General features: G+C 47.2%; 3 protein-coding genes and 1 non-coding gene across 5 annotated transcripts; 1 reads left to right on the forward strand and 3 right to left on the reverse strand.

The window, feature by feature from the left end:
• Positions 1-21,778: 21,778 nt before the first annotated feature.
• On the reverse strand, positions 21,779-75,094 carry NPR1 (natriuretic peptide receptor 1). 2 transcript variants are annotated; one of them, XM_054995074.1, is made up of 22 exons: positions 73,783-75,094; positions 58,747-58,946; positions 51,724-51,837; positions 50,568-50,703; positions 50,185-50,276; positions 49,746-49,881; positions 48,453-48,537; positions 47,525-47,645; positions 46,590-46,664; positions 44,758-44,835; positions 42,318-42,422; positions 40,171-40,242; positions 38,068-38,227; positions 36,180-36,335; positions 35,238-35,406; positions 33,725-33,871; positions 33,392-33,515; positions 29,364-29,432; positions 28,588-28,762; positions 27,295-27,393; positions 26,089-26,180; positions 21,779-22,447 (listed from the first exon to the last, which is right to left on the reverse strand). In XM_054995074.1, the coding sequence occupies exons 1-22, from the start codon at positions 74,552-74,554 to the stop codon at positions 22,385-22,387; spliced, it is 3,240 nt and encodes a 1,079-aa protein (XP_054851049.1). In that variant the 5' UTR covers positions 74,555-75,094; the 3' UTR covers positions 21,779-22,384. The 2 variants fall into 2 exon arrangements, with proteins under 2 accessions (XP_054851049.1, XP_054851059.1); XM_054995084.1 differs by lacking the exons at positions 21,779-22,447; positions 26,089-26,180; positions 27,295-27,393; positions 28,588-28,762; positions 29,364-29,432 and adding an exon at positions 29,444-31,358.
• An 11,539-nt stretch (positions 75,095-86,633) lies between these two features.
• TRNAM-CAU (transfer RNA methionine (anticodon CAU)) lies at positions 86,634-86,705 on the reverse strand. The gene has a single exon. It is a non-coding gene; the product is annotated as a tRNA-Met (tRNA).
• Positions 86,706-87,172: 467 nt separating this feature from the next.
• Positions 87,173-100,940, forward strand: ILF2 (interleukin enhancer binding factor 2). Its single transcript, XM_054981210.1, has 15 exons — positions 87,173-87,252; positions 89,124-89,183; positions 91,293-91,335; positions 92,290-92,394; positions 93,043-93,120; positions 94,242-94,344; positions 94,429-94,494; positions 94,882-94,998; positions 95,233-95,311; positions 97,853-97,940; positions 98,304-98,365; positions 99,045-99,159; positions 99,876-99,966; positions 100,236-100,404; positions 100,791-100,940. Exons 1-14 carry the CDS (start codon positions 87,248-87,250, stop codon positions 100,394-100,396), a joined length of 1,173 nt encoding a protein of 390 aa, XP_054837185.1. The 5' UTR covers positions 87,173-87,247; the 3' UTR covers positions 100,397-100,404; positions 100,791-100,940.
• A 1,251-nt stretch (positions 100,941-102,191) lies between these two features.
• SNAPIN (SNAP associated protein) lies at positions 102,192-105,072 on the reverse strand. The gene is made up of 4 exons (XM_054986040.1): positions 104,803-105,072; positions 103,788-103,834; positions 103,085-103,203; positions 102,192-102,638 (listed from the first exon to the last, which is right to left on the reverse strand). The coding sequence occupies exons 1-4, from the start codon at positions 104,943-104,945 to the stop codon at positions 102,534-102,536; spliced, it is 414 nt and encodes a 137-aa protein (XP_054842015.1). The 5' UTR covers positions 104,946-105,072; the 3' UTR covers positions 102,192-102,533.
• Positions 105,073-119,145: the final 14,073 nt, after the last annotated feature.

Here is a 119,145-nt window from a genome sequence, read left to right on the forward strand (position 1 = left end):
TCAGGGGCGCGATCCTCCTTACTCAGGAGTAAGCCCTTTGAGTTCGTGGGGGCTTAGCCTTAAGAATCGAGGATGGCTAGTCTTCCACGACTTTTCTTTTTCCTTCCTTTAAAAAAAATGTAAATCCCTCAAAAGGGGACGTGAAGGAACACCGTCATATTTTTTAAACATCTAAAAGCCAAATTCGAACGAACTAAAATAAAAAGAGTCTGTTAGCTTTCCTCTCAGGGACGGCGGAGAGGGACGTCCGATTTTTATACCGCCTCGGATGTCTTCTGAGGGACTGGATATGGGGTTGCCAACCTCCAGGTGGAGCCGGGAGATTTCCCACAATTCCATCATCGCCCAACAACAGAAAATGGCTGCTATGGAAACTAGACTCTGAGGCCCCACCCCAAACCCCGCCCACCTTAGGCCCCGCCCCCGATTCTCCAGGAATTGCCTAACGTGGCATTGGCAACCATCCATTGAAAAGTGTGATAAAGATCCATCAGTCTTATGACTAGTTACCTAATAGTATGCACAGAAGTGTAAAACCAAATACAAAATATAAATGTGGCACCATAAGGATGCCCAACAGCACTCCATAGAAGTTCTCATAAAACTAATAAATAATAATTGAGGCATTATTAAGAATTGTTTTTTTTTTAATTTCACATTTATAATCGGCCTTTTGCCCTGAGACTTCAGGTGGTTTGCCCAATGTAAATCAATGTAATCAATAAGATGATACAAATATATCTTAATATGCAGTGTGACAGGACTAGAAATGTAGAAATTTGAAATATTGCTGTTGTCTGACCAAGGCATGCTTACTGGATGCTCTTTCAAAGCAGAATAAAAGCCTAACAGGAAACAGCAATACACTTTATATTAACACACGCATATATTACAGCACCACATATATTCTAAGAATGTAAAATCTGATAAACACTATTGTCATATTACTAATATATACTCACATACACAAAATACCTCTATGCAGCAGCGCTTGTTAATCATGAAAATCAAATTAATATGAATGTTTTATTATTCTCTAAACATAACAAAGCTGCTACGCTTGAAGCAGGCCTCTCCACAAAAGGGGGAGTTGAGTCCAGAGGCACCTTAGAAACCGGTAAGATTTTCAGTATAAACTTTCCAAGAGTCAAAGTTGACTCTTAAAAGCATTTACCCTAAAATTCTTGTCGGTCTATATGGTGCCTGCTGTTCTATGGCAGACTAACAAGGCTACCCACCCAAAACTATCCACAAAAGTCAAAAAGAGTCCAGTAGCACCTTTAAGACTAACCAATTTCATTGTAGCATAAGCTTTCGAGAATCACAGTTCTCTTCGTCAGATGCATGATACAGAGACTGGTCAAATATAGAAGCAGCAGCGCTTGTTAATCATGAAAATCAAATTAATATAACCACTGTGGTTATTGAAGGCTCATACTGCATTGGAATTGGATGGTCTAGCTGTTTGGCTGCTACAAACTAACAGGGCAAACTCCTTTGAAGCCAACTGATCCACACACCAAAAGGAGATGTTTACATATACTAGCAAAGGAATGTTTTGGTTGCACCCTCCCCCTCCCCCCCCTAATTGCCTCTTCTCTCTCCTCCCCTCCTCCTCCCTCCTCTTCTATATTTCACCAGTCTCTGTATCATGCATCTGACGAAGATAACTTGATTCTCGAAAGCTTATGCTACAATAAAATTGGTTAGTCTTAAAGGTGCTACTGGACTCTTTCTGATTTTGCTACCACAGACTAACACGGCTAACTCCTCTGTATCCACAAAAGTGTACACCACAATAAAAAATGGCTCCTCTTTGAGGTGCTAGAAGACCCTTGTGCATACTGAGTGTACATGCTGGACCTGTATAATACAAATGTTGGAATGGAAATGGCTGTCACAGGGACCCGAGAAGAGAAAATGACTGCTGTGTGGGGAGGAACAGGAAAATCTGGACTTTTTCACTCACATAGCAGCCTTCCCAATTTTTCTAGGCTTTCTGCAGAAAACACGGCAGCAAAGCAGATTTGGGAAAGACTGGAGAAAAGAGGGGAAACTCTGGAGGTGGACAAATGCACAAGAATGCTGTGGGGAAATAGGAGAAAAATCCCATGACCCAGGTGTACAAATTCAGGGGTAAAACGTTTCCAGAAATTCCTAGAGAGCACTGATGTCACTTCCCTCATTTCCTTTGGAAGAGATGTCACACCAGCAGTCCAAGGGTGATTTTTTAAATATTTATCTCTTGCTGCTGCTTCAGGAAGACAGGGTTGCTGGCAAGAGATCTCTTCCTATGGTGACCTGGCAACTCTGCTCTCTAGAGTTGCTAAACTTCAGGTATGTCCTGGAGATCTCCTAGAATTACAAGTGATCTCCAGATGACAGAGATCAGTTCCCCGGGAGCAAATGGCTGCTTTGGAGGGTGGGGGAAAGGAGGTACTAAATACCAGAGGTCAGAAAGAAATATGCTTGTAATGTGAAATAGCACAATGGTATATTTACATCATACTATAATAAGGTATGTACCATGAGGAATTAAGGGCCGTTTTCACACTGCTTACTGGCCATGGAACATTGCACCAAGCTCCTGAAATGACAGCGTCTTCTTGGAACAATTTCGCGTGTATTCTTGGAGGTCCATCAATGGTTGGTTAGTTAGTTGATTCAATTTTTAGCCCGCCCTCCTCACAAGCAGGCTCAGGGTGGGTTAACAACAATAATAACATACAAGAATATAGAGAATTATGTAAAACATATTATAATCTAACCATTTTTAATATTAACTATATTAATTTGGAGGTAAGAAAAGTATAACAATGAATATTGTTAAATACTTTAAAATGCAATACTATATCTTTATTTTTTATTTAATAGCGAGATATAGTGAAAGAGAGAGAGGAAACGTTTCTGAGAATGGCTGTAATCAACCCACACATGATATTTAAATGAAATACGGTTATTGTACTCTAACCAATCTTGTAATGGGTACCTTCATTTTCCTTTAGTGTAATTTATATTCCTGTTCCTTTTTTGTTTTGTATCCCTTTTATTGTTTAGAAAATTTAAAAAGCAAAAAAAAGAAAAGAAAGAATATAGAGAATACATGTCTATAAATCAAAATCAATAAATATACAATATAAAATACAAGTTAAACAATACTAGCCCAAAGTATGGCATCTGGCATACAAATCAAATAAGGCACTCGAAGCACTGTGAGTCAGACAAGCGGGTAGGGATCTGCCAAGATCTCAAGCAGCAGGAGGCAGAACAGAACCAGAACGAGAGAGGCCCGTAGAATCTAGGGCTGTCTGGCTGCAAACAGCTGGCTGTGAGATACAGGGAGCTCCCATTTATATTTGGGAATGATTATAGTACAGTGGAGGGGACAAGGAAGGTGCAGAACAGCAGCCGGGGTTTAAAAGAATTTAAAAGATATAAAGCCACCATGGTCCCCTGTCTGTCTCACATCCACAAACACACACCTACACCTTTGAAAGATAAGAGGGCACAGCGATTAGATTGCTGTACTAGGATCTGGGAAACCCTGGTTCAAATCTCCCATGGATGAGTGATCTTGAGCCAACCATAAGCTCTCAGACTAACCTATCTCACAGGGTGGTTGTGAAGATGAAATGGAGAAAGGCAGAGCAATAGATTGGGGGGGGGCGGACAAAACAGGCTTTTCCCTTGGAGGGAGAATCAGGATACAAATTAAATTTTTAAAAAAGAAGAAGAAGTCTGCCAGCAGGACACAAACAGAAATACCCCCTTCCCCAAAATGTTGTCTGGAGATCAGTTGTAATTTTGGGAGAACGCCAGTCCTCCCAGAATTGCAAACCTAGCAAACATGCAAAGGAGCTTGAAGATTTTCGGTAAAATTCAGGCTTGTGAACCCCCAAGTAAAATGACATTGGATCTGGACTGAAAATAATTCATTTTTTGCATCTGGGGATTCAGAAGGAGAATGAGACGAAATAGTTTCCCACTGAAGAGCTAGCCCTTGTGCACGTTTTCGCTGAAGTATTCTGTGGGACTTGTGCATCAAATTCCAGTCCTCCAACTCTTATAATGCGAGGGCTGGAGAAAAAAAAGAGATACTCAGTCAAGCCCTTATTTGATTGGTACACTTCATCCCACCCTTCCTCCAGGTGTATACTGTTCAGTGGGCCTCCATTTTATCCTCACCTTTAAGACTAACCAATTTTATTGTAGCATAAGCTTTTGAGAATCAAGTTCTCTTCGTCAGATGCATGATACAGAGACTGGTCAAATACAGAAGAGGAGGGAAAGAAGGGGAGGAGAGAGAAGATGCAGTTAGGGGGGGAAACCAAAACATTCCTTTGCTAGTATATGTAAACATCTCCTTTTGGTGTGTGGATCAGTTGGCTTCAAAGGAGTTTGCCCTGTTAGTTTGTAGCAGCCAAACAGCTAGACCATCCAATTCCAATGCAGTATGAGCCTTCGATAACCACAGCTCTCCTTGCCAGATGAGAATTGCAAAAGACGGCGTTACTTGGCATACATATTGCACCGATACCTGGCTGATACTGAGGTCTCTGGCAGAAACTTGTATCAGCTCAGCAAGGCCAATCAATTCTGTGAAAAATTTTTTTATTGGGTTAGAATCCATTATTTTTACATTTACATTCAATTTTCCCCAATTTTTTCATCTCTAACCCCCTCCCTTCCCCCCCCTTTTTGTTGACTTCCAACAGCTTTCCAACCCTTTGTCCCCTTTCCCTTACTTTTATTAGCTTCCTCTATCTAAAACAAATATATATTCTCCATTATTCTAAGCAGTACATCCTTAACTATTTTTAACATTGTATGCCCAAACTGTAAGTCTTTGTTTCCATCTTAGATAAACAATTTATCCCATTTTTCAATTTCAAATATTTCTATATATCATAAACCATATAGATCATACATTCATTTATATCAAACAATTTGACTTATTCTCTATATATTACTCATTCTATCTTTTTGTAATAATTCTATATATCTCTCATCACGTAGTCAATCAATTTGACTCATCTATATCTTCAGACATTCAGTTTGGTACAAAACTTACCAAAAAGAAAGAAAATATTGTTAGTTAATCAATCCTTATATTTAATCCTTATAGTTAATTATTTTCTATCTATGTTCTGTTTGTTAACCTATATATATCTATATATATATCAATCTATTAATCTGACTGCTTATTAATTCACATTTATCTCTTCTCCCCCCGGTAAAGTCTCCCCCCTCTACTTCAGTGCTTCAGTAGTTCTCAAACTGCCACAGTTTTCCTCCCACCTCCCATTTCTTCTCCAGGTGTTGTTTCAGCTTCTCCCAGTCTGTGTTGAACTGCCCTGAGTCCAGATTTCTCAGTTTTCTTGTCATCTTATCCATTTCAGCCATATACAGCAATTTGTAACTCCAATCTTCAATAGTTGGCACTTCTTGTACTTTCCATTTTTGCGCATACAAAAGTCTAGCTGCTGCTGTCATATAAAATATCAACGTCCTGTATTGGGCTGGAATTCCCTCCATTCCCAAGTTCAGTAGCAGGAGTTCTGGGTTCTTATTAATTTGAAATTGTAAAATTTCACTCATTTCTCTTATTATTTCCCCCCAGTACTGCCTAGCTACCTCACACGACCACCACATATGATAGAGGGAGCCCTCATGCTTCTTACATTTCCAGCATTTATTAGAAGTATTCGAATTCCCTAGCGCAATCTTCTTTGGTGTCATGTACCAACGATAGATCATTTTGTAGATGTTCTCTTTGATATTAGTACATGTCGTTGTCTTCATTGTAGTTTTCCACAAGTATTCCCATGCCTCCATTGTTATTTCTTTATTAAAGTTTATAGCCCATTTCACCATTTGTGTTTTAACTATCTCATCCTCGGTATACCACTTCAGCAGTACTTGGTATACCTTAGATATTCTTTTCTTATCTTCTTTAAGAAGGGTCTGCTCTAGTTCCGAATTCTCTATTCGTATACCTCCCTTTACAGAGTCCGAATTATATAAGTCTCTGATCTGTCTATACTGGAACCAGTCGTAGTTAGGTGATAGTTCCTCTTGTGTCTTTATTCTGAGTTTGGATGCTTCAGTTTTAGTTATTTCTTTGTACGTTAAACATTGTTGTTCATTATCAACAGCTCTCGGGTCTATCACCTCATACGGAACCACCCACAAGGGAGTTCCTTCTTGTAGATAAATTCTGTACTTCTTCCAGATTATGTATAGACTTCTCCGTACAAAGTGATGCAGGAACATCGAGTTGACCTTTACTTTGTCATGCCATAAATATGCGTGCCATCCAAATATTTTTTTATATCCCTCTAGGGCTAGTAGTTTCTTGTTCTTTAATGTCATCCATTCTTTCAACCAAACTAGGCAGATTGCATCATGATAAAGTCTCAGATTGGGCAGTTGCATTCCGCCTCTTTCCTTTGCATCTTGTAAAACTTTCACTTTCACTCGAGGCTTCTTGCCTGCCCAAACAAAATCTGATATTTTCCTCTGCCATTTTTCAAATTGTTTAGAGTCTCTGATGATTGGTATTGTCTGTAGCAAAAACATTACTCTTGGTAACACATTCATCTTAACTGCTGCAATCCTGCCCAACCATGACAAATTCAGTCTATTCCATTTAATCAAGTCTCTCTCTATCTGAGTCCATAGTTTTTCATAATTGTTTTTGAATAGATCTATGTTCTTTGCAGTTAATTCGACTCCCAAATATTTCACTTTACTTGTTACTTCACAGTCCGTTGTTTCCGTTAATAATTGTTGTTTCTGCTTAGTCATATTTTTACATAATATCTTTGACTTCTTTTTGTTAATATAAAAACCTGCCAAGTCTCCAAACTCCTTGATCTTATCTATCACTCTTGGCATGTTCTCCAATGGGTCCTCTACAATTAACATTATGTCATCCGCAAATGCTCTGACCTTATATGAATAGTCCTTTATTTTTATTCCACGAATTTCCTCATCTTGACGTATTTGTATCATCAGAATCTCCAATACTAGAATGAACAACAATGGAGATAACGGGCAACCTTGTCTTGTTCCTTTACTTATCGTCAATTTCTTGGTCAATTCATCATTCACCACGATTGCTGCAGTCTGGTCTCTGTAAATTTCCTTAATTGCTCTGATGAATCTTTCTCCCAATTGTAGCTTTTCCATAGTGGCAAACATAAAGTCCCAGTTTAAATTGTCAAACGCTTTTTCAGCGTCTACAAAGAAGAAACCAACCTCTTTGTCACAACGCTTGTCATAATATTCAATAGCATTGATCACTGTCCTTAAATTGTCTCTTATTTGTCTGTCTGGCAAAAAGCCTGCTTGTTCCTCCTCTATAACTTCCGAGAGCCACCCCTTCAATCTCTCCGCCAATATCTTCGCAAAAATTTTATAGTCATTATTGAGTAGCGATATAGGTCTATAATTTTTCACGTTAGTCAGGTCTTGGCCCTCTTTTGGGATCAATGATATGTTCGCTTCACTCCAAGTGTCTGGAATCCTTTGATCCCTTAAAACCCCATTCATCACCTCTTTTAGGAATGGTGCCAGTTCATTAGCCATTGTCTTATAAAATTTAGCCGTAAGTCCATCTGGCCCTGGCGCCTTTCCTAGATTTGCAGATTGTATTGCCTTACTTATTTCCTCGTCAGTTACTTCACTGTTCAACTTATTTCTCCAAGCTTCCGAGATTTCTGGAAGTTTGGTTTTCTCCAAATATGACGCTATTGATTCTTTGTTTACTTCTTTTTTATTATACAGCTTAGCGTAGAATTTATAAAAGGCTCTACTAATGGTAGTCTGCTCCAAATACGTTTTGTTGTCTTCACAAATTTTATTTATTATTTTCTTTTCCCTTTTCTTCTTCAATTGCCATGCCAGGTACTTCCCAGGTTTATTAGCGCCCTCAAACGCTTTTTGATTCAGTCTTTTAAGATTCCACTCCAATTCTTTATTGCTCATTGCTGTTAGCTGTTCTTGAAGTATTTTAATTTCCTGGTATACTTTCTTTTTCCCTGGTCTCTTTTTTAGCTGTATTTCTTTGGCTTTTATTTTCTCCTCAATCTCTTGTCTTTTCTCCTCTTTCTTCTTTCTTGCTCTACCATTTAAGTCCATTAGTATGCCCCTTATAACCGCCTTGTAAGCATCCCAAACTTTATTGGTTGGTACTTCTTTATTCACGTTGTATTGTATAAAAAACTTTGTCTCTCTTCTCAATATTTCCATATTCTCTCTTTCCTGTAACAAGTCCTCATTTATTCTCCATGCTTTCCTTTTTCTCCTTTTTCCAAATTTCCACATAATTGGGTTGTGATCTGAGCCTACCATCGGCATTATTTCTACCTCCTTAGTCCATAACGCTAAGTCTTTTGAGGCCCAGATCATATCAATTCTTGATAATGTAGAATGAGCAAGGCCAATCAATGATAACATTTGATCTTTATTTATTATTGATTGTGTTGCATGTAATTTGAATAACAACACCGCTTGATTTATATACCGCCCTTCAGGACAACATAACACCCACTCAGAGCGGTTTACAAAGTACGTTGTTATTATCTCCACAACAATCACTTGGCTAGCCAATAATAAAGCATTTAGAAGTTGGCCAAGAAACTTGTAATTAAAACTCCTTTAATACAAAAAAAACAAGGTTTGTTTTTTTGAAAAAACACATTTTGAAATCTGCTGAAACAGAAGATTGCTGTTGATTATTTTGGTGGTCTCCGTCCAGTGGATTTGATTTTCTTCATTCACAGATAGCACCATGATAATCTATAACTTGGATATTTTTGTTCTATGGTGGCACCAGAGAGTGCCAGATGCAGTTCTCTACAGTGGAAGCCCTGAACAAGGATGTGATTTCTCATTTCTCAATCGCTTTGGAATAGTCCATGTAGAAACTGTGAGAATCAATTTTCTTTTTACAAGTTTCTGCATCATGATGATACCATTATGTTCTGGATATTTTTTTTAAAAATTCTGTAGACATGGATATGATCTGTGAATTAAGCAAGGGTCCCCGCATCGAGCTTGAGGCAAGTTATAATGTCCAGGAAGGTTCTAGAAGTTACCATAGGGGTGAGAGTTTGTCTTATTATTCCTGGCAGTGTTCAGCTATGGAGCAGGTGGTAAAAGTAGATTCTGGAGAATAAATGGAGGCAGGAAATGTGTGGGGAGGGGGGGGAGAGAAGGGTAATGAGTGGAAAGAAAGAATTTAAACCAGGGGCAACAAAGTTTGGGGCAACTGTGGAGAAATCAAGAGAAAACATGGGGCAGACCTGGTGCCTGCCCTGTCTGAACCCCCCCCCCCAGTAGGGCTTCCAGGTCCCTATACCCTCCCAGTGGGAGGGGGGACCTGGCATTTACCTCATGTTACTCACATGGTTAGTCTTTGTGCATGTGTGCCCTGGCGCTTGAACGATGACATCACTTCCAGAAGTGACGTCATCACACTGGTTGCGGGAGAGCTCCCATGCTCTGTGTGGGGTCAATTTGACCTGTTTGGGGCCCCAAATGGGCCCCAAATGAAGAGCAGGAACGTTCCTGCAGTTCACACAACTTCATTTCCAGAAGTGTCTTCGCCACACCCCACAGGAACACGCACACCACACATGTTTCCGGAGTGCCTGCTGGTGGCAGGCGTAGGGTTGCCAGCTCCAAGTTGGAAAATTCCTGGAGATCTGGGGACTGAAACCTGGAGAAAGCGGGGTTTGGTGAGGGAAAGGACCTTGGCATGGCATAATTCCATACAGTCCACCTCCCAAAGTAGCCATCTTCTCCAGGTGAACTGAACTCTGTGGCCTGGAGACCAGCTGTAATTCCGGGAGTTCTCCAGACACTACCTGGAGGCTGGCAACCTTAGGCAGACGACCTCCAGGGGGCTTGCCATCTCTCGGGCAAATTCTCAGGAGTTTGCCTGCCACTGGGGGGGGGGGGATCTGCAAACTCTACCCACAAGTTTTCTCAGAACAAAACATTTGGATGCCCCAGAGTTGCAGGAACACTGGGGAATGTTTCCCCAGGACATTTTTTCCTCAGGAATGTTTCCCCAGGACATTTTTCCTCAGGAATGCTTCCCCAGGACAATCTAAAATAGAAGGAAGAGTCGGGTGCCTCTTCATGGGTGTGGTTGGAAGGCCGGCTAGAAACAAAAATTCTGTGCTTTTGAGTAATGGCCTGGCCTCCCCCAGTGCCAAATTAAAATGGTGACGGTATGGTGGTCATGGCGGCCCCTGGCAAACGGCTGTTAGAATAAACCCCAGTTGCACCAAATTGCTTTGCAACATTATTCTGAAACTAACGCTGAGCCTCTGCTCTGAAATCCAGAAGGGAAAGAAGAGGCTGGCTCTATGGCTCAGAGTACAAAGAATGTTTTTTCTGTTTCTGTCACAACTCGCTGCCCCAAACAGCTTCTGGGCTTCCTCAATAGTATTAACACTAGCTGTACATTTTTGAGAAAAACATTCACCTCGGATGCCTCGTGCATCAAGTATTAGGACTGATTTCCACATCACCATATCCCCATGTGCTCTGCAAGTTTTCTCCAGACATATACGAATCCAACAGGCATGCCACTTATCTCAGTGTTAAGTCATAAATTGTTTCCATCTTTCATCATGAACCCTCAGTTTCCACATGTGTCCCAGGCTTGTAGAATGTAGCTCCCATTCAGTATTGATATTCCTTTTGTTTCTGAGCATGGCTTATGGAACTCACCGACACAAGATGTTGCAGCTGTCACGCTATCGGAGATAGATTTAAAAGGAAGTGAGGGAAATTCCCAGAGCACCAGTCCATCTGTCTGTATTGTCCTCGATGGCTCAGTGGACCCTCCAAGCTCAGTAGTAGTGTATCTCCAAGCATCAGTTGAAGCTAGGGTTGCCAGATGGTTCCAACAAAAATACTGGACACACTTGATAAAAATTTTGGCCCCAGCAAAGAGTGGGAGTATGCCTGCAGTCAGTGCAACGACGCAGGGAGCATGCCTGGTGCGTACTTTTCCAGGGCCGTCATCACACGGGCTTCTATTTAGCACGAAAATGGTGCAATTTCCCGGCAAACACCCACCTTATTCCAACACTGATGCGATTTTCTCTCTTCTGCTTTGTGCTTGATAGTCGCGATATTTTGCGCCTCAGTGTGAATGCCTCACATCGATGTTTTTCGCCTCACCTCGCCACGCCATAGGCCCATCCTTTTTTTCTCTCCTCAATCCCAGAATCCATTTCTCCCATGACTCCCTTTTTTTTGGTAATAATGTCCTTATATCGCTATAACGACATCACACAATGAAAATTTTCTGCTGAAGAAAACAAGTAAAAATGACTGAATTGCCATTAGAGAAATTTTTATTTTAACCCAAAACCACACCTCGCTAAAAATGGCCATGTTCAGTCATTTTCCTTTTTTTTTTTTAACATTACGGTTGGGCTACCGGCATGTTTATCTAATGTTATTCCGTTATAGCGGAATTAAACGCCAAATTTTTTTTTAAAAAGGGGGAGGAGCTGCTTCTGCGCCCATTAGAGAGAACGGAACAGAGCGCTTAGGTGTGGACAGCTGGGAGCGCGACGAAATGCGAGGTGACCCAAAGAAACATTACTGTGCAAATATCAGCGATGACACTATATGCTGTAAATTTAACGGAACAGACGCCCATGTGACGACGGCCCAGGTTGCCTGTCTGTGGCAATGGGGCAAATGGGACAAACCTGTGGGAGATTGCTTACCATCGGCAGGCAACTGGGAAGCCTAAAACAGACCCTCATCACCGTTTCTAGTAATAAGAGGGGGCCTGCCTCTAGAAGAGTGGCCATGGAATCCTAGCAGGCAATGAAGGGACCTCTGGAAACCTCACCCAAGGTGCTCTGTGGGCTCCACTCATAGCATCACAGAACCGTTCAGTGTTTAGAAGACAATAAGAAAAGTTTCAGGTTCTGTTTTGGAACATACTGTCCAGCCCTGTTGGTGGCTTCATAGCACCGGTCAGTGACAAAAGTTTCAGGTTCTGCTTTGAAACGTGACAGTTCTGTCTGGTTGTACGTGTAACAGGAAAGTTTAAAAGAGAAGTTAGAAGCCCAATTAAAAGCAGGAAAGGCAGTCGCCAAATGTCTCAGTGCTCTCCCTGGCCCATTCAGACTGAAAGTCTTCAAATTGTCTAAGACTGGCATCCATTAGAACGGCCGGGGCAGGAAGACATGTGTCCACCCCCACCCAATTCCCATGCTGGCTCTCTCACACCCAATTTATTTGAATAAGTTTTAGGAAGAACCTCAAACGATGTCATTTGCTACGATTCTACTTCGTAAGATCATACCTGATTCTTAAGGTTTGTTTTCCCCACAGACTAGTGAGGAAAAAGCAGGGCTTTTTTTTCAGCTGGAACGCGGGGGAACGGAGTTCTGGCACCTCTTGAAAATGGTCACATGGCTGGTGGCCCCGCCCCCTGATCTCCAGACAGAGGGAAGTTTAGATTGCCCTCGAGGGCCATTTTCACCGAGGGCAATTTAAACTTTAAAAACCTCAAACGATGTCATTTGCTACGATTCTACTTCGTAAGATCATACCCCCCTTGTTCTAGCTGACCGAAAGTGATGTCATTGCGCGGTCTTCTGAGTTCCACCACTGAGTTCCACCACCTCTTTTCCCAGAAAAAAAGCCCTGGGAAAAAGTATGGGGAAAGCGGATTGATTTACCACACTGATTCCTGGCAATCGTAGTGGACAGATTTATGAAGATACCCCCAAGAATATCGGCAACAAATTGGTTAGTGCCATTCTGACTGCCTGCCCTTCACTTCTTGACAAACAGCATTCAAGCAATAAGAAGTAATGCAGCGATGTTCCCTAAAGCCCTGGGGGCCGCCTTTGTTAACGGCTCATCCCCTGAGATTCAAAACGCTGTTAAATTGACCACTCTGGAGACAGCAGGCCTTTCAGCGCTTTAAGCTCTGCTCGTCATTGTTCTTGCAATCTCCAACTTGCCTCTTTGCCCAGACTCCCTTGAGGCTTCAAGTACTGACTCTTTAGTTCTTGTTAAGGCGCTTTAACTGATTCGCAAGCCTTCCACTTAGTCCTTGTTCTTGTGTCAACCTTTGGCTGTGACCTTCTTAGACAACTTAACAAGCTATCTACTGCTCTCGTAATGGAATATTCTTTCAGCGCTTACTTTCACAGAACAATGGAGCCCCAAGATTTAGTTCCTGCTATGCCTGCCCTCTGGGACCAGGTTTCACCTCCATTCTGGTCTTTACATAGGGTTGCCAGCTCTAAGTTGGGAAATTCCTGGAGATCTGGCAGGTGAAACCTGGAGAAAATTGGGTTTGGGGAGGGAAAGGACCTTGGCACGGCATAATTCCATCGAGTCCACCCCCTAAAGTAGCCATTTTCTCCAGGTGAACTGATCTCTGGGGCCTGGAGACCAGTTGTAATTCCGGGAGATCTCCAGCCACTACCCGGAGGCTGGCAATTCTATGTTTACACTCAAATGAGGTCAGATACGTACGGACTGATGCTCTTTTTCTTTCCATTTCCCTCAATATCCTTAACAACAACAACAACAACAACATCATAAGGGATCCTAGTGTAATATTCCTCTTACGGTTTCTTTCTTTCTTTCATACTCTACTCCTCTGACCTTTAGGCCTTAAGAAGTATTTATGGTTTCTTTGTGTGTCTATTTTTGTGTAACATACTGAGGATTATGAGTTTCCTTCCTTCTTTCCTTCCTTCCTTCCTTCCTTCCTTATATTCTTCAGGTTCCCCATCTTTCCAGTCCTGCTCAAATTCTTTCTTTCTCGAAAGTGGCCGATCATTGCAGATAGCAGCTTTCAGGTTCGTTTAAACTGATAAATTCTGCAAGATCTTCCTGCTTTGATGTTTTAGCATTTCAGACTGGTTAGCGTTAGAAACTTTTGAGGCTTCTAAGGAGACTCATTTCAGCCCCTGTTCTGAGCCTATCCAATAACAAGAAACTTTTACGTGTATTTTGGCACAAGTGACTTTGAGGTGGTAGGCACTGGCTGACCCCTTGCATGCTTTTCTTCTCAGAGCCAAGCTACAAGTGACACCTGACACAGGTTGGACACTTGTCAGCTTCCCTCAAGTTTTGATGGGAAATGTAGGCATTCTGGTCTTGCAGCTGTAATGGAGAGCCAAGCTGTAAAACCAGGACGCCTACATTTCCCATCAAAACTTGAGGGAAGCTGACAAGTGTCCAACCTGTGTCAGGCGTCACTTGTAGCTTGGCTCTTAGATCCAGTGACGCAGGGTGACCCTCCACGACCCTACTGAGTAGCTGTAGCAGTTCTTTTGACCCAGTGATCTGAGCCACTTGTTCTCTTTCTACATTCTCATAGTGTCTCTGCTCTAGTTTAAAACTCGTGGCTAATTAAATTTTCTTGCGGCTTTATATATTATTCATTCTGAATCCTGCAACTCTGCTTTCTGTGCCAGACCAGGGAGGGAACTACACAATTGTCTACAACCAGCTAACATCTTTTGTCTCTTGTACAGGTTTCCAGAATTTTTCTTATTATTTTCAGTTTTTCATCAGCGGCTCTTGTCTTAGGGACGACCGAGGCACTCTACATGATGGCTATCGTGTCACTACCTCCTCCTCCATCTCTGAGGCTGCAGCCTTCGCTGCTGTCACCCTATTTAAACTACTGAACTTGTTGTATTGTATTAGATCCAACTTTATTGTAGCATAAGCTTTCGAGAACCACAGCTCTCTTCGTCAGACGCATCTGACGAAGAGAGCTGTGGTTCTCAAAAGCTTATGCTACAATAAAGTTGGTACGTCTTAAAGGTGCTACTGGACTTTTTACTATTTTGTATTGTATTTGTATTTATTGGATTTATATCTCACTCTTCTTGCAAGCAGGCTCAGGGCAGCTTACAATATTATAACTGTTGCTCTCGTCTGAGTTTACATCCTTGTTAAAGTCTCCAGATATGGGTTTGATTATATTTATGAATTCAGAGTGTTTTAGAGTCTCTCTACACAAAACACCTCGGCGTGTGTTCATCAAGTGTAGGGAGACACAACATTAGCTGGGAAGCGTAGTTTAAAAAGACAGAGCCGGTGGAGATCGCTCCTCAGAGGGTTTGTTAATTTCATCTTCGCCTCCTGGAAGGCTCTGTCCATTTCACCCCTCCAGTCTAAAACGGTGTGGGACCGCAACCGGAGGGCAGCCAGGAATGTAAATGGGCTGGAGCTGCCTTCATCTCAGAAGATGAAGGAAGAGGAAAGAGGTTTGTTTCTGTGTATGCACGTATAAGAAACAGCCACATCTGCAATTGCTGATTAAAACAAAGTCACCCAGATCTGCTAAAAATCTTCGGTGCCTAAAAAGAAATTGATTGATTTCCAAAGAAAATAAAAAGGGGTGAAATGGCATGCAAAGATCCGTTCTGGCTCAGTTTGCAATAATATCCATTAGCACCTGGAATAGAAAATGTCCCTTTAAGATTGGGTTGCCAGCCTCAAGGTAGTAGCTGGAGATCTCCCGGAATTACAACTGGTCTCCAGGCCACAGAGATCAGTTCACCAGGAGAAAATGGCTACTTTGGGGGGGGGGCGGGAGGTGGACTCTATGGAATTATACCATGCCAAGGTCCTTTCCCTCTCCAAACTCCAGGTTTCACCCCCTAGATCTCCAGGAATTTCCTAACTTAGAGCTGGCAACCCTACTTTAAGACACGTTGATTTCCAGAGGAGAGAGCGGCATTTGAGCTCGAACTCTTGCCTGTCACTTTCCGTTGCTGTCTTCTGCCAGTGAGTTAAAACTTTGTCTGTTTGTTTGGTATTCCATTAAAAATCCCTTCCTCCTTCCGTATGTTTTAATTGCTGCTTTTTATGTTTTGGTTTGTGTATTTTATCTTTGGTTTTAATTGTTTTAATGATATATTTTGGTTTGGTTTTAACGGTTTTTAAGACATTTTCTTTTTATGTATATGTTTAATCTGTTAGCTGTCTAGCTGTAGTAAGGGCAAAAAGACGAGATATAATTTCTGTAAATGAAGAATGAACGAACGAGCCCCAGAAGAGCTAAAAATGTACAGGTATGTGCATCTGTATTGTACACAAGCTCTGCCAGCAGAAATTTTCAGGATCAGTCCCTGGCGTCTCTGGTTGAGAGATATTAGGTAGCAGATGCTGAGAAAAGAATTCTCTATATCATAGACCCTAGAGAGGCACTACCAGTTGGAGGAAATAATATGGAGCTAGTGGGACCAATGGTCTGACTCAAGATAAATCAGCTTCATATGTTCAAAGGCAGGAGAAACTTTACCAAAAAATGTTATATCATCTAAGAAACTTGCAAGAAATATCCCAGTGGAAGAACTGAAAGATTAAAAACACGTAGGATGTTCTGGTTAAAAATATATCTGAGAGCTTCTCGATAAAGTTCAGCTGTTTAAAAGTGAAAAACTCAAGATCCTTATTATAGCGGCTATTCAAGTTTTCCTTCTGAAGAAGTTCACACAGTTCTCTGCCTCGCTTGTTTTTCACAGTTGCAAGCCATCCACTGTTCTTTCCGCACATTAAAGGAAATAAGTTTGATGCAAGACGCTAAGTAATAAGATCAGGAATGGCCCAAAGGAAATGAAAGGCCAGTCTGTTAATTACCCTTTCTTGTAGCATAAGTAGTAGCATCCGGCTTTTTCAAAGAAACACGGAAGGAGATTAAAAGGAAAGAAATGTACTTCCCCTCCCCTCTCTCTCTACAGACACTCAGTGCAATTTTCACACACTGACTTAAAACAAGTCAAGTTTTTGAAAGTTAAACCTTTGAAAGATAGGCAGATGCTGAGATGGCTAAACTTATGTCTCTGATCTAGGGAAAAGTCATTGGACAAATATATGGTATTATTACCTGGAAGCCCCTGATTGACTTTTTGTGGGAAACAGAGAGAAATGAATTGATGAATTGAATACAAAGCTCTTCACAGCCTTGGCCTGGCATAACTGCAGGACCGCCTCCCTTCTTATGTTCCTCCACGACAGCTTCTTTCATCGGAACATAGATGCAGAGGAGTTAGCCGTGTTAGTCTGTGGTAGCAAAATCAAAAAGAGTCCAGTAGCACCTTTAAGACTAACCAATTTTATTGTAGCATAAGCTTTCAAGAATCAAGTTTTCTTCGTCTCTGTATCAGGCATCTGACGAAGAGAACTTGATTCTCGAAAGCTTATGCTACAATAAAATTGGTTAGTCTTAAAGGTGCTACTGGACTCTTTTTGATTTTTCATCGGAACAGGGTCTCCTGCAGGTGCCACCCTGCACATGGGCGAAATCAACAGCAGCCCACACATGGGCTTTCTCTGTGGTGGCCCCTACCTGTGAAACAGCCTGCGGAGGAGGTCAGGAGAACCCCCACTCTCCTGGCTTTCCACAAACAATGCAAAATTGAATTGTTCAAAAAAGCTTTTTACTCAGATAGGAGGACTGTATTGTAGGGAGTGGATCTCAGATGATCCGCTAATGAGTTAGGAACTATAGACTTTGTGTTCCTAGCCCTAGAAGTGCTTCTGTTCCATTTCAGCATTTCTTCAACACTGTATCGGATTCTTGCTAATGTTACGTCTTTGTAAACTTGTGATTATTTACCCTATGGCATTGTTTATTAACAGTCCTTGATACTGTTTAGTACAGTCAGTAACAAGGAACAGTTTATGAATTGTTCCTTGATACTGACTGTACTAATCTCACACTGTGTAATCTCTTAGTGAGAACGGTGGACTACAAACAAACAAACAAACAAACAAACAAACAAACAAACAAACAAACAAACAAACAAACAAACAAACAAACAAACAAACAAACATGTTGCATTGGATTCCTGAATGCTATGCTATGTTTTTGTGAAATTGTATCTATTTACCCTATGGAAATTGTTAACGGAAATGTCCTTGAAATGGACTGTACTAATCTCTCACTGTGTAATCCACCTTGAATCCCAGTGAGAAAGGCGGACTATAAATTATATAAATAAAAAAATAAATGATTTGCTTGTTTGAAGATTAAGATTTGGAAGAAATATGTTTTAGAGGGGAAAAAGAGATAGGCCGTTTTCAAACGGCTTACCTGCCCACGGAACGTCGCGCCATGTTGCGGGGAAAACGCGAAATATTGCGTTTTCTCGCACGAGTTTTGTGCGACATCGCGCAAAACTCGCGCGAGAAAATGCGATATTTCGCGTTTTCCCCGCAACATGGCGCAATGTTCCGGGGGCAGGTAAGCTGTCTGGAAACGGCCATAGTCACTTAGGGTTAATTAAGAGTCAAGTTATACTATACTATTGAATATGTTTATACCTTTTCACAGAGATAATTGGTACTTATTCCTAATTTCAATTATTATTTTCTTTTTATCCCTGTTTTTTCTCTTTTTCCCTTTTTTATTGATTTTTTTATTTACTTGGAAAAACTTTTAAATAAAAATTCTATTTAAAAAAAAGAAAGATAAGCGGATGTGCAGATGCGCAAAACTCTTCTAGAGAAATCAGTTGGGCCATCAACAATAGAAAACTGGTACTTATTCCTAATTTCAATTGTTTTTTTTTAAAAAATCCTATTTTTTCTCTTTTCTTTCTTTTTTATTGATTTTTTTTATTCACTTGGAAAAACTTTTAAATAAAAATTCTATTTTAAAAAAAGGAAAGATGGGCAGATGCGCAAAACTTTTCCAGAGAAATCAGTTGGGCCATCCACAGTTGACTTAAACGCACAATCCATCCAACGTTTAGGCTGTGGTGCCTCATTTAAATGCATCTCTGGCAAAGAAAACACTCACCTGTGAAACTTTGTTTTTACAGTGTCCTGTGTAATCTGATCTGCCACCTGCGCAAAGCAGCGACGTTTGCTTAGTTATCACACTAGCGCAACCCCCCTCCTTGGCTATGGATCTCTCAACCTCTGCCTGTAGCTGTGCACATTTTATCCTCACAACAAACTTGTGAGGTAGATGAGGCTGAGAAAAGGTGGTTGACCCCAGCTCACCGAGCAAGCATGGCAGAGTGGAGATTTGACCAATATAAGTCAACTTTAAATGAATGTAGAACTACATGTGGAAATGCATATATACAAATCAATACAGAACAATAGTAAACGGCCAGCACAGCACAACAGCACTTTCATTACATCTTCCCCACCTGAAGGAGGACCTTCCCCTATATTTTGGACGTTTACTATCAGGTTGGAACATTCTTGTGAGTTGAGGACATTTAATGGAATACTGGTGGATGTAGACACAGAGACATTGTTCTGTATTGATTTGTATATATGCATTTCCACATGTAGTTCTACATTCGTTTAAAGTTGACTGTACATTGGTTAAAGTGTTCACTGTGATAGATAAAAATAATTTTTGTAAGTGGCAGTGATTTACATATGAGGTTATAAGGGTGATTTAACAGTAAACAGATACTATTGGATGTTGTATACAGTTTATGTTATTGGGGAGACCCTCTTTGCAACAGTCTTTTACAGTCTTCCCCAGAGCCTTTGTTTTTGCTAGAGTGGAGATTTGAACCTGGATCTCACCTGAGCGAACACTTTAACCACTACACTACACTGGCTCTGGTCAGTTCTGCTTGCTGCATGCTCTCTTGCTGTGTGCTCTCTATACCTCTGGTGATACCAGTGTGGCTGTTCACACATGCAACAATAACGGTATCACACATGCTATAACGGTAATTTCAACAGTTAAAAAAAATTAATTTTAACAGTCACCGATATTTCCGACTGTCTGGCATCCTAAAAATGACACGGAAATGGAAATGACGCCACCGCTTGATGTCTCCGCGGGGATTTTGGAGCACCCCGATTAAGATTCATGGCTGGGATTGTGCAACAATGCTGGGAAAGTCCCCTTTTTAAAAAAAAGGGGGGGGAAGGGCTGGCAGGCAGGCATGCTGCGGAGAGAGTGGAAAAGCTTGATAATTGCACGGCAAAGAGGGATGGTGTTCCGGAAGGGCTGCAAACATGGAAGTGGGGTGGTTTGAAGGGGGCGGTCTCCTTGTGAAACGCTTCTTTTTGTCCACATCCACGGTGAGAACTGCGCAAGAGAAGCGTTTGAACGCATGACAAATTTGTCTGAGGCACAACGCGAAAGACGCAAGAGAATGGCGGGATTGAGGTAAGAGTATGTGAACAGCCCTCTGAGAAGCGAATAATGGGCGGGAAAAAAGCGGAAAACTTGAGACGTGTGGATTCGGCCATGCTGCCGTTAGTCGGCCTCCTTCCACTGACCGTGCCCAGAACATTAGATGTGGCCCATTTCAAAGAGTTTGCTTTTGCATTAAGTGGTCTTTTCAATTAAAGCACAGACATTCATTGCTGTGATTAGACCCAAATGAAGAATGCTTTTTGTTCTTAATTAAAAACTGGAGGGACTCATATCCACTTATTAACTTTTAGATAGTCTGAGTTACGGATGAGCTACCCACCTTCATTTCTGCATGACTTACTGTTCTGGCTGTGCCTCATAGTTAGAAACAGGGAAGGTCACTGCAGTGACTCATGCAGAGACACAACAGACAGCCTCGTCTCAGGTCTGGTAATTCTGTTGTGGGCATTGTGGATAATTGGCAAGGGGCATGATTGGGTGGTCAGATCACATCTACAGGACAGATAGGATTCATATAATAAACCTGCTCCAGCACCCCCTTTTTATCATTTTTATCTTACCCTTAATTGAAAGAGTTCAGTGCAATATTTATAGTTCTTCCCTTCTCAATCTTAGCTTTACAACAACCCTGTGAGGTAGTTTACAGTGAGACAGACTGGCCCAGTCACCCAGTGGGCAGTACGGGGATATGAATCTGGGCCTTCCCAATACTAAATCAATAATCTAACCACTATATCACATTATCTGACAGCATTTAGGAATTATTAGGTTAGAACATAGGTCTTCAACCTATGGGTGCCTTTGAAATTCTGACACAGGGTGGTCAGCGCAACTACAAAATGGCTGCTACAAAATGTGGAGCCAGCCATAAAATATCTGCGTAACTCTAATGTTAACTCTTCAACATTTCAAGCAGAAGCTCTGTTTAACAGACGGCCTTTTAAAATGAACATACTGTTAAAAAACATTTTCTTACATACTCCTTCAGTCATGCAGTAAAGATCCTTGTACTATGGTGGCAGAAGTGGGATATAATGTCATAAAGTCTACCCTCCAGCTATTTTCTACAGGTGAACTGATCTCCGTAGTCTGGAGATCAGTTGTAATTCCAGGAGATCTCCAGGCCCCACCGGGAAGTTGATGGTTGTACATGAATGACACACTGGGGCCACTGAGCTAGAGAATATACTGTAGCTACAACTTGCAACCACACTCCTAAATGTTGTGTGCATATATACAAGTTCTTCCATTGAAACTGGGTCTTCGTTTGCCCGCAAACTTTTAGCTGCACGTCAACACTGAAACCTATGAAACGGTTACTTCCGGAATACACGAGGCAGCAAGAAGGGCCTTTGAGCTGATTCCGCACACGTTGGATAATGCACTTCCAATCCTCTTTATAGATCATTTGGAACGGATTTTTTCATGTGCGGAGCAAAAAATCCACCTCAAACGATTAATAAAGTGCATTGAAAGTGCATTATCCAACGTGTGCGGAATCAGCCCCTGTCTGGAGTGCTAGTCCCCTGCCACTAAGTCATTACTGGGCCATGCACCTCTGGGAATTGGGATAAGGAATTTCCAAGGCAGAAAATGCTGGGCTTTTTAGCCAGAAACTGACACGCACATTCATTTTATTGCAAAATCTAGAACGGCATGGAAAGAGTTTATCTGAACAATCACAGGTGGGAAGGAAGTGAGGGGTATGAGGTCTTAAAAGATGCCCAGCGCCCTTTCCTCCCCACTTCCCAATCTAGCTGTCTGATGCCATGTTCGTAACGGAGTTTCTCGACGTCAGGCACCCGCTTCCAGCCATGGTGGCCCAAAGGGCGACAGGGCCCAGAGTTCAGTGGGAAAGAGACAAGGCATTAAGTTGAGGAAGGCAATTCTGCTTGGTATGGGCTGCGAAGTCTCGATGTTACAAGAAAATGACACGCGGATCCGCTCACTCTCAAACTCCATCGTGGACCATGGTGTGAGATCAAGTCTTTCGGTTCAGCGTTAGGTCTGGTCCGTATATGGCTGACAACCCATGCTTAAGAGTCCAGGGATGCATGGAGCCAAAGGGGTAGGGTCCTGGGGGAATCCCTGTTGCTGGCCCGACTCGGAGCCAAGAGTTCCCTGAACAGTCTTTGGTGATTCAGTTGAGAAGCTGTCACTCCCGCCTGCTGGAATGCGAAGGAACGGAGCCTCCCACTTGCGCCGGAGGAGTCCCCTGGTTCATCAGCCCCTGGTGCTGCTAACCCGTTCTGCCAGCAACCAGTAGGTCTTCAGTTTGCCTTTGCCCTGTGGGTATTATCATTATCATTATCATTATCATTATCATTATCATTATCATTATCATTATCATTATCATTATCATTATCATTATTTATTGCATTTCTAGACTGCCCTCCCCGTCAGACGGGCGCAGGGCGGTGTAACAGCATACAACTTGCAACACACAGTCTAAAAACAATAAAAACATTATAAATAAACATTAAAACACTATTCCATATACAATAAAATTCCATATACAATAAAATTGGTGGATATAAATATGAAAATACAGCATTTTTAGGCACAGGGCTTGGCTCTTACATCATGCCCTGTGCCACAGTTATGAGCTCCTGCATGGGTGGTGGACGATCTTCAGTGGTATGGCCGACAAGAGGATAGCCTAGCCCCCACCAAATGCCTGGCGGAACATCTCCGACTTGCAGGTCTGGTGGAAAGATAACAAATCCCGCTGGGCCCTAGTTTACTCAGACAGAGAGTTCCACCAGGTCGGAGCCAGGACAGAAAAGGCCCTGGCTCTGGTAGAGGCTAGATGGACCTCCCTGGGGCCAGGGACCATCAGCAACTGCTTATTAGCTGATCGAAGCGACCTCTGGGGAACATAGGGGGAGAGGCAGTAGAAGGGGAGAGCTGAATTATCAGACAGCGCCAAGTCCCGGCTGCAACATCCTTTTCACACACTTTGTGAAAAGGATCCCAAACATCTGACATTGGTACACTATCAACTGGGTTAATCATCATTCCCTCTTCATGCGGAATCCAGGGAAAATGGAATGCTCCAAGGGGAATTAGTGATCTCCTAAAGAGTTTCCAGCAGTCTTTCTGAACTACAATTTCCAGAATTCTTTGGCGATCCAGGAAAAGGGTACAATACTGACAGAACTTCGACAGGGCCAAAGGGAACAAAATGCAAGCTAAGGTAGCCTTTTACGATGGCTGTTGAAAAGCAGGGAGCGATTGGCTTCTACTGGCCTCTTCATCTAATAGAAAGCTCAAATAGTCTGCCGCTGTGTGTTTTAAATATTTATGTGGTTTTATTGGTATTAAATTTATATGTATTTTAAATTACTATACTGATTGTAATCCGCCCTGAGCCTGCTGAGGCGGGGAGGGCGGAATATAAATTGAATTAAATAAATAAATAAAATAGAGAGGATTCTTTTAAAAATAATTGATAAAATCCTGCTCATTTCCGCTGCTTCCCTGCTCCTCCCAAGTCTCTATCTACTTTGATTCTACTGAGAGTTCTTCAAGGCACTGGTATCCAATCAGGGGTCATGACGCAAAAATGGGAGCTCTGTTCACAGGGGTTGGAATAGGGTTGCCAGATCCCCCCACGGCTACTGCTGGGAGTGTGGGTGGGGCATGAGTTACTACCCTACCCTGTCACATGCACATGCGCCCCTGCACTGGGCCCAATGATATCACTTCTGGTCATGTTAGAAGCAACATCTTTGCACCAGGGCCGAATCAGCTCCAAACACAGCGTTTTGGGCCAATTCTTAAAGAAATGGCTGTTGCATGATTTCGTTGCTTCCGATGTAACTTTGCATCGGGCGCGCACACATAGCCATTTGCCCCAGCTGCCTGCCTGTGGCAGGCCATCTCCAGGTGGCCTGGCGCCTCCCGGTGATCACCAGCGATCAGCGGGCATAGAGGCGAATAGCCAGGAGTTTGCCTGCCACCAGCAGTTATTATCAACAACTTTTCAACGTTCATTATTGGATCCCTACAGAGAATTCCTTATAAAATCAAATTTTGAAAATGGACTAGTTATATTTCCTGGAATTACCTGCACCATCTGATAAATACTTTCGGACTCACTGTTAAATATTTGTGGTACTGCAGTCTATGGTTACTTGAGAGCCAGTTTGGTGTAGTGGTTAAGAGCGTGGGACTCTAATCTGGAGATCCGGGTTTGATTCCCCACTCCTCCACTTGAAGCCAGCTGGGTGACCTTGGGCTAGTCACAGAGCCAAGCTACAAGTGTGTAATTCATCACTTGTGGCTTGGCTCACAGTTCTCTGGAGCTCTCTCAGCCTCACCCACCTCACAGGGTATTTTGTTGTGGGCAGGACTTTTTTTCTGGGAAAAGAGGTGGTGGAACTCAGGACCGCACAATGACGTCGCTTTGGGTCAGCTGGAACAAGGGGGGAGTTTTTTAAAGTTTAAATTGCCCTCGGCAGAAATGGTCACATGGCCGGTGGTCCCGCCCCCTGATCTCCAGACAGAGGAGAGTCTAGATTACCCTCTGCACTGTTGGCACGGAGGGCAATCTAAATTCTCCTCCGTCTGGAGAACAGGGGGCAGGGCCCCCGGCCATGTAACCATTTTCAAGAGGTGCCGGAACTCCACTCCACCCCGTTCCTGCTGAAAAAAAGCCCTGGTTGTGGGGATAATAATAACATACTTTGTAAACCGCCCTGAGTGGGCATTAAGTTGTCCTGAAGGGTGGTATATAAATCGAATGTTGTTGTTATCATCATCATCATCATCATCATCATCATCCCAACATGGCATCCATTGAGATAATGGGATTTTAAGGAAAGAGCAGTAGGTGAGAGGCACAAGCACGCACTCTTTCCTGCACTCCCTAATTCTCCCCTGCTGATACTCTTCCGTCTGTCTCCTACTGGATGTTTTTCCTTAAGGGGCACTTAGTGTATGTGTGGGAATAACCCAAAGCATCAGCTTTGCAGGGAACACCTGGCAAATGCATCTGTGCGTCAACATTGTGATGCAGAGGAGTTAGCCATGTTAGTCTGTGGTAGCAAAATCAAAAAGAGTCCAGTAGCACCTTTAAGACTAACCAATTTTATTGTAGCATAAGCTTTCGAGAATCAAGTTCTCTTCGTCAGTTTCTGTACCATGCATCTGACGAAGAGAACTTGATTCTCGAAAGCTTATGCTACAATAAAATTGGTTAGTCTTAAAGGTGCTACTGAACATTGTGATGCCATCTCTGGAAGTAGATCATGTTGGGCAGCCGTGTCAGTGTGCCTGTAGCAGCAGAAAAGAGCAAGAGTCCCGCAGCATCTATAAGACTAGCAAAATTGGTGGTAGGGTATGAGCTTTCGTGAGCCACAGCTCACTTCTTCAGAGCTGTGACTTGTTCTGAAGGAGTGAGCTGTGACTCACAAAAGCTCACACCCTATCACCGATGTTGTTAGTCTTATAGGTGCTGCTGGACTCTTGCTCTTTTCTACTATCTCTGGAAGTGTTTTTTGGGGAGGGGTACATCATGGGAACCAAGCAGATACAGTGTTGGTGCATGGCAGGGGAAGGGTAGGGAGGTTTTTAAATCAAAGGCTGGACCAGGAAGGGAAGGCAAGGATGGAAAGCAAGGTCAAATAGTAGGGCATAGCTTGGTGGTTAGTCTGAAGGAGTAAGAGCAGAACTACAAGTGACAAAAGGCAAAGATTGGACACTTGTCAGCTTCCCTCAAGTTTTGATGGGAAATGTAGGCATCCTGGTCTTGCAGCTTGGCTCTCTGACTGCTGTCCAACATTCCGCCAAGCTGCCTACATTTCCCGCCAAAACTTGAGGGAAGCTGACAAGTGTCCAATCTGTGCCTTTTGTCACTTGTAGTTCCGCTCTTAGTCAAGGAGTAGGATGTGCAGGCAAGGAGGAAGAAGTCCATACTCACGCACCTTCATCTCCACGTCACCGCGGACCTCTAGTTCGAAGCAGCCAAATTCCTCCAGGATGGATTTGGTGGCCCCTGAGAGGTGGATCTTCAGGGCTGGAATGGCCAAAGGGACAATTAGCACGTCTGTGTGGTGCGTGATGGACCCTGGCAGCTTCACACCTCTCTTAGGCTTCCACACAAGCTTCTAGGAAGCCTCCTTCCCTCCTCCACAGGCTATTCTGTAACCCTGATTTTTTTCTGTGCATAAGTCCTGCAAATCCCAATTGCCTAATTCATGCTGATCACCACAGTGTGTGTGTGTCTCATCACCCTTGTTCCCCAAACACTGCCTGTTATGACCCTCTTTCCTTTTCAGTTAGATTTTTCCTTTAACTCTCTGGATAGATTGCTGCCACCAGGAATTATATGCCAAAATTTCCCTTTTAATAACGTGCCTAAGTGTCAGGCTCCTTCGTGGGACCATGTGGAAAGGAATGGGATATATGGGGGGGGAAAACCAAAATTTTATTTTTACAACAAGTGTATCTGTTTCACACTAGTACTTAAGCTTGATGGTTTCAAAGACAGTTATCGGTCCTTAAAGTTTCCTTACATAGGCTCAAATAACTTTCTCTCTCAGGCGCACACACAGTTTGCCTGTTTCAGATAGATCAATCTCTCACTCAAATATACATAGACTTTCTCTCAGGTGCGCACATAGTTTGCCTGCTTTAGATAGAATGAATGTTTTTTTCTCAGACACTCAGAGTTCAGGTTTCCACACAGGTTGTATTTCTCTCAGAAATACAGGGATATTCTCAGGCTGCACACAACTTGCCTGTCAAAACCAGAAAGCTGAATAAATCTTTTCTGTCCACTCAGTAACTAAAAACTGGAGTTCACTCTGCCCCTACTCAGAGCCAAGCTACAAGTGACGCCTGACACAGGTTGGACACTTGTCAGCTTCCCTCAAGTTTTGATGGGAATGTAGGCATCCTGGTCTTGCAGCTGTAACAGAGAGCCAAGCTGTAAAACCAGGACGCCTACATTTCCCATCAGAACTTGAGGGAAGCTGGCAAGTGTCCAACCTGTGTCAGGCGTCACTTGTAGCTTGGCTCTCAGTCATCAACCGATCACCTCACTCGCTCACCCCCTTTCACCCTGTACCACACCAAGCATTTAAAGACACACACACACACACACTTAAAATCATTACGCTGCCGTTCACCTTCTCCATTGGATTCCATGCGGGAGGCAGTGTTCACCGTGTCCCCAAAGAGGCAGTAGCGAGGCATCTTTAGGCCCACAACGCCTGCACAGACAGGACCTTATGAGGAAACATAATAGGAGTCATGTCAAGAAGTATGGCCAACCAGTATTCAGCTCCTACCAGCACTTCCTGGTCAGGCCTTCTTTGCATCTGAAATCACTTTACGTGCACCAAGATATAAAACAGTGGATTTTTACTCCAATAGGATGAGTTTGGATCCTCCCAGTTTCATACTGTAAATGACAGATGTACATACTGGCTGAACTATCAGCATTGTTCCAGCTGTCTCACTTGCTCTACTGTTGTTTTTTTTTAAAACAACACAAGTACTATTTACAATTTTAATGTCCATACATTACCTTATATTTAATGAAAAGCACAAAGAAGTAGTAAAACAGCTCTGGAGGTGGGATGAGTTGGTAATGGCACAAGTATTAACCAATATGAGCTGTGCACTGATGCAAACTGGCAGAACTAAGATTCTCCTGTATCAGGAGAAACCAGAGTCATCTAATGAAACTGATGGGTAGCCGATTTGCAACCACTAAAACAAAAAGTTCTTCACAGTGTAATTAACGTATGGAACTTGCTCCCAGAAGATGGGTTGAAAGCCACTAGCCTAGACGACTTGAAAAGGGGAATACACAAATGTAGAGGATGAGAAGTCTCTTGATGGCTACTAACCGTAACTGCTAAATAGAACTTTGAGATATATTTGCAGAAAATATATCTCAAAGCTGCAGGAGAGATTCATAAAGAAGGTGAAATCCACTGCCTTGATCTGTTTGCTTCTGGATTTCCTGGGGGCATCTGGATGGCTAGTTAGATGCCGGACTAGATGGACATCTGGGCCATTTCCACACGGCTCCCTGCTGCTCGTAACAACCCGGAATATCACGAAAAAACCGTGGAAGATCGCATTTTCTTGCGCGAGATTTGCGTGACATCACATGACCGTGCAAATCTCGTGCGAAAAACCGCTATCTTCCGCATTTTTTTTGCGATATTCTGGGTTGTTACGAGCAGCGGGGAGCCGTGTGGAAACGGCCCTGGTCTAATCCTGCAGGGCTCTCCTTATGATAGGGCTGGCCTATGATCTTGAACCCTACCATCTCTAGTTTTTAAATTAACCACGGTGCAATACCACTCTGTGGTATTGAACCAGGGACTCCCCCCAGAAGCTTCTCCCTTATCCTTCTTACGTTGCTAAAGAGGTATTCCCTTTCCTCACACATCCTCTCTATCTCTTACCGCTGTGGATCCCAATCCGCAGTTTCAGCTGTTGTTCAGGCCGGTGGCGGATCTTGAAATTGCGGACGGCTTCGAGGAGCGCCAATGACATACGTGACACTTCACGGGCGTGCAGCCTGCCGTTGCGCACCGGCAGGCCCGAAACCACCATGTAGGCATCACCGATGGTCTCCACCTGGAAAGGGAATAGTTGGAGAGGTACATATGAGGAACATGGCTAAGCATCGTACACAGGCTAAATTCTGCCTGCGGAGAGGGGGATAGGTTCAACCAGGGCTCATTTTGAGGGGGAACATGCAGGAATGCAGTTCCGGCAGTTCCCCAAAGAGGTCACATGTCAGGTGGCCCCACCCACCGGACTCTCGGCTATTTTGGGCCCGTTTCGGCCTGGATTGGGGCTGAAACAGCCCGGTTTGAGCCTCTGATGGGTGCTGGATCACTGTCCCGCTCAGCAGCAGCCTGAACCTGACCATTTTGGGCCCCTTTTCAGCCATTTTTAGTCCCTTTTTGCCATTTTGGGCCCAATTTTGGCCCTGAATGGCCAGGATTGGGTCCAAAACAGCCAGGATAGGTGATGTCAGGGGGTGTGGCATATGCAAATCAGTTATGCTAATGACACACTTCTGATGATGGCAAGGAGCCTGTCATATGCTAATGAGTTCTGCTAATGAGTTCCTCCAGCTCTTTTTCTACAAAATGACCTCTGGGTTCAATGATTTCTCTGCAGCCAGCCCCATTGGCTCCTACCCCAACCCAGCCAAGAAGAGAACTCTCACCTTGTAGACATCAAAGTTATCAATGATGGCATCAAAACAAGTATACAAGTCATTGAGCAATGTCACCACCTGCGGGGAAAACGAGGAATTTTATTTTCTTACTGGGGGAGGGGATTCTGCAATAAGAAAATCTAAATTCTGTAATCTGAATAAATGTCACCAAATTGTATTTTGCACAGCTGCTTCTGAATTTCCTCCCTTTGTTGGCATAACTTATTCTTCTGCTTGTTGGCTCGTCTCTGCCCCTGAGAGCCAGTTTGGTGTAATGGTTAAGAGCGGCAGGACTGTAATGTGGAGAACCAGGTTTGATTCCCCACTCCTCCACTTGAAGCCTGCAGGGTGTCCTTGGGTCAGTCACAGCTCTCTCAGAACTCTCTCAGCTCCAGCTACCTTGCAAGGTGTCTGTTGCTGGGATAATAATGACATTAACTTGTTAATCACTGAGTGTGGCACTAATATATCCAGAAAAGAGGTGTAAAACCACAAGGTTAAAACACTGTGGTTAAGTAGGTAATAGTGAACTCTGAACAGAGAGACCCAGGTTCAAATCTCTCCTTCAACCATAAAGTTCACTAAAGGGTCTTGAACCAGTCACCCTCTCTCTCTCTCAGCATAATTTACCTCACAGGGTTGTTGAGAAGATAAAATGGAGAAGTGAGAGTCGCATATATCCCCTTGTGTATCCAGGAGGAAAGGCCGGACAGAAATATGCAAAAGAGTTGGGAGAAGGGTCATTTTAACAACTGGTAATCCCCTGGAGCAGATGCCGCTCAGGGATACGATGTCTGTTTTGTATGCCAAGAAAATCAAGTTGCAAAAATTGGGAAAGAACTTCCTTTTCCTGAGACTTTCGATTGTTACTGTCAACCAGAGCACTGATGGACTAATGGTCTGATTTGGTATAAGGCAGCTTTCAATATGCTCAGCCTTACTGAGCAGTTCCTCTGGAACATTATCCTATTTCACCCGGCATTGCCTCGCAGTTGTGTCGTTGAACAATTAGAGCTAAAAGCCTGCTGCTTTGGGGTTTGTTTTTTTTAAGCTAAGATTTTTAACAAGCTGAATTCTGCCATTTTTCCATACAGAACTACAGCGCACACGTTGCCTTTTCCAAAGGACCGGTTGTGGATGACTAATTATTGTAATTTGCTGTACATTAACAGGTAGCGTCCTCTCCTGGAAAACTCAACATTTGGAATGAGGGAGGCAGAAATGAAAGGCGGTTACTGTTTCTAACGATCTGCTGCTAGAGAAGACGATGAGGACTGGGAAGAGCAAAATCCTGCTTTCCATTTTGCATGGAATCGATGGGAGACGTCAAGGTGCAACCAACTTGTTCCAGGCAAGAAATGAGCTGAGGCGGTTTGCCGTTGCCTTCCTCCGCACAGCACCCTGTCTTCTTTGGTCGTTTCCTATCCAAGTACTAACCCTGGTTGTCCCAGCTTAGCTTCCAAGTTCTACCGAGTTCGGGCTGTAGGGATGGCTACATATGGATCTCCAAGACTCTGTCGACAATCTTTTTCTTCTTGTTATCAATTACCACATTTTAAATTTTGTCCTTCCTCCAAGGAGCTCAGGGCAGCATATCTGGCACTCGTTTCCCACTGTCAGGCTATGGATGACAAGATACGGTAACCAGGTCTCTGTACCATTGCAACAAGAAGTCCAAGCTCTTGGTTAAATGGTTTTTATTCAGAAATCCAATCTTTCCATATATATGTCCATAGAATTACTCAGAGGCAAGAAAGCATCTAAACAGTACATGTTTCCTTGATAGGAATAGAAACTTGAGAAAAGTACAGCTCTAAATACTCAATTATTTCCTCCCTCCCAAAACCACAAGTTTGTGCGGGAAGGAGTCTGGAAACTTCTGCTGGAGTTTATACATTGGCTAGACAGGACAAAGAGGCATAAAAGAAACGGCAACATTTCAGACAGTGCAAGGTCACTTCAGTGAGCTTCAAAGAAAGATAACACAGCTGTGTTCTCAGGCCGCTAGAGAAACAAAAGAGATGATTATAGCATTTACAAACTGAAATCAAGGCACAGTATTAGCAATAGTGCAACACCTAGAACAATGACAGGGATGTAGGGGTACAGACATGACTCCCACTTTATCCTCACAATAACTTGGTGGGGTAGGTAAGGTTGTGCATGTGTAACCAGCGTAAGCTCAACCAGCAAGTTTCAGGGGGGATTGGGGGTTGGGTCTTCCAGAGCCTAGCCAAACACTCTTACCATAATAATATTAATAACCGTATTATCATTGCACCAGATGAAAACTAAATACAAAACCACTGAGCCAGTGTGATGTGGGGTACCACATCACACTGGCTCAGTGGTTTTGTATTCAATTTTCATTATTTTTATTTTTTTTATTATTAGTTACCCTGGATGTCAAGCAAGAATTTGTACAAGAGGACCAGTTGGCAGGCACCCTCTGCTCTCTCTCACCCCCAAGCAGGCCATAGTTGTCTTCCCCCGTTATTCATTGTGATCTTTCTGCTGTCATTCACGTTACCTGAACAATCCCCTATTTACTGTCCCTGTTACTCGCATGACACATTCCTCATTTTCCCGACTGCTGGTGCCTCCTAATCTCTGTTGCTCCATATATTTGCTCCAACACCTAAGTTACCTTTGTCAGCTGTTGCCCAGTTACCTGAATAATTGCAGCAGGTAACCTAGGTTACCTGCATGAGCCGGTTTTGGTAGCCGTTTGTTACCTGATTAACTCTATCCCTATCAACCTTGGTAATCCATAAGGCCATATCCTGTTGATATATACACTCTTGCTTGGTAGAGGGAGAAACCGCAGGTCCAAAATCATACAAAAACAAATTAAGTGATGAGATGGCCTTACAGAGTGTGTGTGTGGGGGGGAATCACGTGGTTCATTGTTTTCCCAGGGATAAATGGCCTTGCACATAGAAATCAAGCACATCAGAGAGAAAGTTAAGCTGGGCCCAGTCTTCCCCTTGACAACCTAGTTTTCCATGCACATGGATTTTAGTTTATATGGAGTGTTGATTCATGCGATTCTGCCACCTAGGTTCCAGGAAAATAACTTCACCGTTCTCATCTGCCATCCTCATTAAGTGAAAAGGATATCGGGAGGGGGGCTCACACGGTGCTACAAAAGAAGTTTCACATTTAATTTCAAAATTATACTCCCCCCAAACCTTGAGTGTATCCATTGTATTTTTAAAAAAAATTATTTATAGTTTCCCATTTCTCACTGAGACTCAGGGTGGATTACAAGATATAAAGCAGCACAATCAGAAAGCATAAGGCAAGCAATGAACAATGCAATAGGACTAGGATTACAGGATTAGAGAATAATGAGAACAACAAACGAAGGCAACAGTATATTATAAACCATGTCTTGAAAATTTCTTTGGCTGTAGAAGCCAGCCCCAAAATTTAGGACCCAGACTCATATTTCAGTGTTTGGGGTTATATATGACTAGCTCTCAGAGCGGTTTACAAAGTGTGTTATTATTATCCCCACAACAATAATCACCCTGTGAGGTGGGTGGAGCTGAGAGAGCTCTGAGAGAGCTGTGACTGACCCAAGGTTACCCAGCTGGCTTCAAGCGGAGGAGTGGGGAATCAAACTCAGCTCTCCAGATTAGAGTCCTGCTGCTCTTAACCACTACACCAAACTGGCTCTCGTGTAGTTCTGTCCATTTAATTTTTAAAATCCCTACCTTCCTCCAAGAATCTCAGGCACACATGGTTGTCACTTTATTAATTACCCAGTGGCCGATAGGCTGACTCCCAGGCCCAGCCAATTCACATGCTTCATGCTGCTTTCCAGTCAGAGAGACCAATTTTTCCCACCACAATTTTCATTCCGCTTCTGAAGCAGGCACTGAGGCCTAGGCCCCCATGGTCCCGGAGAGCTCAGTCCTCAAGATGCCTGGTTTGAGCTCCCGAGACCCTGGCAGGATGCCGGGAACCAGTGGCCTATCACTACCCCACGGCAGAAACCACCTCAGCCACGTCCCTGCCGCCTTCACCATTACCTGCATCGGCGTACTTTCTGCCGACAGTGCCGTGAAACCCACAATATCACTGAAGTAGATGGTGACGCTGTCAAAGGCCTCGGCTTGCACCGTCTCTCCGCGTTTCAGCTGCTCTGCTACCGAGCTGTTGGGGAAGATGAGGCTGTCACAGTTTGGCAGGCGAACTTTGAATTTTATGACATCGTACAGAAGTCTAACGGACAGCCTTCCTTTGCAGTTTGTTTCCCACATCTGGGAGTTGAGGCTATTCTCCACCCTGCACACGGAGGGGCTATTCGGCTGTCATGGTGGTTCGCGGTTAATGGACCTAGAGGGGTTTGGAGGTTGACTCACTGTGGAAGGATCTGGTACAGCAGGGCCTCTGCCTTGCGCTTCTCCTCCAGGTAGGCCTGTGTGCGCTCCTCCACTAGCTCCTCCAGGTTGTTGGCGTACTGCTCCATGCGCGATAGCAATGTGTCCAAGAGGTTGCTGCTACTCTCCCTGCCAAGCAGACATTCAAAGGGTGAGCAGACCAGGGCTGGAGACATAGGGATCAAATGGGAGGGAGTGTGTGTTGACGGCCTAGTCCTTTCAGCCCCATCTCTGAATTCCAAGCCCTAATTTTTTTTTACTTCTATTTTAATAGAAAGCAAGTCTCTAGTCCCTAAGAAAATGCTAACATGAATTCACAAACATACACTTATCATTGGCTCTTTCCACACGCTCTTAAAGAGACGGCCCACTCACCGAACTCTGGCAGGTTTTCTCACTCACTCCATACGTTTCTGATTTCAAGGCTGTTTGGCTTCTATTTTTTCAGCACCTTTTCTGAGAACGCAATTTCCCGCACCCCTGAAAAGATGTCGAAAAAACGAAAGCCAAACAGCCTGCTTCTGCTTTGAAAATGGAGTGAGTGAGAAAACCCGCCAGTTCGGTGAGCGGGCCGTCTCTTTAAGAGTGTGTAGAAACGGCCATTGACTCAGTGAATGGCCTTAGTAGGCAAGCCTCTCTATCTCAAACTCAGGCCCAGACGTCTGCAAATTGGAATAATCATATTACTCAACTGCTTACCAAGAAGCAAACCTCCTCCCACATCCCAGGGTTCTGGCCAACAAGCTCTAAGGCACAGGAATGACTGCATTGGGATACCTTCTATTTTCATTCAGCATCTGAAATCACTCCATTCTCCAAGATATAAGGACAGATGGACTCACATTCTAGCTGTATCTGAAGAAGGGAGCTGTGACTCACAAAAGCTCATACCCTACCACAAATTTTGTTAGTCTTATAGGTGCATGGGGCAGCAATTTTAAATGAAATTAAAAAAATTATTGTTTTGGAAAAATTAAAAAGCCACTTTAGGCAAACCACTCTGTCTCAGCCTCTATGGTTTAAATGGCAGTCACTATAATACAAGGCTTGCCTGATCACCTAGGGTGAGTAAAGATTGCTTCCTAAGTGATCAAGTGTGAGAGCTTTGTACAACTAGTCAAAAGCCTATCTTTTAATCTTTCCAGACTTTGATATTCAACAAAAAACTACCTTTGGTGTATATTGGCAAGTGAACAAATGTTTTAAAAGAGAAGAAAAGCTGGTGCTCTTAGATATTACTCTTTTGAGCCCGTAAGTATCACTCTTTGGAGCCCTTAGTCATCACCCTTTGGCAGCTGCTTGAAGGCTGCAGTTCCCTGGGGGTTGCGCGTGTCTTTCAAAATCCCCAGAGCAAAACCAGGAATACTTGGAACACTTAATAAAGAATGGCTTTAATTTTCCAAAGGTAGCACATTGATTGTTTTAACCAGCAGCCATTCTAAGAAAACGGTTATTGCAGATAAGTCAGGTGGGGTGGAAGGGAACTGGCGCATACTTGTTGAACTTCCTCAGCATGCCTTTGATGTGCTGGAAGTCGGGGCGCTCCTGGGGGTCTTCTGCCCAGCATCGCTGCATAAGGTGCACCACGTCCTCAAGGTTGTAGCCCAGGTTGGCGGAGGGCCGGAATGGGGGGCACTCACCACTCTTCACTCGCTCGATGATCTCTGGAGGTGACGGAGTAAGGATATGGACCAAGAATAATGGCCACGTCTGTTTAATGCATGGATTTTATTAAAACAACCACAGAAGATGCTCTAATCGTCAACAGGTGTGATACTTGTGTTAATTACAAAAGCAAATGATTTAATTTGTTGTTGCAAAACGGTGAAATTATCTTATTACAATTCTGTAAATTTACATGGGTGGTTCACGGCCTTTGGTTACCATTCTCATTTTTGGGGACACCTGTGTGAATGTGTGTGTGTGTGTGGGGGGGGTGTCACATGTCTGTCCAGGGTCTCAAATGAAAATTTTCACCAACTGCCTTGTCCTTTTAACTGGAGGCGCCAGAGATTGAACCTGGAACCTTCTGCATGCAAAGCAAAGGTTCTTCCACTGAGCTACGGTCCTTCCAATGCTAACAGATGGCAAAAAGCTAAAATAGCGCTTAAGTAGTTGGGCTACAGTCAGCACTTTGCTAGTTCGAATCCCACCACGGCCATGAGCTCAGTAAGTCATGAGCTCCCCCAGCTGCATTGTGTACTGTAAGGTACTGTAATGCTGATTTTGTTCACTCATCTGAATAGGGCACTAATCTGTCTACAAGAGCGGTATATAAGAACAGTTATATAAAACCATGATGTTAAAAAGGCCACCTACAGGGGAATCTTCTTGGAATATTTGGCAAATACAGAACTATGATCAAGTCATCGACGGTCAAGGGGCAATATTTAATTGATCAATTGATTGATGTGCCAACCCTGTTCCCGGATCTTACCTTTGGGGCTCAGGGCCATGCTTTCCACATAGAAGACGCCATTGCGTAAAGCGATCTCCTGCAAAATAATCCCGAAGCTGTAGACGTCACCTTTCTGGGTGCCACATGCCAGGGGCATCTCCATCCGCAAGAGCTCAGGGGCAGTCCACAGTTTCTCTAGGAAGAAACCGAGAGCAGAACCACAAGTGACAAAAGGCACAGATTGGACACTTGTCAGCTTCCCTCAAGTTTTGATGGGAAATGTAGGCAGCTTGGCGGAATGTTGGACAAATGACAGTTGAAAAGTCCATTGGACAGCAGTCAGAGAGCGAAGCTGCGAGACCAGGATGCCTACATTTCCCATCAGAACTTGAGGGAAGCTGACAAGTGTCCAATCTGTGCCTTTTGTCACTTGTGGTTCTGCTCCGAGTCAGTCAAGGCAGAGCTAGCCACAACTTGACGGGGAGCAAGAAAGAGGCAAAAGAAAGGAGCAGGGGGTTGAAGCTCAATGTGGTAGCAGACAAACTGTCTTAAGCTATGGTAAACAAGAGAGAGAGGCCGTTTTCACACGGCTTACCTTTTGCTGGGATGCAGCGTGTTCTCGCACGAAATCGCGCGATAACAGAGTGATCTCGCACGAAATGGCACGATAACAGCGTCTTCCTGGCACGATTTCGCGCGTGAAGACGCTGTATCCCGACAAAAGGTAAGCCGTGTGGAAACGGCCAGAGAGAGAGAGAAGCAAAATACAGACTTTCTCCCAATAAGGACTGGAAGCAATTTCTGATCAGGAGAACAGCATGGGGCAAAAGGCACTTCACCCATTCTAGTGCCACAGTTCAGATTCATCTGCCCCCTCTGCGGCTTGTTTTTAGGGCCAAAAAACATTTTCTGTACTCGGTAGACTTGATTGTCATTAAAAATAGGTAATTCACTGTTTTTCATGTATGGGCACCCATAAGCCTTGTGTTCTTTTCTGTAGTCTTACATCCACGCAAGGGCTTTTTTTCTGGGAAAAGAGGTGGTGGAACTCAGTCGGTTGCCCTCGGAGAAAATGGTCACATGGCTGGTGGCCCCGCCCCCTGATCTCCAGACAGAGGGGGGTTTAGATTGCCCTCCGTGCTGCTTGGCGGTGCGGAGGGCAATCTAACCTCCCCTCTGTCTGGAGACCTGGGGGCGGGGCCACCGGCCATGTGACCATTTTCAAGAGGTTCCGGAACTCCGTTCCCCCGTGTTCCAGCTGAAAAAAATCCCCGCATCTGCGAGTTCTGACTTCTTTATGGCAAATGCTCCCCCTCCATCTTGAGTTGCAATCCTGAGGATCCGTTCTGTTACAGGTGGCCCTGCTCTGCACTTGTGCCAAGAGGAGACTCCTTGTGCTGGAGGACGGTGCCAATGTTAAGAGGGACAAATCTGCAGGATCCAACCCATTCTCTTCAAGATTCATTGTTATTTGAATTCTTTGAAAAAGGCCATCAACCAAAAACCTCAATTTGAAAAAGAGAATATATGTTACTGCGGCCTGAATCATCTGGGGGAATGGGGGGGGGGAATGGCCCCACTTCTGCATCAGGAATTCGGGAAGAGGTCCAGATTGGAGGGAAACAAAGTTTTAAGCCCCGGCGTCTTTTGCGTTTGAAAACCAACTGCTAGGATACCATCTTGGCTTTGCAGGGCGCTCAACGGACTTGATTTGATATTGATGGCATTGGGTTTTTTGTACCGTTGTCTTTATTGATCTTGTAAAGCACGTCAGACTAATTTTATGGAGGATGCACCTAATAAATAGTCTCAACAAACACATAAACAGGCAGTCTGGAATGTCTGGCGACGCCAAAGCTGCGGGTGTCCTCCGTACAGCCAGCCCGCCTACTCCCTCTTCCTCCCTTCTTCCCATTGTGTCACTCACTGGCAAACAGTGCGTGCGAGTCCTCTGTATCAGGAGGCTGGCGGAGGCTCTCTAGCCCGTAGTCCGTGATCTTCAGGACAAAACGGCTGTCTACCACACAGTTGGAAGATTTCAGGTTGCCGTGGGAGTTGATCACCCCGTTATGGAGGAATAGCATCCCCTGATTAAAGGAAGGGGGAGGAATAAGGGGGTCAAGTGACAGTGTAAGGGTGAGCTTGGGGGTCCCACTTGGCCATGTCATGTGCCGATGGTGTGGTCAACAGATCATGGGTGTTTAGAGCCTAAGATGAGTCTTGGGATATTTGGCAGTGGTAAAGTGGTTGGGCTGCTAGTCCACACTCTGCTAGTTCAAATCCCTCCACTGCCATGAGCTCAGCAGGTGGGTAAGCCACTCCTCCCAGCCCCAGCTCCGCAGCTGTATTGTGGGATAATAATAACACTGATTTTGTTCACCACTCTGAGTGGGGCACTAATCTGTCTAGAAGAGTGGTATATAAGTCCAACTATTATTATTATCACTGCCATAAGCTCAGGAAGTGGCCTTGGGTAAGCCATTCCACTTAGCTGCAGCTGCGTTATGGGGATACTAATAACACTGACCATTCACTGTTCTGAGTGGGGCACTAAAATGTCTAGAAGATTGATATATAAGCACACTGTAATTATTATCCTAACTCAGTCATGGATTCATCATATGGCCTGGGGCAAACTTTAGTTCCCTTTCTCTAAAAAGCGGATATCAGGGCAGAAGGAGGTTATAGGGGCTGGAGTTGGGGGCTGGCAGTTACTAAGGGCCACACCCTAACTAAGGTTACCAACCCCAAGGTGGGGCTTGGAGTCCTCCAGGAATTACAGCTGATCTCCAGACTAGAGAGATCGGTTTCCCTGGAAGAAATGACAGCTTTGGTGTAATGGTTAAGTGCAGCAGGACTTCAGTCTGGAGAACCAGGTTTGATTCCCCACTCTTTCGCTTGAAGCCAGCTGGGTGACCTTGGGTCAGTCACAGCTTCTCAGAGCTCTCTCAGCCCCAACCACCTCACAGGGTGATTATTATTGTGCAGATAATAAAAACATACTTTGCAAACCGCTCTGAGCGGGCGACAAGTTGTCCTGAAGGGTGGTATATAAATCAAATATTATTATTATAGACTCTGTTATATACCATAGAGTAGAGGAGAACCATAGAGGAGAGGAGAAACAGAAGTCCTAGAGCGATATCGCATTCAGGCCTATTGTTGACCAGAGATTCTTAGCTCGTCTGTTCCCGCTAGGCTTTGGAAATTCCTGAAGTTTGGGGGCAGTGATTTAAAACCAGGGTATAAATCAGTTTTTAAAAGGTCTTCATATATAAATAAATGTTTTAAAGTGCCTTTGGAAGGCCTGTGTGTGTGTGTGTGTGTGTGTGTGTGTGTGTGTGTGTGTGTGTGTGTGTGAGAGAGAGAGAGAGAGAGAGAGAGAGTTCCAAAGACTTGGGGTAGGTCAACCTATGGGTACCCAACAGGTACATGTCTGCCATTGTGGGTTCCTGCCCCTGAATGGCCTCAGAAAGCGGATACACACGATTGTTTATTGGATTTATTTAGTAAAATTTTATTCCATCCTTCCTTCAAAGTGCTTAGGGGGGCACACACAGCTTTACAGCAGGCATAAGTTCAACTGGTGAAGCTATTCCTGACATGGAATGGTAAGGGAAAACCATACCCGATTTAACACGATAGGACACACAGAAATTCAAGGTGTAGGAACCCTTTGACAGAAAATAAGCAGCTATACCACCCGAATTATCTTGGCTACCCCAAAGAATCTAGGCCCTGTGGACAGTTTCAGGCAGGCAGCCATGTCAGTCTGTAGTAAAAGAGCAACATCTGAGTCCAGTAACACCTTAGAAACGAACAAGATTTCCAGGGTACAAGCAGGAATGGAGATCCAGGGGATGTAAGAAATATAAGGGCCCAGGGATCTCCATACCTACTTGTACCTACTTGTACTTGATGAAGGGCACATCTTATATCCTGGAAATCTTGTTCGTCTTTAAGGCACAGCCGAGGCAGTGAAGGTGGCTGGTTTCGGTGTGTAGAGGTGAAGGGGGATATAAGATCATACCTTGACAATGTCATTGGTGAGCGAATAGCGGAACATCCAGTCCAAAGTGATGCTGTCGTTCTCCAGGATATCCTACAAGGATGGGGGGTGGGAGACAATTTGCCACAATTTCAGAAGATGCATCTTCCCTGGCCCAAATGCTGAGCCCCCTCCCCAACTCCTTGCATTTTAAGGCAGCCAGCTGGCTGCAGGTTCAAAAGCTGGAGATACATTTCTAAAAATGTCTTCTGAAATTTGAAACATTCCCGTTTTCAAAATGTTGAAAATCCCAACCATTAATATTGAAAAATAATTCCTCTTTACACATCCTGTCCCGTCTTGGGTTTCCTTTCTAGGAAAACCTAGTTCCAAAAGAATTCTATTTGGCAATACTTTTTTACACACACACGGATATATATTCAGAAGGTATTCGTTTTTAAATATCTTCCCAGCAAATCTGAAGTTGGGAGAAACTCCTTAAAAACTGGGTCTTCTTCTCGAATGCCTTTCATTGATAACATAATTTGAAAAGTATTTGGCCCGCGTAAATCCACAGGTGGGTTTTTAACTGACCAGTACTAGAACTTGGCAAGTGTTTTGCTGACTAGGGCGGGTGGACCCTACAGGGTTTTGGCAGGTCAAGGGGTGGAGCTTAGGGGGTGGAGCCAATAGCAAAAAAAGACCGTTCCCTCCTCCAAACTCAATATACAAATACCTGACATCAAACCAGAGGCAAAAATATTTAAGCTCACTGAAAATACCCAGTCCTAGCAACACCGTTCTACTTTCCGCCCATCGTGCCCGTACCATCTGGATACCTTCCCAGAAACCTGCTTTTTCCTGTCTAGTTCCCCCCCCTCCATTCTTTCTTTCCTTTCTTTTTCTCTCCCCCTCCCTCCCTCTTTCTGTCCCTCATCTCTTTTATAAGAGGAAATGCTTATCGCCAGCAGCCGGCCAGGAATCTAGGACTGTTGAAATTGCCCCCCTCCTTCAAATCCCTCTCGCTTGTCTGCCATGCCATAAATCATCCCTCTTGGAATTGGCTCCATGAAGCGCTTCTCTGTGGAGGGAGATGTGGCGCTCCTCCGGCTCTCCTTTTAATTAAAACCCCCGCTGGGCCCCCACCTCGGCCCTCCGCTGTGGGTCAGATCTGGAAACAAGACATTCCTGTCCCGCTGTGAAAAACAGTTGGAAAAGAGGTCGACACCAGCCTCGTTCTGCGCCTCAGAATGAGGACACGAGACAATCCTTCAGTGGAGAAAACCTGCACGTTATGTGTGAGTCATAGATGTATCTATGTGATTGTGTGGACACTTTGAGAAGCCGTTCCCAATTGCCAACAATCCTGCGTGGTCCTGAGGGATGAAAGAGGCATCCAAAGCTAAAACTGAGAACCTATTATGGTGCCCCATAACAAGCTGGGTGTTCCATTGCTAAGTTAATGGTCAGATTGACCAATTTTGCCAGTGGCGATAGTAAAAGGAGTGCCCCTGCCCATGTGCAGAGTGCTGTCTCCTCACCAACTGAGCAGCCACAGCTAAGCTTCACCCACCCAGGGTTAGGAAAATACTACTTTTCAGGCCAGAAGGAGTACATTCCAAGGAAGCTTTTAGAAACTCACCAGTAGCCTATGCTTGTTTTAACCCCATTTACGCCTAACCCCACTTTCCAGTCTGCAGAAGAGAAGCCAGAAATCCTGGTCCTCCAGTCTACTTTCAAGAGCCCCGTGGCACCGCTGGAGGGCTGGAGCGGCATGGAGAGCAATCTAAACTCCCCTTTGTCTGGGGATCAGGGGGTGGGGCCACCAGCCATGTGACCATTTTCACCGAGGGCAATTTAAACTTTTTAAAACTCCCCCCATGTTCCAGCTGACCCAAAGTGACATCATTGGTCCTGGGTGCATGCGTGCACTTCGCGCATGCACATGTGGTACCAGGGGCACCACCTCCCGCCAAGAGTTGCCCCCTGTGCTGGCAACCCACTGAGTTCCACCACCTCTTTTCCCAGAAAAAAAAGCCCTGGACACAGGTATGCATCTAAAAGCAAAGCATGCCCTTTCTTTAGGACTGTTTTTTCTCATATGCAAATGTATTCAAATTTTCCCACAACTAAAATTCCTAGGATTATTTACTTGGAGTAAGTGGAACCTCTTTCCCCCTCTTCCGTACCTGGAGACTACCGCGGGTGCAGTACTCGGTCAGAATACAGATATTCGGCGGATCGATGCAGGCCCCGATAAAACGTGTCAGGTGCTTGTTTTGAACGTCTCTCATCTGGAATGGGGAGGGGAGAGAAGAGAGAGAACACACAGCGTGATTAAAGCACCCCATTTTGCCAGCCCCTTCTCCCCAAGTCCCACCCTAAGCTTAAGGCAATTTTAAGGTCAAGACAACGGCTTATTCATTACTAGCAATTACAGCTTGTACCCCGCAAGCAGAACGACATCGACTTTCAGCAGGGATCTCGGCCAGCTACCATCTGCCATCAGCAAGGCCAAAGGTAGAAGACGCCGCAGGCAGTCCCCCCCTCCCCACAAGCCCGGCATGAGACCACACTGACAACTCCCTCCCTGAGCATCTCTTAAAATTATATTTTAATTGATTTTTTGCATTCATTTTTAATCGCTGCAATCAGTTTTGAGCACCAGTTTAGAGGGGGAAGGTTGGAAAGCACAGCAAAAACACAAGAAATAAAAATATACATACAAACTGAAATAACTTCAAGTATGAGAAGAACAGGGGGGAAACTCTCACACCCCAGGCCTGCTCTTTTCTGGTCTCTCTTTATGGGGCGGGCAGGTTTTCAGTGGTGTTGTAAGCAGTGTTACCCCCTTCAAAGTCCCTTCAAGTTCAAGGGCTTAGAAAGGGTGCAACTCTACTTAGGATCGCACCGTTTAGGGTCTATGAGTTGGATTTCGCAGATCTGATGCGCTAACAGGAGTGTTTTCTCCTCCCCACAACTTGTGCATGAAGCCTGAGGCAAGCAGAAATGCATTTGCTTTCAGCTGAGATCTCCAAACCCATGTTTCAAGAGAAAGATGAAGAAATGTCCCAGATGTACTTCTATAAATGAACTTCCGTGACAGAAAGCAGAGCTTTTTTCTTGTACGCTTCTTGAGGAAACTCCTTCGCCATTTTAAAACCTCCGTCCAAGAGTGAGCGAAGCCCAAGCATATATTGAGAGACGCACAGCAGATAGACTAGTCCGGAATATTAGGCTCCGACCATGTACAGGACAAAACCGAAGGATGACCTGCTGTAAGGTTTAATTCAGAAAATAGCAACGGTATTTTAAAAAATTGTGGTGGTGGTGGAAGAACCTGCTTTCAAGTTTATTGGAGAAGAAGGAGGGGGGAAACGAAGGGTTGGCTAACCCCAGAGAACATTTTGTCTAGCACTTTTGTCCCAGAACTGGGGCAATTTTGCTCCCCCTACCCCGCCCCACAGAGCCATTGGACAACTCCAAAATCCTAAAGCACGTTTCAGACCCATCAGCTGAGAAAACCAGAGAGACCCCCTTTTCACTTGGGGATTTTATCCCTTTCCTTCTCCATGCCAAATCACTCTCAGTCCTGGCACAGGTACAGCCTGCATTTAAAAAAAAAAATTGGAAGTGACCACCGGTGCCAAAAAAAACTCCCTTCAAGACAGCGCTTGGAGGAAATCGTTCCTGACTCCACGGGATAAAGGACAAATCACCAGAATGAAAGGAATTCAAGCCCTGGGCCCAGTCTCGTGAGCAGGGGGCCGGAATGCACGGAGGGGGGGGGGAAGAGAAAATGAAGGGTGATAAATGCCGTTCTTTGCAGGAGGGTTGGGAAAGGATCCTTTAAGACATGCCTCTTCCACCACCCTCAAAGCTGGTGCGAATCTCTCTGTGTGACCCCTCCTGGCTCTTTCACAATCACAATCCCCTTGTTTACTTTCTCAAACACACACACACACAAAATCTCTCCTGCTTTAAGCGGCTCTGGGTCTTAATTAAAGGGGGAGCAGATGGCCGCCTCCCTGCTGCTTTTCCTGCTAATGAGTCATTAACTCTTAAGCTGGCAACCCGGGTGCCAGCCTGTGCTATATTCTGCTCCCCCCCCCCCCGCCCCGTCCCCGCCCTGCCACTTGGTGCCTTCCTCTCCACTAATGAGTCTTTGGCCTCTGCCAGAAAATGCCCCACTGGCACACTGCCCCCTGCTGGTGCCCCAGTTAATCGACCGGGAAGATCAGCTAAGAGCCAGCAGGAGGGTAGGGGGAAGGCACAGGGCGTTCTCGTTTTGAGAAGCCTGGAAGAAGGATACAGTCAGAATATAACCAGCTTTGATTGGGTTTCCCCGGGATTATTGTTATTTATATTTATTTATTATTATATTTATATTCCGCTCTCCCTGCAAAGCAAGCTCAGAGCGGATTATCTCAAAATGTAAAAACAGGTAGTATAATAAAATCAGGTTTCGTTTGTAAAAGCTTCAGGGATCTAGATGTTGCCTGAGCTGGCTGCCACCACCCTGGCAAGAGCCTACCGGAGCCAACTCCCCACTCCCAACACCACCACCACCTCCTCTTCCAGGCTCCACCCCTTCCCAGTGGAGATGCCGCAGAACAGGCAGGAGCTTACGTGTTTTAGCTCAAACTGAATTTTGCGTGTCAGCTCAAGTCGCTTCCGGTTCACATACTTCACGGCCACGAGGTTACCCTGCAGAGAGACACAGCGACGATTTGGGTGCAAGTGTGCCACCTGCCACGGAGCAATGAGCAAACAAATGGCTGATCCTGTACCAAATTAACAATGTCAAAAAGAGATACACTCACAGGAGCAATAAATTTATAAACATTGACTAGTGTAAATAAGTGTAGCGCAAGCACCTGCCACGGAGCAGCAGATCCACCTGCTGTTTTGTTTTGAGTGGAAGGAACCCATCCCGCTAGGCAAGCCCCACCGCACATTTTGTAAACTGTTAGGCAAGAGGCCTTCTGGTTTCCTTCGCCAGAGCAACAACAACAATAACATCATTTGATTTACATACCGCCCTTCAGGACAACTTAACACTCACTCAGAGTGGTTTATAAAGTGTGTTTTTATTATCATCTTGACAATTACCCTGTGAGGTGGGTGGGGCTGAGAGAGCTCTGAGAGAGCTGCGACTGTCCCAAGGTCACCCAGCTGGCTTCAAGTGGAGGAGTGGGGAATCAAACCCGGCTTTCCAGATTAGAGTCCTTCCGCTCTTAACCACTACACCAAACTAGCTCGCTTAATGGTTTACAAAGTATGTTATTATTATCCTCATAATAATTAGCCTGTGAGGTGGGTGGGGCTGAGAGAGCTCTGAGAGAGCTGCAACTGGCCAAAGGTCACCCTGCTGGCTTCAAGCGGAGGAGTAGAGAATCAAACCTGGCTCTCCAGATTAGAGTCCTGCCGTTCTTAAGTGACTGACCCAAGGTCACCCAGCTGGCTTCAAGCGGAGGAGTGGGGAATCAAACCTGGCTCTCCAGATTAGAGTCCTGCCGTTCTTAAGTGACTGACCCAAGGTCACCCAGCTGGCTTCAAGCGGAGGAGTGGGGAATCAAACCTGGCTCTCCAGATTAGAGTCCTGCCGTTCTTAAGTGACTGACCCAAGGTCACCCAGCTGGCTTCAAGCGGAGGAGTGGGGAATCAAACCTGGCTCTCCAGATTAGAGTCCTGCCGTTCTTAAGTGACTGACCCAAGGTCACCCAGCTGGCTTCAAGCGGAGGAGTGGGGAATCAAACCCGGCTCTCCAGATTAGAGTCCTGCTGCTCTTTATCACCGCACCAGAACTCACAGTCGCCTTATGAAAACAACCAGCAGTAAATTCAAGACAAGCAAAAGGAAGCATTGCTCTCACAATGAGCAGCTAGTTTATGAAACTCATTGCCATGGATATGTGGTGACACCCACTTGCTTACATTGAATTTACAAAGGAGGGTTGGACATATTTACGGAGGCCATGTCAATTATTGGCAATTCGCCATCATAAACGAATGGGATCTCTGAGCTCGGAGGAAGGTCTGTTTGTCAGATGCTGGGAAGCCGCCAGCGGGGAAGAGCTGTTGCCAGCAGGCCTTCATAATAATAATAAAAACAACATTCGATTTATATACCGCCCTTCAGGACAACTTAACACCCACTCAGAGCGGTTTACAAAGTGTGTTATTATTATCCCCATAATAAAACACCCTGTGAGGTGGGTGGGGCTGAGAGTGCTCTGAGAGAGCTGTGACTGACCCAAGGTCACCCAGCTGGCTTCAAGTGGAAGAGTGGGGAATCGAACCCCGTTCTCCAGATTAGAGTCCCATTGCTCTCAACCACTACGCCAAACTGGGTCTCGCTTGTGGGCTTCACCAAGGCATTTGACTGTCCACTGTTGGAGTCAGGAAGCTGGTCTATACTGATCCAGCACAGCTACTTGTCTTCTGTTCTTCCAGACTTACCTTGTAATAAGCTGTCTTGGCATATACCTGGAACTGTCCCTCTGTGGTAAGCAGGGACCCGTAGTTTGAGCCTCTCTGCGAGGAGAGAAGGAAAGCAATGAGCGGACGAAGCAAAAAGCACACCTGTCCACCACCCGTCTCCCACTTTTTGGACTTCGCTTGCTTGCTTGACATTAACTTCATACAGGGTAAAGACTGCAGATTACCTTGATGCCAATTTTTTAAAAAAGCAAAACCACAGTCCCGTAAGGAAAGGTCTCAGCAGACTGAGCTAACTAAGCCAGGGTGGCGTTAGCAGTTAATGTGTCAGTGATTCTGCACATGTTGGATAATGTACTTCCAATCCTCTTTATAGATCATTTGGAATGGATTTTTTTGTGTCCACCTCAAACAATTGATAAAGTGCATTGAAAGTGCATTATCCAATGTGTGCGGAATCAGCCTTTGACTGAGAAGACTCGGGTTCAAATTGTCTACGCAGTAACTAAAATTTAATGACTGGTCCTCCTGGGCCAGCCACGCTCTTTCAGCCTTACTTTACAGTAAGAGAATTAAACAAGGGCTAGAAGGAAGTCATGCATGGGAATTTGAGAGAGAGAGAGACAGACAGACAGACAGACACAGAGAGAGAGAGACAGACAGACAGACATCAATAGAGATCAGAGAGAGAGAAAAAAAGAGAGAGAAAAAGAGTGACAGATAGACAGCAATAGAGAGAGACAGACAGACAGACACAGACAGAGATCGATAGATACAGACAGACAGAGACAGAGAGAAACAGAAAGAGAGAGACAGACAGACAGTGAGCGAGAGACAGACAGACAGACAGAGATTTATATAGAGAAAGAGAGAAACAGACAGACAGACGCAGACCGAGACGGACAGACAGACAGAGGCCTAAGCAACGCTCGAAAAGACCGACCAAGGGCACTCACCAACGAAAGGGTGAGCTTGCTGCCCACACTGCGCAAATTTTTCTCCAGATTGCTCGACTGCACATCGTCCCAGTGAATGCGCCACAGCTCCGAGGCCAGCTCCTTCTCCAGCTTCATTTTCCTGGGGGGGGGGCAGAAGGGCACACTGAAAGGGGCCACTTCTCGCCACACAATCCGCCTTCTTCCTCACTAGGTTGCCTACCCTCCATTGTGATATCAAAACCTCAGAGCCGTGTTTTCACTATCAAGCCGGAAAATATGCTTTTGGGGGGGGCACCTATCTCCCCAACTCTGAGGGACAAGGGAAATGAAAAAGAAGAGCAGGCTCCAGTAGTCTCTAGTGCCTGCTCCGTCCGGGGCTCGAGCAGCAGGCGTCCAGCTCCAGCAGTGGTTCCCTAGTGCGGGGCTAGGGCTGCTCCTTGCTCGGTCCCAGCACAGGAGTCAGTGAGGGGGTGACAGGGATTTTGGGGCCCCATCCTGGACTTTTGCCCGGGGCTCCAGAATCACTAAGACTGCTTACTGCTGCTTTGACCTGCATAGTGATGTATTCTGTACACTAGATATTCCAAACTCCTTAGCCTTTCCTCCTAGAGAAGGTCGTCTGACACCACGATTTTTCTTTTCTGCACTTTTTGTAACTCTGTGAGAGGCTTTTTGAGGTGGGATGACCAGAACTTCACATAGTATTCCCACTGCACCACAGATATGTACCGGGCCACAACAATACTGGCTTGTTTTCTCCCCTTTCCCTAACAATCCCTAGCAGAGACGTGGCCTGTTTCACCGTTGTCTCACGCAGTGGACATGCTATCCACAGCAACCCCTAGATCTCTTTGTCAGACCCAGAATACAGGGCTAGATGGACCTTTGGTCTGCTCCGGCTGTTCCATTTTTATCCTCTTTCTGCACAAACCGTTCTTGCACTCACCTGTACACAAAGAAGGCTGCGATGGTCACCAGAGAGAGAACTAAGCTCATGACAAGAGACAGGATTTCCAACAAGGAGAAGGAAGCTAGGCAAGGAAAGCAAGAAGGGGGCGTTAGTGCACAGCTAGCCAGCTACAGATATTTCCTCGGGGCTGGTTCGGAATATTTTGTTGCCCCAAGCAAGACATACTGCTGTCTGCTGCCCTCATGGCAAGTGACAGAATGGGACCTGGGCGTTAACACCAGTCACCTCCTGAGCTGCTAATAGACCGAGATTCAGTTACCGGCAGTCATTTAGAGGCAACGTTAGCCCAAACGTGAGCAGAGAGAGAGAAAAAAAACTTGAAAAAGTTTTATGTGTATGACCAATTGAAATGTAGTAAATTCCCCCAAAGAATCCTGGGAATTGTAGCTTCGCAAGGGTGCTGAGGACTATAATTACCAGAGTTCCTAAGGGAGAGGGAATGGCTATTAGAGCAGCTTAAGACAGTAATGTGGTTATGACACCAGGCGAGGGTTCCCAGCCCTGTGCAGGCAATGCCAGGAGATTTGAGGGGCAGAGACTGGGCAGGGTGGTGTTTGAGGATGATGTGACATCACTTCCAGGCAACACTTTAGGCATGCTCCTTAATATCTATGGTAAAGACCACAGAGATGACGACTACGACTCTGACGACGATGACTACTACTACTAACAACAACAGTGTGCTTATATACCCCCCTTCTGGACTGATTAATGCTCACTCAGAGCCAAACTACAAGTGACGTCTTACACAGGTTGGACACTAGTCAGCTTCCCTCAAGTTTTGATGGGAAATGTAGGTGCCCTGGTTTTACAGCTTGGCTCTCCATTACAGCTGCAAGACCAGGACGCCTACATTTCCCATCAGAACTTGAGGGAAGCCGGCTAGTGTCCAACCTGTGTAAGACGTCACTTTTAGTTTGGCTCTCAGAGCAGCGAACAAAGTCAATGTAATTATTATTCCCACAATACAGCAGGGGCTGAGGGGAGCGGCTTCCCCAAGGCCACCTGCAGAGCTCATGGCAGGAGTGAGAGTCGAACCAGCAGGGTGCTGATTTGCAGGTCAGCCACTTAACCACTATGCTACAGCAGAAGAAGTTCCTAGAGTATCACCACTGACACTATTCCCCCTCATTTTTCCTCCTGCTCCTCATATTAACGAGAGAGGTGTCCGGGGAAATGGCAAGGCTATACCACATCAGGGTGATGTTATAGGAATCAGAATATACATCTTGCGAGGGACATCACGGGCCCATACTCTCCTCCCAATACCTTTTTGACAAGCTGGGTTGCTGTTCTCAAAACCGCAGAACGGCACATCTCTAGGAATGCTGTTCCCCGGCCAGTGGATATCCTTTCCGGGCACCATCTCTAGCTTCTTGGTGGTCCCGTTGTAATTGGCAACAATCTGTGGGATGCAGGAGGAGGAGAAGGAAAAAAGGCAGTGTGGTGTAGTGGTCAGAGTGCCACACTCAAATTCCCACTCAGCTATGAAGTTCAATGGGTTACACTTGGGCGAGGCACCCTCTCTCCATTTTTGGGGAAAGGTGGGTTAACAGTGTTGCAAATAAAAATAAACCAAATGCCCTGCTCATGAGCTTCCTAGGAGCATCTGGCGGCCTTCTGCTGGAAACAGGATGCTGGAACAAATGGACCTTTGGCCTGATCCAGCAGGGTAGATTCCAAAGACGCTATTGGCTGCTCCACCAACCTCAAACTCTCCTGAGGCTGGATCCATGTCCCACAGTGAGTAGTCCGTCTCCCGATCACCGTTCTTGTCAATTTTCAGGAACCCCGTGACCCCTGCGTGGTGGAAAGGAGAAAAAACCCTCAACAACTGAATGTTTCCAATCTGAAACTCATGGGGCATTATTTGTTCCACATCCTCCCTCTTCAAATCTCTGGAGTCCAACATGAGAAATGGGAACTTTCTCTATCTGTACGGCCCCCGTAAACTATTCTGAGTTCAGGATTTAATGGTTATGGCTTCCCTCAACCCCGGGGATTAGAATTTGGGGAAGTTTTTTCCATTCCTCCCCTCCACACGGAAATGAAGGACGCCTTAAAAGTCACGTCGGAAGATAGATTGCTGACCGTAGTAGGTTCGGTTCCGCATCTGGCGGGTGATGGCGGTGGCGTTGCGGATGGATCCCCCCATCTCCAGCGTCTCGTTCACAGCCTGGGCGTATAGCATCACCCCGTCGTGGAAAGCTGCGGCAATGTAGTTCTTCTGGAATTCACAGCAAAGGCTTCTTAGAAGCAACAGTGGTATCAGCTTTATGACAACCTTCTAAGGTAGAGCATTATAATCTCCCATATTGGCAATGGGAGGCCTGAAGCTGAATGCAGCTCGCCTACAGTAAGGATGTACAAATATGGGCTTTCCACCCTCATTTTTGTGCATGGTTGGGGAAATCCATTTTCATCCCACCTTTTTTCATTCGACATTTCTCCTTTTTTGTTTCTTTTAATCCTTAAAAAAATCCCTTAACTATTACGTGCCATTTCTCAATGCATTTCTCGACGGGGTGTCCGAGAAAAGACAAGGATATAGATTTACTGATGTGAAATAAGACAGTCACTTTTAAGAGCATTCTTTTTGTTGAATTTTATTAATGTGGTCAGGAAAAATGAACAAATGTGGTTTCGTTCCAGGCCTGGAGAAGCAATACAGAAACCCCAAACTGTCAAGATTGATTCAGTATAGTCACAAAATTCGGCAGCATCCCAAACTGAAGATTTCGCACGGAAGATCTCTCACAGTTTATTAGCTCCCAGCACTGGTCAGTCTAAGCCAAAATGTCCAGCTATCTTGCCCACCCAGAAAGATAGTTGGGTGCCACAACAACTGCTGAGAGAACCTCTAGATTGACACCTGATCTGGATAGCCCAGGTGAGTCTGATCTTGTCAGATCTCAGAAGCTAAGCAGGGTTGGCCTTGGTTAGTAATTGGATGGGAAACCTCCAACTAAAGCCAGGGTTGTAGAGTCAGCCAATGACAAACCACCTCTGTTAGTCTCATGCCATGAAAGCCCCACCAGAGGTTGCCATAAATCAGCTATGACTTGAGGGCACTTCTTCTCCTTAGTCTGTGCTATTTTTTCCGCTTGGGTCAAAACCCAATTGAATTGGTGCTGGAAGATAACAGAGACTGATAATGCAGACAGTTCCATGCAATATAACCCCCTTGTCCCAGCTCTGTTTTATAACTCGCAGGACTTGGACCGCCCCCCGCCCCCATCGTCCTTACCAGCCCATCCTCCATGGTGAAGTTGAATTCTGTTCGGGCTGCCTGTCTGACCTCCTCTAGGAACGGCTTGTATTCAGGGTTTGTTGGCTCAGCGTAGGTGATGATCATCACAGACTAGGGAAGGTAAAAGAAGAGGCATAATCAGAATTGCTGCTGTTTAATTAACCCTTTTCAAAAATGCTGTCCTGGATCAGGCCAAAAACCATCTGGTCTTCTATTTCAAGGATGGCCAGCTCCATGCCTCTGTGAAACCCACAAGCCAGAGAGCACAAGAGCCAGTTTGGTGTAGTGGTTAAGAGCGCGGGACTCTAATCTAGAGAGCCGAGTTTGATTCCCCACTCCTACACTTGAAGCCAGCTGGGTGACCTTGGGTCAGTCACAGCTCTCTCAGAGCTCTCTCAGCCTCACCCACCTCACAGGGTGTTTTGTTGTGGGGATAATAATGACGTAATTTGTAAACCACTCTGAGTGGGCATTAAGTTGTCCTGAAGGGCGGTATATAAATCGAATGTTGTTGTTGTTGTTATTGTTATTATTATTATTAACATCACCTCCCTGTGGTTTGTCACCAGAATTTGGATTTCAGAGGTACACTGCTCCTGTCTCTCGGGGTTCCATGTCACTGATCTGGCTTGTAGCCATCGAGTGATTCCGCACACATTGGATAATGCACTTCCACTCCTCTTTATAGATCATTTGGAATGGATTTTTGTGTGTGCGGAACAAAAAATCCACCTCAAATGATTGATAAAGTGCATTGAAAGTGCATTATCCAACGTGTGCAGAATCAGCCATCGACAGAGCCATCATCCCCTATAGATTTATCTAATCCTTTTTTTTTAATGCCACATCGGCCAATTGCTCATGACAAACTGTAGAAGCTAACTGTGCTCTGTGTGTGGAAGCAGAACTTTTCGAACATATGATGGAGTATGTCGGACATTTCTGGTTCAAGCGGAGAAGAACTTTGGATATGTTTTTATATACCTTTATATACCTTCCAAAGAATCTAGCTTATGAATTTTGGTAATGGTTATTGTCATGTTGAGACAGTATTTATAGCTCAATGGGCAGTCTATCTACGAGACATTCTATTTTTGTATGAAGTTGGTTGTGTGTTATGTATTTTTATGATATTGGTTAATATACAAGACACAAGTTATCTGTATAATATTTTTGCCTTTTGTTGTTGTTATATGCCGTTAAGTCACCTCCGACCTATGGCGACCCTATGAATGAAAGACCTCCAAAACATCCTATCATTAACAGATTTGCTCCCATCTTGCAAACTTTTTGCACATAATTCACGTATAAAATATTTTGGCATATATTGATAGTATATTGACATCTATTTCGTTAGTTTTCACGGTCGTAGTTTTTGTAGTTTGTGGAATCCTATTGACACGAGAGAACAAGAGTGGATTTTCCCTTGAGCCTTTCAAGGCACGCTTGGGAAGTGGAATTTTAATCTGTTATCTATTGCAAATACGGAACCAGCAGTGGTTAATTTTTAAAAACAGAGAGATACCATGTCGTTCAGCTGGGTAATTTGGGATGCTTTTGGCCCTTCCCTCCACTCCAAGCAGAGCAGGAGACAGAGATCAGAACCACATTGGTTCTTAAGAGTTCAGCTAGAAAAGAAGATTCCACTCCAGGGTCTCTGATAGGTAGATCTTGAGCATCTGCGGGGCATGCAGTTCCAAAAAGACCCAGAAAAGATCACAAAAAGAGCGGTTCTAGGGATTTGTTTGTTAAACTTTCATTTCATAGGATTTTTCTCCGTGCTGCTTAGCTGGCAGCTTCATTTCTGGTGCTCTTCTCAGACCGTGTTCTGTTTCTGGGCCAGAACAAAACTTAGTAACATGCCTGGCTGGGGGAATAACTCAGGATATTTTTCATTGCTCAGATGTCACAGTCATTCAAGAAAAGGACGGTGATCCCTAATTTAGCTAGTCTAGCATCCTGTTTCCAGATTGTTTCAGAAGCCCAACAAGCAATGGAAAAGGACAGTTTCTCCTATGATTCAGAGGTACACTGCCTCTGAACTTGGAGGTTCCATTTAGCCACCAAGCTCTCAAAGGCTTCTCTATAAATCCCTCTTTGGAAGCCATCTAAGCCACAGGCGATCTCCATAGGACTGCAAACTCCCTCCTTGCCCCCTCCTAACAATTCCCACTCCCCAGCAATTCTCTTCCGGCTCCCAGCTTGCTATTAATAGCTAGCTGCAACCAGCCAGTTACTCCATCCGGGGAATTATCTTGTTTCCTTCCTCTTCTTTGGCTGATCGCAGCAAAAAGCAGTCAAGGCCTCTTTCTCACCCCTTCCCAAAGCCCCCTACCCTGATGTATCTTCTAGTGGAAAGAAGGGGAAAATGTACCAGAGCTTGGGGAAAGGGTGGTGGCGGTGGATTTGAACACAAGTTTCTTGTGGGGGGAGGAATTCATTAGGAAGGATGGAACATGTGTGTGCTCAAAGGGTTCCATGTCAAGAAAAGACTGTCACATGGCAAACAGGTGGACATGGAGGTGCCCAATGGGGCTTATTATGTGAAGGCAAGTAAGACGGGGCTGTACAAAATAAATTGCTCCATCTCCTTTGCAAGAAATTAGCTGCTCTGCCATGGAATTCAGAGGCCAGAGCAGAATTCCTTGCAAGAACTCGGCCGTTCTGAAATCTTGTTCAACTAAGCAGAGTAAGGCCAAGGGGTCTGAGCTGCAACCTCAGACCGCAGACAAGCAAGGAAATCTTTCGCCTGCTCTCCAGCTGACATTTGCTCATTGCCGGTCTTCCTTTCCGTGGCAAGAAATGCTTTCCCTGTTGAATTTCTGTCTGTCACCCCTCCATTAGAGACATATAAACCTTGTCGTGGGGAGAAAATTAAGATGACAATACTAAGCTTGTCTTACTCTACAACCTCCATAATCGTAGCTGTATAAAAGATGAAAGAAAATATTTCTCCTAATAGAAAATGAACGTGGAACTCACTGCCTCAAGATGATGGCCATAGTAGGAGAAAGCTTCCAAATGGCAAGACAATGGACACAATCAGGGCTTTTTTCTGGGAAAAGAGGTGGTGGGACTCAGTGGTAGATCAGGACCACACAATGACATCATTTTGCGTCAGCTGGAACAAGGGGGGAGTTTTTAAAAGTTTAAATTGCCCTAGGTGAAAATGGTCACATGGCCAGTTGCCCCTCCCCCTGATCTCCAGACAGAGGGGAGTTTAGATCGCCCTCTGCACTGCGGAGGAAATAGAGAAAACCTCATTTTCAAGAGGTGCCAGAACTCCGTTCCACGGCATTCCAGCTGAAAAAAGCCTTGGAAACAATTAATGGGTGTATGCGGCTATTTCTCCCTGGAGGTCTTCAAACAGAAATTGGGGATGTTCTAGCTCTGGACTTTTTGCAATGAGCAGAACTTCTATGATTCTACGAGTTAGAAAGAAAGAAAGAAAGAAAGAAAGAAAGAAAGAAAGAAAGAAAGAAAGAAAGAAAGAAAGAAAGAAAGAAAGAAAGAAAGAAAGAAAGAAAAAGATTCTATGAGTTTTCTGGGTTTTTTTAAGGTTTAGAAAGCATTAACAGAGAATAGGTGTGTCAACAGCTATGAGGGATGATAGCTAAAAGGAGCCTCCGTATCTCGAGGCAGTGTACCTCTACTGCCAGTTGCTGGTGTGTGTATGTCAAACAATAGTGGATAGATGTTGCCAGGGCTTTTTTTCTGGGAAAAGAGGTGGTGGAACTCAGTGGGTTGCCCTTGGAGAAAATGGTCACATGGCTGGTGACCCCACCCCCTGATCTCCAGACAGAGGGGAGTTTAGATTGCGGTGCGGCGCGGAGGGCAATCTAAACTCCCCTCTGTCTGGAGATCAGGGGGCGGGGCCACCAGCCATGTGACCATTTTCAAGAGGTTCCAGAATTCTGTTCCCCCACGTTCCCCCTGAAAAAAAGCCCTGGATGTTGCCCTTCTTGCTATGTTTGTGGGCTTTCAGGAAGCAGCTGGTCAGCCGCCGGGGCAAACAAGATGGTGGATTAGATGGACCCCGGGTGGGATGCAGCCAGGCTCTTCTGATACGCTTGTGATTGGTAGGCCTTGCATCCATTCCCACTTGATTTCAGATGGAGTTTGTTCCCCAGAATTTTCTTCTGCAGATTGTGACATCTCAACATCCATCATTGGATATGTTTAAACCAATATTTGATACCAGACAGCATTAGACAGTGAAAATACAACTGTATTTAACAGTCAGAGTTTGACACATCACAGTATACAGCATCCGAGTGAAATTTAATGTGTCCTCCCACACAATTCTCAAATAAATAAAGATCACAAGAAGAATATCAACAACTAAAAAAGAGAAACACTGTGGGCTGGAAAGCATAATTATGTGTTGAAACTGATGGAGCTTGCATGCCTTGGTTGGTTTCCCCAAAACATTCAATTATAATGCAGCATGCTGGGACTCAATGAAAGCCATTGGGTGGGGCTGTGGCTCAGAGGCACATGTGGCAGCCGTCTTTGGGAGAGATGGCCTGGGACCGTGGAGAAATTTCTGCTAGTTAGAGGGAACAAGAGCGAGAAAGGTGGACTGGAGGTCTGGCCAGGCGTACGGCGGCTTCATGTGTTTGCTTTTGATGGAGCTTAGCAGTACCGCGCATGTCTATGAAGCTCCCAAGTTGGATTCTTGGCCTCTCTCCACTTGTGCCTCCACATTTATGGGGTCTTAGGCAGTGGGGCTTGGGGAAGAAACTTCTTTGCTTGAGACTCTGTGAGCTGCTGCCACAGAGACGTGCGGTTTTTTAATGTACCCAACCAGAGTTCTCCACAGCCACACAGCAGCTGCAGGGAATGACTGTTAAAAATAAAAGAGATCCCAAATGGGCTCAGAACATTGCTGTGGGGGGAGGAGAACTCCTGCCTCCCCTCCAAGCCATTTTTCTGCACCCAAGTACTGCTGGGGGGAGGGGGAGTTATTCCCCCATTTTTGCTGCTCCATGCACACTTCTAGGCCGTTTCCACACGCCCTTATGGGGACGGCTCACTCACAGAAGGCTGGTGACGTCTTCGTTTGCAAAACAGAGGCAGTCCGTTTGGCGTCCGTTTTTTCACCGCCTCTTCTGTGACCGTGGAAAGTGCATTCCCAGAAAAGGTGTTGAAAAAACAGAAGCCAAATGGCCCACAACTGTTTTGCAAATGGAGAGGGCTGGATTCCTGAGGAAAAGCTGCCAGCTGTGCCTATGAGGGCGTGGGGAAACAGCCCTAGCTTGACCCTCAGGAGGGCCATTTCATAAGCTCTTTTCAGTTCTTTTCTGACATTCAGAGCCAAGCTACAAGTGACGCCTGACACAGGTTGGACACTTGTCAGCTTCCCTCAAGTTTTTATGGGAAATGTAGGCATCCTGGTCTTGCAGCTGTAATGGAGAGCCCTGGGCACAAGTGTGGTGTGCATGCTCCTGGCAGGCGCAATCGCATCACTTTGGCCCCAAACGACCCGATTCTCAAAGAATTGACCCCCGCGCGAAGCACAGGAACACTCTGGCAGCCAGCGCAATGAAATCACTTCCAGAAGTGACATCACCGTGTGGAGGTGGGGGTGCATGTGTGGGAGAAAGGTAAGACCCCCCCCACACACACACACACACTGGTGAGCCCGGGAGACCTGGCAACCTATTCGCATTTCCAGTTGAAAGATCTGAGGTGACAGATGTTGAAGAGATTTGCCTGCAATCCAATCAATGTTGAATTAGGCAGACCAATCACCTCATGGCACAAAGCAGCCTCATAGAATCAGGGCCACCACTCAAAGGTAGAGCAAGCGCTTTACATGTAGACAGTCCCTGGTTTGGTGCAATGGTTGAAAACGGCGGGACTCTAATCTGGAGAACCTGGGCTGTTTCCACACTACTCACCTTCTCCCAGAATGGGGCACAATGTCACCAAAAACCCACGGAAGATAGCGTCATCTTGCGCGAGTTTTGTGCGACGTCATGCAAAACTCGCACGAGAAGATGCTATCTTCCGTGGTTTTTTCGTGATGTTGCGCCCTGTTCTGGAAGAAAGTGAGTAGTATGGAAACAGCCCAGGTTTGATTCCCAATCCCCACTCCTCCGCTTGAAGCCAGCTGGATGACCTTGGGTCACAGGGTGTTTTTTGTTGTGGGGATAATAATAACATACTTCGTAAACTGCTCTGACTGGGTGTTGTTGTCCTGAAGGTGGTATATAAATAGAATATTATTATTATTATTTGTTGTGATTCTAATCTGGAGAACCGGGTTTGATTCCCCACTCCTCCATTTGAAGCCAGCTGGGTGACCTTGGGTCAGTCACAGCTTCTCGGAGCTCTTTCAGCCCCACTCCCCTCACAGGATGATTGTTGTGGGGATAATAATAACATACTTTGTAAACTGCTGTGGGAGGGCATTAAGTTGTTTTGAAGGGTGATATATAAATCGAAATCGAATTCCCCGCTCTGCCGCGAAAGCTAGTTGGTAACCTTGGACCATCACATACTCTCAGCCTAACCACCTCTCAGGAAGGACTGTTGTGAGGAAAGACTGGAGGAGAAAAGAACAATGGGTCAGGGTATAAATTAAGTAAAATAAAAATACAATAAAATAAATAGGAATGTGATACTGGAGAGCTACTGGAGAGTAAATAATACGAGCTAGAGAGACCCATGCCCTATCTCAATATGAGCTAGATTTATGGTGCACACAAGAGTGTTTGACTACAATTTGATTTCTGATATGTAAAAGTATGTATTATTTGATAAGGCACACAACAGGAAAGCTCCTAAATTGTCAGCTGTAGATAACTACGCTTACACTTCAGAAATCAAATTGCAGTTGAAACCTCATACCATCATCAACAAGCATTAGAGCTTTTGTGGTAAGAATATCACAATAATAATCCAATTTCAAATTCCAAATCTGGCTGACACATCTTAAATACCTGGCAAGTTTCCACTTCAGCCCCAATGCTCACCTCAGAGTGGGTACAGGAGAGATCTGGCAGAGATGCTTACCTTATAGGCCTCCCGGGCCAGAGCATCGTTTGCGTCCCCTCGTTGCCAGGGGAGACGTCGATCGGGAAAGTGAGAGCTTTGCAGGCTGGCCCCATAGAGGTCAATGTAGAAGAAGGCATACTCGCCCCTGGTGAGCCCCTCACGATGCGCATAGAGCATGAGTTCGTGGAAGATGCCCAGGGCACAGCAGACGTACACAACTGTGAGGCAAAGAAAGGGAGGCTGCCGTCAGCAGGGCGGCCATTTTGATTCTTAGAAATCTGAATGCCTGAAGCAGACATTCTGAACTGCGTCTGACACATCTTGATAAAAATGCTCAATAAGTGACAATTTGCTATCTTTTTATGGTGTTCCAGAAAACTACCTGACTGAGATGGACTGTCTCCATGTGTCTAATGGGAAGTCTTACATCAGATAAGAACCTACACCGGATTTTACCACCAGACCACAACGTATGCAAAGGCCTGTGAAGAAGAACGTATTGGTTTACTGAGCCACACATCCCTACGAAATTGTCCTCTTCACTCTGCTATGCCTCTGAAGATCCATCAAATAGATATGCTCCTACTGGGTAGTTTCTGCATCGTTAAAGATGTCATGTTTAATTACATATGCTTATGTTTCATCTCTGTTCGGATTTATGCTTATTTTCAAATTTCTGCCATCCATACTCCATTGTATTTGTTCATTGAATGCTCTAGATGTCGATCACATGGACTTGCATTGTGTAACCTCTTTTGTTCTTAGTGAGAAAGGACTATAAATAAAAATAAATAAACTCACATCTGGGTGGGATGTGGCCTTTTCCGTGGCTTCCCCTCACAGCTGTGGAACCCCCAGATCTTACAGACACACTGAAATCATAGCCTCCCCCCACTTCAGAGATTATAATACTGGGATTGTCAAATTTACACCAGTACCTGCTAGAGTTGCCAACCCCACCTTGGGAATTTCCTGAAGATTTGGGAATAGAGCCTGGAGACAGTAGGATTTACAGAAGGGAGGGGCCTCAGCAGGGTGTAATGCCATTTAGTGCAATTTCCAAAGCAGTCATTTTCTCCAGAGGAACCAATCCCTGTTGTCTGGAGAGCAGTTGTAATTCCAGATCACCAGGCCCTACCTGGAGGTTGGCAACTCCATTCCTGACACAACACGTTGCTTGTTAAAGACACAAGAGAAGGACAAGACATTGGGCGGGGGGGTCATCTGGCAATCCAATGCATTGCAGTGGTGTGTGGCTAGGGAAAGTCATGTGTTTAAGCAGGGCTTTTTTTCTGGGAAAAGAGGTGGTGGAACTCAGTGGTGGAACTCAAGACCGCACAAGGACGTCACGTTGGGTCAGCTGGCACAATGGGCGAGTTTTTTAAAGTTTAAATTGCCCTCGGTGAAAATGGTCACATGGCCGGTGGCCCCACCCCCGATCTCAAGACAGAGGGGAGTTTAGATTGCCCTCCATACTGCGGAGGGTGATCTAAACTCCCCTCTGTCTGGAGATGAGGGGGTGGGGCCACCGGCCATGTGACCACTTTTAAGAGGTGCCGGAACGCCGTTCCACAGCGTTCCCGCTGAAAAAAAGCCCTGTGTCTAAGACAACCACAGCTTGTGGGAAACGATTTAACAGGACAGTAAGAATCTTGCTCAGTCTTTTAGGCTCAGAACTACCCCAGCACTGGATGTTTTTTAGTGGTCATTGTGCTGGCCTTGGATCTAGGTTCAAATGCCGGCTGGGCCATGGAAGCTCGCTGGGTGACCTTGGGTCAGCCACACCCTAACGACCTAGCCTACCTCACAAGGTTGCTGCTGTGAGGATAAAATGGAAGAATGTTGTATGCCTCTCTGGGACTCTATTGGGAAGTAAGGAGTGGTATAATTGAAGTAAACCAATCAATAAAAGATGTGGCGTAATTAGGATACCAGCGGTTGCTTTTCCAGTCCTTGTCCTGAATAGGAGAGGAGGAAGGGACAGCCCCAGAAGCAGCAGAAAAAAGGCTGCCTCTGGCAAGGAGAGATGCATAGGAAACTACAGGTAGAGCCTGCCAGAAAAGGACGGGAAGGGGTGGAGATGCCGGACGGAGGCCCCTGCAGAGAGAGAGACCCCCCTAGGTCTCCTCTTCCAGCGTACCCTATGGACATATGCCTTTCTGGACCCAATGCCCCCTTCAGAAGTGCAGTGACCCCAAAGCTTGCTAAGTTTAAAGAAGAGCACTGCAAGGTCAACGTATTGCACAAGTACATTGCAAACCCCCCCCCCCACACACACACTCCCTCCACTCAGTGAGTTCAAATCCCCCGGGGATTCTGCATACACTTTTCTCTAGATTCCTTCCTTTCTAAATTCCAAATGCAAGAGACATCCCCCTCCTCCTCTTCCACCCCCTCCAAGCTGGGCTCCGCACACCCCAGACCATGGCCAACTCTCTCTGCCGGGAACCATTAACACCGCTAAGAGGTTGCGAAATGAGGCCTAGTTGTTTGGAGAGGGTAAAGAGAGTTCCCTTCTGTGCCTGGCCAATTAGCACCCGTGGCCGGTTTCCACTCTGAATGCAGCAAGCCAAATCTCCCCCTCCGTCCCGGCCCACAGGCATATGCTATATGCACCAAGCCCAGCAGAAAATCAGAAACGTAAACACCCCCCAAATCCTCTGTCAAAATCTAGCGAGCAATTTCTTCCATTTGAACACAAAACTGAAGTTGGTTCCCAGTTCCTCATTCGCAGTTCCTAGTTCCTTATTCGCAGAGCAAAACACAAATATTGGGGGAAATTGAAAAGCTCTGTACCCCAAAATAAAGACAGTAGGAATACATATCATACACGTCCATATCCAGCGGACTCTGCCCTCTACGTAGACATATACTGGGTCCTCTTACAAAGCCCAGTTCTTGAGTTAACCGCTTCAAAGCAGGGTAAGAGATACAAGCCCTCTGTACCCCAAAATCTCTCTGCATGATCCAGATCACACAGCTGTGCACAAACTGGGAACCAGCTTCTGCTTCGTTATTTGAACCTGGTTGCTTCTGAGGGGCAAACCCCAGGCTGCTCAAACCTGGCGTCTGAGAAACCGTAAATGTTTTTGTGCAATAAATCTGTTTGCCTTTCAGGTGTCACTCTTAGTTCCTCTTTATTTACTCCTTGTTCCCTTTGAATCCATTGTTCTCAAACTGTGCACCAGAACACGCCGGAAAACAAACAAATTAAATAATTTTAAAGGTTTCCAGTAGGCCTGAAGTACCAGCCCACAAAGGAGGTTTTCCATTGTGTCTCTGCTAGATTTGCTGGCCATCAGCCTTCTCCTGGAATTGGGGAATGTCTTTGCATCAGATGTGCCTGAATCATTCAGTCATTTTCCATGTAGAGACTCAGTAGAGCCAATTTGGTGTAGTGGTTAAGAGGAGACATGGGAACGAACAGGGAATAAACCGAACATGGTGTTCGTTGTTCGTTGCCATCCATGAACAATGAACAACGAACACTGACGAACATGATCTTGTTCACGAACATATTTGTTGTTCGTGGGGGCCAGCAGGCTCTCCTCCAGCCATCAAGATCCCTACCACACCACTCCCAGAAACCCTACCTGAACAGGCAGCAGGAAAGATACCAATAATAAATAATGGCTTGGCCCCAGAGCCTGGCAGCAGCCCTGGAACCTGAAGTGGTAGATCCCTATCCCACCACACACAAAGAAAATTCAAGCTCCAATGCACTCACTCGGCCTCTCTAACAGCAGCTGTCTCTCCCTGAAAGCCAGAGCTGGGAGCCCCCCTCCAGTCTTTTCCTCGTGTAACTAATTTGGAGCTCCACACTTGGAAGGAAGACCTGCCTATCAAGCTAAATTGGGTTTAGATTGGGGTTTCCAGGGCAACATCAGGAGTTCAGACAGAGTTCAGACAATCCCTGCCTAAGTTGCCAAGGGAATTGCTTGCAGGTGCCAGACTGTCTGGCTTGATGAACAGCAACGAACAGCAAGGAACGAGGCTTGCAACGACCACCTGTTCGTTTGGAATGGGGCTTCACGAACAGCTTGTTCTCGAACAGCAGATTGGGCTGTTCATGGCTTTTTTTTTGTTCGTATTGTTGTACTGGGTTTGATTCTCCACTCCTCCACTTGAAGCCAGCTGGGTGACCTTGGGCTAGTCACAGCTCTTCTAGAGCTCCCTCAACCCCACCTACCTCACAGGGTGATTGTTGCAGGGATAATAACATACTTTGTGAAGTGCTCTGAGTGGGTGTTAAGTTGTCCTGAAGGTTGGTATAGAAATCAAATGTTGTTATTATTATTACTATTATTATTGTAGGAGAATTTACTACTGAGGTTGTCTCTATGCCTCTGTGTGATCCACTCCTCTGGCCTTGCTTCTTTCCAGCCTCGATACGAGTGGGTAATTTTGCTAGAACTCTGCATCAAATATGCTTGCATAATTCACTCACTCATGATGCAGAGACTCAGAATTATCTTCCCTCAGAGGAGGCACATCCAGAACAGTGACTCATGAAGAAACACGAGGGAGCGTCCTCCACTCAGGACAGGCAACCATTCCTCGTACATACTCTAAAAGAAAATCTGTCCCAACGTGAAAAGTAAAACATGCCAAGATTTGTATTTCTGGGCAGGGTGATGTGGGAAGATAACTAAACTATCAGAATTTTGGGGATTCTCCGATACAAAGATTACCCCTGGGCCTGGTCATCTCTGGTGAAGAAGAGACTGCTCCAGGTAACCAGTCATGGAATTTTCTGCAAACTGCAACAGAATTGATCTTTCTTCCCGCTCTTCAAACTTTCCAAATGCCACAAATGATAAATTATTTCCCTGTTGGTAGGAAAATTATTTCCAAGAAGTTTCTGTTGGGAAGACAGAGCACTCAACCATGATAAAAATCCTGGCACCCTGGCCTCACATTCTTCGTACTTGTCCTGCAATGCAGACTCCCCCCTCTTGGCTGACCCCAGGGCAGAAGGGAATGCTTCTGACCAAACGTATTAGGCAGAGGAGGACTGGCCTGTTCGGAGGAGGGGCTCCGTGCAGGTACAGCTGCTCATGTGGCGCCAAGGAGGGGGGAGGGAGAGAAGCAGAATTCCTTCTTTGACTTTAAAGATCCTCCTTTGCATCTGCTCACGTGGTGCCAGGAACCCCCATTCCTAGACCAGACTCCACGCTAAGCAGATGCGCCTTGCCCGAGGCAACAGCAGCAGGGAACTTCCCTAGTTTGATGTCAATCTCATCACACAGCTGTTCAGGGCAGAGCAACCTTGCCAGGAAAAGGATGTGGCAATTCTTCATCTAACTTGGGTGGAAGCATCAATTTGCAGCAGTGTACAGGCCCAGGTTGGCTCTCTTCTTTAATTCACCCTCTGCCGGGCCTCTGGCCAAGAGACATCCTGTTATTTTCCGGCTGCGAGCCCTTCCCGCACCGGCAGCCGAGGTCAAGGGACACGTTCTGTCCACAGGGCGGGGTCACGGCACACTTGGCCCCCCTGAGCCAGCGCTTTCCTGTTTTGCTGACTCGCCATCTTCTCCCTCCCTCTGATGTGACTTCAGTGGGTGACTAGCAGCTGGCCGGAATAGCCTAACTTGCCCAAAAGCTTCCCATCAGCTCAGATCCTACCTGCCGCACTGTTGTGGGACTGGCAGCAAGTGAGACAGCCTCACGCTGATGAAATCCAACTCCTCTGGTGCCATGGTCACAATTACAGACCTGATAGGTGCACAACCAAATGATTCCCCCATTCGCAGGAACATTTCTCAGATTCTAGTCCCTCGTAAATCCATGTTCATATTTTGCTTTTGGAAGATGCTGGTTTAAAATTTCATTTGCTTGTTTCGGTGTTCCCTGGAAACTAAATCTCTGGGTGAATGGATGGATGCATCTTGTTTCTGAGGTGCATACGCGTGAACTCACCATGCACATGAACACTAAGCCACTGTGCAGTGTGCCTATGGTGTTCATTTGGAACTGCGGATAACATCTCACTGTACCATGATATCTTTTTAGCACAGAGATCAGCAACTAGAAGCTTATTCTGGCCTGCCTGAGAGATGCTGACAGACACTCCCATTTTAAGAGGGGGGGGTAAGACTTTGGCCCACCCACCTTTTGCACTCGCTTTTCACTCGCCTTGAGTCTCAGAGCCTCTTTACACGAGAGATCTTACACAAGGGTGCTCAAATGTATGGTAGACGCAATGTTCGCTGGAAAGTGTAGTTTAAAAAGACAAGCTGGTGAAGATCACTCCTCAGAGGGTTTGTTAATTTTATCTTTGCCTCCCTGAAGGCTCTGTCAATTTCACCTCCCCTTCTGGGAGGCAAAGATGAAATTAACAAACCCTCGAGATGTCTGCCAGCTCTGTCTTTTTAAACTACCCTCCTTTGGAGAAGTGAAATTGACAGAGCCTTTGGCTCTGTCTTTTTAAACTACGCTTCCCCCTTCTCTATACTTGAGCGTCCTCGTGTAAGATGTCTCATGAAGAGAGACTCTCAGTCAGACTGTAAATAAGGTGAAGATAAAATAAAGGAGGCCTTCCAGGAAAATGAGACGCTGACAAGATTATCTACTATGGTCTTCAGCCAAAAGAACACCGCCCTTGCTTTTAAAATAATGCAGGGCTAGCCCTTGACTATACTTTTAACCATATAGAAGAAACGAGGCTCATGCCATGATCCTTGCTACAAGATAAGGTTGCAAGAACAATGAGAGAGGACCCTGAACAATAAGGGCAATATTGTTGCCAGCTCCAGGGTGTGAAATTCCTGGAGATTGGGGGGGGGTAGAGTCTGGATATGGTGGGGTTTGGGGAGAGGAGAAGCCTTAGTATACTAAAATGGAATACAATCCACCCTCCAAAGCAGCCATTTTCTCCTGGAGAACTGATCTCTATGGCCTGGAGATCAGTTGTAATTCCAGATCTCCAGTCAGCACCTGGAGGCTGGCAACCCTATATCATATCCTCTCCTGCAGCAACTGTTATTCTGAGGTACACTGCCTCTGAATCTGGAAGTTCCATTTATCCACAATGGCTAACTGATGATGATACACCAATCCTCTTCCAGGAAATGTGCCTAATTCCCTTTTAAATTTCTGAGTTTTCAACTTTGTCACATGGTCCCACAGTCCACAAATTAATCCCTCATTGTTTTAAAAAATACCCTGCCCATCAATTTCATCAGGAAATTCCAAGTTTTTGTATCATGGCGGCTTGACACATGAGAGTCAGTTTGGTGTAGTGGTTAAGAGCGGCAGGACTCTAATCTGGAGAGCCAGGTTTGATTCCCCGCTCCTCCATTTGAAGCCAGCTGGGTAACCTTGGGTCAGTCACAGCTCTCTCAGAGCTCTCTCAGCTCCACCCACCTCACAGGGTGATTGTTGTGAGGATAATACTAACCCACTTTGTAAACCGCTCTGAGTGGGCGTTATGTTGTCCTGAAGGACGGTACAGAAATCGAATGTTGTCGTCGTCGTTATTAATGAAGCAGCTTTCTTAAGAGAGAAGCTTGGATAGTCTGGGACTTTTCAGTCTAGAAAAAAAGACTGTCGAGTTTTATAAAAATATGCTTGGGGTAGAGATAGTGGATAGAGGGAACTTTTTCTCCATATCCCATAATACTGGGATTTCAATGGGCTTAGACTGTAGTAACTCTGTTTAGGATTGTGCTGTAAATTGTGGAATTCAGTGCCAGTGGAGGTAGCGATGGCCACGAACATAGATAGCTTTAAAAGGGGGTTAGATAGAGTCACAGAGGATAAGTCCATCAATGGCTACGAGCCATAATAACTGAAGGGAGCCTTCATGAAGAGAGGCAGCAAATTTCTGAAAACCAGAGCCAGGTGGCAACATCAGGGGAAGGCCTTGGCTTCTAAGCCCTGTTTGTTGGCTTTTCACCACAACTGGTTTTCCCCTGTGAGAAATAGAAAGCCGGACTAGATAGGCCACCAGTCTGATCCAGCAAGGCTCTACTTATGGGCCGTTTCCACACGGCTTACCTTATTCTGCAAAATAACGAAATCTCGTGCGAAATCTCGCAAGAAAACGCTGTTATCGCGCGAGAAGACGCAATAACAGAGTCTTCTTGCAAAATTTTGCGCGAGATTTTGCTATTTTTCAGAATAAGGTAAGCTGAGTGGAAACGGCCATGTTCTTACGTGAGAAAAGATTCTTCCTCTGTCCGGACTTTCTCCACTTTAGGCATAATTTTATGAACCCTCATCATCCCCCCCCCCCACAAATAATCTTTTTTCTGAACTAAACAGCTTCGGACTCATTAGTCTTTTCCTGTATAGAAAGCACACCTTGTACCGCTTAATCATTTTGGTAATTTGACCTCTTTCACAAAGCACCAGGCCCCACACAAAGTGTGATTTATGTATCGGAACAACTGACACCCAAGAGTCCTGACAGCAACACTCAGTGTCTTTCTCCACGCCAGGAGTTTCTGCTCCGTGGTGAGAAAGTCCGGGGAACATTCTTGACGGGATACGAAGCGGCCCCAAAAATAGCAGCCGCTGAAACAACAACAGAATTTACGCCAAACTAAGGGAACTATTGCAGCAAAATGGGTGGTAGTGGGTTTGTGTGCGGGTATGGGAGGGGAGTGAGTGAGAAATAAAATGGAGGACAGATTTCAATCACCTTTCTCTCCCCTAAGAGAATCCTGAAGCAGAAGAGGTCACGTCAGCAGTTAACACATCGCAGATAAGGTGAAATGCTACAGGGATACCCCCATAAACTGGAAACAGTTTTAAAAAGCTGTTCTCACAATACTCAGAAAAGAAATGGGGGAAAGTTTATATTTCTTAACAGAAAGGTGTCAGGGTTCCAGAGCAGACAAAAGCCAACAGAGACCCTCAGACAAAGATTCCCTCAGACAAAGATACCCTCAGATTCCCTCAGACAAAGATTCCCTCAGACAAAGATTCCTTCAGACAAAGACCCCCCCCCCAAAATCCTAGGAAAGGAAATAATATGGTTTGCCTAGCTCTATGAGGACCCAAATTGGCCAGGGTCTCTTAAAATTTTATTTCTCCCACACACACACACTTCTTGACAGACCTACAAGGGTAGGTTTGCACGGAGCGAGGTCCCACTATCTGCTTTGACAGAAAGCCCACTCACTCTTTGGGGACCAGTTCAGGGACAGGCATTCAGTACATGCTCAGAGGCATCTTGGTGTAGTGGTTAAGAGTGACAGGACTCTAATCTAGAGAACTGGGTTTGATTCCCCATTCCTCCGCTTGAAGCCAGCTGGGTGACCTTGGGTCAGTCACAGCTTCTCGGAGCCCTCTCAGCCCCATCCACCTCATAGGGTGATTGTTGTGAGGATAATAATAGCACACTTTGTAAACCTCTCTGAGTGGGTGTTAAGTTGTGCAGAAGAGCAGTATATAAATAGAGTGTTGTTATGTTATTATCTTTAATACTGGGTAAAAAAGTTGTCTGGCCATGGCTGGGAGAGACTGGAGGTAAGCAAAGACAGGATTGTCAAGAAGTTAAATTAAGAAATTCAGCCTCCCTCCACCCCCCAGGCATGTGTTGGCCCAAGGAATGTGTGAGTACAAAATCTGAGAGAGAGCCTTCTTGGTAGTGGCACCAAAACTCTAGAACTTTCTCCTCAGGGAGAGAGTCTGTCTCCTTCTGTTGCCATTTCTGCCATTGGGTAAAGCCTTTTTTTTTCATTTGCTGTTTCCTCAATGATCCCTCCTTCCCGTCTAATGTTTTAATTTTGTCTGTTATGTTTTCGTATGTACTTCAGTTCTGGTTTCCAGTATTTTTATGATGTTATTTTTTGGGGATGATTTTTATTATGTTTTTGTGATGTGATTTTACTGCGGAGGCTTTATTGACCGTTATGAGGGCATAAAGGTGTGTAAACTCTGGAAAACAAATTAAAGAAAAACAAAAATAAATTCCGCATCCAAAGGGAACCCACAAAAGCGAACCCTTCTGATGGTGGGATTTTCACTTCAGTTATTGTCCTGGCTTTGCTTATCCCACACAATCATTAACAGACATTAATTAATACGGCTTAGTGCTCAGCCAGAGCACAATTTCTGAAAACAACACGTTCCTGGAGCGGTTACATTTCCTTTACTGCCCATAACGCCCTTGCATTACGAGCCCATTCCTCCCAGCTCAGCTCTCCCAGTGTTCTGGTTATCATTAGTAAGGAACGGGCACTCTGTACAGGCTCAGAAGCACTCTGACGGTCCCCTCCCCTTGCATGTTTAAAGACAAAGCTGTCGCTCAAAAACAAAACCTCGAGGCCGTCAGTGAAAGTCCTGCCTTTACTTTCTTATTCTTTATCTGCATTTGAAACTAAATCGGATCAGCTAGTAAAACCTCTTGTGTGGGCTAGTAAAGAGCACTGAGAATTTATTTGCTAGTCTGGGCCTGAAGTGTAAAAAAGGCATTTGCTCACATCCACCCTGCTTCTTGCTTTCCTTTCCTTCTTTTACGTTGTTGAATTTTTAGTTGTGAACGTCTTAGGGATAGAGAATGGTCCCTTTTTTCCTTATGTTACTCTGTACAATCCCACATCTTTTACCTATACATTTTTCATTGCACCCTTCCTCCATGGAGCTTAGAGGGGGATACATGCTTAACACTCCATTTGAGCTTAACAACATCCCTGTAAGTTAGGCTTGCTAACCTCCAGGTGGAATCCGGATATCTCCCAGAATTACAACTGACCTCCAGTAGAAAAGAGCAAGAGTCCAGTAGTACCTACAAGACTAACAAAATTTGTGGTAGGGTATGAGCTTTCGCGAGTTACAGCTCACTTCTTCAGATAAGTATCTGAATGCCGTTTTATATACTTTGGGCCCAGACTAGCAAATAAATTTCGTGAGCCACAGCTCACTTCTTCAGGTAGGTACCACAAATTTTGTTATTCTTATAGGTGCTACTGAACTCTTGCTCTTTCCCACTGCTATAGACAGACTAACATGGCTAGCCATCTTGATCTAACTGACCTCCAGACGAAGAGATGTTCCTTTGGAGAAAATGGCTGCTTAGGAGTGTGAACTCTATGGCCCTATACCCCACAGGGCTCTATCTCCTTCCCTAAAGCCCATTCTGCCCATGTTCCCTCCAATCTCTAGGAATTTCCCACCTTGGAGTTGGCAATCCTGAAAGAAAAAAGAGAGAGAGAGAGAGAGAGAGAGAGAGAGAGAGAGAGAGAGAGAGAGAGAGAGAGAGAGAGAGAGAGGTGTGGGGTGGGGGTCTGACTGAAGTTCATACCCAATAAACTTCATGGCTGTGTGGAGATCTGAAGCCTCTTCCTAGTCCGATACACTACCCTTTATACTACATTCCCTTTAGCTGGGAGTGTTCACACATGCAGCTCTGTTCCTCACAGCTGCTGAAATTGCCTGCCGTCACCAGGGCCTCTGGTTTATCCCCCCCTCCTGCAACAATCCCAGCCACCTTTCAAAGAAAATAGACATTGGGGCCAAGCCCTTCCTTATACATGGCCCCTTCAGAAACCCCCAAACGGTTCCAAAACCCCACGCCCCTTGGTGGCGACGTCTAGCTGTTCCTCTTCCAGCTGCTATCATGTGCGCGGCAGTGAACACCCTTCCAAGGTCGGGACCCCTGTAGCTATTAAATCTCCCCGCACGCAACTTAGGAGGAGCCCTACCCCACTGCCGTTTACAGTTTGTCATCCTCGAGAATTAAATTGACTCCGCTGTGGGGCTGACGATCTTGGCAGGTATCCCATCCAGGGCAGAGAACGTGCATGCGGTTATCAATACCCCAGGGTTCTGGCCAAGCCAGACCCCTTTGCTTGTCTCCACTGCTGGTTAGAACATGAAGCAAAGTGACATGAAGAAACAGTTGCCTCTGAGCATTCACAGAGTACCCTTTTCTCACTCACTGACCACGGCCACCAGCCCCCATACTTATCAGGGGTTACAGGACAAGGTTCCTACATTAGAGAACTGGTTTCCAGGCAGTCTTGAGCCTCGGTATTTTGGACATTAATCACTGGAAGGCAGATTTTTGGATCCCTGGATTTCCGAATATGTGCACGGCGGACATCTCTGAATCAACGAGATAATGTTTAAAAATCACGCAGCTCACCTCCTCTGACCAAAGGCCAGAAGGTAATAAATCGAGATGCCTTATCAAAAGGGACCAAGCTAAGAAGTACGAACCCTGGGTCAAATCTCAGTTCAGCCGTTCATGGACCAGATGACTCTAGGCGAACTGACATCTCTCATCCCAGATCTCTCTAGATGTTATATAGAGCTGCCTTGCAGGTCTTTTGTTAAAAGGATGACCGCAACAATGTACATGAGATTTTTTTTAAAAAAAAACATATTTTCACACCCGTTATCGCAGCCATCTTTTCAACACTAAATACAGTACTTTCAGACACCCACTCTCTCCCAGTCTGCAAAGTGGAAAGCGTGACATTGGTCTACCTAACAAGGTTGTTCTTAGTGTAACTGGGAAAATACAAAAACAAAGAGTTATATACTTGAGGGCAGTCTCCACCACTATTTGCCACAGGGCAGTCTCTCTCTCTCTCTCTCTCTCTCACACACACACACACAAATTCCACAAATTGTTCCCCTCATTTAAAGAAACACATACGTCTATGATACATCTCTTATATCGGACATTCAAGCAAAACTCAAAGTTTCCTAGGACATCAGTAACCTAAACACCCTTCTTCTCCATACCATCTATGTAAATATGCAGCATCCCATGTACCCCCCCAGCTCCAAAATACTCCTTCACCAAGCCAGCTGCCGACACCTCCTCACCCACGCACTTACTCAATAAACAAATACTGCAGCAGTAGCAAAAATGCCAGACCTTAAGGCATCTGGGAGGCATTTTGACCGGAAGAAGACCCTCTTGCCTAGATAAGGTGTGTACATCTGCACATGGCTGGTTAGGGAAAAGGCACTCTGCACATGTTGCAGGGTGGCTAAGACCTTGCACGAAAAACTTTGTTTGAGGGTTGAACCTTAGCTCAAAGGAGGCTGTGAAGAAATGCAGACGTTGACACCCAGAATTCTTCCTCTGTCCCTTGGCCCACCCAACCTTCGATTGAGATTCACAATGTCTAAAAACTAGAGGAGGTCAGCCAAAGACTGGTAAAAGAGCTCCGTCATCCACTGCACACTTGTCTTGTGGAACTCACTGCCACCAGGTGGAATGGTGACTTCAGTCTTAAGCTATGGTTGCCAACCTCCAGGTGGCAGCTGGAGATCAGAAATTACAACTAGTCTCCAGACCACAGAAATCAGTTCCCCTGGAGAAAGTGGCTGCTTTGGAGGGTGGACTCTATGGCATTATAGCCTGCTGAGCTCCTTCCCCTCCCCCAGCCCTGCCCTCTTTAGACACCCCTCCCCAAATCTCCAGGAATTGCCCAACCTGGAGTTGGAAGCCCTAAATTAGACTGCTTCAAAGTGGGCATGGAGGATAGTTCTATTCATGCTAGTGAGCCAGGACAACTAAATAAAGCCTCCATGTTACAACGCAATGTACCTTTAAATGGGGACTGATAACAGAGGGTGGAGGGGGGACTGGTCTCTTCATGCCTGGCTTACAGACTTCCCAAAATCACTTGGCTGGCTATTCTAGGGAACATGAAGTTGGACTAGGTGGACCTTCGACCTCACTCAAAAAGACAGCCTGTGTAATTTTTTTCAGCTAAAATTAATACATGAAAATACACAAGCAAAGGAGGAAGGCATTTTCCTTTAATAGACTCTCCTTTGGTTATCTGTACCCCTTAAAGAGCTGGTTGCTGTGAGCGAGGAACAAGAAGGCGTGAATGAGTTTGCTGGCCTCATCAATAGTTCCCTGCATGCACAAACGCACACACACACACCCTACACATTAAAAGTGAACAAGCAATTATCTCCCACCCGCAATTTGGAGCCGCTGAAGAACTTCCACCCCCCACCTTGAAGCAGGAAGAGATCCGCACTAAGGGGCACTGGAAAATGTTGAGCAGGGGCTGCGTCTAGAAAGCTCAGCATAAAGTCAAGGCACCCCTCCCTCCATGGACCCCTGGGTAGCAGGTTTTGCCCACCATGATGACCTCTGGCACCCCCCACCCCCTGTGCTGTAAAGAGGGTCATTTTGGGAGAAAGGGGTTTCGGTTTTGTATTAACATGATCTGCAGCAAAAATCTAAGAGACCGAATCAGGGGAAAATTCTGTTAGGTTGCATGCCGTGGAGGAGTTTGGGGACTGAACTGAGTAGCAGGTGGTGTTTTCTGAGTGAAAAGAAGGGGGTTACGCCAGGAAAAGACTCTTTGGACAGGTAGCAAGAAGGGGCGGGGGACAGCTTTGCTGTTGCTAAACTGTACATGCTGTAGCGGAAATCTGCTTCGAATCAGCCCCTTACCCTAAAAAGTTGTCTCCTTTCATCCCTGGAGAGAAAAGGTTTTCATCCGATGCTCAGGGAGACTCATTGGGGTTGTGATTTCCCATGCCCTTGGCTCTGCAAAGGGACTGAAGTTTAGATGTTGGGGGGCGCAAAGGACCCAAATCAGGGAGGGAGAAGGAGTTTTGTTTGGGCTGAAATCCGGGGCTCCTATGAATCCAGACCATAATTCTAAGGCACACAATTTGGGGACTTTGTTGGCACCTCAAGACTAACGAAATTTATTCCAGTGGAAGTTTTGCAAATCAGAGTTCGCTTCATCAGATGCATGCTCATCTATTAAGCAGTATTTATATGCAATATTTATATGCAAAGTCTCACCCCCACCATCTTTCTGTCATCTGTTGCTCTAGCAGAAATGTTTCTGCCTACTGGATGCATACATCATACGTCTGATGAAGTGAAATCTGATCCACAAAAGCTAGCCTTTATGGTGCCCCTAAACTTCTATTTTATAAAGAAGAGTATATGTCTGAGCATACAAAGAGAGCTTTTCTCTCCTCATGTAACCCCAGCTGGCACCCACACATCTGGGGTTGGTAGTGGAGCCAATCCCTGCAATTCCATACGGGACTTCCCTTTTTAAAAATAAAAATCTGGAAGGGCAGGGGGCAGCTGAGGGAGACAGGACTTACTCCGGGCCTTCTTCTTGATGTCCCGGATCAGCGCGCTGTAGTTCATCTCTGAAAAGGGGCTCTCCTCAACCGTTATATTGGTCATCTCCGGCAGCGTCACGTACAGCCCTTCCACGGCAAAGAAGCACGGCCGGTCGTCCGTCTTATTGTCCCAATAAACAAGCAGGGCTCGGCTGGTCCAGTTGAAGTGCTCGTGCAGGTAAACAACAAACTCGCCCAACTTGGCGTGGCTGGGCCCGGTGCGCGTGGTTAAGGCGAACTCACCTTTGTTGCCAAAACCCACCGCCTCGGCCCCGGCAGTCACTAGCGGCAGTTTCCAGTGCCTGGTGAAACGGGCCACAGGTGCCGAGGTGTAGACACAACCGGGGCCCATAAAGGCATCTGGGTCATAGCCCATCTTGAGGTCCACAGCAGATAAGGGGGCCACGGAGTCGGAGCAGACACCATGGTCATCCTCACTGGTGTTGAAGACTGACCGCACGGTATAGCTGGGAAGGAAGTCTGGCTGGCTGTTGATCTTCTGGATGGCCAGTTGGATGGCAGGGCCCACCCTTGGCCAGGCCCATGGGTACGTCGTGTTGTGCTGTGGCAACACCACCGCGATGGTCAAGTTGGCCCCGGCCACCATGCCCAGCTGGGAGAGGACCACGAGTAGCCACCACATGGCTTCACGACCTCCGCATGGCTGTTCTCTTGGTAGACACGCTAGCTGGAGCCTCGACTCAGGGAGTGCCACACCTCTGGAGCCTTCTCGCTGGCACCCAGCCTTCATTCCCCGATAGGCACCCGATTGTCACCGCGGACCTCCCACAATTTAGGACACCTTAACTGAGAACCCACCCACCTCAACAGCCTCTTTCCAAAGGGTCCCTTCTTATCTCCCCCCCTTGCCAGGATCTAGTCTAACTTTGGACTCTCACCTACAGAAGCACCTTTCTAAATCCATACAGAAGTGGCATAGAAGCATTTCACTAGAACCCTACGCTGGCACAACTCACGGACTGCCAACTCTGCCACACCCCTCCAGAGATCACCCTTCTAGCTCCCCCGCATCTTGCTAACTGCCCTCTGGCCTCCCACGAACCTCTGCAGCCCCCCCTCCACAACTTTATCCACCCATTACCCAGATCTGTCTCTCCACACAGCCCCAATGCTCCCAGCTTCTGACCCCCTCACCCTAAATTTAATCCCCCCTCTGCCTGGTTTCTACCAACTTTCCCAGCTCCCTGGGTGTCCCAGCTTGGCTGCCCCGTCGGGTCCCACCCTGAGTTCTCCAACCTCTGCTGAGCTGCCTGCTTGCCTTCTTCCTGGAGCCCAGACGGTGCCGGAATGAGCAGAGCAGTCGAGGGAAGGTTTATCTACACAGGCTGAGTTGCTTTTCCTTCCCCTCATTCAATGACAAAAAGCCTGTTATCACCGACAAAGGCAGCTTAACTCCTTCTTACCCGGGGTCTCCCCTACTTGGAATTCTAGCATCAGCATCAAGGTGGGGGGCACATTGTATGACCCTGAAAAGATCAGTTCAAGTCCAGCAGTGAAGATTGCGGAATAATTCAAGGCGGGCGGATACGAACTTAATGAAAGATTCTTCCCTTCCAGATGTTCTTATGTTCTTAATTATCATTATTATCCTCAGCAATAATTATTTGTAACTCAATTCTTGTCTTGACCCTGGGTTTTTGAGGGGTTCTACCAGCCATTTTTTCATTCTTGTTTTTTAGGCAACGATGTACGCTGGTGTTTTTGAATGTATTCTGTTTTTTGTAAAAATTAAGCCACTAAGATTGAGCTAGGATCTGCACACTTTTTTAAAAGTCTCCTGCCGAAGAGCGGGTCATTAAACAGTATCATAAGCAAACAAAAGAATCAGGCCCCTGCCCCGAGGAGCTTTCAATGTTAAATTTCATTGGTGGGCAGGGGGAGGCACGCACAACACAAGACAAAGGGAGAGAATGCAGACAGAGGGCTGGGACAAATTTGTGTGTGAATGCAATGAGGGACTTGTAGTTCTGCAGCGGAATGAGAGTTAAAGGGTTAAGCCGAAGCCTTGGTGGGGAAAAAATAAATTTTGAGAAGGAATTTGCAGGAAGAGAATGGGGCAGACCCATACTACGTGACACTCTATGGGATCCCGTTTATGCTCCAGTCTTGAGAACCCAAAATGAGGGATCTGTGAAGGGCAAGCTGGAAGTTTTAGAAAGTGATATCACAAGGGTGGAGGGCACAGAGAGATGCCAGTTACAAGCTAAAGCAAAATACCCACATCGTGGTAGGTGCTGCACTTTATTAACCATCCAACAGTTTTTTCTTCACCAGGTTCAAAATTTTGTTTTGCAGTCAGACCTTGATTCGTTGAACATGTGGCATTCATTTTAATACATTAGTTTGAATATGCAAAGGCGGTTTATGATGAATTAGGTCTGCTTAAATAGAGAGGTCCCTCAAATACAGTGGTCCCTCAGAGGAACGTGCTTCCTCGGGAGGTGGTGGGCTCTCCTTCTTTGGAAGTTTTTAAGCAGAGGCTATATGGCCATTGGACAGCCATGCTGATTCTGTGAACATAGGCAGATCATGAGAGGGAGGGCAGGAAGGGTTACATCAGCGCTTAGTTCTTGTGGTCCCTTCTTACATGTCCAGGGTAAGGCCAATCGCCACCTTGGGGTCAGGTTGCTATTTTCCCCAAGCCAGTTTGGCTAGGGATCCTGATAGTGTTTTGCCATCTTCTGGGCATGGAGTAATGGTCACTGGGTGTGTGTGTGTGGGGGGGGTGGAGGTAGTTGTGAATTTCCTGCACTGTGCAGGGGGTTGGACTAGATGGTCCCGGAGATCCTTTCCAACCCTATGATTCTGTGAAAAAAATTGCCTGCACAGATCTAATAGTTTGGTGTAGTGGTTAAGCGCAGCGGGACCGGGTTTGATTCCCCACTCCTCCACTTGAAGCCAGCTGGGTGACCTTGGGTTAGTCACAGCTCTCTCAGAGCTCTCTCAGCCCCGCCCACCTCACAGGATGATTGTCGTGGGGATAATAATAACATACTTTGTAAACCCCTCTGAGTGGGTGTTATGTTGTTCTGAAGAGCGGATGGGCCGGTGCCAGAATTTCTGGCGCCTGAGGCCAGGGGCAGCGTCAGGGCTGTTGCTGCCCCACGGACTGCATGATGACATCACTATGTGTGATTTCATCACGCAGCATGCCACTGTGAGCGGCCCCATTGGTGTGGCAGGCAGCTGGGATGGCGCGCAGGTGGCCTCCCAGCCCTCCCGCTCAGTTGCCCCACACCACCCCAGCCGCCTGCAGCGCCTGGCCCACAGCTGTGTGCAGGTGGTGGTGGCAGCATGGGACAACTGAGCAGGCAGGCTGGGAGACCACCTGCGTGCCGTCCCAGCTGCCTGCCGCACCAATAGGGCCACTCGCAGCGGCATGCTGCGTGATGACTGCCGCCGCCAGCACACAGTCCCGCCCAGGCGCAGCAGCTGTGGGCCAGGAGTGGCAGGCGGCTGGAGCAGCTTTCCAGCTCTACAGCATGCGCCCCCTTCCCCATCGCCCCCTCCGGCACCTCAGCGCTCAAGGCAGCTACCGGACCCACCTCCGTGGACGTGCCAGCCCTGAGATGGGTATAGAAATCACATGTTATTATGTTATTAATTCCAACAATCACATTTGATTAATCCAGCAAAAAAAATCCTCCTAAACTTTTAAGGTAAATACTTTGCCCACTTGACAAATGCAGTCATCTAATGAAACTAGACTGCCATCCTCCAGGTGTGGCCTGATGGTCTCCCAGAATTACAACAGACCTCCAAACTACAGATCCCCTGGAGGAAAAGGGAACTTTGAAGAGTAGACTCAATGGAACCGACTCCCATTCAGCTCCCAAATCCCCAGGAATTTCCCAAGAAAGAGTTGTCAACCCTCACGCTTCAATTCTCTTATTGTACAATCAGCTGTTTCCCCACCCATTTAGCTCACCTCTGGGGCGGTCCCTCTTTCTCAACCTAGCCTGCCTCACAACGTTGTTGTGATGTGAAGGCAAAAGCCCTAAGCCCCTTTGGGGAAGAGTGGGACGAAAATGCAAGAGACAGAGAAATGATTTAAGAGGGGCAAAATATAATGGAAGCTCTGGTCACTGTTCCCACTAATAAACAGATATAAATGTGGGATGACAAATTTAAGTTAAACAACACTGAGCTTATTTCCACAAGAATACCTTCTCTCCACTCTAGAATTCAACACAAGGCTATAAGCTGAAAATGGCATGAAACCTGCAGTGGGCTTGTTTCACTTTTTAGTTTAAATCTGTGAACATTCACAAGAGTCTCGTAGAAGGCTGTGCTTTTCATGGTCATAGATCCAGAGGAGTTAGCCGTGTTAGTCTGTAGTTGCAAAATAGTAAAGAGTCCAGTAGCAACTTTAAGACTAACCAACTTTATTTATTTCGAGAACCACAGCTCTCTTTGTCAGATGCATCTGACGAAGAGAGCTGTGGTTCTCGAAAGCTTATGCTGCGATAAAGTTGGTTAGTCTTAAAGGTGCTACTGGACTCTTTACTATCATAGAAGGCTGTCACCCCAGGATTAATTAACCGGGGAGCAAATCCTATTCAACTCAGCAGGATAGACTTCAAAGTAAGCACACACCGGGCAGCTCTGATCCTAAAAGTACCTAACAGAGTAATAATTCCCACATGAGAATTGCTTAGCATGCCAGAGACTTTAGGTATCCAAAGAAGACTTTAGGTGGCATCTTGGATACTCCAGTGTTTGCTTACAAGTAAATGTATGGCGTGGACAGAAGCCGTGTTTACAAGTTACAGTGAACTGCTTGTACATCTGGAACTTGTGTGCCTCTGTTTGTAAGAAACAGCCAACATATGTTCACTTCAGAAATGAAACCAGGGACCTGACCAGTACCTGTACGAATGTGGGCTTTGTATCACATGTTCAGCTCACACGCATTAATATGAGAATTACTCAGCACATGTATAAAGAACAATCAGGTGTGCATTGTAAGTGGATTGTACTCACACACACACACACACACACACACACACACACACACACACATTCCCTCCCTCCCTCCCCAGACAAGCATGTCAAGGAAGTTATAAATCTATTTCATGTTGTGCCAATAGTACTCTAGGTGCTGCGTTTTATTAATCCAGAATAGTACTGACATGCTAGTTTTCAATAGGCAGGGATTCAGGGTGGGGTAGAGGCGGTATGAAGGCATATTAAGTCAGTGGCTGTCTGAAATGGTACAGCCCGGAGGGAAGTTTACTACCGCACTTGCTTAACAAGTGGTTTTGCCGTGCCACAGAAAATGACGTAGCCGCAGCTCCAGAGAGGGGCAACTCTAGCACGCCCTACCTCTGCTAGGCTTCAGGGGTTCAGTGGGAATGCCTTGGAGGAACCCCTCAAATCCTCTAGGAGCCCCTGGCAGTTCCATCCCTGGGTTAGGACCAGTGGAACCAAGCAAAGAACAACATTGCCATCTAGAGGCCTGGATGAGTTTCCCTCCCTGGCGATTTTGATTGAAAAGAACTCCAGATTTATTGTCGAAGGCTTTCATGGCCGGAGAACGATGGTTGTTGTGGATTTTCCGGGCTGTATAGCCGTGGTCTTGGAACTACAATGCCAAGACCACGGCTATACAGCCCGGAAAATCCACAACAACCAACTCCAGATTTGTTCATGTGAGCAAGAGGTAGATTTCCCTGTCTTATTCCTTGACTTAAAAAACAACAACTGAAAAGCATCCTTGGTGGCTGCAACTGAAAGCAAGTGGGATAGGAGAGGTTGCATAAACCTTTCTCTACTTGTTGTTTGTTCAAAACTGTATTCTCTTAAAACTGTTTTCTCACGGTTGAGGGAGGGGAAGAGATACATATTTGTCTATCTTCTTCCTCCTACATAGGAAGTAAGGCCACTTGAGGAAGGCAATCTTGAGTGGACAAATGGGTGTAGAGAAAAAAGTTAAACTGCGTCTTCTGCCCTGTCTCAGTTTGGACTAGCAGCCTGCAAAGGTTGCTTTTGGTGAAAAGCAATCAAACTCAGAGGAAAAGAACATGGGACTCATAAGGACTGGGGTGATGCCGTGTTGGATTACAATCTGGGTCAGATCTTGACCCTGCCATTAAGCTTGCTCAGTAGCTTTTGGCTTGGCATTCTCCTTTAGCCTAACCTACCCCGCAGGGTTGTTGTGATAGCAGAAGTGGGAACCAAGAACACCGCCTTGAGATCTTTGATAAAACAGTCAAATAAATGTACCAGATCGGCAGTGTCTCATCACTGGGTTGGATCCAGCCAGTTTTTCTACTCAGTCCCATGCGGCAGTGCCTTTAGGGCACTCTTTTCCACCATAAGATGGGAAAGCTTATGAAAAAGCATAAACTTCAAGCAGTATTCAGACCCACCCGAAAAATACAACAGATGCTACGATCAGCAAAAGACAGTAGAGACCCCCTCACCTCTGCAGGAGTATACCGTATACCCTGCAGCTGTGGACAAGTTTACATCGGGACCACAAAGCATAGCATCCAGACAAGAATAAAAGAACATGAAAGACACTGCAGACTTGGACAACCTGAAAAATCAGAAGTGGCTGAACATAGCCTAACTCAAACAGGGCACAGTATCTTATTCCAGGACACCAAAATACTGGACTACACTTCCAACTACTTTGTCAGACTGCACAGGGAAGCCATTGAAATTCACAAGCATAAGCAAAACTTCAACAGGAAAGAAGAAACCTTAAGAATGAACCGAGCGTGGTTTCCAGTTCTGAAAAACACCAGGCTAACAAAACACTCTATACTCAACAATAGCCCTGCAGAGAAGATTAGCACATCAAGCCCCAATCCATATGCAAAAGAACCTCCTCAGGATACAGTGAAGCCTCCCACCATTAGCATTCCACACCCTGGGAAACTCTTACAGGATGACTCAGCTCAACCCCACCCCTCCTGAGTAGATACAAATGACCTGCCAACATCTTTTCCACACCGTGACACTGAGAGATCTCTGTCTTTTGGTGCTACACCTCTGAAGATGTCAGCCACAGCTGCTGGCGAAACGTCAGGAACTACAGTGCCAAGACCACAGCAATACAGCCCGGAAAACCCACAACAACCATGGGAGTGAATGCAGTTTAGACTGACAGAGCAGAGAGAAAGGTTTTCAGTGAGAAGAAAGCAGGCTAGCTGTGTGCTGCCTAAGTATATTGAAATATTCATGACAGAAATATGACCTGTGTGGAACCTGACTGAGCATGTTTGTGAAAGGACACTCAGTCAGGGAAAGGGAGGCCAGCTGTGTGCTGCCTGAGCAGGTTTCATATTTCTGTGAATGAGAGTCAGAGGAAAGCAGGCTGGCTGTGTGCAGCCTGAGGAGTTTAAGCATTTCTGTGAGACAAATACTGAGTTAGAGAAAAACTGTGTGTGAAGCCTTAGAAGAGATCTGTGCAAAGTAACTTTAAGAACTAAGAACTACTTTTATGAAACCAATGCGCTTCTTGAAAAATAAACATTTATTTTGTTTTGTTATATCCCAGAGTAGCTGTCGTTGCTATATCCCATTCCTATCCTCAGGGCCACATAGAACCACGAAGGAGCCTGACGCGTAGGAACGTTACCAAAGGGAAAATTTAAATAAAATATCTTGGAATGAAGTATTCCTGGTGGCAGCAAACTACCCAGAGGGTGTAAGGGAAAGATTAAAAGAAAAATCTACCCCAAAGAAAGTAAAGGTCATAACACTGCATTCCAACAGAAAAGCAGCATAGCAAGGGGAGTGGGGTGGGGTTGGCATCCTATCACTCTGCTTGCATGGAAGCTTTTTTTTTAACGTACAGGTATCTGATTGATTGATTGATTGATTGGATTTATCATCCACTCTACCTGCAAGCGGGCTCAGAGTGGATAAACAACATAATAAAATAGATGCAAGTATAAAGCAGTGGTAGCGGCTCAAATAAGTACTATATTACAAACATCCTAATGCAGCACACACGTTGCACCCTCAAGCTGGAGACCTGCCAAGTGAAGAGCATCCGTCTATTCCCACAGCTTTGTTACCAGCTCATTCTTCCGCAGGTATGAACCAAGCCAAGGACTGTAGGTGGGTGGAGGGATGGCTTGTTTCAGGCAGATCATTCTAGGTAGCTTTGCCAAGCCTGGGTTGGGAAACTCCTGGTGATTTTGGGATGGAGCCTGGGGAAGGGAGGTTTTGGGGAGGGACCTCAGTGGGGTATAACGCCATAGGGTTCACCGTCCAAAGCAGCCACTTCCTCCAGCTTTTGTGATGAAATGGCTGAATTGGAACCCAAACAAAACGGACGTGATGCCGATTGGGAAGGTGGAGATCTTAAAGGACATTGTGGTCTCCACTTTTGATGGGGTCCAGTTGATCCTTGGAGACTCAGAGCCAAGCTATACGTGACGCCTTACACAGGTTGGACACTTGTCAGCTTCCCTCAAGTTTTGATGGGAAATGTAGGCATCCTGGTCTTGCAGCTGTAATGGAGAGCCAAGCTGTAAAACCTGGACGCCTACATTTCCCATCAAAACTTGCGGTAAGCTGACAAGTGTCCAACCCATGTCAGGCGTCACTTGTAGCTTGGCTGCAGGTTAAGATCCTGCGGGTTATACGGGATCCAGCATTGCTGCAAGAGAAACAAGTTAATGCAGCTGCTAAAATGCCTTCTTCAAACTCATTGGAAGATGGCCCCCGTATTTTGACATGGCCTACCTTGCCACCTGCATCTACGCCATGGTAACATCAAGGCTAGACTACTGTAATGCACTCTGCATGGATCTCCCCTCAAAGTCAACTTGGAGACTCCAGTCGGTGCAGAATGCCACAGCTCAGCTATTATCAGGAGCTGGGCAGTGTATACATATCACTCCCATTCTGCAGTCTCTTCATTGGCTACCCATCAGTTACTAGGGTCAATTCAGGTGCCACCCTGCAAGCGGGCAAAATAAATGATGGCCCATATATGTGCACTTGGTGTTCTGCCTCCCTCTTTACAACAATAACATTCGATTTATATACCACCCTTCAGGATAACAATGTCCACTCAGAGCAGTTTTCAAAGTATATTACTATTATCCCCACAACAAAACACCCTGTGAGGTGGGTGGGGCTGAGAGAGCTCCAAGAAGCTGACCCAAGCTGACCCAAGGTCACCCAGCTAGCTTCAAGCAGAAGAGTGGGGATTAAGAATCAAACCCGGTTCTCCAGATTACAGTCCTGCTGCTCTTAACCACTACACCAAACTGGCTCTCTTATGGAATGGCTTGGCTGATGAAGTTAGGAAAACTCCCGTTTTCTCCTGGCTTTCCACAAACTATGCAAAACTTAATTATTCAGGAGGCTCTTTTTACACAGGTAGGAAGACCGTACTGCAAGGAAATGGTTCAAAGAGATGCATTGGGAAAGGGATAGGAACTGTAGACTACTCTACTGGATACTGTCCATTTATGTAAGTATGCACCTACTGTGAAATTTCTGCATTGTTCAACATGTCACGTTTAATCGCTTATGCTTGGTTTCAGCTCTGTATCAGATTTCTGCTTGTGTAACCCTCATGAGCTAATTTGGTTTAGTAGGGCGGGTTTAGTATCTGGAGCCCAGCAGCTGAGGAAGAGGCTGGCTGCTGGGAGCTTGATAATACTTTACATGCTCTTATTTCCATGAATAAGGTAATCAGAAACATGTTATATGTGAACAATAATAACTAAAAGTGATGTATGAGTGTTATAATTAGTGGGTATTATTATTGGAATTATATTATTCTTGCAGGGCTGTAATTCCCCAAGAAGGGGACAGAAGCCCGAGTTCCAGTTGCTGCAAATTGGAGGGATTGTGGCAAAGGATTCTATAACTTGGTGGGCTCCAATGAGTTGAACTTGCTTACCTTGAGTGCTTTCAAAGACATTGCTGGCTGAAAGTTTCTGTTTGTGTTGCACTTATGAATTTGGTTAAAGAAAATAAAAACCCAGTTGCATTCTTACATGTGTGAAAGTCTGCTTCCTAAATTACAATAGAGGTTACACGCATCCAGATTTCTGCAATCCAAATCCTATTGCATCGTCCGTAAGATGTCCGAGATGTCGATTGCATTGACTGTGTAATCCGCCTCATTTCTCAGTGAGAAAGGTGGATTATTTATTTATTTATTTATTTATATTCCGCCTTTCTTACTGAGACTCAAGGCGGATTACATAGTGTGAGATTAGTACAATCAGTATCAAGGACATTTCCATAAACAATGTCATCGGATTTTACAAAGATATAGCCTTAGCAAGGATCCAATACAAAGCTGAAGAATTGCTGAAACAGAACATAATCAATTCTCGGACTGACATTAGATAACATGAAGCATAAAGGTAGTATATAGGAGTACATATTCAAAACAACAGATATGTACGGCAACCTAGTGGTGAAGTCTATGGTCCCTAACTCATTAGCGAAGCATCTGAGACCCCCTCCCTACTATACAGCCCTCCTATCTGAGTAAAAAGCCTTTTTGAATAATTCGGTTTTGCATTGTTTGTGGAAAGCCAGGAGCTTAGGCGCTCTCCTGGCTTTCTGCCAGGATTACACACACACACACACACACACACACACACACACAAACAAACAAACAAACAAACAAACAAACAAACAAACAAACAAACAAACAAACAAACAAACAAACAAACAAACAAACAAACAAACACAAAATCTCTGTTGTATGGAGATGGAGTGTAATTCCAAGAGATCGCAAGGCCCCACCGGAAGGTTGGCTACTCTAGGCCTGGAGCTGTGGTTGGACTGGCTGATCAGAAATAGCATAGGCCTGAATAAGGAGATTGCCTTGGGAAAGGGCCCTTCTGCTAAAATAATTGTCCGGTATGGGCAGCTACAATTTTTGGTTTTGTATTCTTGTTTTTTTACTAAAATGAAATCTGTGGGGATGGAGTGCTGCCCCACCTAACCATATCTCCGAGCATCGCTCACGGAAGGGCTCAGCCCCCTCTACACAGAAGTGGGATTAGGGTTGCCAGCCTCCGGGTGGTGGCTGGAGATCTCCCGGAACTACAACTGGTCTTAGAGTTGCCAGCCTCTAGGCAGTGGCTGGAGATCCCCCGGAATTACAACTGGTCTCCAGGCCACAGTTCACCTGGAGAAAATGGCTACTTTGGGGAGTGGAGTCTATGGAATTATGCCGTGCCAAGGTCCTTTTCCTCCACAAACCCCACTTTCTCCAGGTTTCTTCAGGTTTCACCCCCCAGATCTCCAGGAATTTCCCAACTTGGAGCTGGCAACCCTAAATGGGATTGCCGTGGTAAAGGTACTCACTCAGTGCTCTTTCTAAAAAGTGCCAAAAGGTTGCACTGATTTCCACCAATTCCCCCCACAGGACGCGGGAGGGCCTCCCTGTAAAGGCCCTCCTTGTACTCAGTACTGGTGGCGAGTAGTGTCCCTCTAGGGTTGCCAGCTCCGGGTTGGGAAATTCCTGGAGATTTAAGGGATGGAGCTTGGAGAGGGCAGGGGTTGGGGAGGGGAGTGACCATAGCAGTGTATAAAGCCATATAATTCACCGTCTGAAGCTTCCATTTTCTCCAGGGGAACTGATCTCTATGACCTGAAGATCAGCTGTAATTCCAGGAGATCGCCAGCCCCCACCTGGAGGCTGGCAACCCTACCCCACAGAAGCCCCAAGGCACGAACTCAACAGTTTGTCTGCAGAACCTAAGCAAAACAACCAAGCGATTTGTGACACCCGAAAGCCTGAAGCCGCCTCAAATGATGTGGAAAAGTGGGGTGTAAACACATACAAATAAATTAACACATTTATGATGGGCACGTAAGCTTTTGCGAGCCAGGCTTACTTTTGTCAAATGCACTCCATGTTAACGGTCAGTTGGGGACACTGAACTGGGTGGAAAGGCAGCATAGAAGTTTTTTAAATAAAGACCGCCATTAAGCCCGTTGCAGATACTCAGGGAGGTGGAAATTCTCTCCCAACTAACTGATGTGTTTGGCCATTAAACAGGAGTAGTTGCATACTGGAGACCTTGAAGCTACGCACTGGTGTAAGATCCAGAGGAGTTCGCCGTGTTAGTCTGTAGTTGCAAAATAGTAAAGAGTCCAGTAGCACCTTTAAGACTAACCAACTGTATTGTAGCATAAGCTTTCGAGAACCACAGCTCTCTTCCTCAGATGCATGGAGCTGTGGTTCTCGAAAGCTTATGCTACGATAAAGCTGGTTAGTCTTAAAGGTGATACAGGACTCTTTACTACATTGGTGTAAGTAAACCCAGCTGCCCTGAGAACACTCAAAGCACATGGGATATTTGTACACAAGGTGCAAAGTCTGAGCAGAGCAGGATTTGGGGAAGGACTTTGGAAGCATATAACGCCAGAGTCCACCTTCCAAAGCAACTACTTTTTTCCCCAGAGGAACTGACTATGTAGTCTGGAGGCCATTTCTAATTCTGGGAAATCTCCAGGCTCTACCTGGAGGTTGGTATGGCTATGAACCAGGAGGAAAGAGCCAGATATGAGCTTCCAGTATTTGCAGGGAGCCAGCCTGCGTGCTTGGTGCAGGGTGCAAATGGAATGTAACAGCATACATACATGTATTGCATTTTTTATTTAAAATCGTCTTTATCCCTGCATTTTGGCCTTAAATAAAAAGCACCCATCCCAACGGCAACAAGCATGTCTATATTTTGTTTGCGTATTGCATCTCCCTGGCAGTATTGTGTACTGCTGTTATTTTTGAGGATTCTAGAAGTACTTCAGAAATTAGTTTTTTAAAAGGAGAAAAATGGATTTCGAAAAAAGAAAAAAAGCACACCAGCTAGCAGAGGATGGTTTCGATCCATCGACCTCTGGGTTATGGGCCCAGCACGCTTCCGCTGCGCCACTCTGCTACTTGTAACATTTTCTTTCCATCACGACTCTATAAAGATTCTAAAAGGCTGCACGCATGCGTCCAACACAAGAAATTATTCTTTCTTGTCTCCACTTCCTTCTCTCCCCCTATCGGTCGCCAAGCTGCTGCGCTTCGGATCACACGCGTGCGCACTCATCAACCTGGTTTGCCCCGCCCGCCCCTTTCCCCTCACCCCTCTCATTGGTCATAATTCCCGCTCCCGACTTTTTGATTGGTTGACATATTCTCAATGCCTTAGAGGGAGGGGGGGGAATTCAGGCCATAGGCAGAGCGATTGGAATGATTGATTGTTAGACAGAACCAATGGAACAAAAGAAGTTCGGCGAGGAAGGCGGGCTGTTCACATGCGATTGGCGTAGGCGGGAAAGGGGAGGCGGTCACCAATAGAAACAGCGGTTGTTGCGGGCGTTATCCAATCACGACGACGCTTGTTACGGGGTGAGAGTCGAAGTAGGCCGGGCGGCTTTTTCTCGTTTTTTTCTTCAGCGGGAGCGGCGGCGGTTATTGTTCGGCGGAACCATGAGGCGAGGAGAGGGCGCTGGACGGCCTGGGCGGGGAGGAAGGGCGGGAGAGAGAAAGGGCGAGGGGAGGTGGCGGCGCTACTGCAGGCAGGCGGGAAAGTGGTGGCTATTAATCTTAATGGAAGAGAGGGAGGGATCCTCCATGTGCCGAGGCAGTCTATCGCTCGTGCTGGGGACAGGCCACTGGCTACGTAGACAGTCCTTGTTTTGTGTCTTTTTCGTAACAGGAAGGCAAGATATAAGGTCCCTCCCCCGGGTTGCCAACTCCGGGTTGGGAAATTCCTGGAGATTTGGGGGGTAGACCTTACGAAGGCAGGGGTGAGACTTCAGCGGGTATACTGCTGTAGAGCTCAGCCTCCACGCAGCCATTTTCTCCAGGGGAAGTGATCCCTGTGGCCTGGAGATCGATTGTAATCCCGGGAGATCTCCAGTCACCACCTGAGGTTGGCAACGCGTGGTGACTGAGACCGGGTTGGGGGGGGAACTCCACCCCCCGGGACTGCAGGGGAGCAGGCAGGGGTACACCGTACAGGCCATTGCAACCTACTCTTCCCTGATTTCAGCGAGCTTAGATGCGAGTGCTTAGGATTGTTCTGTTAATTCACCGAATTTGTGGGATTTCAGCATTTATAGACGAGGGCGAGGCAGGGTGTCCTTTCACAAGTCCTGCTTGCACGAATTAAGTGAGCCCCTGTGCATCTCCTGCTTGTAGGACATGCCTGTCTCTAAAGCCCTGTTCACAAGTTACACTGAATGCAGGCACCATCTACTTGCAGGGCACACTTGGTTTTTCTTTATATGTTCCATGCAGGTAGAGCTGAACGTGTGAACCAAACCCCATATTTATCCAGGTTCTGGTTCCCGATTTCAGTTGCAAAATGAGTAAGAGCACGCTTTTATAACAGCAACAGTGTGCTTATATACTGTTAGATTAGTGCCCATGTAGAGCAGCGAAGAAAGTTGGTGTTGTTATTATCCCCACGAGGCAGCTGGGGTTGAGTGGCTTACCCAAGGCCACCTGCTGAGTTCATGGCAGCAGTGGGACTCGAACCCAGTGCTGATTTGCAGCCCAACTCCTGTGTTGGCTCATTCTTACAGATGTACTCATGTGCATGCATTCACTGTAACATATGAACAGGGCTTAAGGAATGGGTCGACATGCATTCTCTTTGCAAGTGAAATCAAATTACCAGTATCTGCATAAATGTGTGGTTTGTGTTGCATGTTCAGCTGTACACATGTCTAATGTGAGACTTAGTTAACCCCTGTAAAAAATCATGTGTACACTGCATTGATCGTGTGTTCGCTGGAACTTGTGAATGGAGATAGAGTGGGAGAGTTTCCATGGTGTACATGTGTACTCTTTAGTTGCCCATAAGCTCTCCATTGGAGGGTGAAGGAAAGAGATTTAGGCCTAGGTGGGGGTAAGATGGACGTGTGGAAGGGTGTCTTATAGGTGAGGCAGTATGGCAGAACATGGGACCTGGAAATGCTGGCATTCAGGGGAAGAGGCCTCAGTCGGGGTTCCATAAGAAAACAGAGATTAAAAATGAGTAGCATTATTCAAGAAGGGCGCCTTAAGGTTTCATTGTGCATGTGGGTTCTAAGCAGCCCTTTGGGGAGTGGGGAGGAGGCGCCAAATGATGCAGGAGGGGTGGGGAATAAGCTGCCTATAAATGGGTTCCCATGGGAAATACAGAGAAGGATAGAAGCTTGGAAGAAGCTGGGACTGCGGAGCATGTGAGTTTATGGCATTTCCCTTGGGACCAGAGAGAGAGAGAGAGAGAGAGAGTAAGTGGTGCTGCATATGGGGGGCAGGTATGGCCCCTATTTTGGCTGAACAGAGCTCTTTCTCCTTCCTACGTTCCTTTCAGGGGCGACAGAGGCCGTGGTCGTGGCGGGCGCTTTGGTTCTCGTGGAGGTCCTGGCAGCGGGTAAGTCCGGCATGGACCGTGGGGTCCTCCAGGAGCATAAAGCTGCAGCCGTTTGAAACTCTGAAATCCTTAGAGAGGCCCATTTTGGCTCTCACCACCCAAGGAAACAGTTCCCCCAGTCACAGTGGTGTTGAGATACCTCTGAGCAGTGGGGAAGTCAGTGCTGCTAACAAAAGGAGTTTGGTCCTACCTCATCACTCGGCTTTGTCCTCGCTCCCGTCTGTTGCTCAGCTGGCCTTGGAGCCTTGCAGGATGTGGGGCTCTCGCTTTGCTGAGGATGTTGGCCACAGCTTCTTGTTTGAGGGGCCTTGTCTACTCTGCTGTGGAAGATATCACCTTCCAATTGCTGCACACAGTGCTATTTATAACTTGCTGACCTCCTGGTCCCCTCCTCAGCGCCTTCCAGCTGTGCCTGTCAGGCTACTTGAACGAGGAATCCCTGCTCACTTGTGGGATGTGTGCAGGGCCCAATCCTTACTGGCCTTAATCTCCATTTCTACCTTGTATGTGGAGTTTCCGGTACAAAATTGAGAAAGCAAATGTGGCCTCGGTGTTGTCTGCATTGCCAGGCAATGTAGTAGGATGTTTGTAGAGCTCACCCTTCCAGTGTGGCTTAATTTAAATCACCAATGGCTAATTGAATCATTAATTTAAATTTTTTTTTAAAGTATGATTTTGATGCTTAAATAAATGTACTAATTTTTGCTGTGACCATAGATTAATATTGACTTAAAGTTGAGGTCTGCGAAGTTTCTTAGCTATTGAACTTCAATATTTCTTGTTCATTTTAGGAAAACTATATACAGTGTATTGCTTATAGTAGTATTCTTTATTACAGCGCTTAGCCAGTAATGTATTGCTTATAGATAGCTAACTTAATACTCAGGACCTCAGAGCCTCTTTTAAAACCTATGTCCGTGGCAAGGTTTTGTAGACAGGTGCAGTTTGGAATTTGTGCTGCTTTAGCTTTCTCTTTCTCCTCTCCTTCCACAAAAAGGTAAATCCTTACCATCAGAAACAAGTGTTACTAGAAATCAGGTGTAAAACGCCACCTATCTATGGCTGGCAACGCCTGGGGTATGTGCCAGTCCCCAAACCCAGTAGAAAACCATAATCTAAGTGTAATAAAAGTAGTCTTGCACAGTTCATTAATAAGATGAAAAAATCAGTGTGTGTGTTGCGGTAAGTTCAGGGTTTGCTTAAAATGGCTTATTTAAAAAAAAACTTATTTTTTCATTTAGTACATTTTTATCCCACCCTTTGTACATTATTCTTTGTTTCTCTATTTTACCCACACAACAGTCCTGTGAGGTAGTTTAGGCTGGGAGAGCGCATGAGTGGCAGAATGGAGAGTTCAACCAGGGTCTCCCACATCTTAACTTGACATACTAACTAATACACACTTTAAATTGTGTTTTGTCTACCCTTGTACCTTCTGATATACTGATTCTTGGTCCCTTTTTTTCTTGGTGCTGTGTCCTTATGTTCCAGTTACTGGCAGAAGAAACTGATTCACTGCCTAATTTAGCTTTGCATGGATCTTAAAACGTTTACTTGCGATATGTCGCTGTGTTGGTTAAAAAGGAGGCTGGAGACTGCTTGATCGGGAGGATCTGTTGTTTGTAATGAATGTGGTTGAAACGTTCCGCTGCACAGAAGTGACAACAAAAGTTCCTTGGGGGTTGTTGTCTCTTGTGTGTGTGTGTGTGTGTGTGTGTGTGTGTATTAAATTGGAAATTTCTGGTGCCCCTTCCCTCCCAGCCATTAGTGGAATGGCAGAATTGCTGCTTAATTCACTCTGCCTCTTTTCTGAGGGAAGTGCTGGGTGGGTTGTTGCTTCCATAAACTGATGGTAGGAAACAGTGACTTGGTCTGGAGACAAAAATGAACCATAGAAGCAGCCTGATTGCATTGGGTTTGGTCTCGGCCAGCTTCACGTGCATATTTATAAGGAGGCCCCGTTGAACCTGGAGTGGGTTGTGTCTGATTATATGTGCAGAGAATCAGTTTCAAATTCTTCCTGACTGAAGGCTTTGGGTGAGAGGGTAAATTGTGTGTTCTGTAAAATCTGGCCTGGGCTTACCCTTTTTCTACTTAACTGTATTCCAGGTTCCGACCCTTTGTGCCACACATCCCATTTGACTTCTACGTGGTAAGCATGCCTAATGCATAATTGACAGCAAAGCACCCCCCTCCCCCAATTTCTTGGAAATTTAAAAGCGGCAACCTCTGGCAAATTCAGGAGCACTCTGGGTAGAGTTGGAGTTAGTACATTATTCCTCTCCACTTTCCATTGAAAGGTCTGATTGTTTCCAGGAGCAGTTTTTGGATAGCTTTGGAATAGGCTGTGGCAGACTAGCAGCTAAGTTAGGGTTGATGACCCTGAGGCTTGGAAAAAACATCTCTGATTCTCTGGCCTCAGAATCAAGCATTTGGGTGCTAATGTCACTGTTTCAGCCATGTTATTCTGTAGCTGCAAAATAGTAGAGTCCAGTAGCACCTTTAAGACTAACCAACTTTATTGTAGCATAAGCTTTCGAGAACTACATCTCTCTTCATCAGATGCAGCATCTGACGAAGAGAGCTGTGGTTCTCGAAAGCTTATGCTACAATAAAGTTGGTTAGTCTTAAAGGTACTACTGGACTCTTTACTAATGTCACTGTTGGTGTTGATTTATTTATATTTCCTGAAATGATTTGTATCTTTCTCGGCCAAAACAGTTGTTCAAAACGGCTAACAAATAAAAACATGTCACTAAAACAATGCAAATTAAATTTATAATAAATACTCAGTGAGAATTGGTGTGCCCACGGAAAGTGATCATGAGTGTGGGCCTCCCAGATGTGTTAGGCCCTCTGGATCTTTATTTCTTTACCTCCCTCCTTCCTTCCCTCAGATCTGTTTTTATATTTATTGATTCTTGAGGAGAGGTGGTAGGAGACCACTACCGTTGATGCCGGTTTCACGTGTGCTGTTTGCCATTTTAGTTTGGAATTGCTGAGTGGTCAAGATGCATTCATGCACCCCCTTAAGTGATACCACTGCAGACCGACCCAGTGCTGTGTTACTGTCTACGCTTTAATAAAAATGTTTCCCTACCTTCAGTGTGAGATGGCTTTCCCACGTGTCAAGCCAGCCCCGGACGAGACTGCTTTCAGCGAAGCCTTGCTGAAGAGAAACCAAGATCTTGCTCCAACTTCAGCCGAACAAGTGAGTCCTGCCTGCGTGCGTATCGTGCTGTTGCCGGGTTAAAATGTTCTGAGGCTTTTCAGGGCTGGTGGCAACCACTCCAGTGGGCTTGGATTGATTTGGTTCTTTTGTATAGTGGCTGAGCTGCATTTGCAGTTCCTGTATAAGAATACTCAAAGGGCTGTACATAATGAAAGCAAAGGTGGGGGGGGATGTCTATTAAATGCAAGAATCACCCTCCATAAGACCTTTAAACAGTCTAAAATAAAATGAGTGACACCAGGACAAAATCATACCATTAACAATAGCCAGAGTTTTTTGGGGGGCGGGGTGGGATATGCATATGTGCAAAAGTCTCCCTCTCTGTGTCCTGATTTTGTTACATGAGGCATTTGATGGTGCTTATCTTAAATTCCCATTTAACTTCTTTATTTTTAGTTTTTTGTGATAACTGAGGGACATACTCTGGGCTGGATCTTCTAGGTCCGTTTCACAAATGGTGGCCCTTTCTCTTGGCACAAGAAGGTTTTCTTGTGCACTGAGGAAAAGTGCTGCGATTAATGGAACAGAACTGCAGGGGTGCCACCCATTTTTTGAATCGCGTACTTCAGGAACGAAGTCCAAAGAATAATGATAACTGAAGGTCCATTTCCTTTTTTCCCCTCCTAGGCTTCTATCCTCTCTTTGGTGACCAAGATCAACAATGTGATAGATAACTTGATTGTGGCGCCTGGAACATTTGAAGTGGTGAGTCTTACCCCCTACCCGGTTCATTAAGGCAACATCTGCATTAGGGTTGGCCGGCTAGGATTTCTCTCTTTCTCTCTCTGCTTACATCACCGTGGAGCCAAGCCAGAATACCCTACATTTTATGCATTGGTAGGGCTAGAAATATTCGTTGGTGGTCAGAATCTATTTGATTTATGAAAAACTGCATAGCACTCGATATATGGATGGGCGGCGTGCCTATGTAAACGTTGACGAGAACTTGCTGGTATTTTGATGAGAGATTGCTCGCGCGTTGGATCCTACTTTCGTCTTCAGAGCCTTCTTCTATTGCTCTTCTGGAGGAAAGGGCTCTTCCTCTGCCAGATGCTCTGCACTTAAACTAAGTGGATTGGTAAGACCCAGCTCGACGTTAAAGGTTCTGGTTGATGGAAAGAGAGCATTCTTGAAAACAAAATGATGTCCTCTAACCCCTGTCTCCTAGATGGAATCCTCAGCTTCACTAGTTTTCACCTTTTCCGTATTTGGGTTCTCCTTTGAACTTCCAGGGACATCAGTGAGTCGCCAGCATGTGACAGGAAGTAACATCGGTCACATTGACCTTTGCTGAAAAGGAATCTTATTCCTTTTGTCTGCATTGGCAGTTAATCCTATCAAGCAGCAGCAGCAACCCTCCCACCAACAAACAGTGGCTCTCTTAAGGACTTAGATCCAGAGGAGTTAGCCGTGTTAGTCTGTAGTCGCAAGATAGTAAAGAGTCCGGTAGCACCTTTAAAACGAACCAACTTTATTGTAGCACAAGCATTCGAGAACCTCAGCTCCATGCATCTGATGAAGAGAGCTGTGGTTCCACAAGCTTATGCTACAATAAAGCTGGTTAGTCTTAAAGGTGCCACTGGACTCTTTCCTCTAAGGACTTGTGACTGCAGCACGTTGGGACACAGGATCCACTCGAGGGTCCCAACTCATGGACTGAAGACCCTGCTTTACATACCGTTTTATTACGGTCAGGAATCCAGGCTTCAGAGTACCGAAAGCCTAATCTTTTGGGTTATATTAGTAGCTCCGTGGGATTCTTGTCAGCCCATGTGACATGGAGCCGAGAGGCATCCCAACCCCTGCTTCTGCTTTTTCCTTGCCAGCAAATCGAAGAGGTGCGCCAGGTGGGGTCTTACAAGAAGGGGACCATGATGACAGGGCACAACGTGGCCGACCTGGTGGTGATCCTGAAAATCTTGCCCACACGTAAGTGCATTTGTGGGCAGCGGGGGCGGCACTGTGGCTGAGCATTGCGTCGAGGGTTGCTGACCCTTCCCCTTCCTTCTGCAGTGGAAGCTGTCGCTGCCTTGGGAAACAAAGTGGTGGAGAGCCTGAGAGCACAAGACCCTACCGAAGGTTGGTCCGTGGTGGTCTGGAGTTAAATGCCTCTTCTCTCTCCCTTCCGCTCCCCCTGGGTGCACAGGGCAGTTGGTAATTAGGTCAGCATAAAGACCTACTAGCTTCATCAGTAGGGACAGAAGAAGCCTGGATGACGCCAGCTCCCATTCCCAAAGCTGAGAGTTGTTGGGTGAAGTCTAGTTTCATCTTTGTAACATTAAGCCTGAAATACTTGAGCCAGACTGCGACTTAGGAGGAAGCTTTAAACAATAAATTAAAACAATACGTCCATCCATAGTCACTGGCCAGTCTCACCTCGAGCTGAAAGCTTTCCCATAACTGCGATTATTTCTGGAAGGAATCTGTGATAACCTTCATAACTAACTTGGTTTTGGTCCCCCTCAGTACTGACGATGCTCACCAACGAGACAGGCTTTGAAATCAGCTCCGCTGACGCGACGGTGAAGATCCTCATCACAACCGTGCCTCCCAACCTCCGCAAGCTGGATCTGGAGTTACACTGTAAGGGAATTGCTTGGCTTTTCGGAGAAGGGGTGGGTGGGAAGAGCTCGCTCACACAGCAACAGCTCTGTTGGGTTGGGGCCGTAGGGGAGAAGGATGCAGTGACAGAACGTACAGACTGTTTGCAGTGGGATTGGGGTGTGCCCTCCGTTTCATATTCGGGACCGTTCCACTTCTGACCTGGCTTCGATTTGCACTGACGTGGCTTTGGTTTTTGTCTCTCTCTGCCCCAAGTGGATATCAAAGTCTTGCAGAGTGCACTGGCAGCCATCCGGCATGCTCGTTGGTTTGAAGAAAATGCCTCTCAGTCCACGTAAGTCTTGGTGCCTTTGCATGGCTGGGAGGAAAATTATATTTTGCAGAGGGAAATGGGGGGGAAAATTGCTTCGCTTCTGCTTCCTGGTTGACTTGGGAGACAAGAATAAATCCTCACTGAAATTCTCTCAAGAGATTTCTTCCATCAGAGCTCTGCCGTTCTGTCTGAATTTGCATTTTTGTAAGAAGTCATATGCAAATATCTAAGATCTATTCACGTGATAGCACAAACAAACGATAATTGGTCTGATGCTTCATTGAATATTCATAGTTTCTATTGTATAACCTTCCGGTTAGTAAAAAATGACGTTCTACTCAAACTTGCAAAACAGAACTATAAATCTCTGAGAAATGTCAGAAAAAAATTAAAGAGATCACTATTGGTTGAATCTCTGATAGAGGAACATTAATCCCGATAGAGTCCACTATTTTAATTAACTGTCAAAAGATTAAAGCACACCTGTTAGAATTACCTAACATTCTGGGGGAAAAAAAACACAAGACAGTTCGTGCAAAGTTTGAAAGTTCATCTAGAATACAAGTACATGGCCTAGTATTGCTCAATATTGATGATTGTCATGTGCTTTTATCTATATTGGTGCAATAAGGCCACCCTTCTAGCTTTCTCCTGCAAGGGTAAATGCCAAGTCTTTGGTGTGTCTTATTTTTCAAGAATCTGGGTCGTGCCGGCCTCTTCTCCTCACTGTTCTTGATCCACTTCTACTTGTATCAAAGTTGTGTTCATCCCAGGACTTACGCACCGTTACACTTTTTAAGTTAGAGGGCTTCCTTGGTATAGTGACAGCGGAGCCAGAAGAACGGGGAGAGCTTGTATTTTGTACTGCTTTCGCAGACAGACTCTCCTCTTCTATATAAATCAGTATAGTGACAATTTACTAGAGTGCTAATATGTTACCCTGCTGCTATCAGACGGAACCAGAACCTTAGAAAAAAACTCTTACGTGGTTTAATACTGTATGGTCGCCCCCAAGGAAGCATCTTTTGCGAAACGAATGAAGCTAGCCATTGGTCGGGCAGAACTATTCCCACTCTGTTCAGAGCTTCAATTCAGGCATTTGAGGAAGTTCTCTATTGACTGTGTGGAAAGGAACTGTTGAGGATATTGGTGGTTCTCACTATGTCATACTGGCTCCTGAACCGTGGCAGTGTGCCTATATTTTTCCTTCAAACTATTTGCCGTGGGAATGTGTACAATTAGGAATTGTTGTGGATTCTGATTGCTGTGCATTGAACATTTTAATTTATTGATATAAGGAATATTTTTGTGTATACATCGGAATAGATTGCTTGTAACATATTCTGGTATAATAATTTGTATATGAAAAATTGCACTGTTGCATATTAGCACTCTAGTAAATTGTTAACTATAATACTAATTTATATAGAAGAGGAGAGTCTGTTGTCTGTAGCTTCACATTCTCTCAAGGGTATGCCTCTCCTGGTGTATTCTGTGCTGCTTCCACCAAACCATACGCTGCGTTCTATAATCTGTAACAGAGATGGGCGAATCACAGCCCAGGATGCGGATTGGGCCCACAAGAGCTGTTCTTCTGGTCCTTGGTCTGTCTGTCAGGAGCTCAGTTGCAGCACTGGCACAGAGCAGCAGCGCTGCTGAAAAACAGCTTGTGGCCCACTAAGAGCTTCAGAACGGGAGGGAGGGACGCATCTGGGGCTGTGTCAGCTTTTGAGAGCTCTGAATTGGACCCTGGGTCTTCCGGAGCTAGCATCCCACTCAGACCCTACAAAGAGCGGGCAGGCGCCTGCCTAGATGTGGCCCTTGGGCTGAACGTTTTAATTACGTATTTGTTATTTGCTTTTCTCTCTGAAATTCGAGGTGGATTACACAGCGCAATCAGTAGGTTGAGGAATAGCTAATAAACAATGTAATAGGACTAGGATTCAGAAATCTGAAATGAGGCGTATTTTATTTTTATTTATTTATTTGATTTTTAGCCCGCCCTCCCCGTGAATGGGCTCAGTGAGCATTTGAAATATAAATGGATCATAGTTATCAGATGGTGGACCCCTCTAGTTTTCCCAATTATAGCAGAAACAAACCAAGGGGAGTGGGTGGGGGCCATCGTGTGATAATATTCTGGTGACGGTGCTTATAGGGGGGCAGATGACTTTGTACAAACACGACATGTTAAACAATGCAAGAAAATGGCACTGCACACGCAGAAGTATAATGTAGTGAGAGCAAGATAAAAACACAGCAATAGATAATACATATTAGTAGTATAGTCCACAGTTCCGTTCCTTCATTATCAAGCATTTTCTTGAATTTTTCTATTATGATGCAGTCCTGTTTCCTTTATAAAAACGCCCTCCTGAACAGTTCTATTTTACATAATTTGTGGAAAACCTAAAGCGTGGGAGGCCTTCCTGACCTCCTCAGGCGGGCCATTCGATAGGGTGGGGGCCACCACAGAGAAGGCATGCGTACGGGCAGTGGTTGTTCTTGATGCGCCCCTCTGGCCTAGGAAAAGTACCTCACTTCTCTGCCTTTCTCTGCCAGGGTGAAGGTCCTGATCCGTCTGCTGAAGGACCTCAGGATGCGGTTCCCAGGCTTTGAGCCCCTCACGCCCTGGATCCTTGACCTGCTTGTATGTGGAGGGGGTGGGAGGGCTGAGGGGGGGGGTTGCCCGTTCCTTCCCCTTTTGCTGCATGTTTCCCTGCCGCTTCCTCAGCTGGTCTGCCAGAGAGCAGTTAGCTGGGGAAGCTTGGAGGTGTGCCGGCAGAGGCTGATTTTTGTTTCTCTGTGTTCTGAAGTACTATGAATGGGAATAGTGTGTGTGTGAGCGCGCGTGTGTGTGTCGAATAAAGAATATAGTGAATATGAAGAGGTTAAGAAAGCCAGGGACGAATAGGGGTGGAATTGTGTCTCTCGTTGAGGATGTTGGGTGAAGTAACAAAGACGGAGTGTTCACATCATGTCTTGCTGAGCTCTGTATTCTCACTGGTTCTAGGGACACTACGCTGTGATGAACAACCCAACCCGGCAGCCTTTGGCTCTTAATGTTGCATACAGGTATGGTTGAAAGGAACTTTGTGCCCCACCCCTGGGAGATCAGGAGGGTTAGAAGGGAGATCTCCCTTGAACTTCTCAGAAGGAGCAGAGGAGTGGTTTCCAGCAGACACGCTGAAGCCGTTATTCCCTGGGGGCTCACAATTCTCCTGTGGCTCCCACTTGGTTTTCCTGGGTGTGTGTTTGTCGTTTGCATCTATCTGTGCACCCTGCCCCTAATCATGTGGAAACTGAGACTTTGGCTTGGAAGCCAATGATAGGCCATTATGCAAACTATAGCTCAGTTTTCCTCAGTTTATGACATTTCCCGTTTCTAAAATCCCCCCCCCAGTCCCTTCATGCTCAGCTCCTTATACATCCATGTCACAGTGTCAGGCCATCTCTTCTGCCAGTGGAACCATAGTAATTGAAGGTGGGTGGACTCATTGCTCTGTGACCCACACAGTGGGGAATCCATGGACTCTGATTCTGTGTTACTGATGATGTGAAAGAAACTTGGAAATCAGAGTTAATACAGTGTTGAGCTTTGTCTCGGTGGTGGTGTTCACTCAGCCGTGGTCATCGGAACAAGCCCTATTTTTAAGTACTCTCGAGCAAATCCTGGTTATTTTCCCATCACGCAACTACACTTCATGGCCTGCACGGTGCCCGTCTGCTCCTAATTACGTTGTTTAACCGGCAGGCGTTGCCTTCAGATCCTGGCAGCGGGGCTTTTCCTTCCCGGCTCTGTCGGCATCACTGACCCCTGCGAGAGCGGGAACTTCCGAGTCCATACGGTTATGACCCTGGAACAGCAGGTAATCCGCATCCCGGGCGGTCCTTGTCACTGCAATTAGCCTATTCAAAACACGATTCTGGAGCCCTCAGACCTTCCTGTACTGCAATCTCAACGTGTGGCCTTGATCAAGCTACCCTTGTAGCCTCTGCTGCCTCCTCATCTTCCTTCACCTCCCAAATTTTGCAACATAGGCTCATTCTGGTCTGTGTTACGAGCCTATTATAAAAATTACCGAGGCAGTGTCCGTACAGTAGATATATAAACGTCCAGGATTACTGTTTTGGGAGTGAGATCCACGCCTTGATCACCTGCTTGTGAACCCCTCCGGCTTCGTTGTGGAATTTGTGATCTGAAGTTTAGAGCCTTGAATTTTTAAAAGCTTCTCTATCCCATATGGATAAGAGGCACCCTCGTGTATGACGATGATGGTGTTTGTGATGTGTACATTTGGGACCTGCAAGGTTTTACCCTACCTGCCTTAGTGATGCTCTCTGAGTGATAAAAGCAGCCAGTACCAGCTGTAGACTGCTGGTACCAGCTGTAGACTATATGTGAGGTAGATACATGTCGCTGATTGTATATGTACGCTCAGCAATGTATTTGCCTGCTGAACTGCATGTCTGGGTCAGGGTGATGTTGGCCCATAACCTGGGAAGCCTTGAAAGTCCCATGAAAAGCAAGGGAAGAGAGGAGTACTATTGACGTAACCTGTTTCTCCCTCTCCTTGCCCTTTAGGACATGGTTTGCTACACAGCTCAAACCCTCGTCCGCATTCTCTCTCACGGAGGCTACAGGAAGATCCTCGGGCAGGAAGGAGATGCCAGTTGTAAGTAGGAACCCTTGGGAATCGGAGCGGGTGTGGGAGGAAGCCTGTATTTAATGGCCGCATTTGCTTCTACATTAGGTGAGCAGGTGGGAAAAACAAAATAAAGGGCAGCAGGGGGGGGTATGCATGAAGCAACGTGGAGTATCCCTATGCAGACTCGGTGCATAGCGTGTTCAAGTTATGGAACCGCAGCGTGGAGTCTTACATCCCACCCTCCTCCTTCCCCCACCCCCCAAAGTTCTTGTAGCAATCTCTGTTTTGCTTTGCAGACCTGGCTACTGAAATGTCCACCTGGGAAGGGGTGATAGTGACCCCATCTGAGAAGGCCTATGAGAAACCACCAGAGAAGAAGGAGGGGGAAGAGGAGGAAGAGAATCAGGAAGAAACCGCGGCCGGGGAAGAGGAAGAGAGCATGGAGACCCAGGAGTGACTTGCTAGGTATGATGTCCGAGGCGGGGATTCATCTGTGAAAGGCCTCCTCCGACACTGAGCGTTTTCTTTTCCCACAATATATCGCTTGTTCCACCACTTTGCATTTCTCCGGCCCCAGCTGGCCTGCTCATTCCACCAATCCCTCCCCCCCCCCCAGGCCAGGCCCTCTTTTCTCCAAGCCAGCTTAATCTCTGTCCCCCAGAACTGACATCTGGGGACAAGAGGTGAGGATCCCTCTGTAGTATTTGTAAATGCCTGGGGCTATTCCTAATCCAGGCTTGTCCAGCCTTTGCACTTACAGCCATAATGGAGGCAGGCTTTGTTCCCTGATGTGGGAATGGGGCAGGGGAAAGGAGAGCGGGTTTGAGGGCTTGTCTGCTTCTGTCTTGCAGTTTGGTTTCTTCCCGTGCCTGTTATGGATGGCTGAAACAGTTTGAAGTTGCAATACTGGACCAAGCCGGTGTCCTTTCCGTGTGTTGTTTCTAATTGTCTTGTTTTTATAGCTCTTGCCATTAAAAAAATTGTTCTTTTCCCCCTTTTAAGTTCTGCTGTCTGTCTGTGGCTTACTGAGGCTCAGTTGCCAGCTTCATAATTTAGTTAGAACCTCCTTGAGGAAGTCTGAAACGGATCACATAAAACAGCAAGCTTTTTAAAAAGCAAGACTCTAATTCCTCTCTTTAAAAAAATTAACAGTTGTACATTGTTAGGCAATTGGCATCCACCCTCAGTAGCAGTCAGACTCTCCATCTACCACGTGTGGCAGAAGGGTACTACGGTGTTGTAAAAGAATCCTGAGCAGCAAAACTAAGCGGTAGCGGGATAGTTCCATAAAGTCGGAAGAACACATCTAGTTCCCTCCTTGTCCGTTTGGGCTGAGCTAAGAGGAGAAAAATATATCTGCCGAGGATGTTCCTAAAGCTATTAACTTCAGCAATAAATCAACTACTATGCTCTCCTATGCTGCCAGCTTTCCATCATGGAAAGTTTTCTAGGAGACGTACTCAAATATCTTTGCCTTGTGGGGGTGGCTACTGTATTATTTAAACTTCTAATATCTTTCCTCCTCGTTTAATCCTACCTCCGTGCTATCAGGCGACAAAGGTACTGCCTGGCAGGTTTTTTTCCAGCTAGGTCCTGAGTTGACCAGACACTAAGCGGCTTAGCGGCGTGTGCTTTGGGACCATAGTTAAGGGCCAGAAAGGACTAAAAGTATGGCTGATGAATCTCAAGCCAGCTTTCTCTACAAGTAAGACAAGTCCACATATCTTTTCCTTAGTAAGTAATAATAATAACAACAACATTCAGTTTATATACCGCCCTTCAGGACAACTTAACGCCCACTCAGAGCGGTTTACAAAGTACGTCATTATTATCCCCACAACAACAATCACCCTGTGAGGTGGGTGGGGGTGAGAGAGCTCTGAGAGAGCTGTGACTAGCCCAAAGTCACCCAGTTGGCTTCAAGCGGAGGAGTGGGGAATCAAACCTGGCTCTCCAGATTAGAGTCCTGCCGCTCTTGACCACTACACCAAACTGGGAACATATGAGAAGACTAATAAATAGAGAGGTGTGTGTATACTTTTACTTTGATTCCTGAGGGTAAGTGGTTGCTGCAGTTTCATCTGTACTTAAAAACACATCTGGCTACATTTCGTTTCGATTCCCTCTCTGCCTACTGGCTGATCCTCTTGTGGCAGTGAAGACTCCTTGCACCAGCGGAAAGGCCCCAACTATTAACAAAATAGATCCCCCTCTCCCTTGGGAAAGCTGTGCAGAAAATAAAACGTCGGGGCTAGCAGTAATCATTTATTGCACCAGCATCAAACATTCTTAATACTTTCTCGTGCCATAATTGCACCAACTCTGCATTGCCGCGTGGCTTGCAAAAAGCGTTCAGGAAACATTAACTAAAGCCGCCTTCCCCATGCGAGAGGAAAGGGGCTCTGGGTGAATCTGTTCATTGCTGTACGCGGACTCCTGGCTTGGTGCTGTCTCCAGTTCATCCCCTGGCTCCAGTGTCATCCGCTCCTGTTGGCTCCCCAACCAGGTAGCATCCACGAGCAAGAAAGCCACATACCCCGAAACAGCAGGCGGCATCTCTTCCCCTTGTTCGGAGTGGCGGCCTCGTTTGTTCCTCACTTGCTGGGGGAACCCTGTGGGTAGCTTCCACTTGCCTCAAGCATGGCCTTCCTACGGGCTGTCTCCTTGGCCACGCTGTGGTTGAGTCGCCTTAGACGTTCCTACCAAGATTGAGAAATTAAGATTTTGCCAGGCAGCTCACTCAGTTACACTCCTTTATGCAAAGCGGCAGGGCTGTATCTCTGCTCCATACCCCAATTTATTTCGGGGGGCACCAGGCAAACGAGCATGGGAAAGAGAGCCCAGTGCAGGAGGGTGATACCGTTCCAGCCTGAAGGCCACTCCTGGTTCCCTTACCTTATTTTCTGGGCTCTTAAGCTGCCACTGGAAATGTGGAGCGCCATGATCCAGCTAGGAGCCCTCTGAGATGTGCTCTTGCCCCTCAAGGTATTTAAGGTTTTCAGAGGGGAGCTTGGGGGCTGATGCTCCTGACAAACCATTAAGCGGTTTGAAGGCTAGAGTTGGATCCTGGGCCATAATCTGCCCTCTCCTGGACTAAAATGAGCCCAGCAACGACTAGTTGAATGGAGTGGGCTCTGCCTCTTACCTGTGCATTCTGCAGGATATTATTAACCAGGACGACTCTACGGCGGGCATTGAGCAGTTTCTTGACATAAGGGTCCAGGTCGAGGGCTACCTTTTGGTCCTCGTTGATCCGGCAGAGCTCTGAGTAGGGGGTGGAAAACAAAATCACATCTGCTTGCTCCTGGAGCTCAGGACTGAACTGTTTCAATGCCTGCCCTAGACTGCCCACAGCGTAGATAACCTCAGGGGAGCCAGCAGCAGAGGAACGGAACGAGATCTACCAACAATTCCTAATTCAAAACCTGCCCTGCATGTTAGAGGTCAGGGTTGATCTTACCCACATACATTACCCTCCCTCTGGCAGTTTACTACTAGTGTGCTCCCAGAAGACAATGTGACTTTTAACAGGTATTGGCGTGGGGTGGGGTATGCTTCACAGTGGTAACTTTGATAGTAAACAGCAAATGTCTTGGCAGAGACAGGCAAGAGCAACCATTTCCGTGGCAAGTTCCCCCTGCTCCTCAAGTGAAAGAGCTAGCCCCTTCTCTGCCTGGGTGGGCAAAGCAAAACTTGGTCCCCAAGACAGTTCCTGCAATACTAACGTAGGTAGTGCTCGCAAGGAAAATGCTACTACTAGCCAGGGGGAAATGAAGCAAGAATGTCCTTCACAAATTGCAGGGTGACTCTCCTGTACGTCCCCACTCAGCCTCCTTGCTTGACCTTACCTGTGGCCAGGCTATCGATATGTTCTCGTAGCTCCACTTGGCTCTCCCTGCCAGAGAAATGGGGCGGAAGGACAGAAAGAGAAGATATGCATAAGGCAGCCTTATGATCACAGTTAGTATCCCACTAGCTGTCCTGCCCCTCATCCTAAATAGTGTTGCACAAGACTTGTATGGGATGGCTGGAGAAGCTTCTCCAGTATCAAGGGAATTCTGAATAAAGCAGCGTTAAACTGCTACCACCCTCCTGCATTGGACTTTTTGTTCTAAAGTCTCCCTCACACTCCTGATATGTTTCAACTATAAGAGTCCCTATAGTAAAAGGTCCAGAGGAGTTAGCCGTGTTAGTCTGTAGTAGCAAAATCAAAAAGAGTCCAGTAGCACCTTTAAGACTAATCAACTTTATTGTAGCATAAGCTTTCGAGAATCACAGTTCTCCTGGTGCATCTGATGAAGAGAACTGTGATTCTCGAAAGCTTATGCTACAATAAAGTTGGTTAGTCTTAAAGGTGCTACTGGACTCTCTTGGATTTTCCTATAGTAAAAGAATTGCGTTCTTGCAGGGAGAGGGCAGGGGGGGTTACAGGGGGTAGGCGGCTTTCCTGCCTGTTGATGTTGCAGCTGCAGCTTTAGACTAGAATCTTGGGGCGGGGGGGGGGAGCCTGGGTTCCAGTCCCCACAATGCCATGAAGCTTCCCCCCTCCGTTGCTTTCTCTTGACCTAATTTACCTCGAGGGGGCGTTGGGAGGAAAAAATGGGGAAGGGAGAAGCAAGCCCGCCACCACTTGGAGGATGGCCGGGAGAAAAACAGGTAAAGGTGGAGTAGCGGGTGATGCTCCACCTGGTGGATTTCTGCCTGCCTGGCAACCGTTAAAAGCATACAAGGCAGCCCAAACACTGCATGGCCAGGGTAGTGGGAGAGAGTTGGTGAAGGCCACGGGGAAGCTGCTGTCAGGGGGGTTTCCCGCCTGTCCCACAGCGAAGCTGCACCTGGCGGACACCCGCCTGCTCTGCCCACCTGACCGCATGGACGTGGGTGTCCAGCTGCCGCACAGCCGGGCGCAGGAACTCCAGCAGCCCTTCCGCGAAGAGGTCCCTAGCCGCGGGGCCCACCGGGCTCCCCGGGCCCGAAGGAGCGGCCAACCCGGCCCCCGCAGCCATGGCTCGGCCTGCCTGGCCGCAAAGCCTGCCGGGGAAACTTTGGTCAAGGCAGAGCGCAAAAGCCCGCGGGAAAGTCGAGGGGAGACTGTAGAGTAGGGCTGCAGGACGTGAGCATCAACTTCCGGAGCGTGGCGGAAACTGAGCACCGCTCATTTCTTTTTCCGCACGCAGGGTGGTGCCGCTCTAGGCCCAGAGCGTTTTCTATGGTGAAGCCCTTCTGTCTTTTGCAACTGGATATTAAAAAGCGTGACAGGCGAACCGGAAGTTCCTATGGTGGCCGCGATGGATCGCTCTAGCCCCTTTTGTTCCTGTGTGGAGAGGACGCCTTGGGAAGGACGGCCAGAGGAATCAATTCCCGGCTGGAGGCCGTGGCGCATGGATCTCTGGGAAATATAGTCCTTTCGTTAGCGCCAGATGTTAAATGTGTGAAGTTTTAGGACTAAATTTTTTTTTAAATCTAAGGACTGCAACTTTTACTAAGCTGTACTACCCTGTGTGCAGAAGAAAGGGCAAGGTGGACTTGTAAAGATTAAGCAATTAGTGGTTTTTGTTTATTAAATTGCAAGTTATCTTGCAGGCTTTAAAAAAAAGGCATCCTTGTCACCCACTGGCTCAGTGCTTCTTCCATTAACTGCCTTGAGGTAATTCCCAAACAGCATGTGATTAAAAGCCACCTGGAGCACTCAGTTGCAGAAGAGGTTGCTTGCTGCATCTCTGGGTGATTTACTGGTCTGTCTTTACTGACAGTCTCTGCTAGGGATGTATTTTGTTTTGCTTGTCTCCACACAGGGGTATCCAGTCACTTCTTTAGCTCAGAAATAGGAAAATCATCTTATTCCAAACCTCTGTTACATCTCTGTGTGAGTTGCTGCTCTGGGCTAGCTTCCACTAGTGAAGTTAAGCTTCACCATCAATAACGGGAACCAGTGCAAATTTTCCTGCTGTTTATCTTCCTTACCTTAGGCCAAATACTGGTTGGATCCTCAGGGCAGGGGTCTGCCTTGTACTCGTTCAAACACTCCAGGCTGGTTCAAGGTATTTTGTTGCCCCAGGCAGGGTGTATCTTTCACCTTCTGGATCCATGCAGGGGCTTTGCTTGAACCTAGCCAGTTGCAGCACAGGTCTAGGAGGGGATGCCAACTGAGCCCCTGCAGACCTTCAGCATCCTTCTCACTGGGGGTCTGGGCTGTGGCTCTGTGGTAAAGCACCTGCTTGGCACGCGGAAGGTCCCAGGTTCAATCCCCAGATTCAGTCCCTGAAAAGATCGGCTAGGAGATGATGTTAGAAGTAATTGTGCTGCCCCGTGTAGTTGTTTGAGTGGCAACCAGCTGTGCATAAGGCAGACTTTGACATTTCATTTGGCCCACTGTAAATCTGGGCGCAATGCCACGACGAAAGCACTGTAGTAGTTTACAGTTCCTCCCTTGAGAGGCACCACCTCCTGCCCTGCATAGCCCTGGCTCCTTTGTCACACGACCCCTCCCTGTCCTCTCTTTTTATCATCGCCTCTCACCAAGTTGGCAGCTCTAAGGACTGTTTCCACATGACACATGCCTGACTCAGTTTGTACACTTTGACCCCTCCAATGTGCTGGATTTGATTTATTTACTTCTTTTTCCCGAAAGTGTCTTATATTGTTCGTCTGTCCTCCATTTTATCCTCTCAACATCCCCATGAGGTAGTGTTGGCTGAGCGCGGCCTAAGGTCACCCAGCAAGTTTTCATGCCAGAGAGGGGGATCGAACCTGGGCCTCCCGGATCCTAGTCCAACGCTCTAAACACTAACCACACTGGCTCTCAACCACATGCTGTTCATGGTAAGGCCTGAGCACAAAAGGATACATGGGAAATTTTAAGCGGAACCCACTTCCATTAAATAGGATTTCAAAACAAATGTGTATTTCTTTTGGTGGTGATAGGAGTCAAAATTCTGTGTGTAACCTGAATTCCACGTCACAGATTTCACGACCTGCTTGCATTATAAAAATTAAAGGTTAAATTAAGGGTTGCCAACCTCAAGGTAGTGGCTGGAAATTCCTGGAATTACGACCAATCTCCAAGCCACACGGATCAGTTCCCTGGAGTAAATGGCTGCTTTGGAGGGTGGACTCTGGCATTATACCCTGCTGAGGTTCCTCTCCTCACTACACCACACCCTCTCCAGGTTCCACTTCCCAAATCTCCAGGAATTTCCCAGCCTGTAGCTGGCAAAACTATTGCATAGGAGATGACAGAGTTATTGCACTGTATGGAAACCAAAATCTCATCTCCTAGAAATCTTCTTCAGTTCTGCAGCCCCCTCCTCTGGCTTCTGCAGGCAGTTATGCGCACACTTTCTGCTGGAAGAGGAGGATTCAGCGCTGTCCCTTTCCTCAGGTTTCACGAGGGGACAAACCAAAGAGTTAGAAAGATAGAGAGGTCAGGGCACTCTGTTTACTGTTCTGACTATCCTTTGATATTTTGATTGCTATTCTCAGGATTTAATCCTCCTGACCTCCTCACTCTTACTCTTTTCTTCGTGGCTTTGTTCCAGGCACCATCTCTCTCCTCCCTCCCTCCATCTTGGAACCATGGATGCAGGACTTGTCCTAGCATCCATGTCCATCCTTGGTCTAGATAGGTAGTAGGATCTACCTCTCCTCCTTTCCTATCAGAGTACGGAGTTCCTACAATAAAGAACTCTTATTTCCTTTCTAAATATAAGCAAGTGTATGCTTTATTTTCTCTCTTGCACACACACCAGCCAGCAGAACCAGCTCACACCACTTATAATCACTCTTTCACTGCAAACAATAAACTCTGCTAATGGCCCAAACACAGAATCCTTTAATTAGGTTTCTGAGGCCAACATACAATTTATTTATCACTGGAGATGTCCGCTGAGTTGGGGAAATGTCTGCTTTCAAAAAGCTCACGGGTCCATCTAACCCAGTATTGACTCCTCCAACTACGGGGCCTCAAACCACTGCTATCAAGGGAAGGGCAAGGTTTGACACACACAAGCAGGACCTGCACTGCCTCTTGAGTGTTTCTGGGGCCAACATACGATTTATTTATCACTCTGAACCTGAACGCTTGAGGACTACAAGCCTGCAGCACTTAAAATGAATCCTCACGTTTGCAAGAGCTGCTGTTCTGGGGCCGGCTGCACATTGCAACACTCAGAATGGAGACTGAGGAGCTCCCAGGAGAACCGTGTTTCATTTCGAAGCCCCAGAAATAGCCACCTGAATGACGAGCAGCAGGCTTTGATTCGGTGGAGTTCGAAGGATCAATTTTGCACCGGCCAACAGAAATCTAGCCCTCTGTTTGTCTTTCCAATCCAAGCTGCCTTTGAGTTAGAGCCTTGCACAGCCCAACATAAAGCACGGACACAAGCGCTCTGGAAAACAAAATTTCATTTAAATAAGTATTATAAAAAAACAGGCAAGGCAGGAGTAGCTGATATTCATTTCCAGGGGAATGTCATAAAACGGTGCTGAGCCAGAACCGGTTTTCTGGGGGTGGGCAGGGGCATGCCAATAACTAGCATTCCTGCCTGAACCTCCACAGCGACAAACTCAGCAATCGGATGGGGTTGCCAACTGACCACAAAAAAGCAGCCTAGCCTGCTCCTATGTCTTTAAATCCACATGATCTGCAGGAATCAGCCAGCAAAGCTTTTCAAGCCATGGAAATCCTCCTCCTCATTGGCTGGTAATGTCTGAAGCAAAAGCCGCTGTTGAAAGGCACAGCAGTAGCAGAGTTTCCAACATGTCTGGGGGGAAAAAATTATGTCCTTGGAATGGAATGGTATGGCAAATAAGATCACCTGGTTAATAACACCTCCATTAAGCCTCTATTAAAGGGACAGGATGTTTTTCTCAAGACAGTTGGCAACTCTGAGCTGCACAGGCTGGTGGCAGAATTAGCAACACTCAAATCAAGGCACTGTGCAACGCCCGCAACAAGATCTTTTGGCAGGGATTGTCCAACCCTATCAGTCTCTCCTCCACAATGGTTAAATGGCTTATGGCAGCTACCTGGAGGAAAGGAGGCAGTCCAAAGGGTAAGCTTTCTGACGTCTGGTGGGGTATTATTGGGGGGCGGGGGCTGGTGGAATTACACAGTTTTAAAGCTGACAATGAGGATATTGAAATTGTTCAAGATTTTTTATTCCTTTGGCTCAATCATCAACGAAAAGGGAGGCTGCAATGAAAAAATCAGAAGAAGATTGAGGCTTGGGAGAGCAGCTGTGAGGGAGCTAGAGCAGATCCTTAAAGACAAAGATGTCTCTCTGGGAACCAAGATCAAGATAATCCAAACTATGGTATTCCCCATTACAATGTATGGATGTGAAAGTTGGACAGTGAAGAAAACTGACAGGAAGAAAATTGATTCATTTGAAATGTGGTGCTGGAGGAGAGTTTTGCAGATACCATGGACAGTCAAAAAGACATATAAGTGGGTACTAATTCAAATCAAGCCTGAATTCTCCTTAGAAGCTAAAATGACAAAACTGAGGCTATCGTACTTTGGTCACATCATGAGAAGACAAGATTCTCTGGAAAAATCAATGCTAGGAAAAGTGGAAGGTAGTAGGAAAAGAGGAAGACCTAAAACGAGATGGCTTGACTCAATAAAAGAAGCCGCGTCCTCCAGTTTGCAGGATCTGAGAGCAAGTCTGTTAATGATAGGACGTTTTGGAGGTCTTTCCTTCATAGGGTCGCCATGGGCTGGAGATGACTTGACGGCACTGATGGTGTTGGGATTTAAATGGTCCTCGAAGGACAGGAAGATGTAATATCACAAGTATCCATAAGGAGGTGCCTGAATGATCAAAAGGACAGGTCGTATGGATTTCAAGGCAAGGCAGGCCCAGAACAAAGGTTCGACAAAAGCTCTCGTTCCCACACTGTTAACAGTATCTTGGAAAATTTACTACAATTCAAAGTGCTCTGTGCTCAAAGTTCTTTCTGTTAGCAAACATAATGAAAGTTAGTACACAGTAATACACTTAATCAATCCTCAATACATCTTCTATTCCTTTAAATTAATAGTATCACCAGGGCTCATTTTGAGGGGGAATGCACAGGAATTCAGTTCTGGCAGTTCCCCAAAGGGGTCACGTCGGGTGGCCCTGCCACCTGACTCTCGGCCATTTTGGGCCCGTTTTGGCCTGGATTGGGGCTGAAATGGCCTGGATTGGGTCTCTGACGGGTGGTGGATCACTCTCCTGCTCATCAGCGGCCTGATCCTGACCATTTTGGGCCCTTTTTCAGCCATTTGCAGCCCCTTTTTGCCATTTTGGGCCCAATTTCAGCCCTGAATGGCCAGGATTGGGTCCAAAACAGCCAGCATAGGTGATGTCAGGGGGTGTGGCATATGCAAATCAGTTATACTAATAACACACTTCCAGTGATAGCAAGAGGTGTGGCATATGCTAATGAGTTATGCTAATGAGTTCCTCCAGCTCTTTTTCTACGAAATGACCCCTGAGTATCGCAAGTAATTTCATTCAAGCGTCTAATGCAGTCCGTTAATGCTTCCACCCATATTTCCTTTCCTCATATAATGAATGGGAGTCCACGAACGCAAACAGTGGTTCAGCCGAATAATGACTCTTTCTTGAAGTTCTGTGCAGAGCCCAAAATATATACAGCTCGACAAACTGCTAGCTGGCGTTTGTTTCGCATGTAATTGCTTCCTCAGGAGCAAAAGGCTGAAAATATATGTAAGAGCATGTGATCCAACGTTTATACATTCCGACTTTGTTTTTATCTCCACAAATCATATTTAGTTACAATCATTGAACCATTGTCTCCGATCATACAATTATAGGTACATTATCTGCGAATCGCTCCCTTCATATGTCGGACGCCATGACCGAGATATTGTTAACGGTGTGGGAACGAGAGCTTTTGTTGAATTTGTAGGTTTTGACGCTTTCAAGTATTGCGGCTTCTTTGGTCCATTTTTAGATTTGAATAACGTATAAAAAGGGGGAACTGAATCCTGCAATCAGAGAAACTAAATTCTGCAAAGCAGAGAAACTAAGAAAGCTTAAGGGAAAAAATCATAAATAACTTAATACACAAGATCTGAAAAGACTATTAATTTTGGTGCGCTTTGCATTTTTAAAGACAGTTGCGGACAAGGGTCTGATGGAACACAAACGGAGTTTTAATGAGTTTCACAAAAGTTTTTGTATTCTAATTTTTGGATTGGCCTGTGGGTGGTTAAATAGGTGTGATGTATTCAGAAAGATCCTCTTGAATTGTTCTCATTACTACTGGGCGCTGATCTGTGTTTCAAAGTTGTGTTATAACACAATGGCTGAAATCTTAAGAACGCTTTTCTGGGTACTCCCTTACTAGACCTGTAGAATTAAACAGGACTTACTTCCAAGTAGACCTGTTTAGGCTTGCCCCCCATTTCTATCATTATTCAGCTGACTGCTAATGTAGATGCTGTTGTCGAACCGTGTCTGATCTCCTGCCGGAAGATTGTGCATTTATTTTATACAAGTTCACATTGTTCGGGGTGACTTGGGCAGCCCAATCCTAAGAAGGGCACGGAAAGTGAACAGGAACCGAACTAAGGCTTGCGAGGGCGCATCTAGCCCGTACGCCCGCGTAAGTGGCCTTCCGCCCGCGCTGGGACGCGGCGCTGGCCCGCCGGCGGGCCAGCACCGGTGCAAGCCACAGGCGCCCGGGCGGCGGCGCAGAAGTGGCGTAGAGCCCTACGCCAACGCAGGGGGGGGCGGGGAGCAAGGCGGGGTCAGAGTTAGTCCGCTCCCTAAGCTCCTCCAGAAGCGGGAACGCCCACAGCGGCGCAAAAAAGCTACGCCACGGAAAAAGAAGGCGTAGCCCATAGGCGTCCATGGAACGGCGAAAAATCAGCCCCCTCTCTGAGCGCCTCGCCCCGCCCCTATGGCCCGAAGGAGCATAGGATGAGAACTATCCCGGGGACCAATCAGCGTGCGCGCCTGGCGTGGACGAGCCCCCCTCTCTGCACCCAATCACCTGCGACCGCGCCCTACAAAACATCCGGCCAGCGCCGCCCAAACCCCCAGGTAAGTGAGCACTCGGCCGGAGGCTCTGCCCGTCTGCTGAGTGGCATTGCCCCTTTGAAAACCGAAACGGGCTGAGGGCATTCACATTGGCAGGCGCAGAATGCACTCCGGGGACTTTGCGAAAAACTGGGGGAACTTCGCATAAAGGGGAAGAGGTGCAAATGTCTGCCTAACTCTCTACCGTGATAGAAAGAATGACTCCACAGCTAACTGATGCATGCTAGTTGCTTCTAACTAAGCACAAACAAACTAACCCTTCCGTGGCAGAAGGGAATGACACTTTGCAAATTAACCGCATGCTCTCCCGTTTCCTTGCAGGTGCCCTGACTCTGGTGCTCCCACCTGGTGATGACCGACGGAGCGCTGACAGGTAAGGAGGAGGTGGGGGGGGCATTCCGCAGATTAGTGCAAACCGCCCATTCACCTGAACCCACCCGCTCACTTGCCGCTTTGGGTGAGGCCCAGCAGGGGTGGGGGGCAACCATGGCCGCCCCTGGCTGCCTCAGAGGCAGGCGCCTCGAAAACCACATGTGGCCAGGTGTTTGTTGTGACCAGCTCATTCTCTCCCTTAAAGGTAAAGGCTTGCCAAGGCCGAGTGCATCCTCACCAGACCGTCATGCATCAGCTGCTGCCCTCGACCATGTGCAACCCCCCCCGGATGGCGGAGTGTGGGGCTTGCCTTGCCAGTGGAATGAGGCAAAGCCCACACGTGTCTTTTTCCCCCACAGGCACGTCCAGGGCATGGCTGCTCCCCCGCGCCCCGCCCTCCCCAAACATCTCTGACGGACGGTTGGCTGCAGCCCAGGAAGCACCGTCGCGCCGCGGCCTGCATCCCAGCCCCGCCCCTCCGAGCGGGAAGGAGGGCTGTGTGGAATGCTCCGGCTCCCTCGCCAGCCTAAACGCAAGCCCGCTCTTTCCAGTGCAATAAAACGAGATGTACAACAACTGTTTTCTGTGTCTGCGAGTCTGACTTCGTCCTCCGCCCCTCCCCCAACACTCCCGTCACATCTCCCCACCTGCACATTGCCACAAATGTATCCGACACACCCCGTCTTGCCTCCCCGCCCCCTCCCTCCCTCCTCCCCCCCTCCTCCTCTGTATTTGACCAGTGTCTGTACCACCCATCTGCCGAAGAGAACTTGATTCTCAGAAGCCTATGCCACAATAAAATTGGTTAGTTTTAAAGGTGCTATGGGACCCTTTTTGAATTCGCTACCACAGGCTAACACGGCTAACCCCCCTGCATCTATGGCCAGGTAGAGGGTTGGGGCGGGGCATGTGAGCGGGGAGGGGGATCAATCCCCGGTGGGGAGAGTAGCTGGCACCCGATAAGCAAGGGAGAGGGTGGTGCGAGCTGCCGCTGCAAGGGAGCGGGAGATGGCAGGGGAAACGGTCCACTCGCGGGAACCCTAGCCCCCACCAATGGAGAATCCAGGGTGGTGGCAGGCGGATGCCATATCCCGGGCAGGAGGTCTCGCGCGCCTGGGGAGGGTCACCCCCATCGCAGCCGCAGCCCCAGCAACACAGTCCCATGAGCGGCCGCCTCCCAGAGTGGGTCCAGCCCCTCGGGCGTCTGCAGCAGCCCCATTGGTCATTCCAACACCTTCCACCCCAGGGCGTCCTGCCTCGCATCCAATCCCGTGGAGCAGTTGCCAGCCTCCCACGCCAACAGGCCATGGTTGTTGGGAGGGGTGGGGTGTGTCCGAGGCTGCGCGTGGCTCCGCCCTGGCTCGGCGCCGTCTCCTGCGTTCAGCAATTGTGGCCACTCGCGTTGCCCTGCCGGGGGGGGGGGAACCACTCCGAGGCTGCCAGCCCCGCCAATCCTGCAGGGAAGGCCGCTGGCCCCGCCCACAGGGGCAGTGGAAGAGCGCATCAGCTGCGCAAAGTGGCTAAAATGCGGGAGCCCGAGGCCTCCCGGCTGGCTGCCACAGCGTGCCCCTTCCCCGGCCGGGCCATGCAGGCTGGGTGGCCACCCCAGGCCCGGGAGGGCCCCCCGATGGCAGGTTGCGTGACTGCCCCAGCTCAGGGCGGCATGCCAGGCAGGGCAGGTGCGTTAGGGCAATATGGAAGACATGCCAGAGCGGCCCCTGGCCAGTCCTTGTGCATCCTAAGCCCCCCCCCCTTGGAAGGGATGCGCTGTCACCGCGGGCCTGGTCATGCGCTCATGGTGCCAGGGCAGGATATGGCTGGCAGTTCACCAAAGTATCGCAGGCAGACACGGGTCCATGTGTAGATGAGCTTTATTCCCAGTCCCACGGCGCAACGTACAGCCAGGCCCAAGGGTTCACGTCCCGCAAGGATGCACTTGAGCAGCACAGCATCCCCGCAAGGGAAGAGGGCCCTGGGGCCATAGGAAGCCAACCACCACGGCCCCCTCCCCTCCAACCCACAGGTCTGAGACGGGGGGGGGCCTGTGCTGAACCTATCCATGAACTATGCAGCTGCCAGACAGAAGATAGGGAATTGTTACATCTCAGACCCTCCAAGGTCATGCCGGCGGGCGGTGTAGTTCGGTGGGCAGCACAGAAACACTATACCCACAGCGGTCCCGGCTGCATGGAGGGCGACGGGTGGCGGGAGCAGTGGGCGGCCAGGCTCGGGGCCCAGCTCATTGCCAAGGCAGCCGGGAATGACCTCCTGGCAGATGAGGGTGCGATGACTGCGCGGCCAGTTTACCTGGAGGAGCTCTTCCCTGGCCGTGCGGAGGAGGCCCACCTCATACGAGCGTGGCTAGACACGGCGCTGTGCGAGGTGGAGCATGACCTCCTGGAAGAGGAGGTGGCTGCGGGCCCTGCGCGCAGTAAGTCAGGGTCCTCGGCGCCATCCAGGGAGCCTCCTCCGCTGCCACAGAGGGCAGGCCATAAGGGCCCGGAGGCGTCCCAGCCACTTCCGTCGAGGCGCAGGTTGCAGGTGCTTTCAGCAGATGCCGGGCTGCCACCAACGGGTGCCCCCCCTCCCTCTCTCCCCCCTCTGCAGGGACCATCAATGACAGGTGGATGGCTGCCATGGACCGGGTTCACGGGGCATTCCAGCAGGCGCGGGCAGCGGCACCATGTGAGTCTCGCCAACAGGAGGGGCACGGGCATGTGGGGTGGGGCGGCCTGGGGCCGCGACAACAACCCCAGAGCCCACAGGGGCCCTGACGCTCCCATCCCCCACCTCTTGCCCCCACAGCGGCGCCCGCCCGGAGCCCCTCGCCAGATGAGGAGGAACTTGGGAGGGGCTTCACTGCCTGGTCTCCACCCCGCTACCCGCCACCCGCTGAAGACCCAGAGGGTGACCCAGTGGAGGGGCCTGGCAGGAAGCGGCCGAAGCTGGAGCCCGTCCCCGCAGACGGCCGGGCAGCTGCCGATATGCCATCCCAGGCACAGGCATCTTGGACCCCAGCCGGGCCCCTGCTCTGTAACGGGGATGCCGTGGCGGGGCCGCTGGCCTCCCCCTGCTCCGACGCGCTACCTAGCCCTCACCCTCCTGGCTGCTGAGGCCGGGGTTCTGGGTTGGCAAGCTGCTCTCTGGGCGCCTGATGCGGCCCTGGAATCGATTGGGAATAAAGCCAAGTTCGTTAACCGCTTTTCCCGTGCAGCCCGTCCATGGGGGGCGGTGGCTGCTGGCCGGGGCGGCTTTCCCATGCTCTCTACATGCAGGGGTTGAGGGAGCGGGGACTCGGAGGGGCCGCCTGGGACACCATAGGGGCGTAAAGGGCGAGTGTTTGGCCGGCCGAGCCCCCCATGGCCAGGCATGGCCCTCAGCGCGCAGCATGCCACAGGTGCTCCGCGACCCTGTCTCGCACAGCTCGGTCATGCTCCTGGGGCTCTGCAGGGGCGTCAGGAGAAAGGCGACCGGCGGGCGGCAGCCAGGGGTCCTCGTCTGGGCCCTCTGTGGCTGGCAAGGGGAGCTGCTGGCGCACGGCAATATTGTGCAGCATGACACAGGCAGCCACGAGCTTGGCGACGGTGAACGGCTGCATGGCCAGGCGGCCGCCCGTGTGATGGAGGCATCTGAAGCGCATTTTCAGCTGACCGAAAGCACGTTCGATCACCATCCTCGTGCGCCGGTGGGCCTGGTTGTAGTTGGCTCTGTCGGCGGGCTCATCCGCAGGGTATGGCGTCAGGAGGTAAGGCAGCAATGGATAGTCACAGTCACCTGCAAGGGGAGGCGGAGTTAGGATCTCCCTTCCCATCCCCGTCCCCTCACAGCTCCCCCACCAACTCCTGACCTAGGAGCCAGCCTCTCCCCTCAGGCCATGATGACAGGAGCCTGTTCAGGCCGGAGGTGGTGAAGATCTGTGCGTCGTGGACGCTTCCCGGGAACTTGGCAACGAGGTCCGTGAAGATCCCCTGGTGGTCACAGGCTGCCTGGACGTTGATACTGTAGAACCGGTGCCGATTCCTGTAGACCTGCGGCTCCTCTCTGGGAGCGCATATGGCCACATGCGTGCAGTCGACTGCTCCAATCACATTGGGGAAGCCTGCAAAGGAGGAGAAGCCAGCCCAGATGGGTGCCAACTCTGCCTCCGAGGTGGGAAAGTGGATGTGCTCGCGGATCCGACCAACTAGGGCGTCCAGGAAGGCATGCAGGCAGCGGCTGGCGGATGACTGGGAGACCTCCAAGGCCTCAGCCATGACTCCCTGGAAGGAGCCGGTCGCAAGGTAGCGGAGGGACAGCAGGACCCTCTGGAGGACGGGGATGCCCCGGGGAGCCGCAGCTTGCCCCTGAAGGGCGGGCGCGAGCTCCTCGCACAGAGCCTGTATGGCTGCCCTGTCCAGGCGGAAGCGGTCCAGGCAAGTCATGTCGCCCAGGAGCAGGGATGGCACCCTGGCCTGGAACCGGCGGCGGCGTCTGAGGCGGCGCCGCCTGAGGGCCGCTCGGACAAACACGGCTGGCAGGAGGTGGCTGGTCCGGATGGCTGGGAGCCGCGGCGGCAGTGGCGGGCACCAGGCGGGGATGATCAAGGTCCTGCCTGGAAGGAACGCAGGTTGAGTTCCAGCACCCTGAACCCCCCCCCCCACGCACAGCAGCAGGCCTACCGGTCTCAGCGGCCCGTTGCAAGTGGTGCTCAGGAGCAGGTCCTCTGTCCGCTGCATGGGCCGTCCCAGCCACCCTTCCCGGTCCTGCACCCCCTGTGCCCTCCTCCATCTTGCCGAGGGGATGGGTGAGCACATGACTAGGTGGCTGGTTCCCACCACTTATCTCGGGGACCGGACATTCCAGCGGGCACTACCCCCATGTCTGCTGAGAGCACTAGTGGTGGCGGAAGCCAGCGCCAGGCAAACTGGACAGAGGCCGAGAGAGTGCTGCTTTTTGGGCTCGTGGTGGAGAATGCGGAGGTCGCCCTGAGCACGCACAGGGGCGCCTCGTCCCGGTCTCGACGACGGGCATTCTGGCAGATGGCAGCTGACAGGGTCTCGGCTGTGGGCAACGCGCCCCGCACTGCTCACTCGGCAATGAAGCGCTGGAATGATTCTTTCGGGCCCGCGCGCAAACGAGTGCGCCTCCTCATGTCTCAGGGGGTTCCTTATGAGCGGGCCCTTGACGAGGGGCTCCCAGGCCCAGAGGCGGTCATGCGAGCGGTCATCCCGGAGGCAGTGGTGGGCGGCCTGGGCGTTGAGGTCCTGCCCGGTTAGTATTTGTGGATTCAGGGAGGCGAGGGGGGGGACGTATGGATCGTGGCACATGTGTGACAGGGCCTCTCCCGTGAGTAGGCACGGCCCCTGAGGGTCCAGACCCAAGCCAGGCGGAGGCAGAGGCAGCGGAGTCTGTGCCCCCCCTGGCAGAGAGCGGGGCCCAAGAACCGGCAGCCCTTCCACCGCCACAGCAAGTCCCTGCTGCCAGCGACGAGGAGCCTCAACCGGGCCCGTCGGGGGGCATGGATCCGGAGCACGGTATGTATCTGTGGCCCTGCTGCTGGTGGGGCCAGGGACCGGCTCGGCCGCCGGCCTCGGCCACACATCCAAGGCCACTCATGGCGCCGACCGGTCTCAAGACGAGGGGCTGCGGCCGCAGTTGGAATGGGTGTGCTTGGCCCGGCTCGGTGGCCTGTGGCAGCCCATGTTGGGCCGCTGCTCTTCCCTCCCTGGGGCCTCTTCCCACCCATGTCTCGCTCCAGCAGGGACCATGCGCCTGGAGATAGGCGGGGAGGTGATTGCCCAGCTGCGCGAGCTGCCACCCTCCCGGAGGACCTCTGCTGCCGGAGCAGCTCTCCTGCAGTCGCTCGGCTTCCCTGTGTCGGTGGAGGGTGAAGGTGGCCCTGGGACTCCGCCGGTTCAGGACACCTCATCGACAGAGCCGCTCGAGGAGCTGTCCCAGCCTGCAGCACCATCCCCTCCAGCCCCCCCGCCCCCGGGTGCCATGGGCCGTGTGCGGGAAGGACCTGGCTCCGCCTCTGAGGGGGAGGGGCCCATGGAGGGGATCCTTCCAGGCGCACGGGCTCGCGGCCCCCGCCCTGCCCAGCGGCTTCCCCCGACACTAGCCGCAATGTGGGCGGCGATCGAGAGGGAGCGGCTAGAGGTGCACGCTGCATGGGAGGAGGCGAACAACCGCGGCCGGGAGTTCATGGCTGCGGTACTGGAAGTGGGGGAAGGGGTCCGTGCCTCTCAAGTCCGTGCCGAAGCCCTGCTCGGGCGGCTCGTCGCCATCCTCGATCCTCCGGCCCGACCCGCTGCAGCAGCTCCACCCGCCCCAGAGGCACCCCTCCCTCGGGCCCAGTTGCGTGCGAGAGGCCGGGCCCGTGGACGGCCAAGGGGGTCCGGCCGCCGGCCTCGCCGGTGACCGCCGCTGCCGCCTTGGGGGTGGGGTGGGGTGTTTTGCTGCACAGGCGGCTCTCCTACACGCCTCCCCTTCCTCACGTCTGCTGGGGGAGGTGGGATGATATAATAATAAAGGCTGATTTCTGTGCAATGGGTGTCTGTGTTCTTTGCCTTGGGATGGGGACGAGGGGGCAGGCCCGCTGTGTCTGCCTCTTGGTGGCGGCCTCAGGCCAGCCCTCCCCTTCGGCACCACTTGGGGGCTGTCCCCTGCTGCCAGAGACTGGCTGCTGCCCTGGATTCCTCATGGCAGGGCGCCTGCCAGTCCCATGCCAACCTCTCTGGACGCGGCCGCCAGGGACTTGGTGCTACATTGGGCAAACGGGGGAAAGGCTTCTCAGACT

The sequence above is a fragment of the Eublepharis macularius genome, chromosome 1 (assembly GCF_028583425.1).
Source record: "Eublepharis macularius isolate TG4126 chromosome 1, MPM_Emac_v1.0, whole genome shotgun sequence".
Lineage (NCBI taxonomy): Eukaryota > Metazoa > Chordata > Lepidosauria > Squamata > Eublepharidae > Eublepharis > Eublepharis macularius.

What these genes read in the sequence shown, in the direction of transcription:
- ILF2 (XM_054981210.1), top strand. An exon ending in GCTCTTAATGTTGCATACAG is followed by an intron (nt 98,366 to 99,044) that starts GTATGGTTGAAA and finishes TTTAACCGGCAG; the next exon opens with GCGTTGCCTTCAGATCCTGG. An exon ending in TTATGACCCTGGAACAGCAG is followed by an intron (nt 99,160 to 99,875) that starts GTAATCCGCATC and finishes CTTGCCCTTTAG; the next exon opens with GACATGGTTTGCTACACAGC.
- SNAPIN (XM_054986040.1), bottom strand. Translation starts at nt 104,945, where the DNA reads ATGGCTGCGGGGGCCGGGTTGGCCGCTCCTTCGGGCCCGGGGAGCCCG. An exon ending in TATCGATAGCCTGGCCACAG is followed by an intron (nt 103,204 to 103,787) that starts GTAAGGTCAAGC and finishes CCCCCTACTCAG; the next exon opens with AGCTCTGCCGGATCAACGAG. An exon ending in ATATCCTGCAGAATGCACAG is followed by an intron (nt 102,639 to 103,084) that starts GTAAGAGGCAGA and finishes CAATCTTGGTAG; the next exon opens with GAACGTCTAAGGCGACTCAA.
- NPR1 (XM_054995074.1), bottom strand. Translation starts at nt 74,554, where the DNA reads ATGAAGGCTGGGTGCCAGCGAGAAGGCTCCAGAGGTGTGGCACTCCCT. An exon ending in CATCAAGAAGAAGGCCCGGA is followed by an intron (nt 58,947 to 73,782) that starts GTAAGTCCTGTC and finishes TTTGCCTCACAG; the next exon opens with TTGTGTACGTCTGCTGTGCC. An exon ending in CTCGCACGCACTGTTTGCCA is followed by an intron (nt 36,336 to 38,067) that starts GTGAGTGACACA and finishes GTTTCTTCCTAG; the next exon opens with AGAAACTGTGGACTGCCCCT.